This window comes from Argopecten irradians, chromosome 15 (assembly GCF_041381155.1).
Source record: "Argopecten irradians isolate NY chromosome 15, Ai_NY, whole genome shotgun sequence".
Taxonomy (NCBI): Eukaryota; Metazoa; Mollusca; class Bivalvia; order Pectinida; family Pectinidae; genus Argopecten; species Argopecten irradians.
Window position 1 is genome coordinate 17340191 of NC_091148.1, and position 144179 is coordinate 17484369.

Here is a 144179-nt window from a genome sequence, read left to right on the forward strand (position 1 = left end):
TGCTCTATCGGAGGTGGAGCATCTTTAAAGCAATGTGTCATTACATAATGGATAGGCTGCAAGCACCTGTGTTTGTATCATCCGTTTCATTCTTGTGAATGTTTTATATACTTACATTGAACAGCAGAATATGTCCCGACTTTTTGTGAAAGGTGCATGCTCTGGAATATCATTTATTAGGTCCAGTAGAAGGGGAGGGAGGTTACGATATCAAGTACAGGCCGATTACGTAAATACAGAAATGAATACTCTATGCAAAATATATAAAAAAAATATATCTTTCAAGGGAAATGCACATAAATTATCATAAGCGTAATGATTACGTACATATTCAACAAATATTCGTTCACTATCACAACTTCCAAGTCTGGTTATCCTTCGCCAAAAATGAACGAACTGTAAGCGTTTTAACCAATCGGTTAGCAGCTTACAAGTTAAGGCCAAACATGGACTCATTTGCATACTTATAATTAACTGACGAAAATGAATTCTGTCGAGACGAAATTGAATTTTGTCGAGACGAAGAGAATTATGTCCTCAAAAATGAAATTTGTGATAACAAAAATGATTTTTTTCTACTGAAAGATAATTTCGTTTAAAAAAAAACCATTTTTGTCATTACGGAAATGAAGTCATTATAAAAAGCATTTTTTGTATGACGAATGTGATTCTGTTACGAAAGAATGCAATTTTGTGTTCACAAAATTTTATTTCGTCATGACTTTTGTCCACTGAAAGATTGTTTGAAAAACAAAATTTATTTATGTAATATGTTATAAAATTTGGTTAATCTGAACTCTATTTTGTTGAACAAAATTCATTTTTGTCTACACAAAATTGGATTTCGTGTACAAAATCACAGGTGTCTCATTTGGCGCCCCGTACCCCGTACGGATGTAAGCATTATTTATCTATGGTAAGATACTGCAAACGTACTTATTTCAGAGAAGTTAGAACCATTCGGTGGTTCAATGCTGGAATTACCTTACAAAATTTAGCGCTGAAAATGAAATAAAATTACCACTAGATTAAGAACGGTTATACTATCTGTAATGACATGACTGTAATATTTCACGTACATATAAAGAACAATCTAATTAATATATTAATATCTAATAATTCTCTTGTGACAGAGTTAAAGTCAAGTTTTAATTTTCTTATCACTTACAAAAACAACAACTGGAAACTGAAAATTCGATGTTTTAGTTTATATTCAGTGGAAAACTGAAAACTTTGAGTGTTAGATTGTATTAATCTTACCAGGATTAGGCAAATGCTTTTAAAATGAAATTGTTAGATGTCTTTTGTTAAGTGTTACTTATTGTATCAGTGCCATAACATTTACTGATGTCAGCAAATTATATGACAATCTAGCAAAGTAACAATTTAAGATCATCCGGTGTCTAACATGGCCACCACAAACCTAACATCAGAATATCAATAGTATAATTTATCTTTACAAATAGTCATATCAGGCTATAGTGTACGTATTGCCATAATCATTATGATGGATTGGACGATATTTTATACTGCGTCATCATTGAAAGTTATATATTATTTATCACATTATTCGCCTGATCTCCAGTAATTTCGCTCGTGTAATTTTCACATAATAATTAATATGTCACTAGTGTTATATGAGCTTGGACGATTTTTATTGGTTGGAAATTCATTGTAACGTTATGACAGAAATAATGAAATAACTGTAGACTGAAGAAATAAGAGTAATAGTTTATACTGCGTTGCTGTTGCATTTTTGTAGTAAACGTCAGTTTCTATATACGTTATGTAACGGTAATGTATTAAAAAAAATGGTTGAAGGGGCTATGTAATACAAAATTTATTTAAAAAGTTCAAAACATGATATGCCGCGAGCCTTTGGGCGAGTGGCATATAAAATAATTGAACGAGTTTAATAAATTTCATATTACGAAGCCACGAGCTTACACTGACATGGACTCAATAAACGTGCTTTCTACTATTATCATTATCAGTGTATAATAATAGTACAACGCATGCGGCGATTCTATTGTTACGGGAATAGTCGCTTGCGTAGCAACGTGGGGTCATGACCCCACTTTCGGTGGGAACATATGAATGACATGATTCCAATCAGCTGTTCAATCGGATTCGTTGACGATGACGGGAGAGAATATATTATGGGTGTTTAATAAAAAATATGCAACTGTCGTGAGAATAAATAATATTCAATTACGTAAAAGACTGTAAATTTAAGGAATAGATTTTTATTTTTTGAGGTTATGAGCTTCGCCAGGGTTACATAATATAGACATGCTCCATTATTATTATTCACTCATAACCTAAAAAAAATAAAAATCTTTAAAAAATCTAATCCTTAAAAAGACAAAATTATCTATATAATAGTGGCGAAATCAGGCTAGGATTTGATGTTTCCGTCTACTGAGACAATTGTGCGAAGTCATATTTTGATCATGACGTCATACTTATTATTACATGTGACGTGTTATTACACGTGTGTCATACGATATATATGACATGGCTGTATGACATGGCTGAACGGGTCAGCTATGTGATAAATATATTCTGATTGTTTAGTGTCAAAGGTGACTTTACCAACGGATTTCTTTTATCCGTTTGGGCATGCATTTTTACTACTGAAGCATACGGCATAGTGTGAGAGTAGATTATAGTCTTCATAGTTGCCAAGGCCTGACGTTTAAAAGGTGATTAGGTTAATAGGTTGATTTCCATATCTCTTTTACTGAAAAATCTGTGATTATATGTTCTCTATGAGCTGGTAGGTAATTAATGGAACACTTCAGAATTTTGTAAAAAAAATTAGGTTGTTCTACAAGAAATAATTTTACCTTGTATTGACAAAATTTCATAAAAAATGTAATTAGCCCAATCTCATTTTGAACAACTGGGCACAGAAGTGGTTATGAATTCGTTGCTATCAACACAAGTAACATGCAAATTTGATTTTTTCGTCAAATTAACCTCACAATTTAAGGTCAAATTATATTGCATAATGTATGCTTTAAAAAAAGGACAAGGGAACTAATGACTTGCTTGGAAGAGATACACCTGTCCCAGTCTACAAATGTCACTCATATTCCGTCAAACATGGTTAAATATGTAAATATTTGCAGGAGGAATATTTCTTTCTTGCTCTCCATCTTTCTTCCTTCGATAAGATTTCTTAAACCTTACTTAATTTTACATGAATCATTCATTGGCCCTCTAGAAAACCGTAATGTAAAACATACAACATGACAGAAAATCTCGTTCATAACGAACACGTTTACAACAAATTCATGATTATAACGTAGTGATTTTCATTCCCTACCAATGTTCCTATAATATGTTTGCAATATGCGTATGTTGAGCTATGTTTATAACGAAGTAATTTTGTTGAATCGAACAGGTTCGTTATACCTGTATTTTGCTGTAATAATGTGTACATTTATTTTGTTTGTCTTCCCTGGTTATATCGACAAATTGAAGTTCCTCATACTGATCATTATTTGTCCTCCCTGGTTGTATCGACAAATTGAAGTTCCTCATACTGATCATTATTTGTCCTCCCTGGTTGTATCGACAAATTGAAGTTCCTCATACTGATCATTATTTGTCTTCCCTGGTTGTATCGACAAATTGAAGTTCCTCATACTGATCATTATTTGTCTTCCCTGGTTATATCGACAAATTGAAGTTCCTCATACTGATCATTTTTTGTCTTCCCTGGTGGTATCGACAAATTGAAGTTCCTCGTACTGATCATTATTTGTCTTCCCTGGTTGTATCGACAAATTGAAGTTCCTCATACTGATCATTATTTGTCTTCCCTGGTTATATCGACAAATTGAAGTTCCTCATACTGATCATTTTTTGTCTTCCCTGGTGGTATCGACAAATTGAAGTTCCTTCTATACTCATCATTTAATAACAATTCATTTTTGTAGAACTACACTAGACTTGTACAACTTGAACTCCTGAAATTTACACAACATCGGAGAGTCTTGTCAGCCATAACCAAACTCACCACTTTATATTATATAGATGATATCACTTAGTTTATGATGAATATTACGAGTGCGAAGCTTAGTTTAATACTTATCCTTTTTAAATGTCGTAAAGAACACAAGTAGTAGTGGGTTTTTTTTTCTAAAAAAAACGTGTATTATAGACGGACCATGATATACATTCGAATACATATATTGACATAAATTTATGATAATCAATACTTTACAATATATCGAACCAATATTTAAGCTTATTGTTTCACAATATTTGCTTTGCTAAAGATGAATAAATTAAATAGCAATAGTATATTATACATTTACTTAAAGCTCAGAATTTGAGGAATGCGTCGACTGATTTACTATTATCAATTTCTATTAACATGTTGCAAATGTTAACACAAGTCACGAATTAAATTCCACCCATAGCCCCTGCATTATGTTTTAACATGTCACAACATTGTGTTATGTAAAACTGATATTCAGGTTTATCTAGCCTAACATGGAACATGTCCCCATCAATTATTCGTTTTGTTACATGAATCAGTTTGTAAGCAAAACATATTTTACGTATAGGATCCCTTTGAAAGTATGGAGGATTCTTTCGGTTCCTGGCTAATAAGATGGCTGTGCTGCAAAACTTCCAAATTATAGTTGTTCGCTTCCGGTGTCAGATATTCCTACAAAAAAAACAACAACATAAAACCAAATAATATAAAATCTATCACCTTCACGTTCATTATATTGTATAAAATTTCATGTGGGATTCATTCTAAAAATAACACAATATATATATATGGTTTTTATATTCGAATATACATTAAACATTTTCAAGAAGAAATTGTCAATCTCCGTGCTATAGTAAAAAAGGGGCCATGCTTAAGGATGTATTCTTCTGAGGTTTCAGTCCCGTTGAAGTCTCGTTTCGACAAAGATCAAAGAAGTTATGAGATTTTCAAATACAATTTATCAATATCTGTAGCAAGTTTCCAGATGCAAATTTTGTCAAAAAATTACATTTGTATTTTCAGTAGATTTTTTTTATACAGGGATTTTAAGAAATGGTCCATTTGGCGGCCATTTTGAAAATGTGCCTTTTTTCGCTTTGAGTAGAGTCAAAGTTTTACCATTTTTTGCTTAAATTGCTTTTACTTAAATCATCACTGCGCCAGTATTTTTAGCTGTATCGAGCTAATTTTTGCTGTAAATCTTTACTAGGTTCGTGGTAATTAAAATATTGAGCATTAATGCGTGAAATTATACGCTTTTGTCACTTTATTTTTACATTGAATAGTAATTTGAGCACTTTTATTTTTTACTCTAAAATAATGAAAAATAACAAATATTCAAATGGGGCAAAAAAGTAAGCACACGGACCCCCCATTTTTCTGCCTAATTTAGAAAGACAAACCCATTCCCTATTGATATGCAAAATATTAACAAAAGTTTAATACCAGAACTTTTTCTATAAATGGTTAAATTTGGCAAAAATGGCTGAAAATGGTGTATTTTGTTGCTCAAAATTAAGGGGTAGGGGTAGCATATGTTGTTATTCTCAGAAAAAATATGAGTCTTATTAATCAAAACTGGTATATTTTTAAAGAAGACTACTAGAAAATAAATTCTACAAACATCCATAAATATCACACACCTGATTTGGAAATTATGGCTCTAATCTCTCGTGTGTATGGTCAAAACGGCAAAATTCCCATAAAATCCAAGATTTTGTCAACTAGGTCTCTTTGAGTGACAATAGCTCAAAAACGAGCACACGGACATATGTTTTTTCTTCCATTTTCTTTTATGGTATGAACTCCTATTTCCAAAAATCTATATGAGAAAAAAAGTTTAATACAAGAAAATTTTGACTTCTCAGAGGAGTACATTCTTAAGTTAAGAGTCTGATATATCCTTATTGTGGGTCAGTCATTTATCAGGATCTTTCCTGACTTTCAAGTTTTCTAGTTGTACATGCGTGTACATTATGTGCTTATTATTCCTTTTTGTTACCGGTAAGTATTGTTCATCCTGAATTTTTATTCATTTTTATTTTTTTTAGTTTTGAAGAGATTTTACATGGGTACAAAAAGCATTTACATATGATATTCAATATTCATTATTTAAATCGTAATATTCATTTGTAAACTTTGAATTTCTCTAATACTGTAAACCACGTTATTTACACTGGCTGCTCTCAAGGTGTTCATTGAAAAAACAAAACAAAGTTTACTCTCTCTCTCTCTCTCTCTCTCTCTCTCTCTCTATATATATATATATATATATATATATATATGCATTATATATATTAATTAGTTATGTTTTCACATACATATAATCTCTCTACTGAATTATATCATATCTGAAGAAGGAGCAAAAAAAAAAGCTTGTAGACAAAGTGGTTTATAGTACCAGGTATTCCCTATACAATATAATATGATAGTAATTTTTTTTTAGTTTTAATTGAACGATTAATGACAAAAGTTTGCAAGTTGCACCCTTTTAGAAAAGCAAAATAAGAGATTAAGTAGAAAAGAAGAATAGTAGAAAGCACTGAGAGAAAGAAGAAATGACAACATTATCTGTATAATTTTTACAGTTAGAGAGTCCAAAAATGAAAGATTCCTTATTAAACGTAAATGGAATTAAAAGCATCTCTAATATGGATTCAAAATTTGATAGGAATAACTGAACATTTTAATGTATGGACTATAGTCTCAGTTTCAGTTTTACACTGATGACAGTAAGGAGTGTCTACAAGGCCTATTTTAAACAAATATGAATTGGTGGTTAAAATACACTGATTAAATCTAAACTGAAGCCACTGCAATTTTGTGCTTCTGGTACTGATAAAAGGCATAATGTATTTTTGTCTCCATTTTTGATTGTCAAAACCAAAAATACCATCCCATTTTTTTCTTCCTGTAGCAACAGTAGTATTCTGGCAAAGTACCTTATAAAATTACTTGCTCCTTTTTATACTTAACAAATATTTCTAAGTTTTTTGGGATGAATGGGTAATTTAAAATCCTATTGGAAATTTCATCTGATGAGAAAGGGTTTTTTAATGGCATTAATTACACCCTGATATGTAAGAAAATCTGTATGCATATTAAATTTCTGATAAAACTCATATAAACTGTAAAACGCACCATTTTCACTATTTTTATCATATCATTCAGGACTACAATACCCTTCTGAAACCATTCTTTATAAAAAAAACTTTTATTGTTAATTTTTATTGATTTATTATGCCAAATAGGAACTTTAAGAACATTATCATTTTTCTTTTTAATATTTTCAGACTTTAAAGTAAGTTTACACCAACTTTCCAATACAGGTTTTTACAGTTTTGTTGACATTTTGCAATATAATCACTACCACAATGCGCTAATATGTTTTCATTACCAAACTTTTTAAAGTACAAGCTCCATTTTCCCTCTGATGTGTACAACCTACGTATCCATGTTAGTTTCAGGGAGTCAATAAAAGATTCTAAATGAATCATTTTAAGTCCACCCTCATGAAAACTTTTTATAGTTATATTTCTTTTTATCTTCTCAGATTTACCTTTTCTTAAAAAGTTATAGAGTTCTGTATTCATTTTTTTAAAATAGGCTATCAGGATTTGGCAATGTTATGAATAGATGATTAAATTGAGAAATCAGAAGAGACTTGATAATATATATTTTGCCAACAGGTGTGAGATTTCTTCTCTTCCAGGTATTTATCAAATATTTAAGTTTAACTATTTTTTTATCATGATAGTTTAGTCTGGGGATTCTATGTAAATCAACACTAAAGTCTATACCTAAAACTGTAAATTTTGTAATACCCCATTGCAAATTCCATTCTGGGAAATATATATCATCACTATATTTTTAATACCAATCCACACAACTTGTGTTTTGCTTTTGTTTATTTTCAGACCAGAGATTTTTGCAAAGTTAATAAGCTCGTTCACAGATTCCTTCAAAAATATTTTCCTATCGTCTAAAATAAGGGAAGTATCATCCGCATATTGGGAAAGAATTATTGGAACACTCTCTATATTTATACCTCTGATATTCTTATTCTTTCTAATTCTAATCGCAAGTATTTCGACACATAAAATAAATATATAGGTAGCAATAGAGTCACCCTGACGACAGCCTCTTTTGACTTCAAAGAAGTTTGAAAGATTTCCACCTTGATTTATATAAGAAAGTGCATTAGAGTGAAAAACTTTTGTCCATTTATAAATATCGGGGCCAAAATTTAAAAAAAGAGAGAACCCTGTTAATAAATTTCCAACTAACAGAATCGAAAGCCTTTTCAAAATCTATAATTAAAAGCATACCAGGTATATTTATATCTTCTGCAAATTCCATAATTTCATAGATCAATTCAGTATATATATATTTTCACCTATATACCTACCTGCAATAAAACCTGTCTGATCTCTACTTATCAATATGTTTAGAAAAAAATTCCACCTACACGCAATTGAGCCAGATGCAATTTTATACAAAATATTAAGCATTGAGATTGGTCTCCAGTTTTCTTTTAATAACTGTTCCTTAATTTCTTACATTTCGATATAGTTTGAGATTTGACATAGGATTATATTGCTAAGTTACAGTAACATAATGCGAGATATGACATTTGACATAGAATGCGTACTTGTTATATATAGTCTAGACATTTTAGAACAATTGGAGACCTTTTCTGATCATCATGATAGAATGTCTAGGCATGGGATATATAATCTTCAAATTTATTTAATTTGCTGTTTTTTTTGTATTTTACATACATAATTTAATTAATTAATTACAAATGTAAAATGCAAGAGAATAGATTTACCTATATGACATAATTTACATGTGTGATATGCATCACCATTTACATATATATGTGGCTACACAGGATTCAATGTCATTTCTTTCGCTTCGGTTACTTTATATAGTAATTGTGACAAGCAAATGCAAATATAATATGCAATAAATGTGAAAAACATGCGTGGCACTTTTCGGCTGATCTACATATGATATAATTTAGATATGTGATACGCATGATTTACAAATGTGAATACACATGATTTACGCATATTGAAATTTACGCATGAGAATCATGCGTTTCTCGCATGATTCCCATATGTTGCTACACATGATTTACGCATGTGAAATTTACGCATGAAAATCATGCGTTTCTCGCATGATTATCATATAAATTTTTCGCATGATATACGGATGTGCTCTTTACAGCTCAAATACGCATGACATTTTCGCATGGAAATTATGCGTTTTTCACATGTATTTCATGCGTGGCACTTTTGCCTATGTATGCATAAATCATTGAGGTGTATTTCTTTTCTTCTCCTAGCGAATACAATTTAATCAAGTTTAAAATATTCCCACATATAGAGCTTACTTACATATCTGGGTGGCGGGAGGAGCTCTCCATGCATTGTTGTTTGTATCGGCTTGGTGCCTGTGTCGACAATGTGTTTCACGTCCAGACACACACTGCATCTTTGCCTAACTGCAGATTTGTATTGAAGGTACCACTCATTTTCTGAAGCGATGATGTGCTCATTTCCACAAGTAAGCAGTTGGTCTAGAGCCACTTCCTTTAGAAAACAACATTATATTTTGTAAGTTACAATGTATATTCGCGGCGAAATATCATTTTTATGCCAAACGACTTATTTAAGACGACCTAATTCCGTGATATGAACGTAAGATTCATGTGTTTGAAAAAAATCGCTTTGATTTGTTTTCTTGATTTTCTACCACCCACAAAATACGCAAATATAGTCGTGATGACGTTTGTTTTTGTGGCCAACTGTTTAATGAGCCTGCTGTTTGTTTTGGAGTCCCAAAATGTCATTTTATACACACATTACCTGTTATAAAGACAACTTTGTTCTAAAATAGAATGTGGTTGTCCTTTGGGTGGTCTGTATAGACACATTTGATTAAGGCTGTATGTCATCTATATACTATTACCTGCTTGAATGGCAACGGAGGGATGACCTAAATCACACAATTTAATGCTATTAATTACCAAATCTACCAAATCAGACGAAAGCCGATTAGATAATTTAAAAAATATATATATATTTGAGATACTTTACCTTCGATACCAGTAATTTCGACAATGTAATACTAATTCATCATTTTGGTTCAATATGCATTTAAGAAGAAATCCTTAATAAAGTTAAGTATCAATGATGTCCAGGAACATCTCCCGAGAAAATGGTCATCAGGGTATAAATATAGAGTTAAAGTAATGGGATAAATAAGTTCCCCAACGCGTGACTTGTTTATTATGTTTATCTAAACTCTCGTTAGTTAATTTTCAAATTTTTATAAGACACTCGCTAAAGCTCGTGTCCTTTCAAAATTTGAAAATTAACTAACTCGAGTTTGATAAACATGATAAACAACAGTCACTTGTTGGGGAACCTCTATTTCCATTACGATCATTTGAATTCAAAGCTATACACGTATATCCTTTAAATTTCCCGCTAGCGCTAATGTCGACGTTACAAAGTTCAATAAACGAAACAGCCATAGCATCAGCTTTTGAATATAATTCAACACAAAACGGTTTGAAACAAGCTTACAAATGAAAATTATGCGATTTTTTCAATACATACTATTTTATCAACACGATAATACCATTGGATTTCAAAGACCGCACAACTTTAAAACAACTTTTTGAATCATTTGACCGTTATGACGCGGCGGAAACGTTAGATATGCATAAGTAGCTTGATCAAATTGGAGTTCATTGCCTGATATTGTCCATCTGGTTTAACATAGATCAAATGTGAAAATGAAAGTAGAATGGAAATAGAACGCGTTAAACACACGTTTAACGCGTTAAAACTGAATTTAACGCGTTACATATTAATATATTTAATAATCTCGTCTCTGACATAAACAGTCTTTCATAATATAGTGTTTATCTACCTGTTCTTCGTCGTATACATGTTTACCACTGGCTCGTTTTACAGGCTGCCAATCGGAACTTCTGCTACCCGCCATTTCAAGACTCAGGAGAAGACAGCCTTCTTTACGTTGATCAAAAGCAATCTTCTTTTTGGTTACTAAGCTGTAGTGTCTTTTGTCCATTTCAGAGATGATACTCTTCAAAGACAAAACGGGGTTGTGTTTGAAAAAAATGTCTTTACTTTTAGCATACGTCATTACTGCCATAGAGATAAATAATATGCATTACCTTTACCAAGCATCAATGTGACAAAATATTACTCTGACTAAACAGATACGCGGGATGTCTTCCTACATTATATACTCTGAATGGTTTCTTATTAAAAGCTATCATATTTGACAAAACTTAATGATGCAATATTACAACAATCGATATTACAGAATAGAGTGTATTGTAATCACTTTCTGTAAAAAGGACCGGAAACGAAAATCTATTTGATATTTCTCTTTCAGTTAAGAAAAAAACATGCAGTATTATGAATTGTCAAGAAAGAGAAAAATGATGACGTTTGAATATAAAATGATGAATATCCTCTTAAGATGAAATATTTGTAAGTGTTATGATACTTCTAGCATCAAGCCACATCAACATCGGAATGATATCAGCTGAAATTCTACCTTTTCGAAATCTGCAATGCGTGATAAAGGTCCTGACAGTTGCAATGATAGAGATAGCGTTGTGTGACCATATAACACTCCGAAAGTATTGAACAGATACCCACGGATATCACGTATGTCTACGTGTTTATCACAGGCAGTGCACAGGAACCCTGAGAAATGCTTGGTGAAGACATTTATCGTATCGAGATCTTTAATCGTCCAAAATATGTCGTCAGAACATGCATCTGGAGCTATTCTTTGCCTGACTAGTATAGCTTTTCTGTATTTTTTCTGAACAGATCGGTCGCGTGAAAAACACCATACGTGCATATTGTCTACGTTTTGTCTCATGCAATGAGGTATTTGTATGCACGCGTGTTTGTGGAGAAAGTCCGTATTTTCTATCTGGAATTCCACAGCAGGCGCGACAATCATTTCTTCACTTTTAAGATCAAACATGTGTCTTAATTCTGGAATGTCTAAGATCACTGATCCTGAAATTCGTGTGTGAACGTCGACTGCGTTCGGAGGAATAGACAGGGTCACGTCCGAGTTTTCTCTCCACAGCCGACACCCATTTCGTTCTGTGATATGTCCATTGAAGTTCCATGATTTGTTTATAATATCAGTTTTGTAGAGTGTCTTCTTTTTAGATACGGGCTCTGGGTCAGGTAATTTTCTGTCTGGCGATTTATCCGATAATGCTTGATCTTGAATGGTGTGTGATGCTGATGTAGCGATATTGCTGTTTCTTATATCAGTATTGTAGAGTGTCATCTCTTTAGATATAGGCTCTGGGCCGGGCACTTGAACAATTCCGACCTTATGTTGCTTATTTTGTGAATGTATTGACTTCGATTTTCTTTCTGGCGATTTATTACTAAATGATTTGTCTGGAATGGTGTGTGACGCAGATGCAGCGATATTGCTGTTGTTTATCTCGTAACCGTCAGTTATCTCATAAATGTCAGACGCATATCCATCTGCATATCTATTAACTACCTCGTTTCTATCTTCATTGAATCCAGGTACAGGTGTTCGAGGGTAGTTATTGTCGTATGTTTCTTTTCCGTACAATATTGTTCCGTGCGTATGATCACGAAGATCATTGTTGCCATCCGATAAACTGTATGCTGCTCTCCCATCTAAATCTTCATTTTGTGAAACATGTAGTGCGATGCCGTTGTTAAAAGAGCTAAAATGATTGTCTGTCATGCAAGGTTTTCCTCCATTTCCATTTTTGGCATATGGTTTGTCAATTTCTTCAGAATGACTGAGTTGCTTACGCAATATACGTTGGAAACGCTTTCGTCGACGAACTGAGCGCCTATGTTTTGACGAATGTTTATCCATAGTCTTGTTTCTTTCATGTTCATTATCAGGATCAGATACAGGTAGTTGAAAGTGATCTATCTCGTCCGTTTCCACTTCATGCGATTCTGTTTCATGTGTATGGTTAGCAAGAACATTTTTGCTATCCACTTGTCTATATAATTCTGGCTCATCTGAATTGTAGTTCGTTGGTTCACGTACAATGGCAACCGGGGTCAAGTGCCATCTTTGATCACATACCATACCATCATTTTCATTGTTTGACTGCTTCCATCGACGGGATGAGTCCCATTTGACCTCAAATACATGTTCGGCCCGCTTACGTTTACATTGATTGCAACTTTGTACGTTTTTACAAATAGGTTCTTCCCCGCTCTCGTTGTTTTCATCTCCATTGTTAGAGAAGCTAAATCGTTCGTAGGTAGTACAGGAGTGAAAGGTTTCCTCGTCAATGCTGGAGTTAATTGAAATACTATCGTCCGTATAGTGCATGCTGTCATCGTTGCTGAAGTGATTTTGATTTCTTGACTCATTTGAATTTCCACATGAAATGACATCTGTATTGGTCTCAAAATGAGTATCATGATCAAATAAATGATGGCTTCCTGTTTCAGCGTAGGAACCGCTCTCGAATGAATGAGGATTGCTATGGAGATCGCTTGATTGGAAACCTGTGTTAAAAAATAGATCTTCTGATCCCAAATTTGATATATCGAGAGGGCCTTCTTGTAAACACAGGCTATTTGTACTCCGAATATTTGATTGGATGTTGAAGGCTCTAGACTTTCGATATTTTTTGAACATCATGAAAACTAATCCAAATAAGATGAGTAATGTTAGCAGGGAAATCACACATATACTTATCACATTAAAATGTGTATGTCCTTGTTCCGAAGAATCTGGTACAGTAGAACCTATTGAAATATTGAAAAAAACATCTGTCATCAATTTAGTTTACGTATCATTATGTTTATTTCAGAAGTATAGTCGTCATGTTAAACGTTAACAATGTCATGTTTATGATGTTGAAATACCTTTGCTTTTAATATAATTATTTCATGCGAGATTTTATAAAACTAGTCTCGACGTTTTAATGTTTGTTCATGAAAGCTCGAAACGTGAAAACTTCTTAGACTGCTTTCCTCCAATGGATATCTATTGTCAATGCAATTTGTTGTCATACGTTTATGCATGATTAAATGTCAGGCTATATATCTATGCAAATCAGTGACCACCCTCACATAACGTATTCTGTCTTTATATATTGCAGAGTTACCCCCCTTTCTGGTAGATATATATTGTGACGTCATTATTTTGTGAACGAAATTAACATCGTTTTCTTTGAAAAGTAAGACGTTCGCAAACACATGACGTCATAATTAATACTTCACCGCAATGACAGTTGATGGATAAATGCACAAATACAGAATACACAAAGGCTATTTCAAATGTCTTCTACATAGACAAACTACTTCCTGCTTAGCCATGAATATATAAGTCTCTGCTTAAATTCCTGTGACATCTGTCTTGATATTCTATGGATTTTTCGATAATTTGTAGGTTAAGATAAACTAGGTCAAATGAAATATTAAGTTTTGTGCATTGACACTACATCGACATGCATTTTGAAGTTAATATGTATATTTCGTTCAAGCCCATATGAATAAATAAAATGGAGTTCATCTAATAACTTTCAAGTACTTATATTTTTAAATCATCAGTTTTATACATTGATAGTAGTAGCATCATGCGTTATTAACAAGCATTACCTGTAGTATTATCCTCCATGTTGAAATTTGGTCCTGCTGGTAATGTAAGGAATGTTACATGATATCTTATAAGTGTATGTAGGAAAACTACCCGGACAATTCACGATCAACAGACCCTGACGAGAAACTAAAAATAACTGTGCACAATATATATTAGATATATCTTACAACAGTTGTGACACAAATTACGTCATGTTTTGTTGCACTGAAGAAAGCGGGGGACCTCTATGTGGGATGAAACTGGACTGGGCGTTTTCGTTTATACGGTTGGACTTGTTGGACCGGTTGATAAAGTAATTATTTCAAGTGCAAATCCTGACGGACTTGCAGATTGTAATACAGGTTAACGAGTGTTTTTTCCATGCTCTTTTTTAATATAAGATAAAATCCATAGATCTGTGATGAAACGAACAACAAGGTCCAATTAGATCAAACAGTATAAAGGAAAACGGCATGAACAGTGGCTGGGAGAAACCCTCTTGATCAGAGATGTGTAACATGATAACTTAATCGATATCAAATTATTGATTATTGATACCTGTTTACATCAATATATTATATTATGAATGTGGACATTCCATTTTCAATTATCCTCCCAAGCTACTCCTAAGTGCTTATGGTTATCTACAAATCTACACTTACATTATTAAATTTAATGTCGATTAAGTGATCATTTTCCGTATTTGAAATAAGTAAAGCTTTCGTCTTTTGGGGATAAAAAATTACCAACCATTTCCCTGCCAAATTTTGAATTTTCAAGTTCGACGTTAATTTTAGTTACTATTTCCAAAAATAATAAAATAGAAACATTGATAATATATGTAAACAGGTATCAAAACAGGTAGGTGTTATATTCTAAATAAACAAATTGTAATAAAAATGTACAATTCATATATTCGGCCATTGTTTGAATACTGTTGTAATGTTTGGGATGGGCGCTCTCTTAGTGACGCAGACAAATTAGAAAAAAAATCCAGCTTGAGCCTGCAAGAATAATTACTGGTCTTATGCTAGCAAAAATTCACTTTATTTTGAATGCGGTCTAGAGCCATTTCTTCCCGGCGTTTCCATAGATAACTATATCTATTTCAAAATATAACAAAATTACATCCAACTATCTCTATACAACTATCTTTACCTAATTTCCGGCTCCAGCTCTCAAACGTATCGTGTTTTCCATCCACAATCTGACTTTAGAACCAGCTCGATATTAATATTAGGAATATTGATCAAATGCATTGCACGCCAGCTTAAGAAAGAGATGCAATAATCATCTCATAATCATTTTCACTCAAACTTAAAATAGATTACCGGGATGAGGATGGCCATCACTTCTATTTCAACATGTAATAATTATGCTGACCAGAGAATACAATTATTTCGAACGTTAAATAACTTCATGCATTTAACATTTAGACCTGCAGCTACTACTACATGGAAGTTCAGCTTTATCACTTGAAGATAATATAACAATATGCCAGAGGAGAAAGATACCAATGCACTGGATGTGATGAACTTTAAGTAAAGCAGCGAGACAAGAACAGCGATGAGTACAACTTCGGTCGTCAGTATCGGGGGTGATTACATATAAATCAATATTTACATTTTCACTGCAGTCTCACTATTTAAATTTACCAAACGCAGTTTGCATTCATATAAACTATGAACTACATCCGCTTATTATGATGTCATTATGATTTTGACGTCACAATTATAGTGCAAGCGATCACGGAAAAAAATATATATAAAAATATAACCAAATGTAAATATAAGCGTTGAAAGTCTTTCAGTTGGCATTCATAGCCCATATGAATACCAACTGAACAGAGGCAAATTCAAGATGAAGTGCATTTGGCATTCATATGGGCTATGAATGTCAACTGAAAGATGTTCAATGTTTAAAAACAAATTAAGAAATTATATACATATGTAAAACTTAATAAATACTAAATTCCCTTTCTCTCTCTCTCTCTCACACTTTCTCTCTCCCTCTGTCTGAGTGTTAGGGTGTAAGAGATGGTAAGGTTGTGAGAGAGGGAGGGAGTGGGAGAGAGTGTGAGCGAGATGAGGGTATGAGTGAAAGTGTGCGAGGTGTAGGTGTGAGAGAAAGTGTGCGAGGTGTGGGTGTCAGAGAAAGAGGTTGTGTTGGTTGTGTGGGTGGGTGTAAAGGAGTATGTGTGTATTGTTTTAGCACATCTTGTATCTTTATTTCATTTAGCAAATAGGCTAAAAAGCCTTTGTGCAAAACAATACAGACATGGCAATGGTAAACAGACTTTTCTGAAAAAAAAGGATGTACACTATAAATATATATATATATAAATAAAAAAAAGAAATCAGAATGCACACAACAAATATATCAATTATCAAATAATATTGAATTTCTACCTTCATTAGCTCTGTGAACAAAGATAGCTAAATTTTTAACAATGCTACTATTTTCTGAAGTCAAGAGATCTATAAATTTAGTCATATTAGGCCTAAACCAAAATTTCTTTTTTAACAATTTTGATCTAATATCTACATAAATAGGACATTCCAAGATAAAATGATATTCATCTTCAATTTTTGCACAATTAAAACAATATCTCAAATCGACTGGAATTGGATTAGGCTTGTGCCACCGACCTGTTTCTATGTTCAATCTATGTGATGATGTTCTAATCTTCGATAGAGCTTTTCAATATTTACAGTATCGACTTAACTCTGATATCCAAATTCATTTGTAAACAATAAATAACATCTTGCCCTTGGCGAATCTAAAAGCTCACTATGCCAGTTTTGTATAAACATATCTTTGACTCTAGTTTGGAATAATTCTAAAAATACCTTTTCGTTTCCAACTTATTGTTCTAACCAAACATAACCAAAACCATACGTACATAATAATTGTTTTACTGATTTTGCCCAGTTAATTATTTTATATGATTCAGCTTGTTGATAAAGTTCATCATAGACTGACTTCACCAATACATTTTTCTTATGATGGACAATCTGTAGCCAATACTTAATTATCTTGAAATATCTCTTGAGTTTTAGTGACAAACATCCTAATTCTCCGTACATAGTTGTTCTGTGTCGAAGTTTTCACTCCAAGTAATCTTTTACAATACCTTAAATGAACCTTTTCTACTGCCAACCCAGAGTGAAAGCCCCACACTTCAAACCCATAACTCATTACGGGACATACTAAGTTTTCAAATAAATTATATGCATATTTAGGTGAAAGGTTAATAAATATTTGCAATTGTTTTTCCAGCTGAAAAAGTTATTTATTTCCTTGTCCCGCTAGAGTTAATTGGGCATCGGAAAATGACCCACTGGATGAGAGTACTAAGCCCAAAAAAGAAAACTTTTTAACTATCTGCACCTCCTCTTCACCCAAATAGAATTTTAAACCTTCTGGTAAACGACCACCGTTTTTGAAAATCATGACCTTGGTTTTCTCAACATTTACTTTTAATTTCCATCTATCACAATAACCGTGCAGAATATCCAGACCCTTTTGTAATCCAGTACTAGTGCAGGCCATCAAAGTGATTTTATGCATAAAGTAATATAAATGAATTCAAAAAAATTATTGACACCCCTTCAAAGCCTTTTAAAATCAGCTCTTCTTCAAGATCATTTACATACATTGCAAAAAGAAATGTGGACAAATTTTCCCCTTGTTTTACCCCTGTTACACATTCGTACTCATCAGAAAGTTCATCATTAACTTTCACCCTAGCTTTAACTGATTGATACTTTGACTTGACGATATCAAGCATATTGCCTCGAATTCCCAATTTCAATAATTTTAACCATAAGTTTTCCCTCACAACATAATCAAAGGCCTTCGAAAAATCAATAAAAGTACAATACATAGTATTTTTGTTATTAATAAAACATGATATTAGGCCATGTAAAATAAAAATGTTATCGATCGTACTATGACCAGCTCTAAAACCGGCCTGGGCATCTACATAAACACTGTATTTTTCGGCCCAGGTAGTTAACCTATTATTTAAAATTTTCGTGAAAAGCTTACCAACCATACTTAATAAAGTAACACCTCTATAATTACGAACATCTGATTTGCTTCCCTTTTTATGAATGGGTATCACGTAACTCTCTGACCAAATAGTGGGGAATTCCCCCTTTCTAAAAATAGCATTGAATAATGCTTCGAGGTATGGGGTAAGTATGTTGCGCCCCACTACTCAAAAACTCGTTAATCACCAAATCAGGCCCTGCACTTTTCCCGTTTTTAAGCCGACTTAAAGCATCTGTGATTTCCTTTTGGTCTATGTATTGATTTAGTTCATTAAACATTACTTGCAATTCATTATTTTCGTACCTATCAACATAATTTACTACATCTTCGTCGGGTGTAAAAAAGGGTCGTCGGAATTATTAATAGAACTGAAAAAATTGGCAAACTCGTCGGCATCAATTTTGATATTATTGTTTGCAGGCGATGACTCTTTTAACAACGACCAATATTTTTTAGGATTGCTAGTTCTAAAATTCACTAATTTTGAAGTTTCATCAACGTCGTAACTTAAGCGACATTTCCTTGCTTCCTTTTTAAACTCGTTTCTTGCTTTCACCATGTTAACTCGATTCTCATCAGTACTCTCTCTCCTGTATAGATTTAATTTTTCAAAAAAAAAAAAAAAAAAAATACCTGATTTCCTCACACTTTTTACAATACCAGGGAATACTATACTTCCTGCTATTACCTGTACTTATGACCTCACCGTGCGACCTAACTCGACTGACTTTTGACATAATTGGATCCGCTGCTTTACACAGAGCTTCATTAAATTTTTCAACCGCTTTATTTAAGTTACTGGTTTCTACTCCGACATTTTCAATTAAAGTTGTCATTTCGGACAACAGTAGTTGACAATCCTCGCCAAGCAAATTTTGAATAAACGCGTCACACATTTCCGGTTTCCATTTGTAATATTTTGAATGCAGAGTGCTCACATTTTCGGTATCAGTTTGTAACGAGAACGAAATAGTCACATGATCACTGTATATGTTTGGTTGGCCAACCTGAAAATTAGTAAACAAAGGGAAAATACTCTGTGTTGACAACACATAATTAACTAGACTTTTTCCTCGCTCATTTATACAAGTAAAATTGCCAATTCCAGCGTCGTTTCCAATTCTACCATCGAAAATCCTTAACCCTGACCTTTTACAGGTATCAATGCGTTTGTGCCCGTTTTCATTCGTACTATCTATATCTAATGAGTGACGATGTTTATTTATATCTGTAATGTAATCTTCACCGAAAGGAACATAATCATTCTCATCAACTTCTGTGTAATCTGGACACTTGCCAGTCCTAGCATTCATGTCACCTACAACTATAAAATCTATAGGAACTACATTATTATTCAATATATTTAAATAATGATCATTTAATCGGTCAAGAGTATCCGCATTCGTCAGCGCTCTTCTACCAGAATTAACAGGCAGTACGTAACATAAACATAGGAAAATATCTCTCTCAAAACCAAAGTAATCTTTTGAAAGTTGCATAATGATAATATCATCAGAATCCTTGTTAATAATTTTGATACCCTGTGAGATTGTATCTCTTACATATACAATAAGGCCACCAGAGTCTCTTTTAGTATTTTTAACATATTCAGTTCTATGCAGGGGAAAACACGTAAAATTTTCAACCTGAATATCCCGCAATGGAGACGTCCACGTCTCGGTAAACAAAAGAATGTCATTAACATCAATAAGTTTTTTTAAAGAAATCGCTGTTCAGTTTGTTACTTCTCTTATAACTAACCCTTGACAGTTCAGGTAAACAAGTCTAATGCTGTCCTTACCCGCGTACGCCCACGTGCAACCTTCGCTAACCTAGACACTGCCCTTTGCCGCTTCCATTGGCTCGCTTCCCTGCCTTCCGGACCAATCAGTAGACACCCGTCTCTGTAGAATTTTATCCCATTCAGATAACGCGTCCTTGACGACCCTGCCCTTCACGATCAGCTTAGCTGAAAACTATCTTTGCGTCTTCATTATTCCTTCGTGCCGTCCTAAGATCCTTCAACAGTTTCTTACGCGCGGTTTGAACTTCCTTTCAGTAGTCTCTACCAACCCCGAAACCTGTATCGTTGAGGCATTTCACTTCAGACATAATTTTTCAGTGTCTGTGATTAGTGGGCGCGGTTTAACCTGTCCGTCATTTTCACCACGTGCTCGGCCGGGATTCCCTACACGATGTGCTCTTTGGATAAACATGTCTTCACCTTCACTGATATTCAGCTTTGTTTAAATAAAGTTTTTAACAACATCTATGCCCCTTTCACCTGCTGAATACGGAATACCGTAAAACAACAAATTGTTCCGACGACTTCTCGCCTCCAAATCTATTGCTCTATATTCCAGATATTTCATTCTGTCTTCAAAATTATTAATATTTTCCTGTATGCTTTCAATGTCCTCTACGGCTATATCAACTTGTTTACTGGCCTTGTTCAGGGTGACTTCAATACCGTCGAGATTCATAACTTTCCCATCATAACACTAAGTTTCTCATCTACAGACATAGATTCAAACTTTGATGAGTCCAGACCAGTGTCAACTTTACTGCCCCCTGTACTGTGCCGTTGCCGTTTGGAGGTGACCTTGACGAACTCGTCGTGGCCATTTTGGTCTTCGTCGCTGGATGTGTCCTGGCCTTGTACAGAAAATCTTCATTTCCCTGCTCTAGAACTGTTCAAAGTACCTCTACCGCCACTTCCTCCTCTCGTTCGACAACCTCTTCTTCCACCAGTCATTTTTTAGCAAATTTAAGCCACTTTAGCACCATAGATAAGCAATATTTCACCAGAGGTAATTTAGCGTGTGACCACTGTCGTGTCACGTGACCAATACCTTTATAGCGTTACATACTGATGGTGAGACACAAAGATCTGCATATATGATAATGGATCTCATACTGTAAATGTGCAGTGCAACAAAAACGCGAAAAATGTAAATCATGATTATTGGGGGGGGGGGATATAGATAATCGGAATTCGATGGTTCTATATCGTAAATATATTTTTACTCCGACAATTTTAGCACTGTACACGGATTAGCACTGCAACACCTATCGCACTAAACTACCACTAAATTAACACCGTTAGAGTATTTATACATGTAATTTATTAATGCCATGATACTGAATTTACACCGGACTTAAATACTTAGAGTATGCAAATAAAAAAATAAACAAATAAAATAAAATAAATAAAATAAAATGAAACGTATGTTGTTTTCTGTAAATTCCAACTTAACAGTAAACATCTACAGCAAGGTATTCGCTGAATAACGAATAACTGACTAACTTTCCCTTGCTAATAAGGTTCATACAGGAAATTTCACATCTTTTTTCAGAACTACTGCTGAGATATGAAGGAACGCATGCATGTGTCTTCAATAAAAAAAAAAAATTTGTTTTCGGTTTTCTTATTACTATTACTTAAGAAGCCAAAAGAATGTGCAGTATAATTTTCGAAATACTTTCATCATTTAAGAATTAATAGAATAATTCCCACCTCAGATGTAAAGTGTATTGGTTACTAGTTTCTACCGGGTACTCCAGCTTTCATCCCACATTGAGGTCCTCGCACACTTCCTTCAAATACAACACAAATGTTGATGCTATTTTTAAAACTGTTGTAAAATATATCTAGTATATATTGTGCATCTTCATTTTACATTTGTTGTCGTGTTGATATTGCAGTGCCCGGATAGCGTTCTTATACACGTACTTAAAATATACCAGGTAACAAGCCCTATTTTACAAGCAGGGCACAGCGTAAACATGGAGGATAATATTACAGGTAATGTTTGTTAAGAACACATATCGTTTTACGGATGCTAGCACAAGTAATGAGTAAAACTGATAAAAAGATAAGCTATTTAATGTTATAACTGTTCTTTATAGTTACGAATTCATCTGTTCTTTAACGAATTGTACATTGTATACTCTTTTTTAAATTCAAAATGCATGTCGATATTAATAGAAAAATCGAAATACTGGTTTATGTCATTTAGCTTACGTTATCTTACCTATTTTAATGTCAGTATGAATAATTAGAATATGCAATGATCGATCGAAAAGTCAGTCAATGATCAAAACTGGTGTTAAGGAAACTTATATAAAATCTAGCAAAGCAAATGTATATTCAGGTCTAAGCAGGAAGTACGCTGTACATTCAGTATGATAACGAAACAATCTGCGATAAATAATATAAACCTTTGAATTACCCCCTAGTGTTGATTACGTAACGGGAGGGACGTATGTGTGTTTGTGTGCAACCGCGCGCTCCGTGTGTGTAGAACTACCCATGTCACGAACAAATCAGCCAGGGTTAAAATTTAGCTATGCCGACATTTCATAACCGAAAAACAGCTAACGAATATTTATTATATGAAAAGGAATTTAAACAGGACATTGAACAATACTGCGGTCTTCACAGGTGAACATTCCTAACTCTCCAAGGAAATATGTATTGTAAACACCTATACATTTCTAATAATAACTCAATGTCACTAAACTTATTTTATGGACCTACGAAATAAAATGTGAAGAGCGATAGAAAGCTCGTACTTCATAGGCCATAGACATCAATGGATGAAATTGCAGAATTTTCAGAGATTTTTAAACATGAATGTAGATGACTTCATCATCTTCCGAAATCTGTTATTTCTTAAAATCGTATGGTCTATGCAATGTTCTCTTTTTATAATAGAAAAAGTTCTCTACGTATTTAAATTTCTACATTGAACCGCATGATCAATTTCGCCCGTGAAATCACTACACGGATGCCGATCATCACATGGGTAATAAGCGTTTATTAGATGTGGCTTTGAAGAGTTTTTGAGTCCCAATTACCATGATGACATCCATCTGTGCATATCTGTACAGACATAATTCAGATTTTACTACACCCCGGTCGGGTCTCAATTACTTTCGTATCCCTATATGTACCTAAAGAAGCAAGTTGGGGAAATTTATATAAACTTGTACATGGACCATAACATCATATTTTGTTCTACTATGGTCGTTTAGAAACAACGCATATTTTACAAAATTGATCCAGTTTCAAAACGACTACCGACTATTATCATACAATCGGAACTCCGCGGATGTATAAGTGACCTCGGATGTAAAAGGTGAAAGTATATGTAAGACAAGCAAACATTGTCTTCACCGAAAAATTACGCCCTAAGTGCGCGCAAAAATGAATCATACATGTAGATCTTGAAATGTTGAAGTACTACAGCTTTATTTGAAGCAAATGAACCCTTTTCTTCTTCAAGTCGCACAACACAAAACATCGATGAACTAACGTTTTAGGGGAAGTGTCCTCGGTGGCAACCAGCTATTATGAAAGTAGTCCCTTCGGTTGAAAATTGATGCTCTTGTGTCACATCCTAGATCAACGTACGACAGTTACATCCAAGGTTTTCCGATCGATTACTACCTGTATATGCAATGAAATAACCGGTCAATATGTTTTCGAGATAAGTCTCTTGAAACATATTATGGAATCACGGGTGGACACGGTAATCATAGGATTTAAACTTAGGGCTCTGGTAGCATCAGGGGTGCGGGACTCTTAATTATAACGAACGAACAAACTGCTGACAACTGCGAAAAGCGATTTCAATAGACTGCCATCATTAGAACAAAACGCGAGTCAACGTATTTTATACCATGACTTTGTAATTGCGGATTACAAGAAAATCATATGCATATGATTTTAAGTTTTCATTTCATATGCTTTAAACGGTCGTAACGTATGTATGAGTAGTTATGCAATATCCCCATTCCATTCACCAATCTAGAGCCCCACTAGGCACCAGAAAACTAAATACTAAATTTTTTTACATGAGATGTTCATTACTATAAAACATCAATATCGATTCGGTCATTGCATGAGTGACGTCACAATTCACCTTTGATTATGCCCAAATATGTAAAAAAAAATGAGGTCTGAAATCCGAATTTTAGTGTGTACCCGGAAATCTGCCATTGTGAGGTTCATTGTCAAGATGCAAATATGCGGATGGCCTCAAACTTTACAGGAGATATCAAAGTTGGAGAAAATAGATAGAAAGAAAAAAGAAAGGAGAAAATATCACCGGTTAATCAAAAAGTCCATATATGATATTTTATGTGCGAGCCTTCACAAGCAAACATTAACCCATCAAGACAAGTAAAGAAAAATATCGTATGGAATGAAGCAACGATATTTCATCATCATCATGACTTTATTTACGTTTAGTATGAGGATCATAGATCTATAAAAAATAGTGTTATATTAGCGAAATTAATTAAAACGTTTTTGTTTTATTTCATTAGGTATCATCCTACCAAATGCTTCAAAACATGGGAATACAAATCTTAATGTATCTACAATTACAGTTGTGATTTTCCTTTCAATGATACTCCTCTTAGTCGGATTGCTTGTCACCGTGCTAAGAAAATATCGGAAGTCTAGAGCCTTAAACAGGCAGTCAAAAATAAAAAAAAAGACAACGCCCCCAATATAGTAACTGTTTCAACAGATGATATATACACAGGTTTCCAATTAAGCGAACTCCGCAACAATCCTCATTCGTTCTCGAGCGGTGCTTACGCTGATGCAGGGAGCCACAATTCATTTGGTGATGATACTTACCTTGAGATCAACAACGATGTTATTTCACAAGGACATTCCTATGTATCTAAAAGTCAAAATAGCTCCCTCAACGACAAAGAAAACATAAACTCGAACTCTAATACCGGAAGACAGCATTTACATGACGAGAGACCATTTACGGACGACAAACATAGTATTTCCTGTAACAATCCCTTTAAGCATAGTAATTTAATATACAACAGCAATGATGAGGGCAGCATTCATTCTGACACTACCTACGAAAGATTTAGTTCCTCTAACAATGAAGGTGAAGGCAGCGAGAGCGAGGAAGAATATATTTATATGAAGGTTCAGAATTCCAATCAAAGGAAACGTAACAGGGTCGAACATGACGTCAAACAAGGCTCATCCCGTCGATCGAATCAACCAGAATGTGACATGAAAAAAGTTGACCGACTCAGCAAATCGACACAATACAATGAATCACTTTCAAACAATGAAAATGGCGGGAAACGGTGTTTAAGAAGTGATCAAAGATGGTACTTGACTACGGTTGCCGATGTACATATACCAACAAACCACAATTTAGATGAGTCAGCATCATATAGACAAGTGGCTAGCAGTAAAGATCTTGCTAACCATACACATGAAACAGAATCGTATGAAACGGACGAGATTGGTTACATTCAAACACCCGCAACCGATTCTGATGAGAAAAATGAAGGAAACAAGGCTATGGATAGACATTCGTTTGGCAATGAACGTTCATTTCGTCGACGGAAACGATTCCAATGTGATCAACTCCGTCGTTCTAAAGAAATTGACAAACCATTTTCAAACAATGGAAATGGAGGAAAAACCGTGCATGAAAGACAATCATTTTAGCTGTTTAAAGGACGAAACCTCCGTCGTCGCACTACATGGTCGAACAAAGCAAGATTTAGATAAGACAGCTTTGTGCAGAATATCGGATAATAATACTGCTTTTTGTTATCATACGCATGGAACATAACGTTACAAAAAAGAAACGGACGTCAATAACTTTCTTCGAACATCTGCAACTGAAATCACTGAAGATTTCGTGATCGTTAACAGCTATATCGTCACATCATCATCACAAAACCTTCCTGACAAATCTCTGAGCAATAGATCGACTGGTAGACAGAATTTACATGATGACGAGAGACCTTTTACGCACGACAAAAATGGTATGTCTTGTAAAAATCCCTTCAAAAATAGTAATCCAATAAACTTGGGCAACGACGAGGGCAGCATGCACTCTAGCACTACCTACGGGCAATTCAGCTCCTCTAGTAACGAAGATGAAGACAGCGGGAGCGATGAAGAACCTATTTGTATAAAAGTAAGGGATTCCAATGAAAGGAAACAAAGCCGGGTCGAACATTTACTAGAGGTAAAAGAAGGCTCATCCCGTCGATGGCAACAGCCAGAAAATGACATTAAAAAGGTTAACCGACTCAGCCAATGTACAGGATCCGAGGAATCATTTCCAAGCAATGAAAATGGCAGGGAACGGTATATAAGCGGTGATCAAAGATGGAACTTGACTACGGTTGCCGATGTATATATACTAAGAAACCAAAGGTCAGATGACTCAGTATTTTATAAACAAGTGGATAGCACAAATGTTCTTGCGATTCATACACTCAAAACAGAATCATATGAAGTAGCAACGGACGATATCGATCACTTTCAACTACCTACATCTTTGTCTAATGAACAAAACAAAAGAAAAGAGTCTATGGATGAACATTCGCTCAAAATTGAGCGTCCAATTCGTCGACAGGAGCGATTCCAAAGTATAATATCCGAGCAAAGCCGTCTTTCTAAAGAAAATGACAATCCATGTTCACAAAATGGAAATGGGGGAACACTGTGCACAAAGAAAGAAAGAAACGAGGAAAATGATGGATATTTGTCTGATAATCATGAGGTAGGGGATGGAAGCGAGATTGAGGATTACTCTACATCTGAAATTTATAAAATAGCTGAAGATTACGTGATAGATAACAGCAATATCGCTACATCAGCATCACACATCATTCAAGATCAAACATTATCGGATAAATCGCCAGACAGAAAATTACCTGACCCAGAGCCCGTATCTAAAAAGAAGACACTCTACAAAACTGATATTACAAACAAATCATGGAACTTCAATGTACATATCACAGAACGAAATGGGTGTCAGCTGTGGAGAGAAAACTCAGACGTGACTTTGTCCATTCCGCCGGACGCAGTCGACGTCACAACACGAATCTCAGGATCAGTGATAGTAGAAATTTCAGAATTAAGACACATATTTAATCTTGAAAGTGAAGAATTGATTGTAGCGCCTGCTGTTGAATTTCAGATAGAAAAAACGGACTTTCTCCACAAACATGCGTGCATACAAATACCTCATTGTATGAGTCAAAACGTAGACAGCATACAGGTGTGGTGCTTTTCACACGACCGATCTGTGCAGAAAACATACAAAAAAGTCATACCTGCCAAAGGAAGAATAGACCCAGATGCATGTTCCGACGACATATTTTGGACGATTAAGGATCTCAATACAATAAACGTCTTCACCAAGCATTTCTCCGGATTCCTGTGCACTGCCTGTGATAAACACGTAGACATACGTGATATCCGTGGGTATCTGTTCAATACTTTCGGAGTGTTAGATGGTCATACAACGCTATCCATATCCTTGCAGCTGGCGGGACCGTTATCACGTATTACGGATTTCGAAAAGGTAGTATTTCATATTTTATAATCATTTATATATATATAATTTTCTTATATCAGTGGATTACTGCTTCTTATTTGTTCTGCAAAATATCATAACACTTCATATAATTTGAAAACAAAATCATGATATTTTATAATAATGCATCATTCAATGTATCAATTGTTCTCTTTTTTATGCTGTACATATGCTAGCTGTTTATAAATATGTATGAGTTGCAATTTGGACAATATATAATCCGCGTTTCGGTTAAAACGGAAAAGCATCTGGTCACATTCTGTTTTTGTCAAAGGTTAAGGATATTATTGATCTTTATAACAGTACATATATGCTTAAAGGAAAGAGTTAGAGTTTTTCAAACATATTCTTGTTTTATATTTGAAGAGTATTATCTCTGACATGAACAAAAGAGACTACAGCTTAGTAACCAAAAAGAAGATTGCTTTTGATCGGCGTAAAGAAGGTTGTCTTCTCCTGAGTTTTGAGATGTTGGGTAGCAGAGGTTCCGATTGGCAGCCTGTACAACGAGTCAGTGGTAAACACGCATATGACACAGAACAGGTAGGCAAACACTATACCCACATAGTAGATACTGTAAACAAAACCTCGTGGATTTCCTGGGCGATAAAAAATTGCAAAAATAGATTATCACGATACTATCCTAGAGGATTAAACGTGAAATTAAGTCGCCACTAAAACCAGTTGGTTAATGTTAGTCACTTGAGTAGACAGCCACGTCATTCAATGGTATGGCATAATACAAAGCGGCCGATATAATGCAGATGATAATATAGAAGTTATAAAACGAGTGGTTGTTGGGTATGAAATTTATTTCACACGAGTGAGTTTTTTTAGGGTTACAGAAGACTTTAAAAATAACTTACGAGTGTGAAATAAATTCAATATCTAATAACCCCGAATTGACTGTCCTGTTTCTACCACAATTTAATCTACTAGAAGACGAAAATAAGATTTTATTTGCCCTTCCTTCACATGTTTGAACGTGTAATGGTTTCATCATAAGCAAATAGGCACTCATTTATATTAAAAACACAACTTAAATGTATGTATTAATGTATTAACGACATTCATTCGGACATGTTTACGGCAAAGTGACATCTACCTCCGCCAAATAATCATCTAACCAGTATAACTATGTTAAAGTCCGGACTAGTTGTGCTAATCCTACCGAATTCTCCCCAGGGTCATCATACGGCTAGATATACCTCTAAACAAAATATAATTATGAATATTCAGTCGATAGTTTATGATACAAATTGGAAAATATGATAGATTCCGACGCCGTCACACAACCGGTAAAAACGGTAGTTCGTTCTGTAAGCAGCAGTCGGAATACAGCAACACGACATCATTCGATATTTGATGAAGTTGACAATTTGTGACGTTACATTGAGGCAAAAGTGGTTGGCGAAATCTCGACCAATCAAAAGACCGGAAGGTGTTATTTCACCAGTTGGATATCAATGTATTCATCCAAAACCCAGCACAATGACATGAGAGTGGAATAACACGACGTATTATGGTAGAATACCGGTATATAGTTACATCGCGATGGAATTCCTCAAAGCTTTATATACATTTATAAAAGCAACCTAAAGGACAACCATGAAAATGGTCATTTAGCATTCCAAAACAGAAATTTCATCAGCCTACTAATATAATCTTACATGGGTCTGTCAAGTGGACAAAGATATTTCAACCCGAGTGAAAGATTTTGGCTGGTCTACCCGTGGCTTGACGGCCAAAATCTTTCACGAGGGTTGAGTTATCCCTATCCACTTGACAGACCCATGTTTGATTCTTTTTCTCCCATACTTAGTGGGAAAAAAGGAAATTCCAGCTTTTTCGTCGCGCTATTATGCAGGAACGTCGTTATGCGTTAAAATTGATGACGCCATCTACAATGCACGCCGCGGTTATACCGCATATATTGATGACGTAACGTAATTGTCTAGCGCGTGTGAGCTGGCTTACACCCCCTTGTGTAAGATAGAGTTATCTTTTCCCTAGCAGTCACGGGATATATCCTTATGAAGTATGGAAGAATAATCGAATCTTACATGGGCCTGCCAGATGGACAGTGATATCTCAACCCGAGTGAAAGATTTTGGCAGGTCAACCCGAGGCCTGCCGAGGGTTGATTGTCAAAAATCTTTCACGAGGGTTGAGATATTAGTGTCCACCTGACAGGCCCATGTAAGATTCTTTTTCTCCAATACTTTAACGAGAATTGGCGAAGAACGTCGGTGTGCGTAAAAATGGTCGCTGCATGTATTAGTGACGTCACTGTCTAGCGCGTGTGAGCTGTCTTTTCCCTACCCAGGTAAAGGACAGAATTATCTTTTCCCTAGCAACCGCGGGATAACCATGTCAAGTATGGGAGAAATATTTGTTCTGTATTTTATCATGGCATATAATCGTGTGATTAACTTTTGCGTAATTCACAGTCATTATAAATCGTGGAGAAATTGTTTCCAATACAGAAAAAGTAGACTCATTCGTCTACATCACGAAATCTAAATGTTGTAAATAAATCGTTCGACCGAAAAGCTCGAAATTCACACAACTTGATTTACATTATATGATATTGTTTTCTAAAGGAAGTGGCTTTAGACCAACTGCTTACTTGTGGAAATGAGCACATCATCGCTTCAGAAAATGAGTGGTACCTTCAATACAAATCTGCAGTTAGGCAAAGATGCAGTGTGTGTGTGGACGTGAAACACATTGTCGACACAGGCACCAAGCCGATACAAACAACAATGCATGGAGAGCTCCTCCCGCCACCCAGATATGTAAGTAAGCCCGCAATCGAAGCTCCTCCCGCCACCCACATAAGTAAGCAAGCCTATAATCCAAGCTCCTCCCGCCACCTACGTATATAAGTAAGCCCGCAATCCAAGTTCCTCCCGCCACCAACGTATATCAGTAAGCCCGCAATCCAAGTTCCTCCCGCTACCCACATATGCAAGTAAGCCTGCAATCCAAGCTCCTCCCGCCATCCACATATGCAGGTAAGCCTGCAATCCAAGCTCCTCCCGCCATCCACATATGCAAGTAAGCCTGCAATCCAAGCTCCTCCCGCCACCCATATTTGTTAGTGAATCCACAGTAAAAGCTCATTCCGCCACCCACATACGCAAGTAAGCCCGCAATCCAAGCTCCTTCCGCCGTCCGCATATGCAAGTAAGCCCGCAATCCAAGATTCTTCCGCCACCCATATATGTAAGTAAGCCTGCAATCCAAGCTCCTTCCACCACCCACTTATGTAAGTAAGCCTGCAATCCAAGCTCTGTAAACGGGAATATCTTTAAACTTCATTAATGAATAGATAAATAGTATATATTATAGTAGTAGATTTAAAAACATAACCCTCAATGCAAATTGACGGTTTTATGTAAGAAAATGTTAAGTGTATATTAAAGATTTTAGAATAACTTGTGCATATAGAAGTATATTAGTATCGTATAATCTAATGCAATATAATGACTATTTTTCAATTTTTTGAGAAATTCAAAATGGCGGCCATCTTGATGACGTCATAACCAGAAGTTCATTTCAACGTATGCAATGATAACATTTTGATTTGTGATCAGTGGGTCATAAGGTAAATAAAATATTGGTTCGGAAGTGGGTGGGGGCGGGGGGAGGGGGGGGGGGGGGGTTCATGTGGGACCCTCCTAGCCCATAGCCTAAAACCCTTTCTGTTTCCGCCGTGGTGAAAATAATTAACATGAAGGGTATTCACATTTATACTAAAATGTAAAATATTTTTCTTTGTAGGAACATCTGACAACTGGAGCAAACAATTATAATTTGGATTTTTTGCAGCCCAAACACATTATTAGCCAGGAACCGAAAGAATGCTACATAATTTCAGATGCAGCCTACGTAATTCCTGATGAGAAGCAACAAGATGTGCTATGTTTACAAACTGATTCATATAAAAACGAATAATTGATTGGGACATATTCCTTGTTAAGACAGATAAACCTGAATGTCAGTTTAACAACAAAATACATGTCCTGGTGACAAATCGTCTGTAGAACATGATTCAGGTGCTATGGATGTTTAAAGTTGTGTTTTGGGATAATTTTTTCAAACACGCAAATGAAAATTGTTTATATGGCAAACCAGTCGTCACATCCAACAAAGTATAATCTTATATATTTTTATAAGATAAATCTTAAAAATAATCTTGAATATCGGTTCGATATATTGCATTGCACGAATAAGTGCAAAATGAGTATGTGCATAGGCGTAAACGAGACAACTGTTACACAATAAGAGGAAAAACTTACTGTGCTGCCTTGTATTCATTCTAATGTCATGATACTTATATTATAATTTGGTTTGGCATGGTTTGCTTTGTTTTACATCTATGATTCCGTACCACAGTAAAACCTCTCATATATTATTCCGTCCCTTGGAAGTAATTCTCATACATGATTCCATCCAACTGTATTAACTCTCATACATTATTCCGTCCCACAGTAAAACCTCTCATACATTATTCCATCCAACTATATTAACGCTCATACATTATTCCGTCCCTTGGAAATAATTCTCATACATGATTCCATCCAACTGTATTAACTCTCATACATGATTAAGTCCCACAGTATTAACTCTCATACATAATTCCGTCCCACAGTATTAATTCTCATACATAATGCAATTCCACAGTATTAACTTTCATACATAATTCCGTCACACAGTATTAACTCTCATACATAATTCCGTCCCACAGTATTAACTCTCATACATAATTCCGTCCCACAGTATTAATTCTCATACATAATTCCGTCCCACAGTATTAATTCTCATACATAATTCAATCCCACAGTATTAACTTTCATACATAATTCCGTCCCACAGTATTAACGCTCATACATAATTCCGTCCCACAGTATTAACTCTCATACATGTTTCCGTCCCACAGTATTAACTATCATACATAAGTCCATCCAACAGTATTAACTCTCATACATGATTCCGTCTCACAGTATTAACTCTCATACATGTTTCCGTCCCACAGGGGGCCGAGTGGTTAAGATTTATATATATATTCTTATGTATAATTTGATTATGGAATAAAATTATTTTTTGGAAAAAAAAGATGTCTCTACATATAACCACAAGCCCTCCACCTCTGGGATGCGGGTTCGAATCCCATGTGGGGCAGTTGCCAGGTACTGACCGCTGGCCGGTGGTTTTTCTCCGGGTACTCCGGGTTTCCCTCCATCAACAAACCTGGCACGTCCTTACATGACCCTGGCTGTTAATAGGACGTTAAACTAATAAAACCAAACCGTCCCACAGTATAATTTCTCATGCATGTGAATAACAGCTACGAGAAGTGTTCAATAGTTAAACATATAACTGACTCCGAAAATATTTTTTCTGACTGAAAATAATATCTATAAACTTTAATGCAGCTTTTAATTTTTTTAAATTTCTTTTGAGCTATCACGTTATCATGTTATAAATGATATTACACTATGTTATGTATCTACTGTATTAGTTTAGAGAAATTCGCTAAAAACACGTATAAACAATGGCTATGGAATACAGCAATTATACATAGATAATGTTTAACTCAATCGGATAAAATACTTGAATCTTCGTCAGGGAAATTTTGTAATTTTGATAGATTCGTAAAAAAAAACAAAGAGATGACTGTCAATTTTGGCACTCCGATGGCAATCTTATTTTTGGCTTATTGATACTCAGCCATTATGGTGTGACATATGATCAAGGGGGCGGGGAGAGGTTGTTGTGATTGCGGTTATTTTTCTTTTTTGTTCAGTTTTATTGGAAACAAATTATATTTGTATTATGATTTTTTTTCATAATATATTTTACATTAATATGTTGATAACAAAACCAATTGAAAAATATAATTTACTGTTAAGGATGTATTCTTCTGAGGATCAGTCCCGTTGAAGTCTCGTTTCGACAAAGATCAAATAAGTTATGAGATTTTTTTTTCAAATACAATTTATCAATATCTGTAGCAAGTTGCCAGTTGCAAATTTTATCAAAAAATTACAGTTCTAACTTCAGCAGATTTTTTATACGGGGATTTTTAAGAAATGGCCCATTTGGCGGCCATTTTGAAATTGTGTCTTTTTTCGCTTTGAGTAGAGCCAAAGTTTTACCATTTTTTACTAAAATTGTTTTTACTTAAATCATCACTGCACCAGCATTTTTAGCTGTATCGAGCTAATTTTTGCTGTAAATCTTTACTTGGTTAGTGGAAATTAAAATATTGAGCATTAATGTGTAAAATGATTAACTTTTTTTCAATCTATTTTAATATTTGATGGTAATTTGAGCAGTTTTACTCTAAAATACTGAAAAATAACAAATATTCAAGTGGGGCAAAAAAAGAAGCACACGGACCCCCCATTTTTCTGCCTGATTTTGAAAGAACAACCCTTTCCCTATTGATATGCAAAATATAAACAAAAGTTCAATACCAGAACTTTTTCTATAAAGGGTTAGATTTAGCAAAAATGACTGAAAATTGTGCATTTGTAGCTCAAAATTAAGGGGTAGGGGTAGCATATGTTGTTATTCTGAGAAAAAATGTTAGTCTTATTAATCAAACCTGGTATATTTTAAAAGAAGACTACAGGAAAATAATTCTACAAAAATTAATACATATCAAACACCTCATTAGGAAATTATGGCTTTAATCTCTTGTGTATATGGTCAAAACGGCAAAATTCCCATAAAATCCAATATTTTGTCAACTAGGTATCTTTGAGTGACAGTAGCTCAAAAACGAGCGCACTGTTACAGGAAATTCTTATAATATGGTATCGAGTTCTATGTCCGACTAATGTCGATATTAGCTGTTCCGCTTTTTTTCTTTACTTAAAATTCGTAAAACGCTTGTTTTCCATGGGAAATAATTAATTTTTCTTTGTTTCTGGCTTTCTGATTGGCCTATTCATTATTTTCATTCCACGATGAAAACAATCCGAGAATGGCGCAGAAACTTTACGTTATTGTGACGTCATAATAGAAACATCGACGTTGCGTATTGATTTGGAAAAAAATAATCACTTGGAAAAACTCAATGGAATCGTACGTGTAAACGTATTTCATTTTATAAGGTAGTCTGATTCACACAGTTTGCAAACAAAATTTCTTTCATACCCCGATGAAATTAAAAAAAATAGTGACTTCAATGCTTAATAATTCAATTTTGCTTGTTACGAGCATTTTCATTGGCTAAAAATTTACTTTATCAGCCCTTAAAGGAAAAAAATGGCGTCGCCGTTTGTGACGTTGCTTCTGATTGGCTGAAATGACGGTGTAATGATTTCATAGACAAAAGAGTCCCAAAATGAATTTTGAATATTGAAGAGATTATCTTCCGTCCCAGTTTCGCAGTTTATTTAGAGTACACTCAGATTTTTGTGTTATATCTCCATAACATAAAAAAATCTATTCAAGTTAATCCTTAAATAAACACAGTAGTGATAAAGACCTTCCAAGTATGGCAATAGTAAATAGTTGCCTCGGGGGAACAGGGACACAAAAAGTTGATTTTCTCTAAACATAAGTAAGTTACAATATATTAATTTTGCTGGAACACTAAAATAAAATCAGTCTGATTTCGAAACAGTTGGAATTATGAAGATACCTTGAACAGTATTTTTATAATTAGTAGTATATATAATGTAAGTTAATTATTTGTATGAAATATTTGATATTATACTTTTCTAGAGATACACGATTTTAGGTACTATGGATGTATAATTAAGTAAGGTTCAAAAATTCTGCAAATAAAAAAGTTTGGTGTTATTCGATTTGATTGTTTTTTACGTCCCATTAACAAACATGGTCAATTTAGGACACGTAAGGTTTATGTGCAGGAGACCGTAATACCATGAGAAAACATCCGACCTACGACCAGTATCTGACAAGCATGTATATGTTATGCAGTATCATTTGATTAATAATTATTAGGTTCATTTGACAACAAATAATGCAATTTCTTATTACATCAATTTCATATCCATCAAGACTCAGTTTTTCAAAAGATGATTTTGCTAATCACAGTTCAAAATTTCATATCAAGATAAAATAATTTGATGACAAACAAACTTGATCAATTCATGTCATCTTTATTTTACGAAGAATTTAGTAAATTGGTACATGTACATTATAATTTTACACAGCAGTGACGTCGTACATTGAGAAATTCCAAAGAGGTCTATTCGCACAATCTAAAGTAAAGCGGGTGACACATAAACAGTTAAACCAAGGGCGACACAAAACTGTGAATGGCATACTAAATATATTAGAAAATTAAATTGAGTAACTTTTGGTTGAATTTCACCACTGACTGAAAATACTATGAAATAATTCTAAGTCGTTAGTAAGTTTTAAAAAATTAATACCGCGAATGAGTTCCATGTTTGAAAGACACAAAAACATACTCATGGAGATCAACCTTTACGATGTTTAAAATGCATTTACATGTAAACATTTTCATTTATAACATAGAGACTGTTTCATGGAAGCATACATTTCCAACTTTGGTTTGATCGCAACGACCGTGAAGGTTAACTACAAGAAACTTAAACAAGCAATGACAAAAATGTAAGAGTTTTTTTAATTCAAATATTCTATTTGAATTAATCTAGTACTTCCCTATGCTAGCAGCTTATGGCATAAGTATAAATAGATAAATATATATATATATAGCTTTTAGCTTGTTTTCCCATCCTAGCTGTATGTATTGATGTATGTTTATGTTCATTGTTTATATGAATAAAATATTTGTTAACTAAATAAAACAATAAATAACAACAGAATAATTGTAAAACTGTTCATTATCGATATAAAGTATTGTGACGAGTGGACCCTGTGAGAATGGACGAGTGAGGTGAGAGAGTTTACGATAGTTAGGGATTGTTGATTAGATATATAGATAAGATCGTATTAATCATTTGCACATGTAACATGATTAGATTATATATGGTTTATACCCTTATTAAGTTATACATTCACGATAGTATGCGTAAGAGGCACCGGAGTGACAGCATGGTACAAGCAGCATGGCGCGTCTTCTGTGTATGTAAGCGTGGGAACGGAAGTGACGTAGTACGCAAGTGTTATTGTAAATATAAAAGTTACTATTTTTGTACGAGCGTGTGTAAAGGAGTTTTAGAAGTACGTACGGCGTGTATTTGAGTGGTAATTAATTTCGTATATTGTAATAGGTTTGTATATCTTACTTATATAAATGTTGTCATTGTTGTGCACAACATTTTCCAACAGAATCCAGAAGCGGAATATCCGCACGCGGTAACTATGGTTTTGCAGCAACGCTCCAGCAAAAGTACCGTTAGATCTGGGTAGGGGGTCACTTCTACTACGGAAGCTCTAGGTGGGTGTACGTTATGTAACATGTCTCCGTGTAACCTTTCCGCTAGGGACGTAAGAGGTGTTTCCTCGATCCCAATGCGGCTGTCTCGTCTTGTATGTACTTGTTGTCTACTAAATGTTATTTGTTTCTGGAATTTTAGGGATATTGTATGGGAATTTTTTTATAGTTTTTTTTTAGTTTAGGACTTAGCGTTAATCGCCATTTTTGGGAGGATTTTTCATGGGGAATCAGCATGGGGGATGGGATGCTGTAATTATATACGGATTAGAGGTAAAATATTGGAGGAAAGTAATGGGAATTTATATAGAGATCTTATAGGGATAATATGTTATTCATGGGTTTTATTATTTTTCACCATTTTTGTTAGTACCGCTGGAGATTGCTGGATTGAAGGTTCTAAGGTTTTTCCTAATACATATGGATTATTTATTTATTTATTGTAAAGACTTTCATTGTAAATATCATAGTAGGTTCAGTAGTGAGGGTATGGAAGATGGAAGAGAGAGATAGGGTCATACTTATGTACTTGTAAATAAATCAGATATTACTATAATTAAATTATTTAACTTTATTTCACTCTTGGTTGTATTTAATAGGAATCACAGTCTCGGTGATAGTGATTATGGAGTATGCGCCAGGGTGAATATAAACCTTTAATACAACACCAGTAAGTCCAAACATGGATTAGTCAAAACACACGTGTTTACTTCATGGACTAGGAGGCCGGAAGAGGCCGAGCAAAACTAAACACAAAACAATGTGATTTCATATCCGGAAAGTTACATAATAAAGGTAATTATAATAAAGTGTCCGGAGACGGACCGGTTACTGGCGTTACCACTTTTCTTCTTTTTTTTTTTTTTTTTTTTTTTTTTTTTTTTAAAGTTTGTCCTTTTGAACAAGTCACTTTGAGAAAACACATTATCAGCCAGTCAAACTAACAAACAGGGATGTAAATAAGAAAAACACTAGCATGACGCTTCCTTAGCATAATTATGCTAGTTCTTGATCTGTAACACAAAATATGATGAATAATACTAAAGTCAGCTTCATTGGGTTAGACTACCCTCTGCTATCTGGGGATTATTCTGCCCTGTGCAACGAGTAACACAATCACTAAAAATCAAGTTCATAATCGGACAGATACGCTGGAGTCTGTTTGAGGCGCTTGGGTCGATCTTTTGTTGATGTTGATGGCGAAGCTGAAGGTGGTTCTGGCTCGGGAGTAGGGATCGTTGAAGCAATAGGAGATGGAGTCTCTATGGGTGTACATGGAGGAGGCTCGTATGTAGCAGTTGGATGAGGTTCATACGAAGTCTCGGCTATGTTAGTCGGGATCGGAGGAGGAGCCGGTGGTGGAAGTACAGGACAAGGCGGAGGAGTAGCCTCATCGTCTTCGGACAGATGATCGGAGGAATACTCCGGCGATGCGGAGTATTTGTGGTGAGAACAGTCTTTTGGAACAGCTGGCGGAACATTAAAACACTCTGATTGTTTGACACGGTACGAGGATCGGCGAAGTTGAGACCCAGCAAACTTGCGTATGTTACACCAATCACCATCGACGGAGGTCACCAGATATCGATCTCGCGCTCTAGATTTGTTCCCATCAGAGGTGATGTATACCAAGTCACCGACGTTGACCTGACACTGACTAGGATGGCGATTGTTGGGACATTTAGAACGCTCGCTCATTGGGTGATTTGCAGTTCGTAGCTCATGCTGACGTTCAATGAGTTCACTGTCTTTTAATGGAATTTGAACGTTAGAAAACTGGTCACGCTGTGTCCACATTTCTCTTGCAGACAAACCCCTGTTACGAATACGAGAGTTCATTCGAGCGGTCGACAACGATAATAACACAGGGGTCACAACACTACATCCTGGATCCTGACGAAGGATTTCACTCTCCAATTCACGAATGGCTTTCTCAGCGACAGGATTTTTGTTCTTGTTTTTGACACGGCCTACTTCGATAGATATCCTGTGGCGATTAAGTAGTTCATCATTGCACAAAGCTACAAAAGCCTGGGGCGGGATCGGTCCGAATTACTGCGAACGGGCCATCAAGTGGATGCAACTCGGCACAGAGTTGTAAGATACCGTCCCTGAGAGTCTGAGCACGCTCGTCAGTAACAAGCATAGTAGCAGTGAATGATGTCACACACTCTCGTAAGACTAAGATAAGTTGACGCTCGCGTTTGATGATGTCTGCCGCGAAACTTGAACCAACTGTTTCAGGAGGGTCGGACGAGTCTTGTTGAACAATAGTTGCGGGCGTAGAGCGTAGTGCTGAGCACTGATGACAAGAGAGCGACACATGTTCAATAGCTTTGTCCATGTCCAATGCGTAAAAGCTACGGTGTACGACAGTTTTTAACTGATGGGCTGTTGGATGGTCTAATTTGAGGTGGAGAGAAGTCAATAGACCGTCGAGAACACTTCTGGGCACGATGATACATTCTCGAGTTGGGTGAAGGGGATCTGTACGTTTCACGACCATGAGGCCATCTTTCGCGATGGAAGCTACCTGAATGTATCGTTTAACATCTCGGATGCCTGTCAGTTTTTTTGAAGGTCGCGTTCCTTGTCGGAGATGAGCGTTGGCACGACGCAGATCGGGGCATTCAGCTTGAATGGCATTCCATGCGCCTCTGCTAGTGAACGGTAAGCGGGATTTACCATCGGTTATGTCCTGGATATTGGCCTGCCGAACTGTGGATTCTTCGGCAAAGCGAACGAACGAACAAATTTGACACGTCGGATCGTCACATTCACGGGCGTTACGACTGGCAAAGTCGGAAGGTAGGATAGACGAGCCAGCAACATGTCGGATTGATGTCTGATATCTGCTCGCTGTAGATAGGAAGGTCGACACACGTGGACTAGCAGAAAATTCTCCCCTGCATAGCTTTTCAAATGCCTGAACACACGGCTTACTGTCCGTTAACACACATGTCTTGTTGGCCGATTGGATTATGTAAGGACTGAAATGCTTGATAGCGGCGGCGATCGATAGGGCTTCGATTTCACAGGGGATCCACGTCACTTGACGACAGCGGAGCTTCGCGCTGAAGAAACCTGCTAAATGCGTGGTGTTATCCCGAGAAACGTACAGCGTTGCACCTAAACCGTGATTTTTGCTTGCTCCATCGGTGACGATCCACAATGTATCAGAGGGTTGAGGAAGTACTATAGAACGGTTAGACAGTAGAGCGTCTTGAGCGGCACTGAATGCTTCGTGGAGACCATCAGTCCACTGAATTTTATCTCGTGAATCTCGTCCTGCGACAACATCATCTAACGGGGCTATGAAAGACGCGCTGTCTTTGATTACACGAGAAAGTACTTTGTATGCACCTATGAATGAGCGTAATGATGAAACCGTAGGTGGGGCACTACATGTCGACAGTGTAGCAACACGATGTGGTAGGGCTTGTAACGATCCTGACCGCCACACCCAGCCAAGTATGGTTGTTTGCCTGGGAGCAATTGTTGTTTTACTAGCACTTAAGTTCAGACTGTTTTGTTGCAGGGCTCGTAGTACACGTTCAAAGCTTTTCAAAAGCTCATCAGGCGTGTTTCCTCCACAATATAGGTCATCGGCGAGTTTCGCGACGATGCCCTCTTGGACCAAATCGCCTAGCACACGGCACGTTAGTTCCTCAAGCGAGGTTTCAGAACCGGGCATGCCCATCGCTGATCGAGCATATACGCGAACGCCTCGGAAAGGAGTTACGACGCCGCAAAACTTCATAGAGTCCTTGCTCAACGGGATCTGATAGAAAGCCTTTGTGAGATCTGTCACGGCGAGGAATTTCCATTGAGCGATTTGACGAAGTGTTGAGTCGACATCCGGCATGAGTGACGGTTGAGGTTTACTGTACCTACCGACATCAGCGAATGCTGTGACCAGTCTGAAACCACCGTTAGGTTTCTTGACTAGGAAGGAGGGGTTTAGGTATTCCACCGACACATTGACATCTTCAGGTTTTTTAAATACACCAAGCTGTTCAAGTTCATCAAATTTGTCTTGAAGATCGTTCAGCTGACTTTTACCATATTGCGGAAGGCGACCTTTCCTTTGTGGAGGTAAGACGGGCCCCATGTTGACTTTAGCTTCGAATGGACCAACAGCACCATTGTAACCGGAAAAATTTGAGTCGAAAACACTATCATACTTGTGAAGGATGTTCCAAAAGCCCTGTCTAGTATCTTCAGGAAGAATGTTGTCTGGATCCACGGTTACAGTCTTTGAATGGTTATGGTCAGGCTGTTTTAGTTTACAAGGATTAGTGTATTGTTCTCCGATCAACTCGGCTTCTGGAATGTATGTCGCGCGTACCTTACAGAAGTGCTCACTCCTTTTAAGAACCTGAGGCTCCTGCGTTAAGTTAGGAATGCGGACTTTACCGGACACACACGTAAGCAATGAAGGCGGAGGCCACTTGGCGGTTTGACTGTCATGTGGCTCAATAGAAACAACCGGACACTGACTCGACAGATCATTCGGAATGTCCATTTCAAGGAACTGACCTGGCCAAATTGTTGACCGTTCAGGTGCCCTAAGGACATGCACTCTCCTGATAGCATGACGGTCTCCGGGGTTCGGTATCGAACCGTAACTGCACAAAACTGTGTTGCCGATGAGAACTTGGCGCTTCGCAGGACGAATGGAAATGTCATTTTGTTCCATGAATGGAATTCCCGCCAAAATGTCTGTACCAAGGTTTTCAATGACAAGAGCATCAAGGTATAGTTTGTGGTTACCATGAGTGAACACGGTTCGTGTCTCGCCGACAATTGTTAGTGACGAGGATCCGTCAGCCTGGCTGGCGGATTGAGAGCTACAGGTTACTCGCAAATTTAGATCCTTGGCGACCGATGCACGGATCATGTTGCCCGTCGCTCCGCTATCTACTGTTAAGCGAACAGGGTGATGCGCGTTGAATGCGTCTATATATGGCGATTGGGCAACTCTCACCCTATTTATATTTGCACTTGGGTTTCCGGTCACTACCGGTTGCGAGTGATCGTTTATCTCACTGACAGTATCTAGCTCGTCGTCAGAATTGACATCTGATATTCCAGTTATCTGCCTAGCTTTTACGAGGTAATGTCTATCTTCAATGGGCAGGAAAGCGCATTTGCTGAGGAAATGATTGTCGGGTCTGCCGGCGGTTTTGCACAGACAACAAACTTTGGTAGGACGTGTAATGTTTGACCTTGAGCTACGCTCGTAGGAAGTTTTGCGTGGTTGATTAGGAAAACGACTGACGGCAGCTCTCATGACCTTAGCATCATCAGACGCTTGGAGTTCTTCTAGTAATGAAGAGAGTGCCTGTGAAATTTCAGGTTTGATCGAAGCGAGAGTGCGAGATCGGAGTTCGGTACCGTATCTTTGTTTCACGAGCTTAGGTAAAGCGGGGTGAACGAGTCGTAACCATGTTAACACGACAAGATTTTCTAATGTCGGAGACAATTCCTCATCTTCATCTAGAGGCCGGCTGTGATGCGAGATACCCATACCTTGACGAAGTAAATTATCGTCGACGAACGCGACAAGCCGTTGATACAAATCCTCAGGTCTTTCGCCTGGTTCAAGTCGAATAGAACTAAAGTCAATCAAATGTGCACCTGTTGTTTGGAATCCAAAGTGTAACCTGATAGACTGCCATATTTGGTCTATAGATGTGGACGATTTGACGATCGAATTTCTTGATATGACGGGACAATAGTTTGCGATCTGGCCGAGCATGAGTTCCAATGTGGCAACTTTCTGTTCTTTTGTAACACCGCCATCATCTACGTCATCAACGAGTTTTTAGATTTGACCTCCCACGTGACCCCAGAAACTAAAAATGGGGCGAACTTAGAATCTAACAACAATGTGTAAAGTAAATTTTGTTTCCAATTTTCAAAGGAATTCACAGTCTCCTCCTTTGTGAGGCTCCACTGTTTCGGAGCACGATGTGACGACGTCATGTTTTATTTCCTGTATGCTTTTATACAAGCGGACTTGACAAGTCTAGTGTTTATACAGAGTTGGCGTGAAAGTTCGTTTCGTCGCTGCCACCACGCCAGGGTGAATATAAACCTTTAATACAACACCAGTAAGTCCAAACATGGATTAGTCAAAACACACGTGTTTACTTCATGGACTAGGAGGCCGGAAGAGGCCGAGCAAAACTAAACACAAAACAATGTGATTTCATATCCGGAAAGTTACATAATAAAGGTAATTATAATAAAGTGTCCGGAGACGGACCGTTTACTGGCGATGAGTATAATGAAATCTCATACTATTTTAAAGTTTGTGAATGGAGTATGGTTAACACTAACGGTCCAATGGCGGATAACTCTCCGAGTTTTGGTATAATAGACATTGAAAAAGACAATAAGACTGAATGGTTCCAGAATATTTATTATTGCTGCTGATGCTGTGCTGAAGAAGATACCTGATGAATATCACAGTGACTGAAGCATGACAAATGACAGACTTGACTGACAGATTCCTTGACTATTAGTGTGAAGTCCTTTATGGACTTGGTATCAATCAGATTGATACCAAACCTATGTACGGTCATATACGCTACCTGTATTACAGTGGTTCTGGTCATACCACTTGGCCGTTACAGTATATAATGTACATGATTGTATACAAATAAAAAATGCGTACCCTAAAGTATGATTAAATATTGTCTTCTTAATACAAATGTTATTAAAAGTGTTATCTATAAATATTCATAAAGAATAATAATTTGTACTCTACATTACTATGTAGATTATGTTCCGTCAATGCTTGCCATTGCGAATTATATCACAGACTAAAAATAATGTTATCAATAACTACCCATTATACAAAAATAAATGATACAACAAAAAATAACAATATGCTCTTAAATGCGATATATTGAGTATAAAGGCTTTCATTTTCGATGGCACTTTTATAATTGGTAATAAGATAAACTGATTAGTTTCTGTTACAAAATTTAGAACCCTTCATGTCTAGTTTCACCTTATACTAACATGTTAATTATTTTGCATATTGAAGAGTTACCTCCCCGACAGAAGGTATCCATTGTGACGTTATTATGAGTAGCGAAACGTTGAAAAGTATGACGTAATGCTTGCAATACAATGTAATTCAACGACACAACCAATACTGCATCTATGACTATTTCACTTTATCAGAATAATGTACTATACAGATTAGTTCTAAGCTATAAGCTATGGCTATATTTATCTTAACGATTCACCGCTTTTCCATTAAAATAAATTATTTGTAATTCCATCCGCAATACTCCATGGGTTACGATCACCCTCGTTATATATATCCCTGGATCAAAGGCCCACAACGTTCCTTTTGAATATAATGTAGATCTAGAGAGCGACTCAAAGTCATAAATGTACAATAGCGTGTCGTCGTTCGATTCTTTTGATACTTATCAAAGTTTCACTAAGACATCGTCTAGTGGTGGATATAACGACAGTGATAGTAACCTCTTGAGTATCGATGATGGTATAAGACCAACCACGTAATTAGCAAATACAATGAACATTGTATATGTATTCAAAAGACATTACAATATGTACATTTATACTTACTGAAACGTAACTAAGCCCTATTCTAAGGTTGTCTATAACTATTTTCAGATAAAAGACATTTTATCAATCTTTGACATTATGATAATCTCAATATCACAATAACAACAGGAAGCACAGCCAGTTTAGCACCATAGTATACATACCTGCAGTATATGTTGATTTACAACGGTAAAATTGCATGCATCATTTTGAATTAAGATCCATATTTGAATTTATTCAAATACCTCCAAAAGGCAACATCATCTCGTAACTTATCGAGATGTCGTGTCAATAATATTTTGTGTATGGCGATCAATAAGTTACATTTCAATGTTTCTGTATATAATGCCTGATTACATGTATCATCTATACACTGTTGAAAGTCTTTTGACCATCGAAAACTTTCGGTACTTTTCGTCTTTCCGGAAAGTCCCGAAGGTTCCAGATTGAGTCTAATGAGATCTACGAGATCATGCGTTATCATACGAGATCATCAAGCGCTTCTGTTAAGTCCGCCATTATCCTTGTTTTCATCAATGGGTCTGATTTGTTCTTGAAAAGTTTTCGTCCTACCATGTGGTAACATTCTGGAGCCTACGGAAATATCAAAATGGACATGATTACAAAGTTTACGAACAGAAGTGTTTCTATCATTAATTCATAATTCACGTAATTTTTTCTTGGAATGAAAAGTGTGTGTAAACACGCGGAAATAGATCTTCACAAACATAACACGATCGGTGAATTTCAAAAGTTTATATAGTAATAGGATATTTAGTCTTAAATTAACTATTCCGTCTTTGCATACTACAGAACTAGCTCCCTTGCGGGTAAGTATCGATTGTTACGTCATTATTCTGTGAGCGTAATTTATGTCGTTTTCTCCGAAAAGTATAACGTTACGCTCGTAAACACATGACGTCACAATTAATACCTACCCGCAAGGGCAGATAACTCTGTAATATGCAAATACAGAATATTTTACAACAGATATAAACATAGTTAAACATTTTGAGATAACACAATACCTCCTCCTTCATCCTAGCAAGATACAGAATGTCTTTCGGTCGTAGCGATTGGAATTGCGGTCTGTAATATAAAATAAGGAGGATTCAATGCTACTACATATTATTGAATTATTTGTTCTAAATCAATGCATCTAAGCCTAATACAGAATAACGTCATTTGCGAGTAGATATATATTGCGACGTCATTATTTGTTTAAAGCGAAACTCGTTTTTTTTTTTTTAACACAAAACATGACGTAACCATCGCAAACATGTGACGCAACAATCAATATAATATGTCTATGTTACATACTACAAGTGAATTAGAATCGGTCGAAATAATTATTTAACCTTACAGAAATTAATTTCGTGTCTGGAATACTATTCCAGAATATACACAATTGCTGAACTCCATCAAAGCTTTTTTTAGTCAAAACATTCATACAACTCGATAATAAAGGGCTTTTCAACATCGAATTAAAGAAGAATAACGAAAATATTTTCTTTTAAAAAGAAAGCCTTCATTATAACAATGGATTAAAAAAATAATTGTACTGCCTTACCTTGGTAAGTTATAGCTGTCAAGCCACTTTTCAAATGTAGCCTCGTCAATATCTCGAAATTTCTACAAAACATAATAAAAAAATATATATATGTACCATAAAAAATCCAAATATAAAATTTGATTCAAATCATTAGAACTACAATTATATACTGGAATGATGTTTGTTGTAAACTATCACATGTAATTGGGGAATATTACGGACATAAATCGAAGGATAATGAAGTTAGTCGCCTTAGATACACAGACAACATTTTTTCACGTCAAAAACATGAACAGGCTCTCACGTAAATTGCACGTGGAAGTATCAGGTGAAACTCATTTGAAGAAATATTGCCTTATATAAAACGAGTGTTATGTAAGCTGTGATTATGATTTTCCTTTAGAGCAAATACGAAGCACTTTTTTAAAAAATGAAAGAAAATCGAGATACCAGGAGAAGACCAAGATAACCAAACACAAATACACTGTAGATGATCGTCATTCTGCTCCATAGCCGATTGGAAAAAAATCACACTTATACGCAATTTAAAAACGAATTAGACGTCCCATTGCATTTTTATTGATTCAGGCTGCTTTGAAATACAAAGGTCGTCAGTTTTTGCTTCTACAACGATAAAGAAAAAGAAATTTATAGGCAGTGTGGCTATGTGCCTATACCATTGAAAGTATGTATCCTTGGTCGACTTTGAAATTCTACTGATTTGTAACTGACACAGATTCCATGTCTTTTCAGAGATCTTGATGTTGTTTGATACATGGACACTGTGCAAACATGTTAGATCAACATCTCTGGATCTCATTGACGAGTACTGACGAGTTGTATACCTTTTTAGACATGCGTGCTGATCGAGGTGTCATAAGGCTTGCTGAGCTTGTAGATGTTAGTAAGGGAGGTAGCTGTAACGGCGGAGCTATCGGAACCCCAGTATCAGGAGTAGCAACTTCCGGTGGATGTCGTTGCCTGTTCCCACCTTCGTCCTTCCGGTACGCCAAATGCTTGAGTTCCGGAATAAGTTTGGACATCATATTCTTGAATGATTTACGTCCAAAATCATAAAAGAACATGCCAGCAGTCATAATGCCAAGCCATCCATCAGCATCGTAGTCTTTTTCTACTTTCAATGGGATTATATTTTTGTTTAGCTTCCCTGCATAAGCTGCCTCTACAAAAAATTAATAGAAATATAAGTAAATAAAAATGAAATTGAAAAATCGTGAAAATGAAGAAACTATTAATAACAAATTAATTGTTTAAAACCAAACTTGTTTGTTAGACTACCTAGAGTCCCAAAGAAAAATGATAAGCCAAGTAGTCTTTATATATAAGTTATACATGCATTATGTTGAATTTGACAGCTTGGACCTATAATAAAGCTGTGTCATTACGCAAGTGGTCTTCATACGGCAATGGTCGATTTGACACCCTGCGAACGGTTCTGTACTTAAAACAAATTTTTAAAAATGTTGATTATAAAAACAACTGTTTTTGTAAATTCATATATGATAATGTTTTCTAATAATAAAAATACAAAATTAGGTTATAATAAATACAAAGAAGTTTTTCTTATCTTACCTCGCCGGCAGTATTCGCTCATTTTGTAACTTCGCGACATTGCTAGTAGTACGACGGCGGCATTTTCAACAGCCTCTGCCATTCTTTCATAGACGTCCCCCCGCATCTGGTCCACATCCATCCAGACTGTGAATTGAGCTTTCTCTAACGCTGCCTTGATATCAAGTAATAGTTGTCTTTGTTCACCAGAATAGCTTATCATTATATGGCCTCGTGTTTTCTTGGCGAACAGGGATTGGACTGAAAAGATGAAAATAAAATATTCATAGTATTAACCGTCTCTGCTCCACATTTTCGGCTGCATAGACTTCGCCAAGGATATGAATGCAGTCTACTTGTCAAGTCATCATCTTGCTATAACCAGATGGACGGAATATGGTAACTTGATCAGTAGACTGCGGCTCATTTCCTTGACGAAAGGCTACGCAGCCGAAAATTTGGATCAGAGACGGTTAATATCATGAATATTGTAAATGAAGTTCCACTTAGCTTAGAACACTTATGATAAGTTCGACGGTTTAAATTGATGTTTCTATTACTGTTATAGTCCCTTATATGCGGATTCAAATATTCTATGAAAATTCCTGTAGAAATTCATAACAATTCATATTTGTACAATCTAAGGCATTTACAAACTTTAAATAGATTTTAGCACATGACACAGACTATACAAGCAGACAAAAGGAAAGTAAAAGTGATCGAAAAGAAATAAAAAAACAATAAAAAAACAGGTACCTCACACAGACTGTGTTACATGAACCTATTATTTTATATAATTTCCATTGTTTTCATAATCACATTGAAACAACAAATAAAAAACAAAGAAATCCTCATATCTTTGATACCATACCTCTGTTGACTAAAACCCCTTCATCAATAAGCCTTGTAAAATATGAAAAGCACTACGTCATAACCACACGTTGTAAGCGCGTTTGTGATGGAAGCATTTGACTGTCTTAAATTTTCGAAATAACATGCGAAATATGTTAAAAGTAACAAACCACAAACAAAAGAACTCACAAATAGTTATTGTTATGCAGTAACGTACCCATTGGCCCGAAGACTGTCGACTCCCGCAGGTGATTCGCCATGGTCCAAATTGTGCCTCTAGCGATTTCCCTAATCTTCTCAAATGAACAGTCGGTGGTAAGTTTGAAGAGAAGATGTATGGCCTCTCCATCAGCATTCCCTACCATCGCCTTCTGAGCTTCAGGTTCAAATGCTAGCTGACTCAATGACGTAACAGCCTCTGAAAGAACACACTCAATATACTGCATACCAACGAATTTTTGTGATTAATTCATCGCGCGATTTTTCTGTTTCCTGTAAGATTACTAATAATGCGAATGCAATCGCAAAAGAAAATTTGTTCGTTAAAAGAATAATGTATAAAAAGTTCTCCTCGAGGATTAACTTCACAATTCCAGCCAAAGGCGAAATTCAGTTTCAAAGTCGTTAGCACGAAATATGATTGTTTACATTTAGTTTCAATGAAAATGGGCATTCACTTAGTGTCATGACATGTCAGAGATTCTTACCGAGACTAAAAAAATCAGACTTACCAAATATACAAAATTCGTCATTAATACGTGCCAAGTCGACCAGCACCGGTAAAGTTCCAAGCTCAATCAGCATCACTTTGTTGGCGTCAAAACAGGATAGTTGACGTAACACTAGATACAAAAAGAAAAAGCAGGTCTCGTAAAATAAAATAATTAAAAAAATATAAAAACAAAAATAAAAAAGCAAGAAAAAAATAGATGAAAAAACAAGAAAAAAACTAAAAAATCAAAAACCTAAATATCCCTATCTTATCACCGAAACATGATAACTAGCACAAAATCCATAATAGTCTGAAGTTTAGACTATATCAAAAGTATATAATGGTGTTCTAAAATGTAACGTCATATCTTTTAAGCTTAAGTCTACGATTGTTTTACGACCGTGAAGCCAGATAGAAATAAAAAGGTTCGTTTTTTCTACTATTATAAATAAGTATCATCCTGCCCACGAAACAAGAATGTACAAAGAAAAAAGTACGATAGAGACCAGGAAAATTAAAACATAACATAAATGTAAAACCATTATGGAAAACAATTACATTAAGATAATATCATGCCTTAAAGATGATTTCTATTGTCAAGATTGTAAAACGTTAATATATCGAGGTGGGTCACTTAGGTCTTTGAGATCGACAATCCTAGTTTTTTTTTGTTTTTTTTTTTTAATATTTTTACCTAAAACCTGTATGTATGTGTATTGCTATTAAAAGCAAAGGATAAAGGGAGATCAACAAAGTTATAAGAATTTCAAATGACAGTTTTTGTTAATTTCAAGCATTAAATGAGTAAACACCAGATCAACAATTTGAGAAATTTAATCACTTTTATTGATTTTATGACGTAAAATAAAAGAAAATAACCTTACCCCGACCATATTCAAGCACAAACCACCCACAATGCTAAGATTACATCAGATCAACAATTTGACTTTAATTGATGTTTTATTGGTTTTATTTCTAAAGTGAAAAAGAAAAGAAAAATAATCTTACCCCGACCACATTCAAACGCAAACCACCCACAATGCTGAAACTCTGAATCCGTAATGGCTTCCTGGAGATAAGACAAAAAGAGTTTTATCCATTTAAAGTCGTCATCCTTCCGGCATACCACCTCAATATCCCCCTCGTCCATGATATCGGCAATGGCGGCCACAGCCATCATACCATACTCCTGATTGAGCTCCGGAGACTGTAGAATATCCTTATTAGAATAAAAAAAGTCACATATTAATAATATTAGATAAAGGACGTAGGTCACAGATTAATACTTCAATAAAGACACCGGTCTTAAATTAATAATATGATTAAAAAATAGGTCATAGATTAATAATATAAGATAAAGGACCCAGGTCACAGATAATACTTCAATAAAGACACCGGTCTAAAATTAATAATATAATAAAAAAAATAGGTCACAGATTAATAATATAAGATAAAGGACCCAGGTCACAGATAATACTTCAATAAAGACACCGGTCTAAAATTAATAATAAAATAAAGAAATAGGTCACATATTAATAATATAAGATATAGGACCCAGGTCACAGATTAATTCTTCAATAAAGACACCGGTCTAAAATTAATAATAAAATAAAGAAATATGTCACGGAATAACAATATAAGATAAAGGACCCAGGTCACAGATTAATATTTCAATAAAGAAACAGTAAAAGGTCAATAAAAGAATAAAGAGAGGCAATTGATTGTGACGTCATGTGTTTGAGAGAGAACGTCATATTTATAAGAGAAACAATGCCAGTTTTGCTTGCATAATAATGACGTCATTAAAGATACCTTTTAGCAAACCTGTAGTACAAGTGAGCGGGAAAAAAACTAAAAATGTCTATCTACCTTCAGGACTGCTATAATTCCAGAGGAGCGGACAGTAGCAGTGACGGTTTTACAACACATACATGTGTTATGGACCAGTCCAACGAACGTGTACATATGGTTAGCTTGCTCTTCCTATAAATAATACATACCACAGATTATATTAACAATATGAAATACTAGTGGTGTGGGTACTGATAAATTAGTGGAACGAATTTAAACAAATGTTAAGCATGTTATTCCTTTAAAGATGCTCCACCGCTGACAAATGGTATTTTTTCACTATTAAAAACAGAAGCAGACGATTTAGTATTTTTCTTCAGTTAAAAAAAAATACTTTACACCATTACCACTAGTTAAAAGTTAGAGCTTCTTATTTTACTTCAAGTTAAAAATATGAAAAAAAAATTTAATTGCATCCCGAAAAAATCTGTGGCACTATATCCTATATGGAATGAAATACTGATTGCACATGAACCAAAGGCAAAATAAATTGTTTTATATTCTTTTTGTTTAATTAGACATATATATATACACGATTAAACACCAATCATTGTTCAAACGATGAATATCATTTATGCTCTGTCAGCGGTGGAGCATCTTTAAATAATACACAATACAGATTATAAAAAAACCCGTTAACAAAACGAATACTAGTGGTATGGATCAGAGCAACAAAATTGTCATATGGTTAGTATGATTTTATCAAAAACAATACGAAAAAGTGTTATATACAAAATAATATAAAAAAATGAAATACAAGTAATATGTGCCAGTCCATCCTGTAAACGATATAACATAAAAATAATAACATAAAATATTATATAAAATATAAATGTGTCCATATCTCAACCTGATTGTAATAAAGCGACCCCATCCAAATCAATCTTTCGTCAAAACGTCCGATTTAACGTATAGTTATTGTTTATTTGATAAAATAAATATGATCGGTTGTAAGACAATTAAAGCGATACTATAGGAAATTTCCGTTATGTGGAAACGTTAGTTATTTTCGTGTGTACTATGAAACTAGGTTTACGTTTTGAAATAAATTAGAATAATTAAATACATAAATTAATAAATTGTTTTAAATTCTGTTTTCGTGTTTACCCTGGATCTACTTTTTAGTTTCAAAATAAATAAATAAATAAATTAACAAATAGATAAATAAAAATTGCAGTAACATGGGAAAAGTGAGCAGCTTGATACCAGCTTTCTGTTTTAAGTACTTTTTTAAGTGTTGTTGATCTTATAATTTCAAATCCAACAAACAAAGCTCTACAGCTTGGATATATGAGTAATTAGGTAAGGTAACAAGAATATGTGTAAGTATATAAGAAAAATAACAAAAATGACATTTTCAAATAGGTATAGTGTATATAAAAATATGATATATAAATCAATGACTGTTCATGTTATGAAGTAATTGACGTACCGATAGCTCGCCTTTATGAAGAGGGCCCCGCCAAATTTCCAGAGCCTCTCGGATATAACTTAGCATGCCTTTATATTCCATACACAATTTGCAAACGGCCGCTGAATAATTAGCCATGTCGTTTAAAATGTCTACACATACTTTTGCCGCGTCGGACAGTGCAGGGAGGAGAGTTCTAGACTCCAAAATTGTCTTACAGAAAAACTGTATAGTTCCATTTTCAACAAGTTCATCCCCAATAGCTTTACCTCTATCGAACTTCTCTTTCCTTGTTGATGCAACAAAGAATATCAAATTGTTGAGATCACCAAGAAATTTTCTAGCGACAGAACAAAATACTCGTTTTTCTGGAGCGAAGCTTTCTTTTTTTATAATCTCCAGTAATCTGTCTTGTGTTTTTCGTATCACGGTACTGAAAAACGTAGCATCCGTAGCAAATCTTGGAGGTTGGGTGAATACTTTATTTTCCAACTGTGATATATTTGAAAGTCTCCTTTTAAAGTTGGTTTTCTTTGCGATATATTCGTCGAGTTCCTTGCCTGCCATTTTTATAGAAGCAATATCCTAATTTATGCTGCACCTGCGAGGTAATCTATGTAGATGTCTATTGCTCCAGAGATGTTTTATCAGTCATGGTTAGTGACTTATCGTCTTAAATTTTGCAGAAAATGCCAACACCATCTGCATCTGAAATGGAGAATGGATGTAACATAAAACAGCCAATTGTATGTAGTAATGGATTACAAAACCAATTATTCCTAATCACTTATGATTCACTAATCCGATCGATTACTCACTCCCTCCCTCACTCACCGACCCACCCACCCACCCACCTTGCATTATACTCAAATAACACATACTTGATGGTAGATTGTGACCTTAAAACATTACAGTACAAGTTATCTCCCCTGGTTGTCATTGACTCGATGTAAACAATGGCGCACCATAGGCACGTTATACCGTACAAATAAAATCATGATACCACAAGTTGTCTGTGTTATATGCATATTATATTTGAAATCGTAAACAATATACCAGAATGATATTGAAATTCACATCGATAAACAATAGTGTAATGCAAAATACTGTTACGTATACGTACCTGTGTACATCTACATTACAACTACATTATAAGGTCATCGTTAAATATAAATATAACTGACACATATCCTCACCTCTTCGTATCATAACTTACCTTTTAGACTTTCTGTATGCAATCCATTTGGTGTATTATCTGTGAAGTTATGATGTCTACTACCAGAGATTTAAAATTTTATTTAAATCTGTGCTACTACCAATAACAAACACGACAGCATTATCGATCTTTTTCACTACAATATATAATATCCCCGACTTGATGCAGTATACATTACACATTCCGTATAATACCGATGAAGTTAAGATGTCACATTTCTAAGGCCTATGACAGTTTGAACATACAGCGTTATTGATCTAGCCCACTACAAAATATTCCTACCGTGACCACATTACACACCACTGTAAACAATACACACGTGTATAACGGCCGGGTATATATCGACACAAGTAAGAACGTGTTGCTATTTATATGATACATTACTGTTTACTGAACCTTCTTAAAACCACTGGACCGAGACATGTCGTGCTGTCAGTTTTTTAAAACAGTATGTCTTACACGTACCTTCACTTATCAACATTCCGTGTACATATGTAGTGTAGCATTGGCTCCGTCTTTGCCTGTATTATAAAAAGCATTTATATTTAATTTAACTCATATATTTGTTGTATTACATTTGAAATTAAATTCAAATTTAAGTTGCAAACAGAAAATATTGCATACATCCGTGATATGTCTACCGATTTGAGTTGCTATTTACACATATACAGCGGTCTATGACTATATAATCATGGTAATCAATGTTGTGCTTTATTTGTTAGCAGACGACATGCTAATTTGGAATAGACCTTACCAGAGTCTATGTGCTATCTTTTACTTCTTTTACGTGTGCTTTTAATGATAGTTCGTTTAAAAGGCACAAACAATGCGAAATAGTAACACGCACATTCTATTCACTACCGATAATATATTGTAATATTATCAGCTTGCCAAGCTCCATTGTACTATATGTTTACTGTCATTTAAGGAGTAGCGTTAATAGCTAGGTCAATAAAATGAGTGGTTTATTGTGAGGTCAGAGGGAATTTGTTGGCGAGCGAAGTCAAATTTAACGAGAAATCATACAATCGCAGATTTTATTTTTTTACAACGAATACTAACACATTATCAGTAAATTAACTCACCTTTCCATCCCTGCGCTCCATCACTGTTTAATTTAAATAAACCTTAGACCAAAAAATGTATGTCTGTTTAGGGTTACATTGGCAAAAAATAGGGTCAGTAGGTCGGGATTATTTTTTTTTTTTTTTTTTTTTTTAGTGTCTTACATTCTAAAGTAATGGCCGGAACAGGAGTCTGAGATCGAAATCCCGACATTTTTCGTGGAAAAGAGGGAAAAAAATAGGGTCGGGGGTAAAAAATTAGGGTCGGTCGGGTAACCCTAAACAGACATATTATTTTTTTGGCCTTATGTTAACAAATTTATTTTTGCGAGCACTTTCAATTCACATATTTGGCAGGCAATACGAACTTGCAAAGGTGAACCTCATAGAAAATGTTTCAAATACAAGTAGCGTGGAACTAAAAACATACAAATCGCGCATTTGATTTGCCGTACAAGTTCCCTTAAATGTAAACCTGTTTTCGATATAAAAGTTTGGTTTACAATTTAAGATTCTAATAAGTGGTTTTCGGTACAAAAAATTATCCGGCCTTTGTCCACTAATTAAACCAGGAACTGATTTTTTTAAATAGTTCTATAAAATATAAACACCACGGATCCCCTTGCTTACCTCTGATATCTAATCTCGAATTCGAAGGAAACCAATGCGCGTCACTGTCGTGTATTAGTTCCAGTTTCACGAACATTCCTTAAAGGAATCCCCTTCTTAACTTAAAATTTTCCTCAGGAAAGCATTACATGAAAAAATATAATGTTAAGGAACCTTCCTTAAATATCAAGTTAATGGATTAAATGCATTTAATAGATTCAACAAATTTAAGAAATGATCGTGAATCTTGGCCAAGGTCATAAATAAATCATCTCTAGAGTTTCTCTTATAATTGACATCTAGCTTTTAATATATGAAAAACTAAACTAAAAATGTGTTAGATGCATCGTGTCTCCAAATCATAAACCGATAACGATAGTGTGTTTGCACTCAAAAGCAAGAAGCAAGAGTTCTCGTATGTGCTGTGATAATCATGATAAATGCACATCAAATGAGATGCGATTGATAAAAATTGGTAAATGCAAAAACGTGACTTATAAATGATATACTCGTACATTGTATAGCACATTATGATTTTCTCCGAAATTATTACTACATGTATAATACCACGAAAGAATCAAACACATATTTGCGATGACTTCATTTCACATTTTCATATCTAACTACAGTTTTGCGGGGACTTTATTTCGCATTTTTCAGGGATTTAATTCCGCGATTTAGATATGAAATCCCAGGAAATAAATCTCTCTCGAAAATTAGCTGGTTTATAGTATTTTTTTATTATCCACATGATCACATGAAATATATAAAATCACAAAAATCCGCCTGATAACCAATGATTGTGCCCGTGTACATATTTGCATATGTTACTAATAAATATTGTATTCCGTATTTGCATATTACAGAGTTTTCTGCCCTTGCGGGTAGGTATTGATTGTGACGTCATGTGTTTGCGAGCGTAACGTCATACGTTTCAGAGAAAACAACGTGAATTGTGCTATCAAAGTAATGACGTAATAATCGATACCTACCTGTAAGGGAACTAACTCTGTAATATGCAAAGACGGAATATCTGCATTTGTATATTACAGAGTTATCTAATCTTGCAGGTAGGTATCGATTGTGACGTTATGTGTTTGCGCGCGTAACGTCATACTTTTTGGAGAAAATAACGTAAACTGCGCTCACAAAATAATGACGTAACAATCGATGCCTACCCGCAAGGGAGCTAACTCTATATTATGCAAAGACAGAATATGCTAGGTGTTGTAGCTATATCTCAAACCTTCAAAAAAGACGTCTTAATATCAATAATAACATATTTTTTCGGACTTTTAACGGAATTTAATATCTTGTACCGTTTGGTATTAAATACGTTTTATAAAGTCGAAAGTAAATGCATGTGTAACAAGAGGGTGAAAATGTAGCGGATTCGAACCCGGGACTTCCGAACACTAGCCGATTGCTCTACCGCTGAGCTACCTAGTTACCGATTATCGACCCAGTCCAATCCCGTTACATTCATCAAGTCCTTTTTTCAAATTTTTTACCTCCGAAGTGATACAAGTCCCTTATACCATCACCGTGGGTATTTTAGTTATATACCAATTTTGTAATTTTGTAACAGAGGAGGAGAAATGTAGCGGCCCGACCGTATTCGAACCCGGTATCTCCGAACACTAGCCGAGTGCTCTACCGACTGAGCTACCTTGTCACTGATGATCGACCCAGCCCAACCCTGCCACAGATGTATAGTCACAATATTGACTCCCTCTTATGCTAGTGCAAACGTTATGATGTTGATAGTTATGTTAGTTTGAGAATTCATTTAAAAACATAAATATTTTTAATAGAACTCAATTGAAACGTTTTCACTTATTTTCATATACTGTCGATACAATTGTCTATATATGTAAAGACTCGTATCTAAATGCGCTTTTATTGTGTTTTCAGCATTGAATCAAGACTAGGCAAAGGCATGTCGATAAAAGTAAAGTGTGTATCACGCAACCGGCGACCACGTGAAATGCGAGGAATTTGTGAGGTACGAATAAACTTACGCAACATCAACAACAGATATTGCGGTCCAACAAAATTTAATAAAAAAAATATTATCACGTCAGTAGGTTAAGAACAATCTCAACATTTTCGTTCATAGTAAGGGCCGCGGTGGCCGAGTGGTTAAGATGTCCCGACATATTACCACAAGCCCTCCACCTCTGGGATGCGGGTTCGAATCCCATGTGGGGCAGTTGCCAGGTACTGACCGCTGGTCGGTGGTTTTTCTCCGGGTACTCCGGCTTTCCTCCACCAACAAACCTGGCACGTCCTTACATGACCCTGGCTGTTAATAGGACGTAAAAATAAACAAACCAAACCAAATCGTTCATAGTCGATATTAAAGGTGGGGTTGCAAAATCTGCCCATGCTCTAATTTTTCATTTTGTAGTGTTAAAGATCTATGTACATTATGTATACGCTTGTTATTTGCCATTTTCAAACGTCATACAGGACTAAGGCAATGTTTTCAAACAATACTCTATATATGTGTCAAAGGGCCCCCTTTTGTCCACCTTTCGAACATGAACATAAAATATTTTATTGAAAACAATTGCCAATGAAAAACGCTATTCTCTAATTTATACCTATATTTAATGGTTTTTACTAATGGGTTTGACTTCAAATTATTTTTCAAGCAGAAAATGTTGAATGTTTGACAGGATAAAGGTTAAGGTTTTTTTAGTTTTCTCCAAATATTTGGTATAGTAATGATTTTGTCAACACTTCTAATTTATTTTAAAACATTAAAACATGCAAGATGTATAATCTTAAAGCAGATACTTTTAAAAAGATGAATTCCTATCAAAACAGCTTTTTGAAGGCTGAAATGTAGCCAGTGGGTTTAAAAACCAACTTTTGCACTAGATGACCTTAAAATCAAACTTGACCAATGTGTGTTGTACATCGACAACACAACCATTGGTGATATAATTGCTTAAACTAACATATATACAATGGAATTGATGCATTCTTGTTCTTACATTTTCCCTTACAGTAAAAGTTAAGGTTAACAATTAGATTAGTTTTCTTGAAACTTAATTATCAATATCAGAAATCAAAAAATGACTGGAAAAATGTTGATACAAATAAGGTTTCTTTCCTTTTTGTAGACGAAAACAATGCAATAGAATTTTTTTTAAAAGATTAGAGAGAAAAATATAGTTAACTTGATTTAAACAAAGCCCGCAGTCTTCATGCTGACCAATCAGGGACCTGTATTTTATCACCATGGCATTAAAGTATTTCAAAACAGTTTATCATCTTATTCTGCATACATATCAGTTTTAAGTACGTAAAACCACCGCATGCTCCGTATTTTGACAAAGAATGTAAACAAATTACCCACGCCCCTACTCGCATGACTTATGTGGCTTAGCTTGAACGAATCGTGCATCCTTTGCTTCAATCAACACATCTCATCGGTAGAATGGAAATCACTCTACATGCAAGAATTGTTGGTTTTTAATTTTCCTCTCAATATCTATGTCTATGATCGCATCGAAAAAATGTAAACAACTACCGTCGGCCATTCTCTCGCTTCAAGCTCCCCCCAATGCCGCCTCAGCGCCCCCTAAGTCAGAGGTACGCACCTCCTGCACACCCCGATTCCGTTAACCTTCTCCACGGTGCATATATAATAACCCATAAATACCTTTTTTCACATATATTTAATATATAAATTTCGACCAATAAGAGTTGCCAATTTGTTACCATGAAAACCAATCAGTGGCCTTCATTTTGTTACTATGGCAACCACTTTTTTAAAGTGATACCATGATATCCAGGTTACCTGATAACTATTATATCCAAATTTCCAATTACCGAATTTCCGCCAATGAGAGGCCTCCATTTTGATAACAGTTATTTTCTATAGTGTTACCATTATAACAAGCATCCAAAGTAATTACTTTACATAAATGTACACTTATGTCTGAACTAAATTAGGTACACGTAGTTATATTGAAATTTTTTAAAATCACAAAAAGAAAAAGTAGCACTATTTTAGAGGACAACTAGTAAGCAAATTTAATACACGGAGTTTAAATAATCAAGAAGATGCATTCTATTGAAACATTATACTAATTTACTTAAAAGTCGGCAACTAACCGTCGGCAATAAAAACTAATCAGCTTCCATAACGCTTATAATAAGCAATGTAAATAGCAAAATTAGCAATAAACATTCAGTAACTATATTTTAGTTGTATTGTCTCATGACTTAATGCATTTTGTATTTATTTTAATGAATTATGGCTTCGTCCCGTTTTCTGTGAACAGAATTATCATCGTCACGATGACGCTTGTAATAGCATGTCTTCCGTATACCTATTTACAGACGGGATAATAAAAACCAACGTCTAGTGTTTGGATGGTGAGCGAAAAGGGATAAACGGTAAGCTCCGTACTTAATTTGAAAAGGAGAGTGATATACAGATTAATTTTTCAAACCAGATTTTGAAGTATTGCATAGACACAACATAACTTATCAAAATAACACGTAGTGGGATAACTGGTTTGCCTGTCATCAGTATGGTGTGACCGGTTGGGGCGAGCTGTTCGGTGTCTTTACCGACATGATCCTGTGAGATAGCACTTTAAAGATGTTCCACTAATTCAACTTGGCCAATCAAGAATAAACTACTATCACAAAGAGACACATAATAAATATACCACATTCTTATTAAACATTTACGCAATATATAGCATGCATATATGGATTGAATGTATTTTTTCTAAATTTCCAGGGAAGATATGTAGGTAGCTGGTAAACAAATACATTCAATCCATAAATTAACATTAGAATAATTTATCAAAATAAAATTATTGAAAGGTTATTTTATTATTTATTATAGTTTAAATGATGACACCCAAACACGACGAGAAACGAGATTAATGAAACAGCTGGATGACAAAGTAGTTCAACAACGTCGCGTTTTCAAGCTTCCGCTTTCCGGTAGTTTTTTTTTTTTTTTCAAATGACAAAAGATGAACAAGATATATAGTTAAAATAAGACTTGATTGACTTATTACACTAAATACAGTAAAACCTTAGTTGATTCTACATCAAGAAACAACACAGTAAAGATACTAAATTAAAATATTGTGAGGAACTATTTTTTATTGATATGAAGTTGGCGTGATGTTTTAAATCAGTTGATCGATGCACGAGAATCGTTGAATTCATAGTGTATTCATAGTGTTTTCATATGCAAATGTTTGTTTTCGTCAGTTGGTTAATTCGTATATCGAAGAAACACAAAATATACAAAAAGGACACCGACTGTTAATAGGACGTTTTGCATGGGCAAAACCCGATCTATAACCACCACCTGAAGATAGAACCCGGTGGCGGCATAAGGCGAATATTCCACCATTCTATTATTAGCGCTCCCCCACCTGATCGACTGGTATAATCGTTTTACTTCCATCAGCCTTTTAAAGCAACCGAGTGCAGAAAGAGGCTGACAGTTACCTCTAGCAAGCGCAACATTAGGCGAATAAGCAAAGATGCTTCATCGCCAACAGAGAATAAACGATACTCATCATTTTAAGAATTATTGGTGTTTAATCATGTATATATATATAGGATTTCGCCCAAAGAGCACAAAAAGCTGAATGAAGTTGTATACTTCGATGAAATGGCGTAATCAATTGATAAGGCAAGTTTGATCTGAAGTACAGGCGGTATAAAGATCATTCGAACATGACCCCTTATGGGATGTTGTCAGATCCTATACACTGAGTGGTTATAAGGATCTGCATTTTAATCAGATTAATAGTAGGAGCGCTGGTTTGACCGAATTCGACTTTACACATCGAGTTCTTTTTTACTTTGATACCAAAGCACATATCCATCGCTCCAACTAAATACTATAAACACAAGTAAACATAATAGCATGGTTATTTGATGACAGAAATATGAACTTTACCCTGTGGACTTGCAACAATAAAATGTTGGATATTTTGACACAATTTACAAACAGCACAACAATTTACAAGTCAGTATAGGTGAAACACCTCAAACTGTAAATCAGTCAAGATAATGGACAATGCGAGGCCCGGATAGCTGAGCATTGCTAATTTTTCTTGACTTATCTACAGTTTGATGTGTTTCCCTTACTGGAAACATGGCTACGATGTCATCTTTTGTTGTCACCCGCGTGAAGTACTTGTTCTGTCTGTAAATATTTTGTTTGTTTGTTTGATTTATTAACGTCCTATTAACAGCTATGGTCATGCAAGGACGGCCTCCCATGTATGCGGTGTGTTGCGTGTATGTTGTGCGAGGTGGGTGTCCTGGGTGACTGCGGTATATTCATGTTGTGTCTTCTTGTATAGTGGCATATCACTGAAGCATGCCGCCGAAGACACCAAGCAACACATTCCACCCGGTCACATTATACTGACAACGGGCGAACCAGTCGTCCCACTCCTTGTATTCTGAGCGCTAAGCAGGAGCAGAAACTACCACTTTTATAGACTTTGGTGTGTCTCGACCAGGGGACAGAAGCCAGAGCCTTCCTCACAGGGGCGAACGCTTAACTCAAGGCCAAAAGTGAGGCGGTGCCAAGGGAGGCATTAGGAAAGATGAAGTCAGTAAGGAAGAAAAGAAAAGATAAGATCGTAAATTTAGTCGCCTTTTACGATCATGCAATAGGGGTAGCAGGTACAATTCTAACGCCATTCCTGCAGATAAGTACATCCTTCACTGTACATTGATTTACCTGTTGCTGTCGCTTCAACTAATCTACAGGTCAGGGTAAACTAATGTACAGTGAAAGGTAGAGAACAACACTGCATGCAGCATTGTGAAAATTGGACAGATAAATAACAAATAAATTGAATTAAATTCAATATAAAATGTAATACAAAATTTCAAAAATACGTAATATTACATATTTTCTATTTTATATGTTGATTCGCGGCATAAATTCAATTACATCAACCACAGCGCTAAAAATTTCCCCTTGTGTTAAAAATCAAACACTTTAGTACATGTATCATGACAGCACATGCATTCCTACAATGATGTTTTGATTTTTGAAAATTGAACGTTTTCATTATATTATTTCCGAATTGAATACCTTCGGTATAATTCCTTATGCAAAAATCACACAAAGCCTAATGAAATAATTAAAACAAAAATAAGCTTTTGTTTATTGTCATCACATAGCCGTTTTCACTGAACTTCAATATAGTTTCCTTTATAATTCATTAAATCTTGATATTATGGTTTTTAAAAGGACCAATAATATTCGTTAACTGTTGTTATTGCTTCATTTCATAACGTAGAGAGGTTCATTAAAAACGTAAGTTTCCATGGTAATCCTTCATATCTTGTGAATTTCCGAAAATTTATATAAATATATTTTCATAAAGTGAATGGTCTACGTCTTACATAAACAACAGTTATATTAACATATCACAAAAGAAACTCCCTTAACGGAAATTTGATAATCATTTTAGATAGTTAGACTTCATAAAAATATGATCTGCACTGTCTGCCATGTTGCCTCTTGTACTGCTCCACTCAGAATGAAGATAATGGACCGGTTCCGCAATCCATTCTTTAAGAGTAATATTCCCTTTCCGCAAAGCCCGAACCCTCCTGGGTAGTACCGGTATTTCTGTCATACCTACGGGTGTAATACTGGCTAGTCTAGGACAATACACTCATGTCTCCTGAGGCTGTATTCCATGGCTACCCATGCAATAATATAAGACTCTTTCATATGTGGATATGAAGGATAGGGATATTCTACCCGAGGGTCACAAAATGTAGTAAAACCCGAGGCTTGCCGAGGGTTTTGCAACATTTTGTGATCCTGAGGGTAGAATATCTCTATCCTTCATATCCACTTATGAAAGAGTATTTTTCTTTCATACCTCGACGTTTTATTGCAATTTTACAACTATAATATCCCGCCAGTTTGAAACAAATTCGAAGAAATCTGCGGTTGAAAGTCAATTTTTGATACATGTAAAATTACGTGATATTTTCAACAAAAATTCCGTTGGTTGCATCTTTTATAGTAAAGCCAGTCAAGTCTGTGAAAAAAATGTTAAATTTTTACCCCGGAAATAGAAATTTTGATGATACCGTGACGTCACGAGGCTTTATTGCATGGGTAGCCATGCAATACAGCCTCAGGCGGCATTAGTGTATTGCCCTAGACCAGCCAGTATTACACCCGTAGGTATACACTCATGTCACTCAACGTCACGGCGTCAACAAAACTTCTATCTCCTCGGTAAAATTTTAACATTTTTTTTCACAAACTTGACTGGTTTTACTATAACAGATGCAAACAACGGAATTTTCGTTGAAAAATATTACGTAATTTTCATATTTGATAAATTGACTTTTAGCCGTGGTTTTCTTCGAATTTATTTCGGAATGGCGGTATAAGCAAGCTTCGGGTTTTACTAAATTTTGTGACCCTCGAGTAGAATACCCCTTTCCTTCATATCCACATATGAAAGAGTCTTATATTCTTTCATACCTACGGGTATAATACTGGCTGGTCTAGGGCATACACTCATGCCGCCTGAGGCTGTATTGCATTGCTACCCATGCAATAAAGCCTCGTGACGTCACGGCGTCAACAAAACTTCTATTTTATCGGTTTTAACATTTTTTTTCACAAACTTGACTGGTTTTACTATTAAAGATGCAAACAACGAAATGTTTGCTGAAATATCTTGTAATTTTTCATGTATGAAAAATTGACTTTCAGCCGTGATTTCCTCGAATTTTCAAAATGGTGGGATATTATAGTTGTAAAATTGCAATAAAACGTCGAGGTATGAAAGAAAAATACTCTTTCATAAGTGGATATGAAGGATAGGGATATTCTACCCTCGGGATCACAAAATGGTGCAAAACACTCGGCAAGCCTCGGGTTTTACTACATTTTGTGACCCACGGGTAGAATATCCCTATCCTTCATATCCACATTTGAAAGAGTCTTATAATATTCGCCTACTGGCCGTGTGTTGTCAACCGGTATTTGGATTTTTTGGATAATAAAACTGTATATCTTTGGTTCTTCAATGCAGGTACGTAGTATATGATTTTATTCGTTCAAATAATATCGATGATCGGTTTTTTTACTGTATATGCAGTGTATACAGTATTAGTAGATATCGATCGGTATATGTTTCCTTATACCTGTGTACTAATCAAGCATATTTCGTAACTAAAACGCTTTCAACTATGAATAATCACAATGTATACATTTTTTATCTTGTCAATATAGATGTATATGTCTAATAACGCCTGCTATCTTTCATACACAGATATACAACACAGATACCAATATTGATCAGCATTGATTTACATTGTAGATTTATCAACATATGATAAGCCTGTTTTGTCAGAAACCATGCCATAATCTATTGAGTTGGACCAGATATATTAATTTATTACATGTTCAAAGTGATATGACATACAGTGTGTGACTATATGAGATATTAGAAAAATACGGGTGTCTGATGTGACCATATACACACCTACTAGTATATACTGCGCATGTATTCATAAAGGTAGACTTACCTGTATATATCCTAGGTGACAACTCATTTTCATAGTTGCCTGGTACCAGTCCTTGGGAATATGTAGTACCTGGCTATGAATATTTACTACATGTGTTTCTTTTTTAAACAAACACTGATCAGTAGCAAATTAGAAAAGATTAGATAAGTAATTATTATTAAAAGTGTACTTATTCATTTTATAACTGTGACCCCTTTAAAACTTAGCTTAGAACTACACATTATTTCATGCATATTTTTCAGAAAGGGAAAGAAATATTGTTGTATATCTGTATGCTCCAATACATCAGATACAATTCAAAATGGTTCTTAAGTCATTATTCGTCGATTCCCGATGTCTGAGAAACAACACACATCCGGCGCCTGTGGATTTCACGTGTGAATAAAACAATTTTCTGGTAATAACATTGATATGGACTTTCATGAGAATTTCATGACCAGAGTAGACATTATACAGTTATGTTGAAATGTTTAGTGTCAAAGGTGGTTGAATGCCTTACCTGTAGCTGTAGGTTAGTTACACAATAGCCATAATTAGCACTATACATCAGAGTGCCATGTTTTAAACAGAAATATCTAATGTTAGGACGGATGCATATACACTTCATATCAAATAAATTATGTTCAAGTACACCTAAAAAGTCATATATAGGCATAACAATCACTGGTTAAAACAGGGTCTTAAACTTTTAACTAGGTGATACCAACTTCCGCTCTTTTTTACCCCGGAAATGCATGCTCCACCGCCGACGAATGTTTTTTTTTCTCTATCATCAAAAGGAGTAGACAAATTCGTATTTTTCTTCTGTTACAAATTTACTTACGTTACACCATTACCACCATTGAAAAGTTATATCTTCTTCTTTTACTTCAAGATAAAATATATTAAAAAATCTAATGGCGTGTCATAGCACTAGGCCCTTTTTGGAAGTACTGATTGCGCATGAATCACAACCAAACATAGATTCTTTTATATGCATTTTTATGGTAATTAGACACATATATACATGTATACACGATTTAACATCAGGTATTGTTCAAATTAATGGTATCGTTTATGCTTTGTCGGCAGTGGAGCATCTTAAACGATGTTACGTTTCCCTCCCGACGATAGCAGACTGCCATGCCGCTGTTGAGTTGGCCGTCGTACCTAACCATAATGATACACGGTCCTTATATAGATCGGTCTTTATCGTGACAGCTTGGTTGAAATCCATGTAATATTTTTGTTGAATATCGTAAGAAATCCACATCGGATGATTGTCAATATTCGGGTTCCTGTAAAAAAAATTCAAATGCAAAGAAAACTTTAATAAATAACAATCATTTCTATTCAAAAACCTTCATTGTAAACATTTTCTTTAACCGTAAAACATATGGTTTATTTTAACTTTTCAACGGTCTAACAACACTGCTAACACTTAAGCTGGCGACCTCTGGTATATCCTTTTGAATAACACGGTCATATTATACTGACAAAATTAGCTAATTGTCGTGCGATTAAATGTAGTGCTTTTCGTGGATACTACAAAAATCGTCATTGACAATGATCTGTATTTAAATCGCGAAGCTCAATCGACGGGGAAACGTTTCAAACATAGGTACGGTAAGACAATGTTATTTTAAATCGCGAAATTACATTGTGAAAATGGTCAAAACTGGAAACGCAAAATTTAATCTAATGAAATAAAATGTTGGTTTACAGGTAAGCCATCTGAACGATGTCTTAATCCCGATGAAATTTCCATCAAGGACCCTATTTCACATAGGGACATGTTATATTTTACAACACTTACCCATTTTTTGCAAAGTTGCTCCAGTGTAAAATCATCCGATGAGATAATGCCAAATCGGTGCTTGATACCGTAATGTTGAATTTTGTCTGAAATACTTGAGCCCCGAACAAGAAAAACACTTCCGATCCATGTGGTGCTCCAATAAACCAAGGCGGAAGAGATTCAAGCGAAGATTTATCTATGGTTTGTCTGTTGAACATATACTGGTATGTAGATGTCAAAATGTTGTCCGCGGAGTGGATATTCAATGTTTCAATGACTGGTACAATGAAGTTTACATCTGAATAGCAGTCCAGCACGCTGTTCGCCTGTGAGGCTGCGTATGGTTTTCTGTACATGGAGCACACACTCTGCGTCGCTATAGTTCGGTTTGTCGCCACTGTATAAGTAGAAGTAAACATAGGCACCAGATAGTCACAGAAATCACTTGTTGGGACACCTGCTGTTACATTGAAATTCTTAGAGATTGAGAAGATATCAAGCTTTGGAAGAAACAGCGAACCTTCTTGGTTTACATTCCCAGCCATAAAGCCTAACGATAGGAAAAATTTGAAAGAAGGTGACGACTTGTTGCTTAGCAACTTTAACGGACTATCGGGGATGAGAATGTTATCAATCACAGGTCCCATAATGGCTTGAAAAGTCCGACCGAAATTCAGAGAGTCTCTTATAAATAAATCATTTTGAACATTTAAAAGGTTGTCTAAAGGTAATGAACGCATGCATCTTACGAAATAGTCATCAAGTTTACTCGTTGTTGTCGAACAGTTTAGCATTACGCCGGCGTCTCTTGCATATGTTTTTGCATTTTTCCAAATTGCGGCATTCATCATCGCTGTCCCACTTTGCACTATTGCTCTTTGAAATAATCCCTTGTTCAAAGGGTTTATTGATTGTAATGATGCACTGATAGCTCCAGCAGATTCACCAAAAATGGTCACAGATTTTGGGTTTCCTCCGAATAGTGCGATGTTTTCCTGAACCCATTGTAAAGCAAGACGCTGATCCCATAGACCATAATTCCCTGGAAGATGTGAATCCATTGTACTTAAAAATCCAAATATTCCAAGACGGTAATTCACGGTCACGACAATTACATCTCCTTGACTTGCTAGAAAGGAGCCATCATACAACATGGCCTGACCAACAAAGAAACCACCGCCATGAACCCAAACCATAACGTGTTTATTAGAGCCGACTGTTGTATTGCCAGGGACATATACATTAAGAAACAGACAATCTTCAGATTGTTTCAAGCTCGGCAAAAATTTGTCGGTCTCAGGATACGGTGGCTGCATACAGGAAGGTCCGAATTTTGAAGCATCTCTCACACCGTTCCACGGAACAGCCGCTACCGACTTAGCAAATCTTAAGGGACCGATTGGTGGTTTAGCATAAGGTATACTTCTGTATTGCTTCACGCCGTTCTCTACAATCCCGCGCATGGTTCCTAATCGTGTATGGAGTAGTGGCTGTCTTTGTCCCATTACGCCAAACTGCGTCTCCGTTTTCAACATAACAATACCGAGGAGAAAGAAGACCATTTTGACTGAAAAACATTATTCCTTTTTATCATGATTTTCGCCATTGTCAATGAAAATACATATTTCATTAAAAAAATTAAATGTTATTTTACAACACCCTTTATCAGTCTGATACTAAGACTTCAGCCCAAGAACCACAGGTCCCGAGACAGTGCTCCAGTTAAGATGAGTACACGAGTAAAATATCCATTGAAAATATGTTAATTACCCTTAAAATTATATGAACGTGTCCAAATTACCCCTAGAAATATTTGTGTTACTCAGTTACTATCAGTGCTTACATCCAGAAATAAAATCAGTAGAATTGAGTAAAATTAGGTGAATTCCAGTCATTTTTTTAAGAGTCTGCATCAATTGTGCTCTCGTTTAAGATATATATTTGCACATTTGCTAGTTTATCATTGATAACGTTATAACCTCATAAATTGTATCTAAATATCTCTGTTAAGTTTTGGGTTCGCACAGAAGGCCGACTTGCTCTTCTTCAAAGGTGCGTGTACAATTACCAACCCCTCCTAAAAATTATCTGGAGCACTGCCGAGAGCTGATATCAGGTCAAGAAACTTTATGTTATTTACTAAATTTGTTTAAACATTAAAATTTTGAATTTTGTTGTTATTTCCGAATCATACAAAATAGTAAAATAGTACAATACCTTGGTCATTTGAAGACATGGTTTGTGTGATTTCCGCGGAATGTTTTCACTATCGCTACTTCCATAGCCTTTTAAACTAGTGTTATTGGGAAATAGGTCTAGAAAGGTCAACCGCCGATAACGTTTAACTATTAGAAAGGGCAAATGATTTATCTTTTCATTTGGAATTGCTTTATTATTTGCGTCCTATTAACAACTAGGGTCGTTGACCTCTGATTTGTCCAAAGTGTTGTGTGTCTTTTGGAAGGCTGCGGTATATTCGTGTTGTATTATTTCATTTCAAAATATTTTATTAAACAATACAAGTTATACAGGAATTACAGAGAAAGATATTATATTATTGTATTGATAAATGGATTAGACAACAGGCAAAGCCTATATAGGTCCTCTCCTCTCGTGTTGTATTACTTTGTATTAGTAGAATTATGGCCCCTTTTAGGGTGATATTCTACTGTAGCATGCTAGATAACAAGTACATCAGATTATACTGATAACGAGCACATCAGTCGTCTTAATGCTGAACTAAACTAAACTAATCTAAAGATTTGATATATGCACACTAACAAACTAGTTTGGCCGTTGTCAGTATTATATGACCCGGTGGGTGGGTGTGTTTGTTGTCTTTGGAAGCGGCAAGCGTCAATGAGAAAGCACTATAAAACGGGCAAGAGCTCCATTAATACAACGCGACACAGCACGAATGTGGCACGTGTTTTTGAATGCTTAACAATCGCTCTGTATGTTAAAAATAACCAAAGTCACAAAAGGTCCAATAGTGCAACAAAATCAAACTGTTTTACTATAGATATTATTTTACTATATTATTTCGGAAACGTTTAAAGCAGACATGTACGAGTGTTTAAATAAGTCATACAATAATAAGTTTGAATATGAAATTGACTTGGTTGAAAATACGGCACCCTCCTTAAATGTAGGTAGACTAATCTCAAAAGAACTGGGTGAAAATGTTGACCTATCTTTCTCCAGAAATAGACGAAAGCCGCTAGAAGAATAAGCTTTGTGAAATTATTGTTATGAACTTTTTGTTTATGTGTCGTTATGAACCTATGACACATGTAACGCTAAGTGAAAGGCTTTTAATGAGGCTCGTGCATAATACCACATAACATCCGATTTGCTGTACACATCAACACTATCGCAAAAATGAAAAAACAAACTATTTAATATCAAACTGCTGTCAATGTCGTTGTCTATAAAGACTACATTGACAACGAAATGTGTGTAATAGCTCAATGTTGGAAAGTAGTAACATGTGTTGATATCAATTGTTTAGGACGCTAAAAAGTAGTCATATTTAGCAGGTGGTTGTTATACAAAGCTGGTCGCTATTGCATGTTTGAGTGTACATCTATTTTGCTGCATAAAAATTAGTTATAACGTGAAGACGTCTGTAACAGATTTGGTAGAATTTCTTCCCACATAGCCACGCGCTCCGCAAACAGACGACGCCGAGAGGCTATCGGCGTATCTAAGCTAATGTAGGCCTGCGCGTCACTGGTGTACGGCTCCCATGAAGGTAAATCGTCAGAATTAGGATTTCTGCAAAATGATAAGAAATACGGTCATAAACTAATTAATTTTACATTATGTATGATCAAAATAAAAATTCACCTTTAATGACGACCTCCGTTTTAACTGATGTATTGCTTCTGGGTGTTTGGAGACTACAGTACAGTATGTCATATTTCACGTATATTAAAAATTTAAACATTATAACGAAACCATAATAATTCCGAATTTGCATATTTCAGAGTTACCTTCACTTGCGGGTAGGTATTGATTGTGACGTCATGTGTTTGCGAGCGAAACGTCATACTTTTCGGAGAAATCGACGTGAATTGCGCTCACAAAACAATGACGTAACAATCGATACCTTCCTGTAAGGGAGCTTACTCTGTATTATGCAATGACGGAATTTGGCTTGATTAGATTTTGGATTTCGGTAAACATAGTTAATATTCCAGTGGCCATGGTTAAGTATACAATGATTATATTACCCATTGAATGACCGGTCATTGAATTACCGGTCATTGAATTACCGGTCATCTGAAACCGTGATTGTAGATTGATCCTTGTTCCAGTTTTAAGATAACTGTTATCTTATCAGAGTAAAATAGTGGAACAATATCAACGTAGACAATATTGTTAACTATTTGTGGCGAATTTAGATTTTCGTTTTAAAAGAAAGGTAAATTAAATATAACTTCAGTGGAATAATAATTAAACAAAACAATTCAACGTTTCAACCATGGAAATAAATTTTCCCAAACCTACTTTAATAGCGAAATTAAATTGCACACAGCAGAATGTTGGGTTTCAATATACACTAAATAATGTCTAACAACGTAAAAGCTGGTTGAAATATTGTGGAACGTATTGACTGTAAATTCATGGAACACATCTTTATGTACTTTAAATCACTATGAATTTCTTTAAAATTGACGATTATCTTAACAAAAGTTTAAAATCACTGGTTATCAGCGCTGAAATTCTTACCCAGTTTTTGCAAAATTACTCCAATACTTCATCATTTGCTCTGACAGTACCAAATCGGCTGGATCCACTGCAATGCCATATTTCCTAAAGAAATCCTGGATCCCGAACAAAAAGAAGAGTTCAGATGTATGTGTAGAGCCCTTTACCCAGGATGGTAGACGCTCGTGATCCTCGGGGTCGGGATGAGGTCTCTCAAACACGTACTGGTAAGTACTAGCTTCCCCATTATCATCCGAATGGCTGTTAAGAGATCTGAGTGCTGGCACGACAAAGATAGAGTCGGTAAAGGCGTCCAGAACTTTGTTCCCCTGTACCAGCTGGTCACTACTGTGGTACAGAGGACAGATATAATCCTTTGCTAGCGTATACTTTACAGACTCCCCGTAAAAGGCAGACACCAACGCCGGAAAGAGAAGTCCAAAGAACATTTTGGTAGGGAAACCATTTTTGATATCAAAGTTAACGTATTTGGCAATGTTGGCCAAACTTGGGGCAGCTATCGATCCGTCTTGACTTGTGATTCCTGTGATGAAGTCTAATGTCCTGAAAAACTTGTATGATGGCGATGACTTGTTGGTCATTAAGGTGAACGGATCATCGGGTATTAGAACGCCGTCGATCACTGCACCCATGCGAATCTCGATTTTAAGTGACCTATCCGGAACTGACATCAAATCTTGTTGAGCTGAATGAAGACGTTCAGCTGGTATTTGACGCATGCACGAAAGGTATGATTCGTCAAAGGCATTACTTGCACAGCCCACAGATATTCCTACATCCAGTGAAAATGATTTAGCTCTTGGCCACAACGTTAACAAAGAAGTAGGAACTCCGCTCTGAGCAATAACTCGATGAAATAGTCCACTGTTCATCGGATTTAATGCATGAAAACAAACACTAAAGCTACCGGCGGATTCGCCAAACAGAGTCACAGATTTCGGATTTCCTCCAAAGGAACTGATATGTTCATGAACCCATTCTAAAGCGAGTCGTTGGTCCCACAATCCTATATTTCCAGGTAATTCATTGTCAATAGGCACATGGAACCCAAATACGCCAAGTCGGTAGTTTATTGTAACAACGATTATGTCCCCTGTTAATGCTAAGTGTGACGCATCGAAATACATGGCCTGTCCAAAGGAAAAAGCTCCGCCATGAATCCAAACCATCACCGATTTAGTGGAGGCCGTATTTAGAGGCCCTTGTGGTGTGTACACATTCAGCGATAAACAATCCTCGGACTGTCTGTGATGTGGCAGCATTCGTTTAAACTCTTGTGGTACTTCTTGTAAACACGACGGTCCGAACTCGGATCCGTCCAATACTCCTTCCCATGGACCGTACACTTCCGGTTTTGCAAATCGGAGATTACCAACCGGTGGTTTTGCGTATGGAATGTTTCTAAATTGATAGACGTCATTTTCCTGAATGCCTCTAATGTCGCCTAAATTGGTGTGTATAACTGGTTCTCCACAACAACACATGTACCATGGTATTATCAGGAATGTCGTTTGTAAGAGAGTGGCCATCATGTTGCTGAAACACAATGAACATTAACAGATGTCGTGTTTTACAATCTGAATCACCGACGGAAGTGTCTGCAAAGGCAATTACATTAATACAAGGCTAACTATGTCTAAACGTTATCATGGCAAACAAACTTGCGTTTATATATATATGTGTATATAATCTGAATCACCGACGGAAGTGTCTGCAAAGGCAATTACATTAATACAAGGCTAACTATGTCTAAACGTTATCATGGCAAACAAACTTGCGTTTTTATATATATGTGTATATAATCTGAATCACCGACGGAAGTGTCTGCAAAGGCAATTACATTAATACAAGGCTAACTATGTCTAAACGTTATCATGGCAAACAAACTTGCGTTTATATATATATGTGTATATAATCTGAATCACCGACGGAAGTGTCTGCAAAGGCAATTACATTAATACAAGGCTAACTATGTCTAAACGTTATCATGGCAAACAAACTTGCGTTTATATATATATGTGTATATAATCTGAATCACCGACGGAAGTGTCTGCAAAGGCAATTACATTAATACAAGGCTAACTATCTATGTCTAAACGTTATCATGGCAAACAAACTTGCGTTTATATATATATGTGTGTATATAATCTGAATCACCGACGGAAGTGTCTGCAAAGGCAATTACATTAATACAAGGCTAACTATGTCTAAACGTTATCATGGCAAAAAAACTTGCGTTTTATATATATGTGTTATATAATCTGAATCACCGACGGAAGTGTCTGCAAAGGCAATTACATTAATACAAGGCTAACTATGTCTAAACGTTATCATGGCAAACAAACTTGCGTTTTATATATATATGTGTATATAATCTGAATCACCGACGGAAGTGTCTGCAAAGGCAATTACATTAATACAAGGCTAACTATGTCTAAACGTTATCATGGCAAACAAACTTGCGTTTTATATATATATGTGTATATGATCTGAATCACCGACGGAAGTGTCTGCAAAGGCAATTACATTAATACAAGGCTAACTATGTCTAAACGTTATCATGGCAAACAAACTTGCGTTTTATATATATATGTGTATATAATCTGAATCACCGACGGAAGTGTCTGCAAAGGCAATTACATTAATACAAGGCTAACTATGTCTAAACGTTATCATCGTGTGTATAGCTAACTATGTCTAAACTTTATCATCGTGTGTATAGTGCAGTGCAGCAACAATTCACCTGTTCCGTTCGGAAATGTTAAACAATCACTAACACAACGATTAGATAAACGTACTGCATGTTTTGAATGTTTAAGATCAAAAATACTTACCGTGAGTTATGGAAGAAAAGATAAAGGCTGCGTGTGGATCAAAGCATCATCTGTCTCGTTATTTATTGAATGGTAGCAATATGGTTGCATCTGTGACCAGTATACGAGATAGTAAACCTCGTCAACCTTGAACACACCAGATATCACTATAGCACAAGGATATATGACAATCACACATAATTACCTGCTGATCTATTTAAATAATCGAGAGAATGTTATGGTTATCTATTTGACATTTGTATCATCGACTCGTGTGTTATTATCTTATTATAAATACACAGAAGTCAAGGTAGCCCGCCGATAAGCTGTAATACACACACACAGTATAACTTATATAGTGTTTACGTTTTGGTATCAATGTTCTTGTATTGGCTGGTTGACTGGATGGGTTTAACGTTTTTATTGATAGCCAGGGTCATATACCTTACCTTGTTATTTAATGCAGTTTGGCTTCTTTGAGTTAAGAGGGGAGGGGGTGTTTCTTAAAGATGCTCCACCGCTGACAAATGGTATTTTTTCACTATCAAAAACAGGAGCAGACGATTAAGTATTTTTCTTCTGTTACAAAAGTTACTTACTTTACACCATTACCACCATTGAAAAGTTTGAGCTTCTAATTTTACTTCAAGTTAAAAATATGGAAAATAATTAATTGCATCCCGAAAATTTCCGTGGCACTATATTCTATATGAAATGAATTACTAATTGCGCATGCACCAATGGCGAAATAAATTATTTTATATCACTGTTTGTGTTAATTAGGCATATACATACACGATTAAACACAAATGATTGTTCGAATGATGAATATCATTTATGCTCTGTCGGCGGTGGAGCATCTTTAAGCCAATATTCCCAATAACGACAGCTAAAACAGTGTATTTTTCTAAACAATGTTCCTTTCGTCATCTGGTCCAATAGATCTAAAGGTGCAAATTAAATTGAGAACCCTTCAGACACTTTTGGGCCTATCTGAAAGCAGGGGGTAGGAGTGTCTTAGTATGCGAATGTGTAATTTGGTATGCGAAGCAAATATGACGTCGAAAGCTCCGCTTCTAGTGTTAATCGTGATCGGGAAATCATTCATATCTCTTCTATGCTCCATGCAAAACTCTTGTAGATATTGCGTTTCGGTGACGAAATGATTGCATTTTCTAGAAATCCAACAGATAATTACTGTCATCACTTAAATTAAAAAAGTGTATTCCTATTCTTACTTACATTATAATTATAATTATATATATAAGGCCCATTACCTTTCAGAAACAAAGAAAAATAAGGCAAAACTGCAAAAGCAGAAGCAAACCTTAAAACATTGATAACATAAGGAAATATATATTGATTACCTAAGATGAGGTTACATTAACAAACAAACGCGAGATTTCCTGCGTAAACTATGTTAACAGTGAAGATTCAGTTCGCTGTTATGCGGTCTGGCGCAGTGATAGTCAACTACAGCGCGGTATCTAGGACGACAGCAGGAAACATAATACGACCCGCGTTATGAAAATTAACATTTAGTTTATTTAAATTTAGTTATTCAGAAGGAGATGATAGGTGTAGTATTACCGGTAAGCTAATAACTTTTGCGACTCTACAAAATTATCAATCTTGTTCTACATTCCAATTTTAAAAATCAAAAGCCGTTTCGGACAGATAGTTGGTCTTTAATCAGCAATTATCTCGGTGGTACAAATAAAAAAAACAACAAATAACATTTGAAATTTCTAGCATGATTGTCTATATATCTACAGATAAACATCCTAAAACTAGATCCTTCTACTTATATACGTTGTTGTTCATTGTTTATAAAATCACTCGGTCTGATTTGAAATCACGATCATTATACAGTTCAAACTATAAAATGACAGAGGAGAAAGGTCTTTATGGCCCGGTTGTGGTTATACTTGGGTATAAACAGAGTTGGCTATCTCCACATCTTCTTCTAGGACTAGGTCTGTCCAGCCATTCAGTAGATTCTTTGTCTTTTATACATAATACATATAAACATGATTCCAGTGCGAATTCATCTCAATTACAAACATTCAATTTAAAAATGATGAATAGTTTGTCGAATACATCGAGCAAATTAAGCAAATGTATAAATCGAACAATATTGTGCACGCGACGCATTACATATTACAGATAGTACACGTGCCGAGATCAGGGGCATCTGAAGGATATTCTGTTCTTATTAATACAACTGTGATGATATAAACAAAACTTGGTGTGGGTAAATTAATTAGGAACATATATGTTAACATTCTAGAACGTTCGTTTACGCTGCCGATAACGTAATATGATGTAACAGATGTACATGAGACCCGTTTTCATGTCATCGTAACTTCTTCTTCTTCTTCTTTGGTTTATCACCATCCGTCAATAGTGACGATTTTAGGTGAGTGATCGGCTCAGTGGCGTGGGGGAAGGGGTTATATACAGTGCATTTTTTTTCTTCTGGTGCTGGAATAGATAAAAGTAGATAGGTTAAAAACATGATAAAAATGAGGTGTTTATTTGGTGTGACTGAAGCACGTCAAGCGACACCTCGCACCGCTTTCTTCATTTCCACACCACGCTGTTACATTTAAAGTACAACATATGAATTGTCGCGTCTGTGTTTCTATAAAACGGAATTAGCTTAATGAAGATTAAAAGTAGATCAATATAGAACAAAAGTGTCTTCTGTAGAAATGCAACATTTGCTTCCATCCACCGCACGCAACATCCTGTCCGCCATCTTGAGGTCTTGGTCGAAGCGCTACGTTAAAATGACATCATGTAATGGTGACGTCACAATACATTCGCGTTCAATTTCGCGCCACTTCATTAGTGCCCACTGGCCCGGGCACTATTGCAAATAGTAACCATGTGTGTGGTCAATCAGAATCCGGTATTTTGTCACGTGATGTACTAATGGGCAATGGTTCCCTCTCAACCAGGCCATAATAGATGAAAATTAACTAAACAAAACATTCTACAGGAGGTAAATCACAACCCTTACTTAGGACTCCAACGATCTGAAATGGAGCATACCTATCAGTGATGGTTGCAGAAAAGTTACCACAACACTGTTTGTTTGATTAATAAACGTCCAATTAACATCCATGGTCATGTAAGCACGGCCTCCTATATGTATGCAGTGTGTTGCGTGTATGTTATACGCGGTGTTTGTTTTTGGAGACTGCGGTATATTCGCGTTATGTCTTCTTGTATAGTGGAACTCTTGCCCTTTTTATAGTGCTATATCACTGAAACATGTCGCCGAAAACACCAATCAACATACCCCATCCGGTCACATTATACTGACAACGGGCGAATCAGTCGTCCCATTCCCTTAATGCTGAGAACTAAGCAGGAGTAGAAACCACCACTTTTATAGACTATGGTGTGTTTCGTCCAGGGGCCAGATCACAGACCCTACCTCACAGGGGCGAGCAATTCTCGATTTTCTAAGGATAAAATAAGAATCGATCCAGAATTATGCAGAAAAAAAACATACATTCCCCTAGTGAAATCTATCTTGGAAAGTGAAGCAACAATCTGAAACCTATACCAACAAGGATATATGTATATATATATATATATATATATATATTACCGAGGATCCAGACATAAGGCGAACTGTAAATAAATTGCTACATAGGGTGAACACCTAAGCTGTTGTCTAAATCGGTTTATCAATAGATAATCATACTTCATAACTATACAAATATTACTATATCAGCACTTTCATTCAGTTAGCGCTTTATGCTTGTATGAATATGCTTACTACAGTGTTAAGGAGACCAAATTTGTTCGCCTTATTTTTTTCTTGAAAAACTTACCGTGGATTAGACTTGAGGCGAATAGAACAACTTCCGGTGTAGTATATATATATGTTACTTTGTCAGTTTCATTGTACAGATCAAGTGAAAAAGTCACAAAAATGATACGGAGAAAAATATCCTGCCTAGAAATATCCTATTCGACCAGGATACTATTTCTGGATTTGGTATTGTGTGTGTCTAGTTCGAACCTTTGTTATGACGGGAACCAAATTATATGTAATTAATCGTTCCAGGTGTTACAATAGAAATTGTGGTAAATTTTCATTGACTGAAATAACTATGACCTTCCAAAATATAATATAAATTTATACAGTTGATCAGTGAAACCAAATGTTGTCTTTTTTTCCAACGTTAAATCCCTATGAGTTACAGATCAAAAGTAAATTCGCCATCATTACAGTTGAAGTGTTTATTCAGGCGTTTATCGGAGGATTGCATTTTTGCAAAAGATAACTTACTTCCCATTACATTTGTCATCCTTTCTTAACAAAACGAGACTGGACTTCCTCCAAATTTTCCAACGTACGAAATGTTCTCCTTAAGTGTGGGTTCTAGCGACGTCATTTAAATCGAATTAATATCGTCAGAGTATATTGGAAAAAATGTTGACAAATGTGGTTTTACAACCACGCGTAAACTTCGTGATTAAGATTTTGATATGATTCATATGTGACATAAAGATCAACGACAATAAACATGAGAGTTTATTCGCTACCCGGCATGGGTTCTCCTTAAGTCTTGGTTTTGTCATTTATCAGCAAATCAAATTAAACTGATAAGTGTGGTATAGGTTTGAGGATTGATGGTAAACTAAAATAATAAAGCAAGTGTTGTAGCAATGCACAATAGAAATAGAATGTTTGGAAAGAATACAATCCAGAATCAACAGAGAGAAAACAGACAAAGGTTCAATATTTTCGTCATGGCATGGATTATGTTGTCTTTTTTCCAACGTTAAATCCCTATGAGTTACAGATCAAAAGCAAAATCGCCATCATTACAGTTGAAGTGTTTATCAGAAGATTGCATTTGTTCAAAAGATAACTTACTTCCCTTTACATTTGTCATCCTTTCTTAACAAAACGAGACTGGACTTCCTCCAAATTTTCCAACGTATGAGATGTTCTCCTTAAGTTTGGGTACTGGCGACGTAATTTAAATCGAATTAATATCGTCAGAGCATATTGGAAAAAAAAGTTGACAAATGTGGTTTTACAAGCGCGCGTAAACATCGTGATTAAGATTTTGATGTGATTCATATGTGACATCAAGATCAACGACAATAAACATGAGAGTTCATTCGCTACCCGTCATGGGTTCTCCTTAAGTCTTGGTTTTGTCATTTATCTGCAAATCAAATAAAACTGACCAGTGTGGTATAGTTTTGAGGATTGATGGTAAACTAACATAACAAAACATGTGTTGTAGCAATGCACAATCGAAATAAAAAGTCCGGAAAAAATACAATCAACAATCAACAGAGAGAAAACAAAGGTTCAATACTTTAGTCATGGCATGGATTATGTTGTCTTTTTTCCAACGTTAAATCCCTATGAGTTACAGATCAAAAGCAAGATCGCCATCATTTCAGTTAATGTGTTTTTCGGAAGATTGCATTTTTTTCAAAAGATAACTTACTTCCCTTTACATTTGTAATCCTTTCTTACAAAACGGGAACTAGACTGCTTTCAAATTCATTAACTTGTGAGATGTTCTCCCTAAGTGCGGTTTCTGGCGAAACCATTTAAATGGAATTAATATCGTCAGAGCATACTGGGAAAATGTTGACAAATGTGGTTTTACAAGCGCACGTAAACTTCGTGATTAAGATTTTGATGTGATTTATATGAGACTTCAAGATCAACGACAATAACCATGAGAGATCATTCGCTACCCGGCATGGGTTCTCCTTAAGTCTTGGTTTTGTCATTTATCTGCAAATCAAATTAAACTGATCAGTGTGGTATAGTTTTGAGGATTGATGGTAAACTAACATAACAAAGCATGTGTTGAAGCAATGCACAATCGAAATAGAAAGATTGGAAAGCATACATTCAACAATCAACAGAGAGAAAACAGACAAAGATTCAATATTTTCGTCATGGCGTGGATGATGGTGCCTTTTTTCCAAACGTTGAATCCCTTTGAGTTACAAATCAAAAACAAAAGTGGCAGTATTACAATTCAGGCGTTTATCGGAGGATTGCATTTTTCACAAAAGAAATTACTTCCCTTTACATTTGTCATTCTTTCTTAACAAAACGAGACTTGACTTCCCTCGAATTTTCCAACTTATAAGATGTTTTACTTAAGTGTGGGGTCTGGCGACACCATTTAAATCGAATTGATATCGTCAGAGCATACCGGAAAAATGTTGACAAATGTGGTTTTACAAGCGCACGTAAACTTCGTGATTAAGATTTTGATGTGATTTATATGTGACTTCAAGATCAACGACAATAAACATGAGATTTCATTCGCTAGCGGGCATAGGTTCTCCTTAAGTCTTGGTTTTGTCATTTATCTGCAAATCTAATTAAACTGATCAGTGTGGTATAGTTTTGAGGATTGATGGTAAACTAACATAACAAAGCATGTGTTGTAGCAATGCACAATCGAAATAAAAAGTCTGGAAAAAATACAATAAACAATCAACAGAGAGAAAACAAAGGTTCAATACTTTAGTCATGGCATGGATTATGTTGTCTTTTTTCCAACGTTAAATCCCTATGAGTTACAGATCAAAAGCAAAATCGCCATCATTTCAGTTAAAGTGTTTATCGGAAGATTGCATTTTTTTCAAAAGATAACTTACTTCCCTTTACATTTGTAATCCTTTCTTACAAAACGGGAACTGGACTGCTTTCAAATTCATTAACTTGTGAGATGTTCTCCCTAAGTGCGGTTTCTGGCGAAACCATTTGAATGGAATTAATATCGTCAGAGCATACTGGAAAAATGTTGACAAATGTGGTTTTACAAGCGCACGTAAACTTCGTGATTAAGATTTTGATGTGATTTATATGTGACTTCAAGATCAACGACAATAAACATGAGAGTTCATTCGCAAACGGGCATAGGTTCTCCTTAAGTCTTGGTTTTGTCATTTATCTGCAAATCTAATTAAACTGACCAGTGTGGTATAGTTTTGAGGATTGATGGTAAACTAACATAACAAAGCATGTGTTGTAGCAATGCACAATCGAAATAGAAAGTCTGGAAAAAATACAATAAACAATCAACAGAGAGAAAACAAAGGTTCAATACTTTAGTCCTGGCATGGATTATGTTGTCTTTTTTCCAACGTTAAATCCCTATGAGTTACAGATCAAAAGCAAAATCGCCATCATTGCAGTTAAAGTGTTTATCGGAAGATTGCATTTTTTTTTCAAAAGATAACTTACTTTCCTTTACATTTGTAATCCTTTCTTACAAAACGGGAACTGGACTGCTTTCAAATTCATTAACTTGTGAGATGTTCTCCCTAAGTGCTGGTTCTGGCGAAACCATTTGAATGGAATTAATATCGTCAGAGCATACTGGAAAAATGTTGACAAATGTGGTTTTACAAGCGCACGTAAACTTCGTGATTAAGATTTTGATATGATTCATATGTGACTTCAAGATCAACGACAATAAACATGAGAGTTCATTCGCTACCCGGCATGGGTTCTCCTTAAGTCTTGGTTTTGTCATTTATCTGCAAATCTAATTAAACTGATCAGTGTGGTATAGTTTTGAGGATTGATGGTAAACTAAAATAACAAAGCATGTGTTGTAGCAATGTACAATAGAAATAGAATGTTTGGAAAGAATAAAATCGACAATCAACAGAGAGAAAACAGACAAAGGTTCAATATTTTCGTCATGGTGTGAATTATGGTGCCTTTTTTCCAAACGTTGAATCCCTTTGAGTTACAAATCAAAAACAAAAGTGGCAGCATTACAATTCAGGTGTTTATCGGAGGATTGCATTTTTTCAAATGAGAAATTACTTCCTTTTACATTTGTCATCCTTTCTTAACAAAACGAGACTGTCCTTTCTTCAAATTTTCCAACTTATGCGATGTTCCCCCTTCAATGCGGTTTCTGACGACATCATTTAAATCGAATTAATATCGTCAGAGCATACTGTAAAAATGTTGACAAATGTGGTTTTACAAGCGCACGTAAACATCGTGATTAAGATTTTGATATAATTCATATATGACATCAAGATCAACGACAATAAAAATGAGAGTTCATTCGCTACCCGGCATGGGTTCTCCTTAAGTCTTGGTTTTGTCATTTATCTGCAATTCTAATTAAACTCATCAGTGTGGTATAGTTTTGAGGATTGATGGTAAACTAACATAACAAAGCATGTGTTGTAGCAATGCACAATAGAAATAGAAAGATTGGAAAGGATACATTCAACAATCAACAGAGAGAAAACAGACAAAGATGCAATATTTTCGTCATGGCGTGGATGATGGTGCCTTTTTTCCAAACGTTGAATCCCTTTGAGTTACAAATCAAAAACAAAAGTGGCAGTATTACAATTCAGGCGTTTATCGGAGGATTGCATTTTTCACAAAAGAAATTACTTCCCTTTACATTTGTCATTCTTTCTTAACAAAACGAGACTTGACTTCCCTCGAATTTTCCAACTTATAAGATGTTTTACTTAAGTGTGGGTTCTGGCGACACCATTTAAATCGAATTCATATCTTCAGAGCATACCGGAAAAATGTTGACAAATGTGGTTTTACAAGCGCGCGTAAACTTCGTGATTAAGATTTTGATATGATTCATATGTGACTTCAAGATCAACGACAATAAACATGTTAGTTCATTCGCTAACGGGCATGGGTTCTCCTTAAGTCTTTGTTTTGTCATTTATCTTCAAATCAAATTAAACTGATCAGTGTGGTATACTTTTGAGGATTGATGGTAAACTAAAATAACAAAGCATGTGTTGTAGCAATGTACAATAGAAATAGAATGTTTGGAAACAATACAATCGACAATCAACAGAGAGAAAACAGACAAAGGTTCAATATTTTCGTCATGGCGTGAATTATGGTGCCTTTTTTCCAAACGTTGAATCCCTTTGAGTTACAAATCAAAAACGAAAGTGGCAGCATTACAATTCTGGTGTTTATCGGAGGATTGCATTTTTTCAAATGAGAAATTACTTCCTTTTACATTTGTCATCCTTTCTTAACAAAACGAGACTGTCCTTCCTTCAAATTTTCCAACTTATGAGATGTTGTCCTTAAATGCGGGTTCTGGCGACATCATTTAAATCGAATTAATATCGTCAGAGCATACTGTAAAAATGTTGACAAATGTGGTTTTACAAGCGCACGTAAACATCGTGATTAAGATTTTGATATAATTCATATGTTACTTCAAGATCAACGACAATAAACATGTTAGTTCATTCGCTACCGGGCATGGGTTCTCCTTAAGTCTTGGTTTTGTCATTTATCTGCAAATCTAATTAAACTGATCAGTGTGGTATAGTTTTGAGGATTGATGGTAAACTAACATAACAAAGCATGTGTTGAAGCAATGCAAAATAGAAATAGAAAGTCTGGAAAGAATACAAAACAATCAACAGAGAGAAAACAGACAAAGGTTCAATATTTTTCGTCATGGCATGGATTATGTTGTCTTTTTTCCAACGTTAAATCCCTTTGAGTTACAAATCAAAAACAAAAGTCTTTACAGTTAGGTGTTTATCGGAAGATTGCATTTTTTCAAAAGATAACTCACTTCCCTTTACATTTGTAATCCTTTCTTACAAAACGGGAACTGGACTGCCTTCATATTCATTAACTTGTGAGATGTTCTCCCTAAGTGCTGGTTCTAACGAAATCATTTGAATGGAATTAATATCGTCAGAGCATACTGGAAAAATGTTGACAAATGTGGTTTTACAAGCGCGCGTAAACTTTGTGATTAAGATTTTGATATGATTCATATGTGACTTCAAGATCAACGACAATAAAAATGATAGTTCATTCGCAAACGGGCATGGGTTCTCCTTAAGTCTTGGTTTTGTCATTTATCTGCAAATCTAATTAAACTGACCAGTGTGGTATAGTTTTGAGGGTTGATGGTAAACTAACATAACAAAGCATGTGTTGTAGCAATGCAAAATAGAAATAGAAAGTTTGGAAAGAAAGAATCGACAATCAACAGAGAGAAAACAGACAAAGGTTCAATACTTTAGTCCTGGCATGGATTATGTTGTCTTTTTTCCAACGTTAAATCCCTAGGAGTTACCGATCAAAAGCAAAATCACCATCATTTCAGTTAAAGTGTTTATCGGAAGTTGCATTTTTTCAAAAGATAACTCACTTCCCTTTACATTTGTAATCCTTTCTTACAAAACGGGAACTGGACTGCCTTCATATTCATTAACTTGTGAGATGTTCTCCCTAAGTGCTGGTTCTAGCGAAAAAATTTGAATGGAATTAATATCGTCAGAGCATACTGGAAAAATGTTGACAAATGTGGTTTTACAAGCGCGCGTAAACTTTGTGATTAAGATTTTGATATGATTCATATGTGACTTCAAGATCAACGACAATAAACATGTTAGTTCATTCGCTACCCGGCATGGGTTCTCCTTAAGTCTTGGTTTTGTCATTTATCTTCAAATCAAATGAAACTGAGCAGTGTGGTATACTTTTGAGGATTGATGGTAAACTAAAATAACAAAGCATGTGTTGTAGCAATGTACAATAGAAATAGAATGTTTGGAAACAATACAATCGACAATCAACAGAGAGAAAACAGACAAAGGTTCAATATTTTCGTCATGGCGTGAATTATGGTGCCTTTTTTCCAAACGTTGAATCCCTTTGAGTTACAAATCAAAAACGAAAGTGGCAGCATTACAATTCTGGTGTTTATCGGAGGATTGCATTTTTTCAAAAGTGAAATTACTTCCCTTTACATTTGTCATCCTTTCTTAACAAAACGAGACTGTCCTTTCTTCAAATTTTCCAACTTATGCGATGTTCCCCTTCAATGCGGTTTCTGGCGACATCATTTAAATCGAATTAATATCGTCAGAGCATACTGTAAAAATGTTGACAAATGTGGTTTTACAAGCGCACGTAAATATCGTGATTAAGATTTTGATATAATTCATATGTTACTTCAAGATCAACGACAATAAACATGTTAGTTCATTCGCTAACGGGCATGGGTTCTCCTTAAGTCTTGGTTTTGTCATTTATCTTCAAATCAAATTAAACTGATCAGTGTGGTATAGTTTTGAGGATTGATGGTAAACTAACATAACAAAGCATGTGTTGTAGCAATGCACAATAGAAATAGAAAGATTGGAAAGGATACATTCAACAATCAACAGAGAGAAAACAGACAAAGATTCAATATTTTCGTCATGGCGTGGATTATGATCCCTTTTTCCAAACGTAAAATCCCTTTTAGTTACAAATCAAAAACAAAAGTGGCAGTATTACAATTGAGGCGTTTATCGGAGGATTGCATTTTTCAAAAAAGAAATTACTTCCCTTTACATTTGTCATTCTTTCTTAACAAAACGAGACTGGACTTCCCTCGAATTTTCTAACTTATAAGTTGTTTTACTTAAGTGTGGGGTCTGGCGACACCATTTAAATCGAATTGATATCGTCAGAGCATACCGGAAAAATGTTGACAAATGTGGTTTTACAAGCGCACGTAAACTTCGTGATTAAGATTTTGATGTGATTTATATGTGACTTCAAGATCAACGACAATAAACATGAGATTTCATTCGCTAGCGGGCATAGGTTCTCCTTAAGTCTTGGTTTTGTCATTTATCTGCAAATCTAATTAAACTGATCAGTGTGGTATAGTTCTGAGGATTGATGGTAAACTAACATAACAAAGCATGTGTTGTAGCAATGCACAATCGAAATAAAAATTCTGGAAAAAATACAATAAACAATCAACAGAGAGAAATAAAGGTTCAATACTTTATTCATGGCATGGATTATGTTGTCTTTTTTCCAACGTTAAATCCCTATGAGTTACAGATCAAAAGCAAAATCGCCATCATTGCAGTTAAAGTGTTTATCGGAAGATTGCATTTTTTTTTTCAAAAGATAACTTACTTTCCTTTACATTTGTAATCCTTTCTTACAAAACGGGAACTAGACTGCTTTCAAATTCATTAACTTGTGAGATGTTCTCCCTAAGTGCGGTTTCTGGCGAAACCATTTAAATGGAATTAATATCATCAGAGCATACTGGGAAAATGTTGACAAATGTGGTTTTACAAGCGCACGTAAACTTCGTGATTAAGATTTTGATATAATTCATATATGACATAAAGATCAACGACAATAAAAATGAGAGATCATTCGCTACCCGGCATGGGTTCTCCTTAAGTCTTGGTTTTGTCATTTATCTGCAAATCAAATTAAGCTGATCAGTGTGGTATAGTTTTGAGGATTGATGGTAAACTAACATAACAAAGCATGTTTTGAATAAACGGCACAGAAAAACTCGTACGAGTTATCGTTCTTGAACCGGAAGACTTGTGACGTCACACCGGCCCACCGGAAATAAAGGCCTCCATAACCTGTTATGTTGGAGACCGTGAGGATAGCGATTCAACTCTTCATTACTGGATTTTCTTACCTGTATATGTTTACAAGTGAACGTTAATATCATGATGGGATTTAGGGTCGATGTTTCTGAATATGGATGCGAGTGACAATCACTAGCAACGGAGTGACAGAGTGTACGAGACATGAACAAGCCTAACTTGACTGTCAGAGAATCGTTTTTTCTTTACGTATATAGAGTAGTGTAGTCTAGCCTATTTATTCTCGCGTTTTATATTTTAATTGGTCATTGGCATGTCAAGGTGGTAAATGTGGAGAACAGAACACGCAACTAAAATATTCCTCGACGAATTTGCTTTACCGTATCGCCATTCAATAAATCGGATATACATGTAAACATACAGTATTACAGAGAGAAATATGCGAGATTGTAGCTTGTACTGACAGATAAAATGCTATGTCCATTGAAGGAATCACAAATGGAACACAAATCACTTACTTGTTAAAGGTAAAACATACTGCGTGTCGGACATGCTTGTTTATTTCATCCAAATTCGATGTTGTGTTCAATGATTTTATTGTTCAGTCAATAAACTGAATAAAATATGCCATTCGGTCAAGATTCATTGTGCAGTCAAGAGTGTATTTCCCACTTTGTCTCATTGCACACATGAAAAAACTCAAATAACTCTATGACCTCATTGATTTGATGAACAACAGATTTTTTTACATGTCCTTTTATCTGTATTAATTTAAGAGACACATGCCGATAATCGTCATGATTGACGGACGACATTACTCCAAAGAAGAAGAAGAGACACAAAAGCATTTGGTCTAACTATTAAAATGACCAATTTCCATAAATTATCTTTGTCCTTTAGATTTACCCCTGGATCCTGCATATTTGAAAAACTTTGTATTTTTGACCAAACATTTCATGTTCTACTTATTTAAGTGAACAAGGATTTGAACTAAAATCTATAGCATTGCTAAGAAGAATTATGTGTGGCATGAAGTGCATGTAAGGTAAATTTTATGTACATATTATTTTTGTGTAGCGGGATTGGGCTGGATCGATCATCGGTGAGCAGGTAACTCAACAGTAGAGCATTCGGCTAGTGTTCAGAGGTTCCGGGCTCAAATCCCAGTCTGACCGCTACATTTTTCCTCTCCTGTTACAGTTACACAACCAGTGAAAAACTGATATGTGGGATGTTTCGATGACTGGTATGATGTGTTCCTGGTCACCTTCATCAGACAAATGACCAGGTAGCATAAGTACACAAATGTGTAAAAGGACTTGTACATTGAAATGAAAACTGAAGATCAATAAAGTTGATTTTGACACTGCTGAGTATGCAACACATACAACCATGACACATTTATGATATACAGTTCCACCTGAACATTTTATTCATATATGGATATGATAACCAATAGTATCTGTATGCACTGACTTAGAATTGTATGGTTAAATTAATCTTTAAAAAAAATCTATTTGATAACTTACTTCTATACAAAACATATCACAAGCTTTGAGTTCTAAATACAATTACAAGTAAACAGATTACATAATTATACAAGTACTAATATCAAATTCTTGTTTTTTTTAACAATTAAAGACATGTCCAAACTAGAGCCTTGAAAGTTTTAATATCTGAATACATTGTATAATTTTCAGAACAGATACATCATTATTATGTATTCTCAATTAGTAAGTTGATATTTCACTTAGTACGTAAGATGATATTTGCAACAAAAACAAACAAAAAATCCAACAATAATCATATCTATGAGAAGCTGAAGGCAAACTGTTATAGATACATTCAATATAATTTTGATTTAAGACAGACAATTTTTATATACTTTAACAGATTGAATTGTTAATGAATAATTTAAAAAAAAAATTACTTGGGTAACTCATCACAATAGTATGTGATCATGTTTTTTTTTTTTTTTTTTAAATACCCTATATGATTATTTTGTAACTCATCACAAAAGTAGATGATCATGTTTTTTTTTTTTTTTTTTTTTTTTATATGATTATTTTGTAAGAATTGGGACAATTTAAACACGGAAAAAGACTTTTTCAGTGAAGTGAAAATGTAGCTTAAAATATAGCTTATAGCTGACAGAACAGTACCCATTGGTAGGCATTACATTTAGCAAGTGAATATACCCATGTCTTGAAACTATGAAACTCGAATTATAAATTAAATTGAAATATTATATACCTAATATACAAATTATACTACTCCAAACAACTCCTTCATAATGGATGGTATATTATCAACATTTAATCATCAAGATTTAAATCCTCCATGGTACAAACCATATTACTAGCTGCATATAAATGTATTTCAACTGCAACTTTTGAATTTTAGATATCATTTACCTCATCAGATATACACATGTACAACTTGAAGAAAGATAATTGCTACACTTGCATGTATATTTGATACTATAGCTGTCTTTGATTGGCTAAATGGAATAGATCTATGATTGACTACACAATTTCTAGATTATACTTTCTGCATTCCTAACATAGGAAGAAGTATTGAAACGTCGACAATGGTTGTAGATCACTTCACTGCGACTAAACTGTCCCATGGATTCTCTCAACTGACTAGCAATGGAAGGTGGTGGAACATCCATTTCCTCAGCACAAACTTGTCTGGCTTGTCTGGTGCTAGTGAATTGCAGTCTCTGAATGACAACTTCTTCCATCAGCTCTATCACATAATCTATAAAATAAAATCTATCTAATAAAGAGTTTGAATATATTTTTTTTTTTTCACATTATTATTTAATTAATGCTTTTCGTGAATACAGTGTACCAAAGTACAAACATCTTCATGCATGCAAAAACCTCTCGCTATTAAAATCTGTGATCAAGCTTAAGTATATACTATCATTACAAATACACATTTCCAGACTAGTGTATTCGTTAAAGCTTAAATACTACAATATATGTATACATGTATATTTACCCAAGTTCTGTTTGGTTTTCACTTCCTTTGGTACTGCATCTCCCTTCCTTCCTTTCGGAAATGATATCCGAAATTGTTTCTCACCATCTTTGGTTGCTTGAGGCCTTGAGGAATTTGCATTAAAATGTAATGCTGCCAAGCAGACTCTGGAGGAGAAAGTTATTTGCAATTATTCATTGACAAGTAAATATAAATCAAGAGGAAATTTTAACTTTTAAGGCTTGTACAGGAAGTAAACAACTGCACATATGTAAATATTATTGAATTGTACTATTTTTGCTTTATATTAGAAAACAATGAATGTTTAATTTTTTTGTAGTGCTGACTTTACATTTTTCTAATCTTTTTATTGATCTATTTATATCTTTTTGTAATATTTGTGGTAATTTGACAAAGACTAATTGATTTACCTTGCTTTCATCTGGTTGTAGAAATAATGAATAGCTTTTGGGGCAAAGAAATTCACAATATTGTGAAAAGCCTCCAAACTAGAGGTCTGCTCGGCTGGTGACAGTTTGGCAATGTCCTTCAACAGCAACTTGTTGCAGATGATCTTTTCCACCTCAAGGAACAGTTTGCTTCCTGTTTGATAATAATGGATCATGCTTATTGAATGATCAATCATGCTTATACAATGTACGTAAATGAGGGGCAGCAGTGGCAAAGTGATTACCGGTAAAATATTCTAACATTACAATTGCAATTAGCCTTCCACCTCTTGGTTTCAAGTTTGAACCAACCATACAGGTCAGTGCTTTTTCTTCAGGTTCTCCGACATTTTGCTACCTTTTCAGTTTTCAGCATGGCGCATAATTATGACTCATTAAAGATTTTAGATGAAACATATATATCCTAATGTTAATGGTTCTCCATGACAATAATCTCTTACCAATAAATATGTAATTTCACAAATTTGAAGTAATTCTGATTAGCACTTAACTTTATTATATTGATATAGATCAATTTATAACACATTTCCGCAACATACCTGGGTTTATCCAATTTCTGGAAATCTCTCCATGAAGGCATGACGGGAACAGATCACCGTGACCTTCGTGGATATCACTAATGTGGTTGAGGATACTGGTCCACTTCTGGCGAACAAGCTCCCCATTCCCTTTACTACTTGCAGCACACCAATATGCATGATTGCTGACAGACCTGGCCCACTTTCCTGCTAATGCATACTTCTTTGCCTTGCCCAGGCTTTCCAACTTCTTGTAGACTTCTAAATAATAAAAATATAATAAATATATTACTAATAGTGGTTTCCGTACATCACTGATTGACTGCATTTACAAAATCAAAGATAAAGTTTATAGATGAGGAAAAAAAGATTAATTCTTGAAGTTTTATGACTCATAATGCCCTTAGTCAGAGAATCTAGCCAATAACCCAATATTTGCACAATGATCTAAACATTCAAATTTAGTGAAATACAGACTAAATATAATACTTGTAAATGTGTTATTTTTGTAGTTATCTGTACATATATAGCTGCTAATTATAACACATGACAATAAAAATGTCTGATCAATTAACCTTCAAACTTTTTCTAATACTTCTGACCATACCTTTTGCAACATGCCAGACATCAAACCAGTGGTTGATTGTTGGATGATCACACCTCAGAAACTTCTTCACCTGAGAATGTCTGTCTGTTACAATGTCAGACACTTTCACTCCTTCCTCCTCAAGGAACTGTAGGCACCTCTTCAGCCCTTCCAACTCCATGTTGTAAGAGTTTTTGACTTCATTACACTGTAAACAAATAATAGAGATTTACAGTTTACACACCACAGATGATATTTATCATTGCATGTGGCTATTGAGTTTTGAATAATGAAATTACAAGTTGAGTAAATTTCAATAGAGTTAAACAGTATAAGAAATAATTTACCAGTAATTGTTACAAGTACATACTGCAACTTTCACAAAATACATTAGTATTGTAAACCAATGTAATTACCGGGTACAGAAAGACCAAGGAGATAAGCAGTTTTCAAAACACACTTTCAATATGTCATTTGTCATTACACATAAGCTATAATTAAAATAACAATATCCTTATATTAATAGATCATCGTATTTGTATTACCTGAATAAGTTGTATATCCACTACTTTCGAAGTCTGGACATCCATTACAGTGTATGTTCCATATTTAGCTGTATGGCCTGGGGACGAGCATCTCGCATCCCCTGCAAGCTTAAGTTTACCGCCATTTCTTTGGACATTTGAAAGATATACAGATTGTTGAAACTGCCAGCAGGACAACGTTGACGGCACAATATAAGCTGTTTGTAGTTTGTTGTAAGTTGTTAAACTTAGTGTTAAAATCCCAGCATTTTTCATGAAATTTACGGTTTTCACAGGACTGCTCCCACTGAAGAAAATGGCACCAGCCATTATAATATTACCCCAAGGCATTGACTGCGAAAACGGTTGACTTGACCACTGCCGACTGAAGCCACATGTACAGGTGCTGAAAATACTGACACATGATCCTATGAAAGTCTTTACGTGGTTTAAATCCCTTCTGTTACAAGTTGGGCACAGGTCTAAAAGTTCAAACAACGATTGCTCAAATACTATATATTTTAAAGCTTTGTCTGGGTCAGTATCTTCGTTGTCCATTGTTGTTTTGTCTGCAGGAATAGCATCTTCATCCTCCTCCCCATCACTACTGGGAATCCAGTCAGGGTCCTGATCTGAATCACAAGCGTCATCTTTTTCAAAAATGTCATCCTCAATATTTTCATGGTCATCAATATCAGGATTAGATATATTAACTCTGGGCTTATAACACTGGGTACTTGAATCCTTAGTGGCACACTGTACTTGTACTCCAAATGACTTCACTTTACAGGATGCCTCAACTTGGAGACAGACATGCCTTCGTTGCTGTAAAGTGAAAAGAAATTTTTAAATTTTGTTAAATTATTGATATAATGAGCTTATTGATTACTTTATTTCATTGGCATGGTTTATGTTGTCTTTTTACAACGTTAAAATCCCTAAGTTATCAGATCAAAAGCAAAATCGCCATCATTTCACTGTTAACAATGTTTATTCGGAACTTTGCATTTTTTTGAAAAAAAAAGAATTACTTATTTAAACTTTTACAGTTAGTCATCCTTTTAACAAAACAAAATTGACTTTTCAAATTTTCTAATTATACTTGTGACATGTTTCTCATTAAGTGCGGGTTCTATAAAACCATTTAAGTGTTTTGGAATTAATAAATCAGAGCATACTGTTGAAAAAAATGTTGACAAAATGTGTTTTTTTACAACGCAACGTAAACTTTCGATTAAGATTTTGATGTGATTCATATGTGATGTATATGTGACATCAAGATCAACGACAAAAAATGATGAGTTGAGTTCATTCGCTACCCGGCATGGGTTCTATACTTAAGTCTTGGTTTTGTCATTTATCTGCAAATCAAATTAAACTGATCAGTGTGGTATAGGTTTGAGGATTTGATGGTAAACTAAAATAACAAAGCATGTGTTTGTAGCAATGCACAATTGAAATAGAAAGTCTGGAAAGAATACAATGCAGAATCAACAATCAACATTCAATAGACTGGAATTGCCCCACAAATCGCAATACCCAGTCATGGCATGGATTGTGTTGTCTTTTTTTTCCAACGTTAAATCCCTATGAGTTACAACTGATCAAAAGCAAAATCGCCATCATTTTTAAAGTTGAAGTGTTATATCGGAAGATTGCATTTTTTTTCAAAAGAGAAATTACTTCCTTTTACATTTGTAATCCTTTCTTACAAAAACACAAACTGGACTGCCTTCAAATTTTACAACTTGTGAGATGTTCTCCTTAAGTTGGGTTCTGGCGAAACCATTTAAATGGAATTAATATCGTCAGAGCATACAAAAAAAAATGTTGACAAATGTGGTTTTACAACCGCGCGTAAACTTCGTGATTAAGATTTTGATATGATTCATATGTGACTTCAAGTATGTATTTACAATGAATCAAACATGAGGGAGTTATTCGTTCAATTTTCCCAATAAACAAATGGGTTCGCTTCTTCATGGGTTAAGTCTTGGTTTTGTCATTTATCTGCAAATCAAATTAAACTGATCAGTGTGGTATAGTTTTGAGGATTGATGGTAAACTAAAATAACTAAAAATAAAGCATGTGTTGTAGCAATGCACAATAGAAATAGAAAGTCTGGAAAGAATACAATCGACGATCATCAACAGAGAGAAAACAGACAAAGGTTCAATACTTTCGTCATGGCATGGATTATGTTGTCTTTTTTCCAAACGTTAAATCCCTATGAGTTACAAGATCAAAAGCAAAATCGCCATCATTTCAGTTGAAGTGTTTATCGAAGATTGCATTTTTTTCAAAAAAGAAATTACTTCCTTTTACATTTGTAATCCTTTCTTACAAAACGGGAACTGGACTTCCTTCAAATTTTCATTAACTTGTGAGATGTTCTCCCTTAAGTGTGGGTTCTGGCGACATCATTTAAATCGAATTAATATCGTCAGAGCATACTGGAAAAAATGTTGACAAATGTGGTTTTACAACCGCGCGTAAACTTCGTGATTAAGATTTTGATATGATTCATATGTGACTTCAAGATCAACGACAATAAACATGAGAGTTCATTCGCTACCCGGCATGGGTTCTCCTTAAGTCTTGGTTTTGTCATTTATCTGCAAATCAAATTAAACTGATCAGTGTGGTATAGTTTTGAGGATTGATGGTAAACTAACATAACAAAGCATGTGTTGTAGCAATGCACAATAGAAATAGAAAGTCTGGAAAGAATACAATCGACAATCAACAGAGAGAAAACAGACAAAGGTTCAATACTTTCGTCATGGCATGGATTATGTTGTCTTTTTTCCAACGTTAAATCCCTATGAGTTTACAGATCAAAAGCAAAATCGCCATCATTTCAGTTGACGTGTTTATCGGAAGATTGCATTTTTTTCAAAAGATAACTTACTTTCCTTTTACATTTGTAATCCTTTCTTACAAAACGGGAACTGGACTTCCTTCAAATTCATTAACTTGTGAGATGTTCTCCCTAAGTGCGGGTTCTGGCGAAACCATTTAAATGGAATTAAAATCGTCAGAGCATACTGGAAAAAATGTTGACAAATGTGGTTTTACAACCGCGCGTAAACTTCGTGATTAAGATTTTGATATGATTCATATGTGACTTCAAGATCAACGACAATAAACATGAGAGTTCATTCGCTACCCGGCATGGGTTCTCCTTAAGTCTTGGTTTTGTCATTTATCTGCAAATCAAATTAAACTGATCAGTGTGGTATAGTTTTGAGGATTGATGGTAAACTAAAATAACAAAGCATGTGTTGTAGCAATGCACAATAGAAATAGAAAGTCTGGAAAGAATACAATCGACAATCAACAGAGAGAAAACAGACAAAGGTTCAATACTTTCGTCATGGCATGGATTATGTTGTCTTTTTTCCAACGTTAAATCCCTATGAGTTACAGATCAAAAGCAAAATCGCCATCATTTCAGTCCAAGTGTTTTTGAAAGATTGCATTTTTTTTCAAAAGAAAACTTACTTACCTTTTACATTTGTCATCCTTTCTTAACAAAACGGGAACTGGACTTCCTTCAAATTCATTCCAACTTGTGAGATGTTTTCTCCCTAAGTGCGGGTTCTGGCGAAACCATTTAAATGGAATTAATATCGTCAGAGCATACTGAAAAAATGTTGACAAATGTGGTTTAACAACCGCGCGTAAACTTCGTCATTAAAATTTTGATGTGATTCATATGTGATTTATATGTGACATCAAGATCAACGACAATAAACATGAGAGTTCATTCGCTACCCGGCATGGGTTCTCCTTAAGTCTTGGTTTTGTCATTTATCTGCAAATCAAATTAAACTGATCAGTGTGGTATAGTTTTGAGGATTGATGGTAAACTAAAATAACAAAGCATGTGTTGTAGCAATGCACAATGAAATAGAAAGTCTGGAAAGAATACAATCGACAATCAACAGAGAGAAAACAGACAAAGGTTCAATACTTTCGTCATGGCATGGATTATGTTGTCTTTTTTCCAACGTTAAATCCCTATGAGTTACAGATCAAAAGCAAAATCGCCATCATTTCAGTTGAAGTGTTTATCGGAAGATTGCATTTTTTCAAAAGATAACTTACTGACCATTACATTTGTAATCCTTTCTTACAAAACGGGAACTGGACTGCCTTCAAATTCATTAACTTGTGAGATGTTCTCCTTAAGTGTGGGTTCTGGCGAAATCATTTAAATGGAATTAATATCGTCAGAGCATACTGGAAAAAATGTTGACAAATGTGGTTTTACAACCGCGCGTAAACTTCGTGATTAAGATTTTGATATGATTCATATGTGACTTCAAGATCAACGACAATAAACATGAGAGTTCATTCGCTACCCGGCATGGGTTCTCCTTAAGTCTTGGTTTTGTCATTTATCTGCAAATCAAATTAAACTGATCAGTGTGGTATAGGTTTGAGGATTGATGGTAAACTAAAATAATAAAGCATGTGTTGTAGCAATGCACAATAGAAATAGGAAGTCTGGAAAGAATACAATCGACAATCAACAGAGAGAAAACAGACAAAGGTTCAATATTTTCGTCATGGCATGGATTATGTTGTCTTTTTTCCAACGTTAAATCCCTATGAGTTACAGATCAAAAGCAAAATCGCCATCATTTCAGTTGAAGTGTTTATCGGAAGATTGCATTTTTTTCAAAAGATAACTTACTTCCCTTTACATTTGTAATCCTTTCTTACAAAACGGGAACTGGACTGCTTTCAAATTCATTAACTTGTGAGATGTTCTCCCTAAGTGCGGGTTCTGGCGAAACCATTTAAATTGAATTAAAATCGTCAGAGCATACTGCAAAAATGTTGACAAATGTGGTTTTACAACCGCGCGTAAACTTCGTGATTAAGACATTTTTTGATATGTGATTCATATGTGACTTCAAGATCAACGACAATAAAATGAGAGTTCATTCGCTACCCGGCATGGGTTCTCCTTAAGTCTTGGTTTTGTCATTTATCTGCAAATCAAATTAAACTGATCAGTGTGGTATAGTTTTGAGGATTGATGGTAAACTAAAATAAAAAGCATGTGTTTGTAGTCATCATCACATTCTCTCACCCCCAGAGACCTCAAAAGACATAAACAATCAGATATTTTAAATAACTCTCTATCTGAAGCGTTCACTTCACCTTCTTCTACAATGAGCCTCACTCCGGCCCAACCTGGCTTCCAGCCGCAATATTCTTTGCCTAGGTATCAAAAAGTGGTTTTAACGCGAAATTATTTGAACAGCTTTTACGAACTTACAATAACTGAAATATATTGTGAATACATACCTTTAGTTGACCTTCATTTCATTTGTTTATAAACATGAGCCCTTGGATTGTTCCATTTTAGTGTACTCACACACAAGTACATGTGCGTGTAAAAATATACTTCAATTTCAATAGCAACCAATACTCTCTACTCTGTTGTGTTGTGTATTGCGCTGTATTGATTCTCCGAACTTTACAGATAATGACTATAAAAGTGCTAAAGGTTTAATTGACATACTATATATGACTTTGTTTATATGTGCGGTAGCCTGCCCTCCCCCAAGTTCCCGGTACGCGATTGCATTTCTCGCGCAATGCCATTGGTCATTGAATATGATCGAACCACGTGCTTTTACGGGGTCGTGAGCAGGTTACCAAACTGAGACGAGCAGATGTATAGTGAAGTGTAATTCGTCTATATTCCACATTATATTAACATGCATGGCGTGCTTTTATTCAGATATCTTGACAAATATGTATACATTGTACTGTATAAACTGTACATATAATATATATATATATTTTTTTTTTCGTGTACATGTAGTTAGATCGCTTATTCGTACTTTGTGAAGTGCCATCCGTATGCATTTTTTTAATAGTATCCTGCTAGTATTTTGTACACGTCGAACAGGTTGAAATTATTGAACAGCTTTTATGAATTTACAATAATTGAACATATTGTGACATTCATACCTTTAGTTGACCTTTATTTCATTTGTTTACAAACATGAGCCCATGGAATATTCCATCATAGAGTACTCTCACACATGTATATATATGTCTGTAAATATTCATACTCCAATTTCAAGAACAACCTAAATTCCCTACTCAGTTGTGTTGTGTATTGTTGAATTGATTCTCCAACTTTATAGATAATGACTATAAAGTGCTAAAGGTTTTATTGACATAGTATCTTTGACTTTGTTTATATGTGCGGTAGCCTGCCCTCCCCCAAGTTCCCGGTACACATTCACATATCTCGCGCAAGGCCATTGGTCATTGAATATGATCGAACCACGTGCACGTGCTTTTACGGGGTCATGAGCAGGTTACCGAACTGAGGCGAGCTGGTGTATAGTGAAAATGTAACTCGTCTATATTCGCCTTTATATGTACAGGCATGACGTGCTTGGATTTGTGCTTGGATTTAGATATCTTTACAAATATGTATGCACTGTACTGTATACAATGTATATACTCATTTTTTACATGTAAAATTATGTAGCTAGATCGCATATTCGTTGCTTTTGTGAAGTGTCATCGAAATGCACTTGTTTTCGTCTTATTGTATTCTGCTAGTGTTTTTTCTATACATCTACAACTTACTGAGCTATATTTAACATATCACCTCACCTCACATGGACACCTCGTTCAATGATCTAAACATTCAAATTTAGTGAAATACTGACTAAATATAATACTTGTAAATGTGTTATTTTTGTAGTTATATCTGTACATATATAGCTGCTAATTATAACACATGACAATAAAAATGTCTGATCAATTAACCTTCAAACTTTTTCTATACTTCTGACCATACCTTTTGCAACATGCCAGACATCAAACCAGTGGTTGATTGTTGGATGATCACACCTCAGAAACTTCTTCACCTGAGAATGTCTGTCTGTTACAATGTCAGACACTTTCACTCCTTCCTCCTCAAGGAACTGTAGGCACCTCTTCAGCCCTTCCAACTCCATGTTGTAAGAGTTTTTGACTTCATTACACTGTAACAAATAATAGAGATTTACAGTTTACACACCACAGATGATATTTATCATTGCATGTGGCTATTGAGTTTTGAATAATGAAATTACAAGTTGAGTAAATTTCAATAGAGTTAAACAGTATAAGAAATAATTTACCAGTAATTGTTACAAGTACATACTGCAACTTTCACAAAATACATTAGTATTGTAAACCAATGTAATTACCGGGTACAGAAAGACCAAGGAGATAAGCAGTTTTCAAAACACACTTTCAATATGTCATTTGTCATTACACATAAGCTATAATTAAAATAACAATATCCTTATATTAATAGATCATCGTATTTGTATTACCTGAATAAGTTGTATATCCACAACTTTCGAAGTCTGGACATCCATTACAGTGTATGTTCCATATTTAGCTGTATGGCCTGGGGACGAGCATCTCGCATCCCCTGCAAGCTTAAGTTTACCGCCATTTCTTTGGACATTTGAAAGATATACAGATTGTTGAAACTGCCAGCAGGACAACGTTGACGGCACAATATAAGCTGTTTGTAGTTTGTTGTAAGTTGTTTAAACTTAGTGTTAAAATCCCAGCATTTTTCATGAAATTTACGGTTTTCACAGGACTGCTCCCACTGAAGAAAATGGCACCAGCCATTATAATATTACCCCAAGGCATTGACTGCGAAAACGGTTGACTTGACCACTGCCGACTGAAGCCACATGTACAGGTGCTGAAAATACTGACACATGATCCTATGAAAGTCTTTACGTGGTTTAAATCCCTTCTGTTACAAGTTGGGCACAGGTCTAAAAGTTCAAACAACGATTGCTCAAATACTATATATTTTAAAGCTTTGTCTGGGTCAGTATCTTCGTTGTCCATTGTTGTTTTGTCTGCAGGAATAGCATCTTCATCCTCCTCCCCATCACTACTGGGAATCCAGTCAGGGTCCTGATCTGAATCACAAGCGTCATCTTTTTCAAAAATGTCATCCTCAATATTTTCATGGTCATCAATATCAGGATTAGATATATTAACTCTGGGCTTATAACACTGGGTACTTGAATCCTTAGTGGCACACTGTACTTGTACTCCAAATGACTTCACTTTACAGGATGCCTCAACTTGGAGACAGACATGCCTTCGTTGCTGTAAAGTGAAAAGAAATTTTTAAATTTTGTTAAATTATTGATATAATGAGCTTATTGAAAATGCCAGATCATAAGCTTCTGATTTACCTACCGGTATTTCTTGTAGCAATAAATGTGCACGGTAATATAAAACTACACCCTGGAATATTAGCATGGTACATACAGACTACAGACATGAACACAATTCTATAGAATTTACTGTATTATTAAAATGTTTTTTGTTGGTATATATACAGACTTATCACAAGATATCAAATTAAAATCTAAATATTACTGTTAACAATGCTCACATTAACTTTGGAGTTAGTTATGAAAAATAAAGAATTAAAAAAAAAACTTTGCAGTTAGTGCTCACTAATTGAAAACCGAAGTTGTTTTTTTTTTGTGCTAAATATACATAGTTTGCTCATTGTACATTATTGATTAATTATAAATTTGTTCATTAAATATGTACTTACAACCAAGCTATAAGTAGTTTGACAACCAGTTGAAAAATACTGCATTGGTATGTCCGGACAACACATTTGTCCCCCCCCACCCCCCCCCCCCCCCCCCCCCCCCCCCACACTAATCGGGCTCAGTCTGTGTATCCATGTGGCACTGGTCAGCTCTATAGACAGGAAATCTAGATGACGTAGATGTACTCTCAGCAGATGTAGGTAGAATATCTTCCGCCATGTTTATGCTGTTCAAAAGCTAAAGAAACAAGTTTTTTTTTTTAAATTTTAACATGCCACATTATATAAGGGTTTTGGGTTTTATTTTTTTAACATCCTATTAAATGTCAGTGTGATGTGCGGCCGTGCCAAGTTTGTTGGTGGAGGAAAGCCGGAGTATCCAGAGAAAAACTACCGACCAGCAGTCAATACCTGACAACTGCCCCACATGGGATTCAAACTCGAGACCCAGAGGTGGAGGGGTGTGTGGACTTATAGTAATATGTCGAGACATCTTAATCACTTGGACGCTGCTACCCCACAACATTATATTATAAATATGATGGACATGTTACAACAAGAGATGGGTCATCCTGACTTACCCTTACAAGTCACCCCATCCCCCAGGTCATACACTGTACAATGTAGTAGAAGTTAATACTTATTATCGAGTCCATCTTATAATTTTTTTTAACGCTTTTTCATATAAATTTGATTTCTATAATTTACTCTACTAACGCCTACTATATCATATGACATGTACTGAGCTATTATATACATAACGTTAGGCCAACTGTACAGTAGATCTATCTAATTACCTCCAGTCTTCGTCGCTTAAGAACAACATTGCTCCTACTTCTCTTTCGTCTGGGGGTCTCAAAATCCGGACGATTTTCTTTAAGTATAGTATTCCTAGACGAATGGGGCGGTGTGTAGTCAAATATTGTAGGGATCGCTCCAGGTTTCAGACAAAGTTTCTTCGGCTCATACCCAATTGACGCCATTAACCTCGGATCCTTGACGAAACACTCCGGAACGAAGTGGTACCTGCAAAGTCTTGTGTGTGAGGACGGAGAAAATCCTTCTCGTTTCAATTTTACAGTCCATTCCTTTCTTAATTTTCGATCTTTAGGAAACAAAAACATACTGGTTTTCTTCCCATCATCTGATCTGTTGGTGCAATTCAACGCCGCACACTGTACCATGTTTGTTTACGTTTTCCGCTATGTCGCCTGCATTTGACAGCTCGATTTTGACAGCTTCGCGGGTGCTGGCCTGTGTGACGTCACAGACAAAGGGAACTAACTGCGTACAGACTGTCGGATACGAGCGACTGAGGAAAGTATGCCATTTTTAAACATTCGAATAAGATATGAAAACGTTTTTTTTTTTTTTTGAAATCATGATGTAACATGTTTTAATGATGAATAATCGCTATTTTGGCGAACAATTTGGGCTGTATTAGGGTTTAGGGTTTTTATCACCTTTAAGTGTGGGTTCTGGTGACTTTATTTAAATCGAATTAATATCGTCAGAGCATACTGGGAAAATGTTGACAAATGTGGTTTTACAACCGCGCGTAAACTTCGTGATTAAAATTTTGATATGATTCATATGTGACTTCAAGATTAACGAGAATAAATATGAGATTTCATTCGCTACCCGGTATGGGTTCACCTTAAGTCTTGGTTTTGTCATTTATCAGCAAATCAAATTAAACTGATCAGTGTGGTATAGGTTTGAGGATTGATGGTAAACTAAAACAATAAAGCAAGTGTTGTAGCAATGCACAATAGAAATAGAAAGTTTGGAAAGCATACAATCGACAATCAACAGAGAGAAAACAGACAAGGATTCAATATTTTCGTCATGATATGGATTGTGGTGCCTTTTTTCTTCAAATGTTGAATTTCAAACGTTACAAATCAAAAACAAAAGTGGCAATATTAGAATTCAGGCGTTTGTCGGAGGGTTACATTTTTTCAAAAGAGAAATTACATCCTTTTACATTTGTCATCCGTTCTTAACACAACGAGACTGGACTTACTTCAAATTTACCAACTATGAGATGTTCTCCTTAAATATGGGTTCTGGCGACATCATTTAAATCGAATTAATATCGCCAGACCATATTGAAAAAATGTTGCCAAATGTGGTTTTACAAGCATCGTAAACATCGTGATTAAGATTTTGATGTGATTCATATGTGACATAAAGATCAACGACAATAAACATGAGAGTTCATTCGCTACCCGGCATGGGTTCTCCTTAAGTCATGGTTTTGTCATTTATCTGCAAATCAAATTAAACTGATCGGTGTGGTATAGTTTTGAGGATTGATGGTAAACTAACATAACACAGCATGTGTTATAGCAATGCAAATCGAAATAAAACGTCTGGGAAAAATACAATCGACAATCAACAAAGAGAAAACAGTCATAGGTTCAATACTTTATTCATGGCATGGATTATGTTGTCTTTTTTCCAACGTTAAATCCCAATGAGTTACAGATGAAAAGCAAAATCGCCATCATTTGAGTTAAAGTGTTTATCGGCAGATTGCATTTTTTTCAAACAATAACTTACCTCCCTTTAAATTTCTAATCCTTTCTTACGAAACGGGAACTGGACTGCTTTCAAATTCATTAACTTGTGAGATGTTCTCCCTAAGGGCGGGTTCTGGCGAAACCATTTAAATGGAATTAATATCGTCAGAGCATACTGGAAAAAAATGTTGACAAATGTGGTTTTGATAAAGCTCACGTAAACTTCGTAATTAAGATTTTGATGTGATTCATATGTGATTTATATGTGACATCATGATCAATGACAATAAACATGGGAGTTCATTCGCTACCCGGCATGGGTTCTCCTTAAGTCTTGGTTTTGCCATTTATCAGCAAATCAAATTAAACTGATCAGTGTGGTATAGTTTTTAGGATTGATGGTAAACTAAAATAACAAAGCATGTGTTGTAGCAATGCACAATAGAAATAGAAAGTTTGGAAAGCATACAATCGACAATCAACAGAGTGAAAACAGACAAAGGTTCAATATTTTCGTCATGGCTTGGATTATGATCCCTTTTTCCAAACGTAAAATCCCTTTTAGTTACAAATCAAAAACAAAAGTGGCAGTATTACAATTGAGGCGTTTATCGGAGGATTGCATTTTTCAAAAAAGAAATTACTTCCCTTTACATTTGTCATTCTTTCTTAACAAAACGAGACTGGACTTCCCTCGAATTCTCTAACTTATAAGATGTTTTCCTTAAGTGTGGGTTCTGGCGACACCATTTAAATCGAATTCATATCGTCAGAGCATACCGGAAAAATGTTGACAAATGTGGTTTTACAAGTGCACGTAAATTTCGTGATTAAGATTTTGATGTGATTTATATGTGATTTCAAGATCAACGACAATAAACTTGAGAGTTCATTCGCAAACGGGCATGGGTTCTCCTTAAGTCTTGGTTTTGTCATTTATCTGCAAATCTAATTAAACTGACCAGTGTGGTATAGTTTTGAGGGTTGATGGTGAACTAACATAACAAAGCATGTGTTGTAGCAATGCAAAATAGAAATAGAAAGTTTGGAAAGAAAGAATCGACAATCAACAGAGAGAAAACAGACAAAGGTTCAATACTTTAGTCCTGGCATGGATTATGTTGTCTTTTTCCAACGTTAAATCCCTATGAGTTACCGATCAAAAGCAAAATCACCATCATTTCAGTTGAAGTGTTTATCGGAAGTTGCATTTTTTCAAAAGATAACTCACTTCCCTTTACATTTGTAATCCTTTCTTACAAAACGGGAACTGGACTGCCTTCATATTCATTAACTTGTGAGATGTTCTCCCTAAGTGCTGGTTCTAGCGAAACCATTTGAATGGAATTAATATCGTCAGAGCATACTGGAAAAATGTTGACAAATGTGGTTTTACAAGCGCGCATAAACTTTGTGATTAAGATTTTGATATGATTCATATGTGACTTCAAGATCAACGACAATAAACATGTTAGTTCATTCGCTACCCGGCATGGGTTCTCCTTAAGTTTTGGTTTTGTCATTTATCAGCAAATCAAATTAAACTGATCAGTGTGGTATAGGTTTGAGGATTGATGGTAAACTAAAATAATAAAGCAAGTGTTGTAGCAATGCACAATAGAAATAGAAAGTTTGGAAAGCATACAATCGACAATCAACAGAGAGAAAACAGACAAAGTTACAATACTTTCGTCATGGTATGGATTATGTTGTTTTTTTCCAAACATTAAATCCCTATGAGTTACAGATCAAAAGCATAATCGCCATTATTTCAGTCCAAGTGTTTTTGAAAGATTGCATTTTTTTCAAAAGAGAAATTACATATATGTACTTCCTTTTACATTTGTCATCCTTTCTTAACAAAGCAAAACTGGACTTCCCTCAAATTTTCCAACTTATAAGATGTTGTCCTTAAGTGTGGGTTCTGGTGACTTTATTTAAATCGAATTAATATCGTCAGAGCATACTGGAAAAATGTTGACAAATGTGGTTTTACAACCGCGCGTAAACTTCGTGATTAAAATTTTGATATGATTCATATGTGACTTCAAGATTAACGAGAATAAATATGAGATTTCATTCGCTACCCGGTATGGGTTCACCTTAAGTCTTGGTTTTGTCATTTATCAGCAAATCAAATTAAACTGATCAGTGTGGTATAGGTTTGAGGATTGATGGTAAACTAAAACAATAAAGCAAGTGTTGTAGCAATGCACAATAGAAATAGAAAGTTTGGAAAGCATACAATCGACAATCAACAGAGAGAAAACAGACAAGGATTCAATATTTTCGTCATGATATGGATTGTGGTGCCTTTTTTCTTCAAATGTTGAATTTCAAACGTTACAAATCAAAAACAAAAGTGGCAATATTAGAATTCAGGCGTTTGTCGGAGGGTTACATTTTTTCAAAAGAGAAATTACATCCTTTTACATTTGTCATCCGTTCTTAACACAACGAGACTGGACTTACTTCAAATTTACCAACTATGAGATGTTCTCCTTAAATGTGGGTTCTGGCGACATCATTTAAATCGAATTAATATCGCCAGACCATATTGAAAAAATGTTGCCAAATGTGGTTTTACAAGCATCGTAAACATCGTGATTAAGATTTTGATGTGATTCATATGTGACATAAAGATCAACGACAATAAACATGAGAGTTCATTCGCTACCCGGCATGGGTTCTCCTTAAGTCTTGGTTTTGTCATTTATCTGCAAATCAAATTAAACTGATCAGTGTGGTATAGTTTTGAGAATTGATGGTAAACTAACATAACACAGCATGTGTTATAGCAATGCAAATCGAAATAAAACGTCTGGGAAAAATACATTCGACAATCAACAAAGAGAAAACAGACAAAGGTTCAATACTTTATTCAAGGCATGGATTATGTTGTCTTTTTTCCAACGTTAAATCCCTATGAGTTACAGATCAAAAGCAAAATCGCCATCATTTGAGTTAAAGTGTTTATCGGCAGATTGCATTTTTTTCAAACAATAACTTACCTCCCTTTAAATTTCTAATCCTTTCTTACGAAACGGGAACTGGACTGCTTTCAAATTCATTAACTTGTGAGATGTTCTCCCTAAGGGCGGGTTCTGGCGAAACCATTTAAATGGAATTAATATCGTCAGAGCATACTGAAAAAAAATGTTGACAAATGTGGTTTTGATAAAGCTCACGTAAACTTCGTAATTAAGATTTTGATGTGATTCATATGTGATTTATATGTGACATCATGATCAATGACAATAAACATGAGAGTTCATTCGCTACCCGGCATGGGTTCTCCTTAAGTCTTGGTTTTGCCATTTATCAGCAAATCAAATTAAACTGATCAGTGTGGTATAGGTTTGAGGATTGATGGAAAAATAAAATAACAAAGCATGTGTTGTAGCAATGCACAATAGAAATAGAAAGTTTGGAAATCATACAATCGACAATCAACAGAGAGAAAACAGACAAAGTTACAATACTTTCGTCATGGCATGGATTATGTTGTCTTTTTCCAACGTTAAATCCCTATGAGTTAAAGATCAAAAGCAAAATCGCCATCATTTCAGTCCAAGTGTTTTTGAAAGATTCCATTTTTTTCAAAAGAGAAATTACTTCCTTTTACATTTGTCATCTTTTCTTAACAAAGCAAAACTGGACTTCCCTCAAATTTTCCAACTTATAAGATGTTGTCCTTAAGTGTGGGTTCTGGCGACTTTATTTAAATCGAATTAATATCGTCAGAGCATACTGGAAAAATGTTGACAAATGTGGTCTTACAACCGCGCGTAAACTTCGTGATTAAAATTTTGATATGATTCATATGTGACTTCAAGATTAACGAGAATAAATATGAGATTTCATTCGCTACCCGGCATGGGTTCACCTTAAGTCTTGGTTTTGTCATTTATCAGCAAATCAAATTAAACTGATCAGTGTGGTATAGGTTTGAGGATTGATGGTAAACTAAAATAATAAAGCAAGTGTTGTAGCAATGCACAATAGAAATAGAAAGTTTGGAAAGCATACAATCGACAATCAACAGAGAGAAAACAGACAAGGATTCAATATTTTCGTCATGACATGGATTGTGGTGCCTTTTTTCTTCAAATGTTGAATTTCAAACGTTACAAATCAAAAACAAAAGTGGCAATATTAGAATTCAGGCGTTTGTCGGAGGGTTACATTTTTTCAAAAGAGAAATTACATCCTTTTACATTTGTCATCCGTTCTTAACACAACGAGACTGGACTTACTTCAAATTTACCGACTATGAGATGTTCTCCTTAAATATGGGTTCTGGCGACATCATTTAAATCGAATTAATATCGCCAGACCATATTGAAAAAATATTGCCAAATGTGGTTTTACAAGCATCGTAAACATCGTGATTAAGATTTTGATGTGATTCATATGTGACATAAAGATCAACGACAATAAACATGAGAGTTCATTCGCTACCCGGCATGGGTTCTCCTTAAGTCTTGGTTTTGTCATTTATCTGCAAATCAAATTAAACTGATCAGTGTGGTATAGTTTTGAGAATTGATGGTAAACTAACATAACACAGCATGTGTTATAGCAATGCAAATCGAAATAAAACGTCTGGGAAAAATACAATCGACAATCAACAAAGAGAAAACAGTCATAGGTTCAATACTTTATTCATGGCATGGATTATGTTGTCTTTTTTCCAACGTTAAATCCCTATGAGTTACAGATCAAAAGCAAAATCGCCATCATTTGAGTTAAAGTGTTTATCGGCAGATTGCATTTTTTTCAAACAATAACTTACCTCCCTTTAAATTTCTAATCCTTTCTTACGAAACGGGAACTGGACTGCTTTCAAATTCATTAACTTGTGAGATGTTCTCCCTAAGGGCGGGTTCTGGCGAAACCATTTAAATGGAATTAATATCGTCAGAGCATACTGGAAAAAAATGTTGACAAATGTGGTTTTGATAAAGCTCACGTAAACTTCGTAATTAAGATTTTGATGTGATTCATATGTGATTTATATGTGACATCATGATCAACGACAATGAACATGGGAGTTCATTCGCTACCCGGCATGGGTTCTCCTTAAGTCTTGGTTTTGTCATTTATCAGCAAATCAAATTAAACTGATCAGTGTGGTATAGGTTTGAGGATTGATGGAAAAATAAAATAACAAAGCATGTGTTGTAGCAATGCACAATAGAAATAGAAAGTTTGGAAAGCATACAATCGACAATCAACAGAGAGAAAACAGACAAAGTTACAATACTTTCGTCATGGCATGGATTATGTTGTCTTTTTTCCAACGTTAAATCCCTATGAGTTAAAGATCAAAAGCAAAATCGCCATAATTTCAGTCCAAGTGTTTTTGAAAGATTGCATTTTTTTCAAAAGAGAAATTACTTCCTTTTACATTTGTCATCTTTTCTTAACAAAGCAAAACTGGACTTCCCTCAAATTTTCCAACTTATAAGATGTTGTCCTTAAGTGTGGGTTCTGGCGACTTTATTTAAATCGAATTAATATCGTCAGAGCATACTGGGAAATGTTGACAAATGTGGTTTTACAACCGCGCGTAAACTTCGTGATTAAAATTTTGATATGATTCATATGTGACTTCAAGATTAACGAGAATAAATATGAGATTTCATTCGCTACCCGGCATGGGTTCACCTTAAGTCTTGGTTTTGTCATTTATCAGCAAATCAAATTAAACTGATCAGTGTGGTATAGGTTTGAGGATTGATGGTAAACTAAAATAATAAAGCAAGTGTTGTAGCAATGCACAATAGAAATAGAAGTTTGGAAAGCATACAATCGACAATCAACAGAGAGAAAACAGACAAGGATTCAATATTTTCGTCATGACATGGATTGTGGTGCCTTTTTTCTTCTAATGTTGAATTTCAAACGTTACAAATCAAAAACAAAAGTGGCAATATTAGAATTCAGGCGTTTGTCGGAGGGTTACATTTTTTCAAAAGAGAAATTACATCCTTTTACATTTGTCATCCGTTCTTAACACAACGAGACTGGACTTACTTCAAATTTACCAACTATGAGATGTTCTCCTTAAATGTGGGTTCTGGCGACATCATTTAAATCGAATTAATATCGCCAGACCATATTGAAAAAATGTTGCCAAATGTGGTTTTACAAGCATCGTAAACATCGTGATTAAGATTTTGATGTGATTCATATGTGACATAAGATCAACGACAATAAACATGAGAGTTCATTCGCTACCTGGCATGGGTTCTCCTTAAGTCTTGGTTTTGTCATTTATCTGCAAATCAAATTAAACTGATCAGTGTGGTATAGTTTTGAGGATTGATGGTAAACTAACATAACACAGGATGTGTTATAGCAACTCACAATTGAAATAGGAAGTCTGGAAAGAATACAATCGACAATCAACAGAGAGAAAACAGACAAAGGTTCAATATTTTTGTCATGGCATGGATTATGTTGTCTTTTTACCAACGTTAAATCCCTATGAGTTACAGATCAAAAGCAATATCGCCATCATTTCAGTTGAAGTGTTTATCGGCAGATTGCATTTTTTTCAAAAGATAACTTACTTCCCTTTACATTTGTAATCCTTTCTTACAAACCGGGAACTGGACTGCCTTCAAATTCATTAACTTGTGAGATGTTCTCCCTAAGTGCGGGTTCTGGCGAAACCATTTAAATGGAATTAATATCGTCAGAGCATACTGGAAAAAATGTTGACAAATGTGGTTTTACAAGCGCACGTAAACTTCGTGATTAAGATTTTGATGTGATTTATATGTGACTTCAAGATCAGCGACAATAAACATGAGAGTTCATTCGCTACCCGGCATGGGTTCTCCTTAAGTCTTGGTTTTGTCATTTATCAGCAAATCAAATGTGTTGTAGTAAAGCACAATCAAAACAGAAAGTCTGGAAATAATGCAATGCAGAATCAACAGAATGAAAACAAAGTTACAATACGTTCGTCATGGTATGGATTAATAGAATCTTACATGGGTCTGTGAAGTGGACAGGGATATCTCAACCCGAGTGAAAGATTTTGGCCGGTCAACCCGAGGCCTGCCGATGGTTGACGGCCAAAATCTTTCACGAGGGTTGAGATATCCTGTCCACTTCACAGACCCATGTAAGATTCTTTTCCTCCCATACTTAGTAGAAAAAAATGATGAGATTCCACTTGGTTTCCAGTTTTTTTATCGCGCCATTATCGCAGATACGTCGTTATGCGTCAAAATTGATGACGTCATCTACAATGCGCGGCGCAGTTACGCCACATGTATCGATGACGTCACGTTATTGTCTAGTGTGTGTGAGCTGTCTTACACCCCCCTGTGTAAGATAGAATTATCTTTTCCCTAGCAACCGCGGGATATCCCTGTGAAGTATGGGAGAATATGTTGTCTTTTTTTCAGACATTAAATCCCTATGAGTTACAGATCAAAAGCAAAATCGCCATCATTTCAGTTGAAGTGTTTATCGGAAGATTGCATTTTTTTTTCAAAAGATAACTTACTTCCCTTTACATTTGTAATCCTTTCTTACAAAACGGGAACTGGACTGCCTTCAAATTCATTAACTTGTGAGATGTTATCCCTAAGTGCGGGTTCTGACGAAACCATTTAATTGGAATTAATATCGTCAAAGCATACTGGAAAAAATGTTAACAAATGTGGTTTTACAAGCGCACGTAGACTTCGTGATTAAGATTTTGATGTGATTTATATGTGACTTCAAGATCAGCGACAATAAACATGAGAGTTCATTCGCTACCCGGCATGGGTTCACCTTAAGTCTTGATTTTGTCCTTTATCTGCAAATCAAATTAAACTGATTAGTGTGGTATAGTTTTGAGGATTGATGGTAAACTAAAATAATAAAGCATATGTTGTAGCAATGCACAATCAAAACAGAACGTCTGGAAAAAATGCAATGCAGAATCAACAGAATGAAAACAAAGTTACAATACGTTCGTCATGGTATGGATTAATAGAATCTTACATGGGTCTGTGAAGTGGACAGGGATATCTCAACCCGAGTGAAAGATTTTGGCCGGTCAACCCGAGGCCTGCCGAGGGTTGACGGCCAAAATCTTTCACGAGGGTTGAGATATCCCTGTCCACTTCACAGACCCATGTCAGATTCTTTTTCTCCCATACTTAGTAGAAGAAAATGATGAGATTCCACTTGGTTTCCAGTTTTTTCATCGCGCCATTATCGCAGATACGTCGTTATGCGTCAAAATTGATGACGTCATCTACAATGCGCGGCGCAGTTACGCCACATGTATCGATGACGTCACGTTATTGTCTAGTGCGTGTGAGCTGTCTTACACCCCCCCTGTGTAAGATAGAGTTATCTTTTCCCTAGCAACCGCGTTACATCTGCCCTTGGTGGGTGATTGACACGTCGGAGCAGCTCCTCCAGAAATATGTAAAAAGGTAACTTTACGAGGATCCAGAGATTTAATCTTATCATGGAAAGCTCCTAGATGTCTTAGTTACAACAATATCTACAAGATTGCCAGCAGTTGACTGCCGTTTGTATACTATATATATTTACCATTATGTAAGTACTCATGCCTGGCCCGTGCAGTCGTGGCATCCATTGTCTTCACTATCGATGAACTGTTGAAGTACATATACCTACATGTATATACATACAGCTATTCCCCAGCTCATGACAGATATTAACTTTGTGTATACGTTGTGTTCAATTACTGTTGACACACATGTCTTCCTCGCCTCTTCTAGGAGAGAAACGTAATCGAGTCATCATCACATTCTCTCACCCCCAGAGACCTCAAAAGACATAAACAATCAGATATTTTAAATAACTCTCTATCTGAAGCGTTCACTTCACCTTCTTCTACAATGAGCCTCACTCCGGCCCAACCTGGCTTCCAGCCGCAATATTCTTTGCCTAGGTATCAAAAAGTGGTTTTAACGCGAAATTATTTGAACAGCTTTTACGAACTTACAATAACTGAAATATATTGTGAATACATACCTTTAGTTGACCTTCATTTCATTTGTTTATAAACATGAGCCCTTGGATTGTTCCATTTTAGTGTACTCACACACAAGTACATGTGCGTGTAAAAATATACTTCAATTTCAATAGCAACCAATACTCTCTACTCTGTTGTGTTGTGTATTGCGCTGTATTGATTCTCCGAACTTTACAGATAATGACTATAAAAGTGCTAAAGGTTTAATTGACATACTATATATGACTTTGTTTATATGTGCGGTAGCCTGCCCTCCCCCAAGTTCCCGGTACGCGATTGCATTTCTCGCGCAATGCCATTGGTCATTGAATATGATCGAACCACGTGCTTTTACGGGGTCGTGAGCAGGTTACCAAACTGAGACGAGCAGATGTATAGTGAAGTGTAATTCGTCTATATTCCACATTATATTAACATGCATGGCGTGCTTTTATTCAGATATCTTGACAAATATGTATACATTGTACTGTATAAACTGTACATATAATATATATATATATTTTTTTTTTCGTGTACATGTAGTTAGATCGCTTATTCGTACTTTGTGAAGTGCCATCCGTATGCATTTTTTTAATAGTATCCTGCTAGTATTTTGTACACGTCGAACAGGTTGAAATTATTGAACAGCTTTTATGAATTTACAATAATTGAACATATTGTGACATTCATACCTTTAGTTGACCTTTATTTCATTTGTTTACAAACATGAGCCCATGGAATATTCCATCATAGAGTACTCTCACACATGTATATATATATGTCTGTAAATATTCATACTCCAATTTCAAGAACAACCTAAATTCCCTACTCAGTTGTGTTGTGTATTGTTGAATTGATTCTCCAACTTTATAGATAATGACTATAAAGTGCTAAAGGTTTTATTGACATAGTATCTTTGACTTTGTTTATATGTGCGGTAGCCTGCCCTCCCCCAAGTTCCCGGTACACATTCACATATCTCGCGCAAGGCCATTGGTCATTGAATATGATCGAACCACGTGCACGTGCTTTTACGGGGTCATGAGCAGGTTACCGAACTGAGGCGAGCTGGTGTATAGTGAAAATGTAACTCGTCTATATTCGCCTTTATATGTACAGGCATGACGTGCTTGGATTTGTGCTTGGATTTAGATATCTTTACAAATATGTATGCACTGTACTGTATACAATGTATATACTCATTTTTTACATGTAAAATTATGTAGCTAGATCGCATATTCGTGCTTTGTGAAGTGTCATCGAAATGCACTTGTTTTCGTCTTATTAGTATTCTGCTAGTGTTTTTCTATACATCTACAACTTACTGAGCTATATTTAACATATCACCTCACCTCACATGGACACCTCGTTATTTTCCAAATCCTTAATGTTTACCATTCTGAACTCTCTTCTTTTCCTCTGTACCCCCACCCCCCTGTCTCTCCCCTCTCCTGGGTATGTGATACTGGTAATATTTGAATTATACATGATGTATCCTGTTCGGGCACACCGTTACCTGTTATTGTACTTCAGTACTGACGTAACTTAATGCCAGTGTCTTTATCTTTATACCGTGCTCGGAAAGGATTATATCATAGAAAACAAATCATAAGTACTTCAACATCCGATGTTAACTGTGTACCTCGTAGCCAGGGACTTGGGAAAGCAAATGACTGTATTTTTTTTTTTTTTTTTTTTTTTTTTCGTTTGTGTAATCCATATTTTACTTATTCTTTCTGGAAATATTGAGCTTAATCCAGGTCCTATGAATACATTCCTCTGACTCGGACGCCTCGTCCGAATCTTCCTTCCTTTCTAGTACTGCCAGTGACTACTTTGATAATTCCAAATACTCCTTTGTCCACTTAAATGTCCAAAGTCTTCGTAATAAGATGGATATATTATTCACTGAGCTTCATAATATCTGCATTCTATCATTTACTGAAACTTGGCTTTCTGCGAATGACGATCTAACCGATTATACTCTACCTGGATACTGTGATCCATACTGTCATTTTAGATCATATCGTGTGAGAGGGGGAGTGTCCGTATATGTAAAAAATGATATACCTTCCAAGCGTCGCCCAGATCTCGAACTTCCGACCATTGAATGCGTTTGGATTGAACTGAATTGATCGGGTACCTCTGTGCTCTATGGTACATTTTACAGACCACCTAATTCTCCTGTTTCTCATTGGGATCATATTTCTAGCTCCTTAGAACTGGCTTTCAACACTGGATGTGACAATATTATCTTTACTGGTGATCTGAACGCTAATTATCTTACTTACAATCCAACTGTTCGTCACATACATGAACTTCTACAATCATTCAATTTGATCCAGTCCATATCGTCTCCTACCTTTTACTATGAAAATTTTTCGTCTCTACTTGATGTTATATGTACCAGTAATACTAACTTGATAGATAAATGCTCTGTCGGGGAAAGCTTTCTAGATCAACCTCTGAGGTATCACTGTCCCGTCTACTGCAGCCTAAATATTACAGTACATAAAAAATCTTTTGTTAAACGTAACATTTGGTTGTACGATCAAGGCGATTACGATACGTATAGAGAAAAACTTTCTAATGTTAATTGGGATGATGTGTTATCTATTGATGATATAGATTCTTCTCTCGAAGGTTTTGCTGATGTTCTTAAAAATATTGCTAGGGAATGTATTCCAAACAAAGTTGTAACTATACGTAGTAGGGATCCACCATGGATGACCAACGAAATTCGGAAATTAACCAGGAAAAGGAAAAGATTATTTAATTCAGCAAAGAGATCGGGAACTTTAGATGATTGGGGTAAGTATAAGAGAGTTAGAAACAGACTGGTAGGTATAATACGTAATGCTAAGTCCAAATACACTCGTAAATTATGTGGAATTCTGGTTAATAATTCTGGCGGAAAAACCTGGTGGAACACGGTAAGTAAACTGTTATTTAACACCCAAAAAAACCCCAGTAATATACCACCTCTCCATACTAATACTTCGATTATTACTAATGATACTGATAAAGCTAATGCCTTTAATGAATTCTTTTGTCTCAACTCCACAGTTGATGATACCAATGCTGTCCTCCCCCCATCTAATAACAACGAACCCCTTCTTACTAATTTACATATCGATAGAAATGACATTATATCTGTCCTATCTAATCCTGAATGATCTTATTAATCCTAGATTGCTTAAGGAAGCAGCTGTAATCCTAACTTATCCCCTTCAAACTATCTTCAATAAATCTTTAAATTCCTCCACTTTCCCCAGTAACTGGAAAATAGCTAATGCTATTTCCGTTTTCAAAAAAGATCATCCTTCCGTCCTTAACAACTACAGGCCAATATCTCTAATATCAATCTTAGGTAAAGTGATGGAAAAATGTATATACAAGTATCTCTACAAATTCATTATTGACAACTCCTAATTATCTTCTTCTCAGTCTTGGTTCAGGGCTGGTGACTCAACAACTAACCAACTGCTCTCTATTACTAATAATATATATTCTGCCCTTGATAAAGGTAAGGAAATTAGGTTAATCTTCTGTGACATCAGCAAGGCCTTCGACAGAGTATGGCATTCTGGATTACTTTTTAAATTACGACAACTGGGTATTGGGGGTAATCTACTGTCATGGTTTAAAAGTTATTTAAGTAATAGGAGGCAAAGAGTGGTTATAAATAGTAAGACCTCAGATTGGATGGATATCAAGACTGGTGTTCCTCAGGGGTCGATACTAGGTCCTTTGTTATTTTTAATATATATCAATGATATAGTCGATGGAATTAACACTATGATTAAACTGTTCGCTGATGATACTTCCCTTTACGCCATCGTAGACACTCCGCCTAGATGTACAGATTTGTTAAATGAAAATTTAAGGAAAATACATATTTGGTCTGAAAATTGGTTGGTAAAATTTAATCCTGAAAAAACGGAATCTCTGTTAATTAGTAGGAAAATGAATAAGCCCCAACACCCCCTCTTTACATGAACGACATTCCGATTACTGAGGTCAAACAACATAAACATATAGGGATATTTTTCTCTCACGATGGGACATGGACAGAACGATTACATTATATGATTAAAAAAGCTTCTGTCAAACTAAGTATTCTTAGAAAATTTAAATTCAATATTGATAGAAAATCGCTCCAAACTCTTTACTTTTCATTTATTAGACCCATTCTGGAATACGCAGATATTGTCTGGGACAACTTAACTATTCAACAAATCCAGCAACTGGAAAATATACAACTTGAAGCTGCGAGAATAATTACTGGGGGCACTAAACTTACTAGTCATGAAATCTACACAGGGAATCTGGGTTGGATAGCTTAAAATTAAGACGCAGCATGAAAAAAAATATTCAGGTACATAAAATGGTCTTTGGCTTTTCCCCTTCCTATTTATCTGAGTTACTTCCACAACGCAGAAACGATTCACACCAACATTATATACGTGATGCTGATCACCTAAGTAATGTCTTTTGCAAAACTAATTTCTACAAACGATCATTTCTTCCTTCTTCTATTGACTTGTGGAATTCTCTTCCTTCTGATATAAAAAACAACCCATCTATAAGTAACCTTAAAAAATACTTCACAGACACTCCCGAACAGTCCCTCCATATTACAATCACGGAAAACGTATAGATCAGATCCATCATGCCAGGCTAAGAATGAACTGTAGCGCTTTAAAATCTCACCTTTTCAGCCGTAATCTTGTAGAGAGTCCCTTGTGCTCCTGCAGACAAGCTGACGAAACAACAGCTCATTTTCTTCTCTATTGTACTAATCATAGTGATATTAGACAAACATTTTTCATGAATTCACCCGAAGGCTTCACTCTGGACACTCTTTTATATGGAGATCCAAGCTTGTCTATCGCTGATAACGAATATATTTTCCGTTGTGTTCATAATTTTATTTCACATACTAAACGCTTTGAGTGAATATTTATTTTGTTGCCCAGGTCCCTGGACGAGAGAATGTTTTCACTTGTCATAATACAATGACGTTATTCAAACATCTTAGGATTACACATCATTATATAGTAACCCAGTATCACTTCCCTAAGAATTCAGTTTTCATTTTGTATTTATTATCTCCTTCCTCCTTCCTATACTTCACACACTCTCAGTTATTTAATACTCCATCCCACTGTTCACTGTCTCCCACTTTCTCCCTCCCCTCCCTCTAGTTTACACATATTTGTCACTTATTTGATACATATGTTTTTGTTGTTTTTCTTTTCTGTTTACAATTTGCTCTGAAGTGTTTGTCGCCAGCCTGTCTGTACTAAGGAGACAGATTTATATAAGTATATCAATACTTTTTTCTGAAACCTTACATTTGTATGTAATACAACAAATGACCTTGTTTTTGAAAATAAAATATGGTTTAAACTAACCGCGGGATATCCCTGTGAAGTATGGGAGAATATGTTGTCTTTTTTTCAAACATTAAATCCCTATGAGTTACAGATCAAAAGCAAAATCGCCATCTTTTCAGTTGAAGTGTTTATCGGAAGATTGCATTTTTTTTCCAAACGATAACTTACTTCCCTTTACATTTGTAATCCTTTCTTACAAAACGGCAACTGGACTGCCTTCAAATTCATTAACTTGTGAGATGTTCTCCCTAAGTGCGGGTTCTGGCGAAACCATTTAATTGGAATTAATATCGTCAGAGCATACCGGAAAAAATGTTGACAAATGTGTTTTACAACCGCGCGCGAACTTCGTGATTAAGATTTTGATATGATTCATATGTGATTTATATGTGACATCAAGATCAACGACAATAAACATGAGAGTTCATTCGCTACCCGGCATGGGTTCTCCTTAAGTCTTGGTTTTGTCCTTTATCTGCAAATCAAATTAAACTGATCAGTGTGGTATAGTTTTGACGATTGATGGTAAACTAAAATAATAAAGCATGTGTTGTAGCGATGCACAATCGAGAAACAGAACGTCTGGAAAAAATGCAGAAATAAAGCATATGTTGTAGTAAAGCACAATCAAAACAGAAAGTCTGGAAAGAATGCAATGCAGAATCAACAGAATGAAAACAAAGTTATAATACGTTCGTCATGGTATGGATTAATAGAATCTTACATGGGTCTGTGAAGTGGACAGGGATATCTCAACCCGAGTGAAAGATTTTGGCCGGTCAACCCGAGGCCTGCCGAGGGTTGACGGCCAAAATCTTTCACGAGGGTTGAGATATCCCTGTCCACTTCACAGACCCATGTAAGATTCTTTTTCTCCCATACTTAGTAGAAAAAAAATGATGAGATTCCACTTGGTTTCCAGTTTTTTTATCGCGCCATTATCGCAAGAACGTCGTTATGCGTCAAAATTGATGACGTCATCTACAATGCGCGGCGCAGTTACGCCACATGTATCGATGACGTCACGTTATTGTCTAATGCGTGTGAGCTGTCTTACACCCCCCTGTGTAAGATAGAGTTATCTTTTCCCTAGCAACCGCGGGATATCCCTGTGAAGTATGGGAGAATATGTTGTCTTTTTTTCAAACATTAAATCCCTATGAGTTACAGATCAAAAGCAAAAATCGCCATCATTTCAGTTGAAGTGTTTATCGGAAGATTGCATTTTTTTTCAAAAGATAACTTACTTCCCTTTACATTTGTAATCCTTTCTTAAAAACGGGAACTGGACTGCCTTCAAATTCATTAACTTGTGAGATGTTCTCCCTAAGTGCGGGATTTGGCGAAACCATTTAAATGGAATTAATATCGTCAGAGCATACTGCAAAAATGTTGACAAATGTGATTTTACAACCGCGCGTAAACTTCGTGATTAAGATTTTGATGTGATTCATATGTGACTTCAAGATCAACGACAAAAGAAATGAGAGTTCATTCGCAACAAGGCATGGGTTCTCCTTAAGTATTGGTTTTGTCATTTATCTGCAAATCAAATTAAACTGATTAGTGTGGTATAGTTTTGAGGATTGATGGTAAACTAAAATAATAAAGCATGTGTTGTAGCAATGCACAATCAAAACAGAAAGTCTGAGAAGAATACAATGCAGAATCAACAGAGAGAAAACAGACAAAGTTACAATACTTTCGTCATGGTATGGATTATGTTGTCCTTTTTCCAAACATTAAATCCCTATGAGTTAGTGATCAAAAGCAAAATCGCCATAATTTCAGTCCAAGTGTTATTGGAAGATTGCATTTTTTCAAAAGAAAAATTAGTTTCTTTTACATTTGTCATCCTTTCTTAACAAAACAAAATTGGACTTCCTTCAAATTTTCCAACTTGTGAGATGTTCTCCTTAAGTGCGGGTTCTGGCGAAACCATTTAATTGGAATTAATATCGTCAGAGCATACTGCAAAAACGTTGACAAATGTGGTTTTACAACCGCGCGTAAACTTCGTCATTAAAATTTTGATGTGATTCATATGTGACATCAAGATCAACGACAATAACCATGAGAGTTCATTCGCTACCCGGCATGGGTTCTCCTTAAGTCTTGGTTTTGTCATTTATCTGCAAATCAAACTAAACTGATCAGTGTGGTATAGGTTTGAGGATTGATGGTAAACTAAAATAACAAAGCATGTGTTGTAGCAATGCACAATAGAAATAGGAAGTCTGGAAAGAATACAATCGACAATCAACAGAGAGAAAACAGACAAAGGTTCAATACTTTAGTCATGGCATGGATTATGTTGTCTTTTTTCCAACGTTAAATCCCTATGAGTTACAGATCAAAAGCAAAATCGCCATCATTTAAGTTGAAGTGTTTATCGGAAGATTGCATTTTTTTCAAAAGATAACTTACTTACCATTATATTTGTAATCCTTTCTTACAAAACGGGAACTGGACTGCCTTCAAATTCATTAACTTGTTAGATTTTCTCCCTAAGTCCGAGTTCTGGCGAAACCCTTTAAATGGAATTAATATCGTCAGAGCATACTGCAAAAATGTTGACAAATGTGGTTTAACAACCGCGCGTAAACTTCGTCATTAAAATTTTGATGTGATTCATATGTGATTTATATGTGACATCAAGATCAACGACAATAAACATGAGAGTTCATTCGCTACCCGGCATGGGTTCTCCTTAAGTATTGGTTTTGTCATTTATCTGCAAATCAAATTAAACTTATCAGTGTGGTATAGTTTTGAGGTTTGATGGTAAACTAAAATAATAAAGTAAACTAAAATAATAAAGCATGTGTTGTAGCAATGCACAATTGAAATAGAAAGTCTGGAAAGAATACAATCGACAATCAACAGAGAGAAAACACACCAAAGGTTCAATACTTTCGTCATGGCATGGATTATGTTGTCTTTTTTCCAACGTTAAATCCCTATGAGTTACAGATCAAAAGCAAAATCGACATCATTTCAGTTGAAGTGTTTATCGGAAGATTACATTTTTTTCAAAAGATAACTTACTTCACTTTACATTTGTAATCCTTTCTTACAAAACAAAATTGGATTTCCTATAAATTTGCCAAATTGTGAGATGTTCTCCCTAAGTGCGGGTTCTGCCGAAACCATTTAAATGGAATTAAAATCGTCAGAGCATACTGGAAAAAATGTTGACAAATGTGGTTTTACAACCGCGCGTAAACTTCGTGATTAAGATTTTGATATGATTGATATGTGACATCAAGATCAACGACAATAAACATGAGAGTTCATTCGCTACCCGGCATGGGTTCTCCTTAAGTCTTGGTTTTGTCATTTATCTGCAAATCAAATTAAACTGATCAGTGTGGTATAGTTTTGAGGTTTGATGGTAAACTAAAATAATAAAGCATGTGTTGTAGCAAGGCACAATCAAAACTGAAAGTCTGAGAAGAATGCAATGCAGAATCAACAGAGAGAAAACAGACAAAGTTACAATACTTTCGTCATGGTATGGATTATGTTGTCTTTTTCCAAACATTAAATCCCTATGAGTTACAGATCAAAAGCAAAATCGACATCATTGCAGTTGAAGTGTTTATCGGAAGATTGCATTTTTTCAAAAGAGAAATTACTTCCTTTTACATTTGTCATCCTTTCTTAACAAAACAAAATTGGATTTCCTTCAAATTTTCCATCTTGTGAGATGTTCTCCCTAAGTGCGGGTTCTGGCGAAACCATTTAAATGGAATTAAAATCGTCAGAGCATACTGGAAAAAATGTTGACAAATGTGGTTTTACAACCGCGCGTAAACTTCGTGATTAAGATTTTGATATGATTCATATGTGACTTCAAGATCAACGACAATAAACATGAGAGTTCATTCGCTACCCGGCATGGGTTCTCCTTAAGTCTTGGTTTTGTCATTTATCTGCAAATCAAATTAAACTGATCAGTGTGGTATAGTTTTAAGGATTGATGGTAAACTAACATAACAAAGCATGTGTTGTAGCAATGCACAATCAAAACAGAAAGTCTGAGAAGAATACAATGCAGAATCAACAGAGAGAAAACAGACAAAGTTACAATACTTTCGTCATGGTATGGATTATGTTGTCTTTTTCCAAACATTAAATCCCTATGAGTTTTGTGATCAAAAGCAAAATCGCCATAATTTCAGTCCAAGTGTTATTGGAAGATTGCATTTTTTCAAAAGAAAAATTAGTTTCTTTTACATTTGTCATCCTTTCTTAACAAAACAAAATTGGACTTCCTTCAAATTTTCCAACTTGTGAGATGTTCTCCTTAAGTGCGGGTTCTGGCGAAACCATTTAATTGGAATTAATATCGTCAGAGCATACTGCAAAAACGTTGACAAATGTGGTTTAACAACCGCGCGTAAACTTCGTCATTAAAATTTTGATGTGATTCATATGTGACATCAAGATCAACGACAATAACCATGAGAGTTCATTCGCTACCCGGCATGGGTTCTCCTTAAGTCTTGGTTTTGTCATTTATCTGCAAATCAAATTAAACTGATCAGTGTGGTATAGGTTTAAGGATTGATGGTAAACTAACATAACAAAGCATGTGTTGTAGCAATGCACAATAGAAATAGAAAGTCTGAGAAGAATACAATGCAGAATCAACAGAGAGAAAACAGACAAAGGTTCAATACTTTAGTCATGGCATGGATTATGTTGTCTTTTTTCCAACGTTAAATCCCTATGAGTTACAGATCAAAAGCAAAATCGCCATCATTTAAGTTGAAGTGTTTATCGGAAGATTGCATTTTTTCAAAAGATAACTTACTTACCATTATATTTGTAATCCTTTCTTACAAAACGGGAACTGGACTGCCTTCAAATTCATTAACTTGTTAGATTTTCTCCCTAAGTCCGAGTTCTGGCGAAACCCTTTAAATGGAATTAATATCGTCAGAGCATACTGCAAAAATGTTGACAAATGTGGTTTAACAACCGCGCGTAAACTTCGTCATTAAAATTTTGATGTGATTCATATGTGACATCAAGATCAACGACAATAACCATGAGAGTTCATTCGCTACCCGGCATGGGTTCTCCTTAAGTATTGGTTTTGTCATTTATCTGCAAATCAAATTAAACTTATCAGTGTGGTATAGTTTTGAGGTTTGATGGTAAACTAAAATAATAAAGCATGTGTTGTAGCAATGCACAATTGAAATAGAAAGTCTGGAAAGAATACAATCGACAATCAACAGAGAGAAAACACACCAAAGGTTCAATATTTTCGTCATGGTATGGATTATGTTGTCTTTTTTCCAACGTTAAATCCCTATGAGTTACAGATCAAAAGCAAAATCGCCATCATTTCAGTTGAAGTGTTTATCGGAAGATTGCATTTTTTTTCAAAAGATAACTTACTTCCCTTTACATTTGTAATCCTTTCTTAACAAAACGGGAACTGGACTGCCTTCAAATTCATTAACTTGTTAGATTTTCTCCCTAAGTCCGAGTTCTGGCGAAACCCTTTAAATGGAATTAATATCGTCAAAGCATACTGCAAAAATGTTGACAAATGTGGTTTAACAACCGCGCGTAAACTTCGTCATTAAAATTTTGATGTGATTCATATGTGACATCAAGATCAACGACAATAACCATGAGAGTTCATTCGCTACCCGGCATGGGTTCTCCTTTAGTCTTGGTTTTGTCATTTATCTGCAAATCAAATTAAACTGATTAATGTGGTATAGGTTTAAGGATTGATGGTAAACTAACATAACAAAGCATGTGTTGTAGCAATGCACAATCAAAACTGAAAGTCTGAGAAGAATGCAATGCAGAATCAACAGAGAGAAAACAGACAAAGTTACAATACTTTCGTCATGGTATGGATTATGTTGTCTTTTTTCCAACGTTAAATCCCTATGAGTTACAGATCAAAAGCAAAATCGACATCATTTCAGTTGAAGTGTTTATCGGAAGATTACATTTTTTTTCAAAAGATAACTTACTTCACTTTACATTTGTCATCCTTTCTTAACAAAACAAAATTGGATTTCCTTCAAATTTTCCAACTTGTGAGATGTTCTCCTTAAGTGCGGGTTCTGGCGAAACCATTTAAATGGAATTAATATCGTCAGAGCATACTGCAAAAACGTTGACAAATGTGGTTTTACAACCGCGCGTAAACTTCGTCATTAAAATTTTGATTGTGATTGATATGTGACTTCAAGATCAACGACAATAAACATGAGAGTTCATTCGCTACCCGGCATGGGTTCTCCTTAAGTCTTGGTTTTGTCATTTATCTGCAAATCAAACTAAACTGATCAGTGTGGTATAGGTTTGAGGATTGATGGTAAACTAAAATAACAAAGCATGTGTTGTAGCAATGCACAATAGAAATAGGAAGTCTGGAAAGAATACAATCGACAATCAACAGAGAGAAAACAGACAAAGGTTCAATACTTTAGTCATGGCATGGATTATGTTGTCTTTTTTCCAACGTTAAATCCCTATGAGTTACAGATCAAAAGCAAAATCGCCATCATTTCAGTTGAAGTGTTTATCGGAAGATTGCATTTTTTTTTTTCAAAAGATAACTTACTTCCCTTTACATTTGTAATCCTTTCTTACAAAACGGGAACTGGACTGCCTTCAAATTCATTAACTTGTTAGATTTTCTCCCTAAGTCCGAGTTCTGGCGAAACCCTTTAAATGGAATTAATATCGTCAGAGCATACTGCAAAAATGTTGACAAATGTGGTTTTACAACCGCGCGTAAACTTCGTGATTAAGATTTTGATATGATTCATATGTGACTTCAAGATCAACGACAATAAACATGAGAGTTCATTCGCTACCCGGCATGGGTTCTCCTTTAGTCTTGGTTTTGTCATTTATCTGCAAATCAAATTAAACTGATTAGTGTGGTATAGGTTTAAGGATTGATGGTAAACTAACATAACAAAGGTAAACTAAAATAATAAAGCATGTGTTGTAGCAATGCACAATCATAACAGAAAGTCTGGAAAGAATACAATGCAGAATCAACAGAGAGAAAACAGACAAAGTTACAATACTTTCGTCATGGTATGGATTATGTTGTCCTTTTTCCAAACATTAAATCCCTATGAGTTAGTGATCAAAAGCAAAATCGCCATAATTTCAGTCCAAGTGTTATTGGAAGATTGCATTTTTTCAAAAGAGAAATTAGTTTCTTTTACATTTGTCATCCTTTCTTAACAAAACAAAATTGGACTTCCTTCAAATTTTCCAACTTGTGAGATGTTCTCCTTAAGTGCGGGTTCTGGCGAAACCATTTAAATCGAATTAATATCGTCAGAGCATACTGCAAAAATGTTGACAAATGTGGTTTTACAACCGCGCGTAAACTTCGTGATTAAAATTTTGATATGATTCATATGTGACTTCAAGATCAACGACAATAAACATGAGAGTTCATTCGCTACCCGGCATGGGTTCTCCTTAAGTCTTGGTTTTGTCATTTATCTGCAAATCAAATTAAACTGATCAGTGTGGTATAGTTTTGAGGATTGATGGTAAACTAAAATAACAAAGCATGTGTTGTAGCAATGCACAATAGAAATAGAAAGTCTGGAAAGAATACAATCGACAATCAACAGAGAGAAAACAGACAAAGGTTCAATACTTTAGTCATGGCATGGATTATGTTGTCTTTTTTCCAACGTTAAATCCCTATGAGTTACAGATCAAAAGCAAAATCGCCATCATTTCAGTTGAAGTGTTTATCGGAAGATTGCATTTTTTTCAAAAGATAACTTACTTCCCTTTACATTTGTAATCCTTTCTTACAAAACGGGAACTGGACTGCCTTCAAATTCATTAACTTGTGAGATGTTCTCCCTAAGTGCGGGTTCTGGCGAAACCATTTAAATGGAATTAATATCGTCAGAGCATACTGGAAAAAATGTTGACAAATGTGGTTTTACAACCGCGCGTAAACTTCGTGATTAAGATTTTGATATGATTCATATGTGATTTATATGTGACATCAAGATCAACGACAATAAACATGAGAGTTCATTCGCTACCCGGCATGGGTTCTCCTTAAGTCTTGGTTTTGTCATTTATCTGCAAATCAAATTAAACTGATCAGTGTGGTATAGTTTTGAGGATTGATGGTAAACTAAAATAACAAAGCATGTGTTGTAGCAATGCACAATCAAAACAGAAAGTCTGAGAAGAATACAATGCAGAATCAACAGAGAGAAAACAGACAAAGTTACAATACTTTCGTCATGGTATGGATTATGTTGTCCTTTTTCCAAACATTAAATCCCTATGAGTTTTGTGATCAAAAGCAAAATCGCCATAATTTCAGTCCAAGTGTTATTGGAAGATTGCATTTTTTCAAAAGAAAAATTAGTTTCTTTTACATTTGTCATCCTTTCTTAACAAAACAAAATTGGACTTCCTTCAAATTTTCCAACTTGTGAGATGTTCTCCTTAAGTGCGGGTTCTGGCGAAACCATTTAATTGGAATTAATATCGTCAGAGCATACTGCAAAAATGTTGACAAATGTGGTTTTACAACCGCGCGTAAACTTCGTCATTAAAATTTTGATGTGATTCATATGTGACATCAAGATCAACGACAATAAACATGAGAGTTCATTCGCTACCCGGCATGGGTTCTCCTTAAGTCTTGGTTTTGTCATTTATCTGCAAATCAAATTAAACTGATCAGTGTGGTATAGTTTGAGGATTGATGGTAAACTAACATAACAAAGCATGTGTTGAAGCAATGCAAAATAGAAATAGAAAGTCTGGAAAGAATACAATCGACAATCAACAGAGAGAAAACAGACAAAGGTTCAATACTTTAGTCATGGCATGGATTATGTTGTCTTTTTCCAACGTTAAATCCCTATGAGTTACAGATCAAAAGCAAAATCGACATCATTGCAGTTGAAGTGTTTATCGGAAGATTGCATTTTTTCAAAAGATAACTTACTGACCATTACATTTGTAATCCTTTCTTACAAAACGGGAACTGGACTGCCTTCAAATTCATTAACTTGTGAGATGTTCTCCCTAAGTGCGGGTTCTGGCGAAACCATTTAAATGGAATTAATATCGTCAGAGCATACTGGAAAAAATGTTGACAAATGTGGTTTTACAACCGCACGTAAACTTCGTGATTAAGATTTTGATATGATTCATATGTGACTTCAAGATCAACGACAATAAAAATGAGAGTTCATTCGCTACCCGGCATGGGTTCTCCTTAAGTCTTGGTTTTGTCATTTATCTGCAAATCAAATTAAACTGATCAGTGTGGTATAGTTTTGAGGATTGATGGTAAGCTAAAATAATGAAGCATGTGTTGTAGCAATGCACAATCAAAATAGAAAGTCTGGAAAGAATACAATGCAGAATCAACAGAGAGAAAAACAGACAAAGTTACAATACTTTCGTCATGGTATGGATTATGTTGTCTTTTTTCCAAACATTAAATCCCTATGAGTTAGTGATCAAAAGCAAAATCGCCATCATTTCAGTCCAAGTGTTATTGGAAGATTGCATTTTTTTCAAAAGATAATTACTTCCTTTTACATTTGTCATCCTTTCTTACAAAACAAAATTGGACTTCCTTCAAATTTTCATAACTTGTGAGATGTTCTCCCTAAGTGTGGGTTCTGGCGAAATCATTTAAATGGAATTAATATCGTCAGAGCATACTGGAAAAAATGTTGACAAATGTGGTTTTACAACCGCGCGTAAACTTCGTGATTAAGATTTTGATATGATTCATATGTGACTTCAAGATCAACGACAATAAAAATGAGAGTTCATTCGCTACCCGGCATGGGTTCTCCTTAAGTCTTGGTTTTGTCATTTATCTGCAAATCAAATTAAACTGATCAGTGTGGTATAGTTTTGAGGATTGATGGTAAACTAACATAACAAAGCATGTGTTGTAGCAATGCACAATCAAAACAGAAAGTCTGAGAAGAATACAATGCAGAATCAACAGAGAGAAAACAGACAAAGTTACAATACTTTCGTCATGGTATGGATTATGTTGTCCTTTTTCGAAACATTAAATCCCTATGAGTTTTGTGATCAAAAGCAAAATCGCCATCATTTCAGTCCAAGTGTTATTGGAAGATTGCATTTTTTGTCCAAAGATACATTACTTCCTTTTACATTTGTTATCCTTTCTTATCAAAATAAAATTGGATTTTCTTCAAATTTTACAACTTGTGAGATGTTCTCCCTAAGTGCGGGTTCTGGCGAAACCATTTAAATGGAATTAAAATCGTCAGAGCATACTGGAAAAAATGTTGACAAATGTGGTTTTACAACCGCGCGTAAACTTCGTGATTAAGATTTTGATATGATTCATATGTGACTTCAAGATCAACGACAATAAAAATGAGAGTTCATTCGCTACCCGGCATAGGTTCTCCTTAAGTCTTGGTTTTGTCATTTATCTGCAAATCAAATTAAACTGATCAGTGTGGTATAGTTTTGAGGATTGATGGTAAACTAAAATAACAAAGCATGTGTTGTAGCAATGCACAATCAAAACAGAAAGTCTGGAAAGAATGCAATGCAGAATCAACAGAGAGAAAACAGACAAAGTTACAATACTTTCGTCATGGTATGGATTATGTTGTCTTTTTCCAAACATTAAATCCCTATGAGTTTTGTGATCAAAAGCAAAATCGCCATAATTTCAGTCCAAGTGTTTATCGGAAGATTGCATTTTTTTCAAAAGATAAATTACTTCCTTTTACATTTGTCATCCTTTCTTAACAAAACAAAATTGGACTTCCTTAATATTTTTCAACTTGTGAGATGTTGTCCTTAAGTGTGGGTTCTGGCGACATCATTTAAATCGAATTAATATCGTCAGAGCATACTGAAAAAATGTTGGCAAATGTGATTTTACAACCGCACGTAAACTTCGTGATTAAGATTTTGATATGATTGATATGTGACTTCAAGATCAACGACAATAAACATGAGAGTTCATTCGCTACCCGGCATGGGTTCTCCTTAAGTCTTGGTTTTGTCATTTATCTGCAAATCAAATTAAACTGATCAGTGTGGTATAGGTTTAAGGATTGATGGTAAACTAACATAACAAAGCATGTGTTGTAGCAATGCACAATCAAAATAGAAAGTCTGAGAAGAATACAATGCAGAATCAACAGAGAGAAAACAGACAAAGTTTCAATACTTTCGTCATGGCATGGATTATGTTGTCTTTTTTCCAACGTTAAATCCCTATGAGTTACAGATCAAAAGCAAAATCGCCATCATTTCAGTCCAAGTGTTTTTGAAAGATTGCATTTTTTCAAAAGAGAAATTATTTCCTTTTACATTTGTCATCCTTTCTTAACAAAACAAAATTGGATTTCCTTCAAATTTTCCAATTTGTGAGATGTTCTCCCTCAGTGCGGGTTCTGGCGAAACCATTTAAATGGAATTAATATCGTCAGAGCATACTGGAAAAAATGTTGACAAATGTGATTTTACAACCGCGCGTAAACTTCGTGATTAAGATTTTGATATGATTCATATGTGACTTCAAGATCAACGACAATAAACATGAGAGTTCATTCGCTACCCGGCATGGGTTCTCCTTAAGTCTTGGTTTTGTCATTTATCTGCAAATCAAATTAAACTGATTAATGTGGTATAGGTTTAAGGATTGATGGTAAACTAACATAACAAAGCATGTGTTGTAGCAATGCACAATCAAAACTGAAAGTCTGAGAAGAATACAATGCAGAATCAACAGAGAGAAAACAGACAAAGGTTCAATACTTTAGTCATGGCATGGATTATGTTGTCTTTTTTCCAACGTTAAATCCCTATGAGTTACAGATCAAAAGCAAAATCGACATCATTTCAGTTGAAGTGTTTATCGGAAGATTGCATTTTTTCAAAAGATAACTTACTGACCATTACATTTGTAATCCTTTCTTACAAAACGGGAACTGGACTGCCTTCAAATTCATAAGCTTGTGAGATGTTCTCCCTAAGTGCGGGTTCTGGCGAAACCATTTAAATGGAATTAATATCGTCAGAGCATACTGGCAAAAATGTTGACAAATGTGGTTTTACAACCGCGCGTAAACTTCGTGATTAAGATTTTGATATGATTCATATGTGACTTCAAGATCAACGACAATAAAAATGAGAGTTCATTCGCTACCCGGCATGGGTTCTCCTTAAGTATTGGTTTTGTCATTTATCTGCAAATCAAATTAAACTGATTAGTGTTGTATAGTTTGAGGATTGATGGTAAACTAAAATAATAAAGCATGTGTTGTAGCAATGCACAATCAAAACAGAAAGTCTGGAAAGAATACAATGCAGAATCAACAGAGAGAAAACAGACAAAGTTACAATACTTTCGTCATGGTATGGATTATGTTGTCTTTTTCCAAACATTAAATCCCTATGAGTTAGTGATCAAAAGCAAAATCGCCATAATTTCAGTCCAAGTGTTATTGGAAGATTGCATTTTTTCAAAAGAGAAATTACTTCCTTTTACATTTGTCATCCTTTCTTAACAAAACAAAACTGGACTTCCTTCAAATTTTCCAACTTATGAGATGTTGTCCTTAAATGTGGGTTCTGGCGACATCATTTAAATCGAATTAATATCGTTAGAGCATACTGGAAAAATGTTGGCAAATGTGATTTTAAAAGAGCACGTAAACTTCGTGATTAAGATTTTGATATGATTCATATGTGACTTCAAGATCAACGACAATAAACATGAGAGTTCATTCGCTACCCGGCATGGGTTCTCCTTAAGTCTTGGTTTTGTCCTTTATCTGCAAATCTAATTAAACTGATTAGTGTGGTATCCTTTTGAGGATTGATGGTAAACTAAAATAATAAAGCATGTGTTGTAGCAATGCACAATCAAAACAGAAAGTCTGAGAAGAATACAATGCAGAATCAACAGAGAGAAAACAGACAAAGTTACAATACTTTCGTCATGGTATGGATTATGTTGTCTTTTTCCAAACATTAAATCCCTATGAGTTAGTGATCAAAAGCAAAATCGCCATAATTTCAGTCCAAGTGTTATTGGAGGATTGCATTTTTTCAAAAGAGACATTACTTCCTTTTAAATTTGTCATCTTTTTTTATCAAAACAAAATTGGATTTCCTTCAAATTTTACAACTTGTGAGATGTTCTTCCTAAGTGCGGGTTCTGGCGAAACCATTTAAATGGTTTTAAAATCGTCAGAGCATACTGCAAAAATGTTGATAAAGGTGGTTTTACAATCGCGCGTAAACTTCGTGATTAAGATTTTGATGTGATTCATATGTGATTTATATGTGACATAAAGATCAACGACAATAAACATGAGAGTTCATTCGCTACCCGGCATGAGTTCTCTTTTAGTCTTGGTTTTGTCATTTATCTGCAAATCAAATTCAACTGATCAGTGTGGTATAGTTTTGAGGATTGATGGTAAACTAAAATAACAAAGCATGTGTTGTAGCAATGCACAATCAAAACAGAAAGTCTGGAAAGAATGCAATGCAGAATCAACAGAGAGAAAACAGACAAAGTTACAATACTTTCGTCATGGTATGGATTATGTTGTCTTTTTTCCAACGTTAAATCCCTATGAGTTACAGATCAAAAGCAAAATCGCCATCATTTCAGTTGAAGTGTTTATCGGAAGATTGCATTTTTTCAAAAGAGAACTTACTTCCCTTTTCATCTGTAATCCTTTCCTACAAAACGGGAACTGGACTACCTTCAAATTCATTAACTTGTGAGATATTCTCCCTAAGTGCGGGTTCTGGCGAAACCATTTAAATGGAATTAATATCGTCAGAGCATACTGCAAAAATGTTGACAAATGTGGTTTTACAACCGCGCGTAAACTTCGTGATTAAGATTTCGGTATGATTCATATGTGACTTCAAGATCAACGACAATAAACATGAGAGTTCATTCCCTACCCGGCATGGGTTCTCCTTAAGTCTTGGTTTTGTCCTTTATCTGCAAATCAAATAAAACTGATTAGTGTGGTATAGTTTGGAGGATTGATGGTAAACTAAAATAATAAAGCATGTGTTGTAGCAATGCACAATCAAAACAGAAAGCCTGGAAAGAATACAATCGACAATCAACAGAGAGAAAACAGACAAAGGTTCAATACTTTCGTCATGGTATGGATTATGTTGTCTTTTTCCAAACATTAAATCCCTATGAGTTTTGTGATCAAAAGCAAAATCGCCATAATTTCAGTCCAAGTGTTTTTGGAAGATTGCATTTTTTCAAAAGAGAAATTACTTACTTTTACATTTGTCATCCTTTCTTAACAAAACAAAATTGGATTTCCTTTAAATTTTCCAACTTGTGAGATGTTCTCCCTCAGTGCGGGTTCTGGCGACATCATTTAAATGGAATTAATTTCGTCAGAGCATGCTGGAAAAAATGTTGACAAATGTGGTTTTACAAGCGCACGTAAACTTCATGATTAAGATTTTGATGTGATCCATATGTGATTTATATGTGACATCAAGATCAACGACAATAAACATGAGAGTTCATTCGCTACCCGGCATGGGTTCTCCTTAAGTCTTGGTTTTGTCCTTTATCTGCAAATCAAATTAAACTGATCAGTGTGGTATAGTTTTGAGGATTGATGGTAAACTAACATAACAAAGCATGTGTTGTAGCAATGCACAATAGAAATGGAAAGTCTGGAAAGAATATAATCGACAATCAACAGAGAGAAAACAGACAAAGGTTCAATACTTTAGTCATGGCATGGATTATGTTGTCTTTTTTCCAACGTTAAATTCCTATGAGTTACAGATCAAAAGCAAAATCGCCATCATTTCAGTTGAAGTGTTTATCGGAAGATTGCATTTTTTAACAAGAGGATCAATGGGCCTGTATTGCTCACATGCTTTGAAGATGATCAATAGTATTATGTAAATACTAAACTGATTACCATTCATCATATTGAATTGGCTAATTGACTAAGGTTATTCATTTGAACATGCTACATGCCCAATATCATGATCCTAATGGCCTCTTCATTACTAAAAAGCGATTGGTTAAAGATTTTAGCCTATTTGACCCTTTGACCTATGACCTTGAATCAGGGTCAAGGTCATTTGTTAAAACAAACTTGGTACCCCTTTACCCAAGTGATACAGGCTTTAGATATCAAGTCCCTCGGCCTTTTGGTTATTGATAAGTTGTTAAGAGATTTTAGCCCATTTAACAATTGTGACCTTGAATGACAGTCAAGGAATTCATTTGAACAAACTTGGTAACCCTTCACCCAAGCATGCTACAGGCCCAATATCAAGTCCCTGGGCCTCTTGGTTGAGAAGTTGTTTAAATGGCAAAGTTTATGCCAATCGGCCAACTGGACGACGGTACAAAATGTAATAAATTGAATATTCCCTGTTTCTTCGAACTAATGAAATTTTTTTTAAGTTTGTATACACCCCACCTGATGAAATATACCTGTTATTCATCATGAATCAAGGAATATACTGTAAAGTTGCCTATTTCCGTGCACTCAAATTTTAGCGTAAAACCGAATTTTAACAAATTGGCGCTGTCATGAATTGGCGCAACCAAATACTAACCGCAGAAAACAGAATATAGAAAATTAATTAGCGAAATTATAATTTAGCGGACTTTTTCCAGCGCGAAAAATGCTAAAATAAGATTACCGCTAAAACATATACGTTTACAGTACTCTATTTATTTTCATTCATAAAACCCTATTTGTTTTTGAGAAAAAACAATACTAATAAGTTTAAGTTATGGATCGTACAAATGTAGACTTTGACTCACCTGTACCAAGTATGCGGTATGAAGAAGGAAACAGGCTTTTCTGTTGTTGTTTGATGACATTTCCACTAGTGTTGTCCTGATTATCGATTATTATCTGTACATGATTAAAATGGTGATGAACTCTTCTTCTTCATAGGAATTAAACGTATTCAATCCTAGATTAAAAAAAGACAAATATCTTTACTGATGTAGACTATATGTCTCAATAGTAAAGGGCATGTATTTTTCATCTCATTAACAAACATGACAAGGTCAAATTCTGAATTACCAAGTGGAGTAATTCAACATATATACAAAACCATAATTAAATACAACAAGACAATTCGGCGAATTACAGTCCCCCACCGTATGTGAAACTATATGCCAGGAATGTATAGAGGTTGTATTCCTGAAGACACCAATTGTGACACTGAACATAATAGGCTTAATAACTGTGTACATGTTCATGCAATAAGACACTATGTCAGTAAATGAATTGAATAGATAAGCATCGCAATTTCAATATTGAACCCCATCTGTTGGTAATGAGAATTGAATGAATTGAACTGAATATATGTCACAGTAAACTAGTTTTGGCATGTGACACACCACCTCACCTAGGTGGACCCATATACCAAGTATGAAGTTCCAGTGCCTTATAGTACAGGTGGTACAGCCCAGACAAGTTATTTCTTGAATGTAGATCAAAGGCCAAAGTATTGGTCACAGTGACCTAGTTTTGGTATGTGACACACCACCTCACTTAGGTGGACCTATATACCAAGTATGAAGTTCCAGAGCCTTACAGTACAGAAGATACAGCACGGACAAGATAATGCGTGGAAGGACGGACGGACACAACGCAAACCTATAGTTCCCCCCGGAATCCGGTGGGGGACTAAAAAGACTGTGTGAAAGGGGCATGTAAGACTCTTTCGTGGCTCATTCTCATTTCATTAGTTCAAGCGTCAAAAGATTTATCAATTTTTCCATGGGTGTGATGCAAATTTTATTAAAAAAAAAAAGATTTTTTTTTTTTACATGTACAATTTTTTACATGTACAATTTAGGAGCAGGATTCCTGACAAACAACTGATTAATTTGGTGTGGTCATAATTTTGAGGTGGTAAGGGTTTTCACTAAATACTAAATATCTAACAACTGAAGTTAGAAGTTAAAGTAAAACAGTTTGGTACTACAGATGTACTTGAAATTATTTCCTTACCTCTTCAAGTGCAACACTATTACTAGTGCATGGATGTTTCAGCAACTGGCATTCCTGGAATCTCAATGTATCGGTAAGTACAATCTATTCTTTTCCTCGAGTTCTTTCACATGGTCCTTTAAAGAAGGTTGATTGATAATTAATCTTCGAGTTTATCAGCTCCATTCTGCTTCTCCGCCCAGCAATACATCTCTGAGAACAACATGGATATCATCATCAGTTAAATGTATGTTTGAATCAAACAATCACCTAATGTATATTGTAGAGCTATGTATTGTTTGTCGGGGTATGGACTAAGTTTGCTGTCAAATTTGTATGAGGCCGAGGTACAGTGAAACCCCGTTATATCGCCACCTTTGGCGGTAAAACGGGTGGCGATATAACAGGGTTTTACTGTACTTGGGTGGTTAACATGTTCCGACCCATTGCTACTAGTTCCCCACCTCTTGGTTTTGAGCTCGAATCCTAAATGGGGCAGTTCCATGGTACAGATCATGCATCTGGTAATAAACACCCAGAGTTAAAATATAAAGTCCTCGATATGTACTATACAGTGTGCCTCCATCATGGATCGAACCTGCAATCTCCCGTCTTACTGGTCCACCACTGTACCACTTCACCAACTGAGCTAAAGGGAAATGAACCTAGTAGTAGAAGGCAACTATATCGCTATAATACATGAAGCACATATTGAGGATCCTGTATACTAACCCTGGGTGTCAATTATGTGACAGAAATGGACTTGGTCGTTCACTCACGACCAGATACTAGCTCAAGCGGTAGAGAGTCTGATTAGAGTTTGGAGGGTCCCGGGTTCGAACCACGGTCTGGCTACTACATTTTCTCTTGTCATCAGTTAAATGTCACAAAATTGGCGAGCTAGCCAACCCTTGTTAAAAGCATTTGGATTTTGCTTAGCAGGGGGGAATTCAAATTTGTAGTCTTTGGGGGCAAAGACTTTAAAAAGAAGGGAGAAATGCAGTGGAATCGGACTGGGTCGATCATTGTTAACCAGGTAGCTCAAGTGGTTGATTGTCCTTTTAGAGTTCGAATCGTTCCGGTTTCGAGTCCTACAGTAGTCTTTTCACTACATTTTCTCCTGTTACAATTACCAGATACCAATCCCTGTGATGAAACATACTAAAACTAGATACCATAATATCACTTGGGATTAAGTAGTTATTACTTAGAATACTATTAGGACTAATTAACATGACCGTACTCGGTAAGCACTGTACAGGGCTTTTTCTAGGGGTATTTTGGGGCCGATAATGGGCCAATTATTTCAAATTTTAGCCAAATTCCCAAAAATTACAGTTTACTCCTGGAAATTCTCTTCTCAATTTACCCATACCTTTCCCAAAATGAGACAAAAAGGCCCTTCCCCAATAACTGAGAAAAAGCCCTGGCACATCCATTTACCATTGCTATCGTGACGCCAAAGCAAACTTCTCGTTACTTTCGAGGTGATGATACAGATGTGTTGACTGCCTTCTGGATATTGAACTCCAAATACTGCTCCTCCATTTCCTTCAGATTGGAATTACCTGCAATGGATTGATGAAACGCTTCTCGAGATTATATATGGCAACCTAAGTCAACACACGAATTCCCGGTAACTGTACTGTGTAGGCCTCGGGACAAACGCAATTAGGGCATGAATTACAATTATTAGGGGGTATTTTAACAATGAATAAACCCAAAAGTATAAATTAAACTATTCGCAATGATAATAATACGATTCACGTTGAAATCTCAACGTAAGATAAGCATACACAATGTATCAACCGAAGCAGGTTCCAATATGGCGTCGCTCGATTCAAAACAGGAAGCGGGCACACTGTACAATAAAGAATCTGACCAATGAAACGACAGGAAGCGGGATCACCGTCCAATGAATGATCTGACCAATGAAACGCCTTCTCTTAAAAGCTCATTTTAATAAGAGCGCAGCTCTCTCGCGGCGAAGCCGCGAGAGCGAAGCTCTTTTCCGGTAACACGTATGTGAACAATCGTAGTCATGGTGACGTCGAGAATACTATGCTTTCAAAAAAACCTTCGTCACAGTACTGGGCGTTTACGATTTACCGCGTTCCTTACTTTACAACCTAAAGACACTTTCTAAAAATAAACTCTGTAGTAGATGATTTTTATCTGGGGATATGTAAAATCTGTGCTTCCTAAAAAAGAAAAACCAAAGCTTCTTTCAAATTTTCATTTTTCTTTTTACTGTCCGAACCGGAAGTAACACTAACTCCCGAACCCGCCTGAAATCCGGATATATTTGGCTTATAAAAACGTATATATGTTTTATCGATAATTATGCTGCAGTTAAATGATTAAGATAAAAAATTGTTCAAATATTATTATCAAAAATAAATAAATAAATAAAATCAATAAATACAATGTAATAAATTCACTGTATGCGTGTTACTGTACTGTAGAGGCTGCGCTCGTTTCAGGCGGTCCTTACTTTACAACCTAAAGACACTGTCTAAAAATAATCTGTGTAGTTGAGGATTTTTATCTGGGAATATGTTAAATCTGCGCCTCCTAAAATACGCAAACCAAAGCTTCTTTCAATTTTTTTCGTTTTACTTTTCACTGTCCGACCCGGAAGTAACACTAACTCCCAAACCAAGAGCGCAGCTCTCTCGCGGCAAAGCCGCGAGAGCGAAGCTCTTTTCCGGTAACACGTACATTGTATGTGAACAATTGTAGTCATGGTGACGTCAAGAATACTATGCTTTCAAAAAACCTTCGTCACAGTACCGGGCGTTTATGATTTACCGCGGTCCTTACTTTACAACCTAAAGATGTGACGTGTAGGGGGTTCGTACCAAGTCACGTCTTAGGATGCGAGATGTTTACTGTATAATTATTTCCCTAAGTACAATATATACATATATGTGGTCTGCTACATTGTATCCGCGTCACCCGGACGCATAACTATGAACAAGTTATATTATATTAATTCAGTGGTTATCTGACCACTACGCGAGGATTCCAAATACCTAACTGTGCTAGCGCACGTGTACTACATCACACACCTACAGCACTCGTCCGTGAGACCGCTGTCCCCACTGCTGACTGCAGCGAGCTCCCTGTGTGTGTGTATACACGACCACCCGACCGCTAGCTCTGGTCAGCCTCCCAGAGTTACCTGTACACTGTCCCGCTGACAACAGTCCGCTGTCAGACTCCTTATCACCGCTGTGATAATATGTGTACTGCTCTGTCAATCCGCTGACCCCAGTGTGTTTCAATTATGGCCTTATTCAGGCCCACACTGTAACCTAACGGTATTCCTATACTAAGTACAGCTCTATCTATATTACGAGGTCTTTACCCTTCGAAATCGGGAATCAGAATAGAACCCGAGCTTCTCAGCTCGCCTGTATTTATACTATCTGAACAGTACCACGTGACTACAAAATCTGTATCTGTGATACGTTTTACAGGGATGCAACTATTAAGCTTCTGAGCGATCATGTCTACTTTCGCTTTCCATGTACTTTACGTTACATTACCCACGCCTCCGGGTATCAGTGTCCTCACATACCAATTACGAATAAGTAATAAGTTCCATTATAATACATTTTTTTATAAACAAACTATAAGGACTACTTGCTCCTTAAATAAAAACTCTGTCACTGGATTGGACACTCAACTTCTTGTTGAGAACATATTCTGTTGTCATGACTATAACACATAGTCACGGTGCCAGCTCGGAGGATGTCTGCTGCGGCGCGGGCGACCGTGTTCCGGTCGTGGTCCCGAGTTAACTGCGGTATCACCCTCAGCATCCTCTGCCAGGTCCTGGCTTTCAGACATGGTTTCGTGTTCTGATAACTCTGACCCAGTCTCGTTTGTCTGGTGTGTCGGAGTTTCAACTTCTTCTTCACCGCGTAGTTGTTGTGACCGATGACGCCTCATACGGTCCACATGTATCACCTGTGGCTTTCCGCGGTACCCACAAGGTATCTTGTACGTAACGTCTGTACACTTCTCAATCACCTTGAATGGTCCTTGCCACATGGACGTCAGTTTCCTTGACTTGCCTGGTTTGACTCTTGGGAAGAAGACAAAAACACTGTCGTTTGGTTTAAACTGATTCCAGTAAACCTTTTGGTCATGATATTTCTTCTGCCTTCTCATTTCACTGTCTGTATGCAATCTCACAAAGCGATGTGCTTCTTCCATGCGCTCTTGCAGTTCCCATACCCATTCATTCTGAGGTAGGGTTTTGTCATCTACTGGCATCTCATACTGTATGTCAAGTGGTGTCGTTACTTCTCTCCCTAACATCAGGTAGTTTGGCGTGCAACCCGTGGTTTCTTGCTCAACCGAGCGATACGCCATGGTCACGTACGGTAGCATTTCATCCCAGTCTGTCTGATGTTCGTTAACATATGCACTGAGCATTGTTACCAAGGTTTTGTTGAACCTTTCCACCATTCCATCACTCTGGGGATGGTATGGCGAGGTACGTGTTTTCCTGGTACCCATGAGTTTGCACATCTCTGCAAATAGCCTGCTCTCAAACTGAGCGCCTTGGTCAGAATGGATGGCATAGGGCATACCGAATCTTGATATGACCTCCTCCACTATCAGAGTCGCAATCGTCGTAGTCTCCATGTTAGGCATTGCGAAACACTCCATCCATTTCGTGTAGTAGTCTCCTACTACCAGTATGTGCCGGTTGCCGTATTCTGTTTCAGGTAAGTCAGTCAGTATATCAACGGCTATCCGTTCCATCGGGAACCCTGACTGGACTATTTGCATTGGCGCTCTGTTCTTCCGACCTGGATTTTTACGCCTTGTGCAAACTTCACAGCCGGCGACATACCTCCTGGTATCCCCCTGTAGTCCGGGCCAGTAATATCCTTGTCTTATCTTACAGAGAGTCTTTCTCATTCCCAAGTGTCCGGCCGTTCTACCGTCATGGTATTGGTGAAGTATATCCCTTCTCTCTCCAAGGGGTACTACCGCTTGCAACGTCGTATTGGACTTGACTGTGACCCATCTTCTGTATAGAACACCTTTATCCAATACAAGCTGGTTCCATTGTGACCAAAGAGATTTAACCACAAAGCTCCGGTTCTGGATATCCTCAAAGGAAGGCTTCTTGCCGCTTTTAAGCCATTGTATCACAACACACAGGTCTTTGTCAGCTGCCTGTCTCTGTTGTATTAATGAAGGCACTCCTTGTGCCTTGCGGTCACCATCAGTGCTACTGTCCGCCATAGCGGTGTTTACCGCACCTTGGGCATGTTCTTCCCAATCCGAACGATACCCACACTGCTTGCATGGGATGCGGCTAAGGGCGTCAGCATTGCTATGGTGAACTCCCCGCCGATGTTCAATTCTCATGTCGTAGGTGCTCAGCACTTCCAGCCATCGGGCTAGTTGTCCTTCCGGATCTTTGAAGTTGAGCAGCCACCGAAGAGAGCTATGGTCCGTGCGTACAAGGAATGCTCGACCGTACAGATAATGTCTGAAATATTTCACAAAGTGTACTACGGCCAAAAGTTCTTTCCTTGTAACACAGTACCGTTTCTCACTCTTGGTCAATGTTCGGCTGGCGTATGCCAGAACCATTTCTTTGCCGTCAATACGCTGTGACAATACAGCACCCAGCGCGTTGTTGCTGGCGTCAGTATCAAGAATGAATTCTTTGTCAAAGTTTGGATGTGCAAGAATTGGAGCTGTCACCAATCTGTTCTTCAGGGTGTCGAATGCTTCTTGGCATTCTTGGCTCCATTCAAACGCCTTTCCCTTTTCAGTGAGCTTGTGCAAACATTTCGCAATACCCGCAAAATTTTCAATAAACCTCCTATAGTAACTGCATAGGCCCAAAAATGACCGCAGTTCTGTTACATTGGAGGGTTCTGGCCATTTCTTCACGACCTCCGTTTTCTTCGGGTCTGTCTCCACCCCCTTGTCGGATATTACATGGCCAAGGAACTCAACTCGCTTCGCAAACAGATGACACTTCTTGGTCTTCAATTTCAGACCTGCCACCAGAAATCTGTCAAACACCATTTCCAAGTTCGCCATCATCTCATCAAATGTTTTTCCTAGGACAATCACATCGTCCAAATAAACCAGGCATATGTCCCATTGCAGTCCAGCCAAGACTGACTCCATCAGTCTTTCGAACGTGGCTGGTGCGCAACACAAGCCAAAAGGCATCACCCGAAACTGAAACAGGCCCTTTCTTGTGGTAAAGGCTGTTTTTGGGTTTGTCCTTCGGGTCCATGGCGACTTGCCAATAGCCTGAGCAAAGGTCAAGTGTAGAGAACCAATGACAACCGGCTAACTTATCAAGCGAGTCATCAATCCGCGGCAGCGGATACGCGTCCTTCACGGTCACATCGTTAAGGCGACGATAATCGACGCAGAAACGAGTGGTGCCGTCCCTCTTCTTGACCAATACCACCCCAGAGGACCATGGGCTGGTTGACTGTTCAATGACTCCCTTAGCTAACATATCGTCTACATGTTTGTCCACTTCCTCTGACTGATGAACAGGAATTCGCCTCATTGGTTGCTTGATAGGCCGTGCAGTGCCCGTATCTATTTGATGTTGAACTTTGTCAGTTCTCCCAAAATCAGCGTTTGTTGCGGCAAAAACGCCTTTGTACCAGAATAATAATTCTTCCGCTCGGTTTGTTTCCTCTGTACTCAAATGAGTCTTAGATCGTTCTAGCAACTCTTTGATGTCTGGTCGTTGCTCATCCGCTTCCTCCAGCTTTGATGCCTGTTGTAAGCATTCACCCTCTGTCGCTTTAGCAACACAAGTACCAGGGTAAATTGTCTGTGGTGTATCAGCCGCATTCAATATACGGATAGGAACCGCCGGTTGGTACTTGACCAAGGACCTCGCTACCAGTGCTCTATCTGACTTCAGGAAATTTTCTGATGCCTCAAGAACTAGATCCTTTGTTGGCTCCAGCGTGCCATCAGGCACTATGATACGTCCCGGAACAATCACTTCACTGCGGGCGGGTAGTTCTACTTTGGAAGTTACACTCACCCTGTAACACCCTACCTCTCCCCGGAGTTTGACATGTACAATAACGCCGTCCATAATCATCTGTCTTTTGTCCATGTCTACACTGCAGCGATTATCCATAAGGAAATCTAACCCCAAGATTCCATCAACCTTGATCTTGGCTACAACCGCCTCTGTAAACCGCACGCCATCGTCAAACTTCAGCGGGAATCTCCCTTTACCTTTAACATCTAAAGGTTCTCCGCTGGCGGTAACGATTGTCTGTGAGACTTTCTGTAGTACTGGTCTAGCCGTCATTTTCTCATAAAGTGAGGTTGACATAAGCGTAACAGTTGCCCCAGTGTCCAGCAGCAGGTTAGCCTTACTGCCCTGAATAGACACCTGTACAAACATACCAGCCTCCTTCGTACAAGAGGCAGCTCCAACTGGACGTTCTTTGTCGCTATCACCGGTCGTGGTTGGAGTCTGTTTCTTGGCGCTTTTCTTTAGCTTGGGGCAATTGCGCTTGATATGCCCTTCCTTATTACAGTGGTAGCAACGGAAAGTTTGGGTGTCTTTAGTACCCCTGTTATCCTTCCTTGGACGCTTACGTTCTCCTGACGCGGTGCCAGACTTCAAGTTAGAGACATCCTTCTGTAATGTCTCCATCTGCTTCGTCAAAGCCTGTATCATGGACTTTAGCTCGCCTCCAGCCTCGCCGTCATTACTCTCGTTATCCTCTGTCGCGGTTTGGCGCAGGAAAGCAGTCCCGTCATCCTTACGCTTCTCCGTGCGTTTGAATGTCTCCAGCTCTACCGCTAGTTGTACAGCTTCATTCAAATTACTAGGTCGGCATTGCTTTATTCTGATACGCGTATCAGAGTCACTTAAAGCATCAATAAACTGCTCCTTTGCCAGTGTCTTACGCACCTCCGCCGGTGCTGTAGGATACGCGAGTGTCGTTAACCTCCGTATTGTCTGTCCTAACTCTGGCAACGTTTCCCCGGATTTTTGCCTCTTGGAGCGTAGTTGGGCGCGGTACAGTTCCGTTTGGTTGGGTGGTGCGAACCTGTCCTCCAGAGACTTAATCAGAATGGAGTAGTGTTGCTGCCGATCATCAGGTAAATTACCCAGCACACCTTGTGCTTGCCCTCTCAATGAAACAGCCAGGAACAATCCTTTCTGTTCCATATTCCAATGGTTTATACTGGCACACGCCTCAAAATGTGACTTGTAGTCGCGCCATGAGCCTGTCCCATCGTACGTTGCCGGTTTTATATTAACAGTTTTCCTGCCGGTATCTGTACGCTGATCTCCGCGATAATTCATGCCAGGAGTATTACCACGGTAGTCATTCCAAGGTGCAGGAAATCCCGGATACATATCCGTGTCCTGCCGGCTAGCACGAGGTCCGTACCTGTCGTAATCGCCGTAATTTGGGCTGCTATAATTGTCGGCATAGTCATTCCGACCAATTCCTGAGCTACCGAGCTCATGGCTACGCCCATCTCCTGCCCGTGGACCAGGAGTAGAGGTTGCTACACCGCTATCTCGCATACGAGAAATCTCCGCTCGCAGTTTCTCAATCTCCGCCTCAACAGCGTCACTGTCATACGCTTCTTCAGCCATTTTAACAACAAATATCAATATAACAAAGCACAGGCAATATATATAAAGTACAGCTTTTACCTAAAGCCAAGGGTTTTAATACATAAACACTCGATCCCCAGCGCTGCCACCAAAATCTTGTGACGTGTAGGGGGTTCGTACCAAGTCACGTCTTAGGATGCGAGATGTTTACTGTATAATTATTTCCCTAAGTACAATATATACATATATGTGGTCTGCTACATTGTATCCGCGTCACCCGGACGCATAACTATGAACAAGTTATATTATATTAATTCAGTGGTTATCTGACCACTACGCGAGGATTCCAAATACCTAACTGTGCTAGCGCACGTGTACTACATCACACACCTACAGCACTCGTCCGTGAGACCGCTGTCCCCACTGCTGACTGCAGCGAGCTCCCTGTGTGTGTGTATACACGACCACCCGACCGCTAGCTCTGGTCAGCCTCCCAGAGTTACCTGTACACTGTCCCGCTGACAACAGTCCGCTGTCAGACTCCTTATCACCGCTGTGATAATATGTGTACTGCTCTGTCAATCCGCTGACCCCAGTGTGTTTCAATTATGGCCTTATTCAGGCCCACACTGTAACCTAAC

The 144179-nt window shown here is 36.0% G+C and overlaps 7 protein-coding genes, 2 long non-coding RNA genes and 1 pseudogene across 9 annotated transcripts; 2 read left to right on the forward strand and 8 right to left on the reverse strand.

The window, feature by feature from the left end:
• Positions 1-1244: 1244 nt before the first annotated feature.
• Positions 1245-15804, reverse strand: LOC138309041 (uncharacterized). The gene is made up of 5 exons (XM_069250141.1): positions 14698-15804; positions 11615-13842; positions 10958-11134; positions 9415-9609; positions 1245-4684 (listed from the first exon to the last, which is right to left on the reverse strand). The coding sequence occupies exons 1-5, from the start codon at positions 14714-14716 to the stop codon at positions 4571-4573; spliced, it is 2733 nt and encodes a 910-aa protein (XP_069106242.1). The 5' UTR covers positions 14717-15804; the 3' UTR covers positions 1245-4570.
• A 9304-nt stretch (positions 15805-25108) lies between these two features.
• On the forward strand, positions 25109-32079 carry LOC138308637 (uncharacterized). The gene is made up of 4 exons (XM_069249676.1): positions 25109-28107; positions 28486-28662; positions 30723-30917; positions 31906-32079. Exons 1-4 carry the CDS (start codon positions 26557-26559, stop codon positions 32077-32079), a joined length of 2097 nt encoding a protein of 698 aa, XP_069105777.1. The 5' UTR covers positions 25109-26556.
• An 11769-nt stretch (positions 32080-43848) lies between these two features.
• Positions 43849-54665, reverse strand: LOC138308533 (uncharacterized). Its single transcript, XM_069249551.1, has 11 exons — positions 54285-54665; positions 53090-53776; positions 51676-51789; positions 50815-51025; positions 49826-49936; positions 49312-49512; positions 48264-48503; positions 47516-47853; positions 46689-46750; positions 46147-46207; positions 43849-45712 (listed from the first exon to the last, which is right to left on the reverse strand). Exons 2-11 carry the CDS (start codon positions 53633-53635, stop codon positions 45599-45601), a joined length of 1998 nt encoding a protein of 665 aa, XP_069105652.1. The 5' UTR covers positions 53636-53776; positions 54285-54665; the 3' UTR covers positions 43849-45598.
• An 11958-nt stretch (positions 54666-66623) lies between these two features.
• On the reverse strand, positions 66624-68958 carry LOC138308638 (carboxylesterase 4A-like). The gene is made up of 2 exons (XM_069249677.1): positions 67329-68958; positions 66624-66810 (listed from the first exon to the last, which is right to left on the reverse strand). Exons 1-2 carry the CDS (start codon positions 68870-68872, stop codon positions 66624-66626), a joined length of 1731 nt encoding a protein of 576 aa, XP_069105778.1. The 5' UTR covers positions 68873-68958.
• A 526-nt stretch (positions 68959-69484) lies between these two features.
• Positions 69485-75057, reverse strand: LOC138309732 (acylcarnitine hydrolase-like). Its single transcript, XM_069250951.1, has 3 exons — positions 74879-75057; positions 72045-73580; positions 69485-71087 (listed from the first exon to the last, which is right to left on the reverse strand). Exons 2-3 carry the CDS (start codon positions 73574-73576, stop codon positions 70916-70918), a joined length of 1704 nt encoding a protein of 567 aa, XP_069107052.1. The 5' UTR covers positions 73577-73580; positions 74879-75057; the 3' UTR covers positions 69485-70915.
• Positions 75058-89219: 14162 nt separating this feature from the next.
• LOC138309747 (uncharacterized) lies at positions 89220-93046 on the reverse strand. The gene is made up of 6 exons (XM_069250965.1): positions 92370-93046; positions 91846-92032; positions 91260-91499; positions 90682-90853; positions 90272-90417; positions 89220-90025 (listed from the first exon to the last, which is right to left on the reverse strand). The coding sequence occupies exons 1-6, from the start codon at positions 92904-92906 to the stop codon at positions 89799-89801; spliced, it is 1509 nt and encodes a 502-aa protein (XP_069107066.1). The 5' UTR covers positions 92907-93046; the 3' UTR covers positions 89220-89798.
• Positions 93047-99196: 6150 nt separating this feature from the next.
• Positions 99197-101037, reverse strand: LOC138309717 (uncharacterized). Its single transcript, XR_011206314.1, has 3 exons — positions 100979-101037; positions 99714-100518; positions 99197-99377 (listed from the first exon to the last, which is right to left on the reverse strand). It is a non-coding gene; the product is annotated as an uncharacterized lncRNA (long non-coding RNA).
• Positions 101038-101087: 50 nt separating this feature from the next.
• LOC138308639 (THAP domain-containing protein 1-like) lies at positions 101088-104752 on the reverse strand. Its single transcript, XM_069249678.1, has 2 exons — positions 101776-104752; positions 101088-101216 (listed from the first exon to the last, which is right to left on the reverse strand). Exons 1-2 carry the CDS (start codon positions 102160-102162, stop codon positions 101088-101090), a joined length of 516 nt encoding a protein of 171 aa, XP_069105779.1. The 5' UTR covers positions 102163-104752.
• Positions 104753-116299: 11547 nt separating this feature from the next.
• LOC138308640 (uncharacterized) lies at positions 116300-117460 on the forward strand (annotated as a pseudogene).
• Positions 117461-133753: 16293 nt separating this feature from the next.
• Positions 133754-136506, reverse strand: LOC138309045 (uncharacterized). Its single transcript, XR_011206189.1, has 3 exons — positions 136374-136506; positions 134952-135143; positions 133754-133902 (listed from the first exon to the last, which is right to left on the reverse strand). It is a non-coding gene; the product is annotated as an uncharacterized lncRNA (long non-coding RNA).
• Positions 136507-144179: the final 7673 nt, after the last annotated feature.

Excerpts from the sequence above, each read along its gene's own strand:
- LOC138308637 (XM_069249676.1), top strand. The coding sequence starts at position 26,557 with ATGTCTTGTAAAAATCCCTTCAAAAATAGTAATCCAATAAACTTGGGC. Across the intron at positions 28,108-28,485 it reads GTATTACGGATTTCGAAAAG|AGTATTATCTCTGACATGAA; the intron begins GTAGTATTTCAT and ends TTATATTTGAAG. Across the intron at positions 28,663-30,722 it reads ACGCATATGACACAGAACAG|GAAGTGGCTTTAGACCAACT; the intron begins GTAGGCAAACAC and ends TGTTTTCTAAAG.
- LOC138308639 (XM_069249678.1), bottom strand. The coding sequence starts at position 102,162 with ATGGTACAGTGTGCGGCGTTGAATTGCACCAACAGATCAGATGATGGG. Across the intron at positions 101,217-101,775 it reads TTAAGCGACGAAGACTGGAG|CTTTTGAACAGCATAAACAT; the intron begins GTAATTAGATAG and ends TTGTTTCTTTAG.
- LOC138309041 (XM_069250141.1), bottom strand. Across the intron at positions 9,610-10,957 it reads ATGTATACGACGAAGAACAG|GAAGTGGCTCTAGACCAACT; the intron begins GTAGATAAACAC and ends TGTTTTCTAAAG. Across the intron at positions 4,685-9,414 it reads TCCTCCCGCCACCCAGATAT|GAATATCTGACACCGGAAGC; the intron begins GTAAGTAAGCTC and ends TTTTTTTTGTAG.
- LOC138308638 (XM_069249677.1), bottom strand. The coding sequence starts at position 68,872 with ATGGTCTTCTTTCTCCTCGGTATTGTTATGTTGAAAACGGAGACGCAG. Across the intron at positions 66,811-67,328 it reads AGCAACTTTGCAAAAAATGG|GAACCCGAATATTGACAATC; the intron begins GTAAGTGTTGTA and ends TTTTTTTTACAG.
- LOC138309747 (XM_069250965.1), bottom strand. The coding sequence starts at position 92,906 with ATGGACAACGAAGATACTGACCCAGACAAAGCTTTAAAATATATAGTA. Across the intron at positions 92,033-92,369 it reads TGGATATACAACTTATTCAG|TGTAATGAAGTCAAAAACTC; the intron begins GTAATACAAATA and ends ATTTGTTTACAG. Across the intron at positions 90,854-91,259 it reads CAGAAATTGGATAAACCCAG|GAAGCAAACTGTTCCTTGAG; the intron begins GTATGTTGCGGA and ends ATTATCAAACAG.
- LOC138309732 (XM_069250951.1), bottom strand. The coding sequence starts at position 73,576 with ATGATGGCCACTCTCTTACAAACGACATTCCTGATAATACCATGGTAC. Across the intron at positions 71,088-72,044 it reads AGTAATTTTGCAAAAACTGG|AAATCCTAATTCTGACGATT; the intron begins GTAAGAATTTCA and ends ATCATTTTGCAG.
- LOC138308533 (XM_069249551.1), bottom strand. The coding sequence starts at position 53,635 with ATGGCAGGCAAGGAACTCGACGAATATATCGCAAAGAAAACCAACTTT. Across the intron at positions 51,790-53,089 it reads TTCATAAAGGCGAGCTATCG|GAAGAGCAAGCTAACCATAT; the intron begins GTACGTCAATTA and ends TATTATTTATAG. Across the intron at positions 47,854-48,263 it reads GAGCGAATACTGCCGGCGAG|AGGCAGCTTATGCAGGGAAG; the intron begins GTAAGATAAGAA and ends AATTTTTTGTAG.